This window comes from Lissotriton helveticus, chromosome 6 (assembly GCF_964261635.1).
Source record: "Lissotriton helveticus chromosome 6, aLisHel1.1, whole genome shotgun sequence".
Lineage (NCBI taxonomy): Eukaryota > Metazoa > Chordata > Amphibia > Caudata > Salamandridae > Lissotriton > Lissotriton helveticus.
In genome coordinates this window covers 1,088,377,011-1,088,521,189 of record NC_136067.1, presented here as the reverse complement: position 1 = coordinate 1,088,521,189, position 144,179 = coordinate 1,088,377,011, and the positions used below count along the sequence as shown (strand labels likewise).

At 42.3% G+C, this 144,179-nt stretch overlaps 1 protein-coding gene across 3 annotated transcripts; it reads left to right on the top strand.

Annotated features, from left to right (window-relative positions):
* The first annotated feature begins 38,253 nt into the window (after window positions 1-38,253).
* On the top strand, window positions 38,254-126,132 carry LOC144763284 (uncharacterized). Of its 3 annotated transcripts, none has more exons than XM_078648744.1 (5): window positions 38,254-42,308; window positions 48,214-48,462; window positions 122,677-122,725; window positions 123,627-123,731; window positions 125,616-126,132. In XM_078648744.1, the coding sequence occupies exons 2-5, from the start codon at window positions 48,328-48,330 to the stop codon at window positions 125,693-125,695; spliced, it is 369 nt and encodes a 122-aa protein (XP_078504870.1). In that variant the 5' UTR covers window positions 38,254-42,308; window positions 48,214-48,327; the 3' UTR covers window positions 125,696-126,132. The 3 variants fall into 3 exon arrangements, 2 of the variants coding, with proteins under 2 accessions (XP_078504870.1, XP_078504869.1); XR_013596204.1 differs by having other exon boundaries at window positions 38,570-42,308; window positions 122,677-122,787; XM_078648743.1 differs by lacking the exons at window positions 122,677-122,725; window positions 123,627-123,731; window positions 125,616-126,132 and adding exons at window positions 89,761-89,853; window positions 98,621-98,758; window positions 99,507-100,109 and having other exon boundaries at window positions 42,170-42,308.
* Window positions 126,133-144,179: the final 18,047 nt, after the last annotated feature.

Sequence of the window (144,179 nt, the reverse complement as noted above, 5' to 3'; positions counted from 1 at the left end):
TGGGAAGGAGGGGGGAGATATTACCAGCCTGCCCATGCAATCGAGTGGCTGAGCAATGATTGCTGCATTTTATATGTATTTGTAAAATGTTTAAACCCTTATTCTTATGTTGTCATAAACATATTCTGAAACTCCTTGCTTTCCAGAAATGTAAAGATGCTTTATTATGTTTGCAACTGTTAGGTAGCCCAATCGTTTGTTACAATGTATGCTGCTATTTCAAAATATCAATTAGAAATAGGAAATCAATGGATGGCTGAGGAGTGATATATGTTTATGGTGTTGTCCCCCGTTTGGGAAAATGCATTCTTCAACATTTTAGATATTGCACTTTGTAGTACTAGAACCCCTTGGATTTATCAGCATTCAATTGTTTTCTATTGTTTTTTTCAGTAAGTTTTTTTAATGGTTGTATTCTTCTCTTTTAGAAGCAAAGTATTGTACTGTACCATTTGTGTTGCTTTTAAGATTTTATATATTAAAATCGAATAAAGAAAATTTGAATTGAATTTCAATGGACATTTAACTATTTGAACAATCATTGAAAACATGAATTCGAGAACTGAAATGGATTTTATCGAAGGGAAGATCTGTTGATCCAAACCACGTTTAACCAAAAGTTCTGAATGAAATGTGACTGGTTTTTTAGATGTTTCAATTTCAGTAAGCATGAACTTGGAAAAAATAACTTGACACTGATCTTTCATGTAAAGTAAACTGCTTGGCTTGTATGAGAATGCCGAAAGACCTCAAAGCAGTTACTGGTAAGCAGAGGTATGGAAAGGTCAAGCTAAACTGACTTGGCCCAATAAAGTGTCATCTACTGGAGGTTTTCCTTCTCCAACAATGATTTGGGCCATTTTTGAATATATGATCACCCCCTTCGGCATCTAAAGGTGATATTTCAATGAACTTTTCAAAAGGTGTTATGACAAAGACCTGTGATGTAGGTTTGCCAAATCATCACGCCTTAATCACTAAATGGGTTGGTAATAGGCACTTGCTCCTCCATGGAGAAAACGGGATCAGTGACAAAATATCGGGAACACAAATATTGTGTGGACAGAATGTATTATGTTATAAATATCGTAGACAAGAATATCGAGTAGGTAAGTGCAAATAGATATGTATACATTTACTATTCTTACCTCCCGATCTGTGTACCTTGAAGATATATATATTTTCAAGGTACATATATGTGAACTTATATATATTGTAAAACTTTACTTACCCATAGAAAATGACAGACACAATATTCTTGCCCTTGATATTTTTGACACCATATTCGGTCCCACAATATTTGTGTTTCCATTATTTTGTCCAAATAACGAGAAAACGTGATCCTACAAGACATCTGAGGAACTGAAGAGTCACCTTAGTATTGGCCACACTATTCAAGGAAACCTGGGTAGGAAAAATGTGATCCTGTTCTTGAAGTTCTCCTTATCCCTAACAAAGACACTTCTGCTGATAACTCATGGCTAGCAAAAAAAGGCTCTATTTCTCGAGGCTGTTGCCTTGTTCTCCGCTGACCATTATAAAAGCTAATCAGTCCAGCTGATAGATCCCTGCTACAAGTTATTCAATACTCCCATCAGAACACTCCCAGAAATAAACATGACCAAGAAGGGACGCATGATAGACTCATTTAAGTACTCAAGAAGCCTATTTGATGAATCAGCATAATTTACCACCATAACTTTTCAGCGGGTAAGGAACATGTGCTTTGGTTTAGTTCACTTTTCTTCTATAATCGTAAAAAAAAATATTACAGTACAAACATGCAGATACAATAAAAACAAAAACAAATGTTTGGTAAAAGATATATAATCAAACATAAATATAAACAATCAGCTCATTTTTTGTGTAGGATGTACCACATGCTACATAAACAAATGAATTTCATCTTTTGGACCAGCTGAATTAATAAAATAAACAGGCACCGATATTCACAATATAGTGATTTAGATTCCAGTTGTATGAAAGATCCAGCTTGATTCTCATCATGAAGGAATACATGATCTTCTTTCTACTTTAATGAAAGAGAGCCTTCTAGGTTTTTTCCATTAATATATTGTAGTGTATTGTATTGTAATTGCATTTATATAGCGCTTACTATATGCTCATCTTTTCTCCTTAGAGAACACCTATTTCGGAGCCAGTGGGTTCCCATTCACCTTTAGCAAGCCTGACTCAGAGGGAGGAGTATTGTGTTTTGGGTAGCGTCCTGTGCCTAGTGTCTATAATAAATAAAGAAGTATTGGGGTCCAAGTTTTCCCTAGGAATCTGGTGCCACTAGGGGTGGGTGAGTAGAGCAACTCTGCCCTCTCGCGGAACTGCATGGAATTCCACAGAGCTTTATGCAAATGCGCAGAATTCTAAGTTTTGCAACTCCACAAGCTCTGCCACCACTAAAGTACACACAAACGCATACTGGCACACTTTTGAAATCTAACAAGCTCTGAAGCAGAGCAATGCAAGTCACTGAGATGAAAACCATACTGCACAGTTAAAAATGTGCAGAACATTTTTGCTTCTGATCCAGCCCTCTGATTGGAAAACTGTCTCAATAACACTACCTATCATCTCAATACTCACCATTAATCATGAAACACATTTAAAGGCCCATAACACCAATGAGAACATTTTTGAGCGACTGAATCATGTGGCCTGATTAATAAAATCTACACTTATTCTATTTACACTATTATATACAACTGCAGTTTAACTGTTTTCACCATGGTTTTAAACATTTATCATTTATAATCAAGCCACTAAAGGTGAATGGATCAACTAAAGGAAACTAGACCATGAATAAACAAGACCAGCTTGTCATTTCAAATCTAATTTTATTATCTTTATTTCTCTTAATGAAGAAGCATTTACGTTAAAGAAATCTTTATTTTATAAACAAATAAGATATCAGCATTTTAGTGAGGAAATTATTTAATAAACTGACACATTCAAAGCAAACTCAGAATCATGAATATTAGCAGAATAACAGTTTCCATTCCCTAAATCTATTTTCCCTGTCTGATTCTATCTTCACCTAGAAAGGAAAAATCATATTAAGTCTGCTGACCTTACGTGCGCCAAAAGTCCAACAGCATGTCACGTCAATCAGGAATCGGAAGAAGCGAGCTTTTTCCCTGCTCCAAGTGTCAGGTTTTATACCAATCTTTCTAGCTAAACTTTCTACATTTTACATTTCTTTCGGGGAAATCTAAGCTTTTCATTGGCTGTCCTGTGTCAGTCCACAATTAGGTCATCTTCGATTCTTGACCAAGTCCAGGCTTCACATAAGCCCTATTGTCTCTCACTTCCACGTCTTTCGGCTTCCTGAAGAAAGATACTTTTTCTTCGAGTTTTGAACATATCACTTCCTAGCCTTGGCAGACACTTTAAGTTCCTGTCCTTGAGCCTTTACTTTCTGAGCACGTTTAACTCAGCCAGAGAACTGCTTTTTCAATTATCAATGTCGATGCAGTAAAAAATTTCACAGCTGCGCATATGCAAGGGCTCCACTCTGGACAAGCTTAGCGTCTGCAGCCATATTTTTCTGAACCATCTTTAGGCCTCACTTTGGAAACTATCATTAAACAAACTTAAGGCATCAATTAATTAGAGAATTGAGACCCATTCTGTTACCCTCCCCTTTACTAATTAATCCTGTTAATTAGGTTACCTAGCAGAAGCACGAACAAGCAGCATTGTATTTACTTCTCCATTAGGGACTACACGAACTCCTCAAACTTTTGTCACAGAAAGACATAACTTAAGCACACAAAATAAGCACATGCCATTAGTTAAACAGCCGCATTTAATACTGACAAAGACAATAGACAAGGTTAGTTTATTATTTTTTTCCTTGCGTTTGCAACATAAAGCACATTAGTTTATCCCGCGTGTATAAATGTTTGCATTTTTAAACTAAGTTGATTAATAATTCCACCACATGCACATTAATTCAATTATTATTATGAGAGGTTAACTTCATAAGTTTGAACAAAATCTTGTTCATTACCTTGCTTCATCAACTCCCTCATCTGGTGATTTCTAAATCACCAAAAATACCCAAAATGTATAAATGTTCAACCCTTGAACATGTTTTGGACTTTCTTAGTATTAGTATTTCTAAAGTTTCGATTCATTTATTTTTCTGCAACTTTCATATTGAGTTCTCCGAAACTCTTCTAATTCTATTTCTTTTTCTTTCTCCTTTCTAAGTTTGTAAATTCTTTTCTTTTCCATTATATGTTTTCTTCTCTTGGGAATCATGCAACTAATTTTTAACAAAAGTATCACTATAGCTATGACTATTAAAGGAAAAACTATTGTACCTATATTTGAACAACCAATCTCTTGAAACCAGTGTTTAATTGCTGTAAATCTTTTACTTAAACGTTCTGAAAAACTATCATCTTCCAAAGGTTCTACCTCATCATGTAATTCTGTAATATTTCTAATGTACATTTCTATATTCTGACTCTTGTCTGTGATATAAGTACAGCAATGTTGAACATGCAAAATTCCACAGACTCCACCCTCTTTTGCTAGCAAAATGTCTAAAGCAAGACGATTCTGTATCACCATAGTTCTCATAGCAATAAGCTCTGTATTCACTAATTGAAATCCACTGGCAGTATCTGTTGACAATCTATCAACAATTGTAGACATTTTTCTGGTTTTGATTGCATTCAGGGTTATTCCCACCATAGGTATTAATGCACCAAATATGTCTCCCATTATTTCTGAAAAGCTTTCCCTTCTAAATCTATTCAGGTGATTGCCAATTTCAAATGAACCTTTTGCATTTCTATCTACATGAAAAATTTTGGGAAAAACTAAACCAACATAACACGTCCCATACCAGTGGTCTGGGAGATTATAATAAGCTTTATTCCCACAAACAAAATAAATTCCAGGAAAAATTGGATCCTTGCCCTTTTTAAATCCCCATCCCCCTATAATACGATAAGTGTCTTCACATTGACTTGCACCAACAAAATAATTATCTAACAAAGTATTATCTCTTCTAATGCAACATTTTCCACTAACAGGTTTATCTATGTGAATTGCAACATTTTCTTTTCTACCATTGAGCTTTTCATCTTCCATCTGCCAAAATTTAGACTTAGTATGTTTCATCATCTCATTTCGCTTGTAAATTGCCCTTCTCTCTTCCACCATATTTAAGAACGTTTTCTCTTCATTTCTCAATTTACACGTTAAATTATTTCTAAAAGCATACTCATAAGTGAGTTCATTAGTGACTAGGAAAAATTCCCTCATCTGTTTAGCATATTTCACTTTATTCAAGCTATCTACAACTTTTAAATTTGCAAAAATGTCATCAAAATCAGAATAGTAATACTCCAAACGTCCAGTTTGATAAAACAGACTAGCTATTACACTGCAGGTTATGCCATAAGTAAGAGGAAGCATATTATATGTGACACCTTCAGACACAGAAGTAGGTAACTTTACACAAATGTAGCAATCTTTTGCGTTCATCACCTTAACATATTCAGATAAGAGTCTTGAAAAAGTATTACTAGAAAAATCTCCAATAGATCTGTCTTGATGAATCTCTGGCTTATGTACAATAATTTTATCAGAGTTAACAACTTTATCATGATTGACCACAACTTTACTAGTCATGTTAGTTTTGTACACCTCTTTATCTATTCCAAAAGGAAAAATGTCAGCTAGAATTAACCAAACTAAAATAATCAAGATTACACATATTGAAGACAATTTGCAACACCTTTTAAAAATTGAGCATCTCGAATTATTATTAAAAGAAGGCATCTTTACTTTTCAAACAAGAGCCTTAAATAAAAAGAAAAATACTAGAAAAATTGAAAAATACTAAATATACTCCCTTTTTTAACAGAAAACTCTATTTTCTAACAGCTTTTCTTCGACCTTATGTCATACATCAATGTGTTTTCCAGCTAACACAATTTTTTCGACCTTGTGTCACCCAACACAATTTCTTCAACCTTGTGTCACCTAATGAACAAAATCAATCATTATCACTTGCATCATCAAAATTTCTTTGACTAGTATTCACTTCTACTACTGGTGGAATAATTGTGTAGGTCCACTCAGGAGACTTGTACTTCTGATTTCGCTTTATTACTCTTTTTGCTTTTCTGTTTATCACTTCTATTTTCTTTCCTGCTTGCTTTTTCTTATTGGAGTTTTCTTCCCTTTGACTTGTAATCTGGTTCACCTGCTCTTTTGCTCATTTAAATTTTAGGCCTTCATTTTCATTAGGCCATTTAACTCCTTTTCTTGATAATTTCTTTTTCGGTTCCGCTAAATTATACTTCACTCTCCAAGCTCTTTTCCTTGATCTTTTCACTTTAGATTCATCTCCACTTTCCTCTGTTTCACTTTCTGTGTTAACAGCTGATTCATTAATAATCAGTTTTACTGTATCAGATTCTTCTTTAGATTCAGGAACTTCTTTACTCGGCAGTTTCACTCTGTTAGGAACATCATCCTTATAGCTGGTACTTGGAATTTCTTCTTCTTCTTCTTCAATTACTTCCAATTTTCCAGTGTCGGAATTTTCGTTCCTGCTTCCAGAGCTTCTAATCTGCTTTTCAATACTCTCCCGATCTTGATCTTGAATCACTTCTTGTTCAGTTTCCTTATTTGCTTCTTGATCTAGCAGATCTTCATCATTTTCTTCAGAATCTTGTATCACAATCTCTTCATTTTCTTCATTCAATGCCTCATTCGCATTTGAATTTTCCAGATGTCGACTTTCCTGTCGATCTTCAGGATCTGGATTTCTTTCAGGTTCTTCTTCTGAATCTGAATCAGCTGTTGTATTACCTTCGTCAGGATTTTCAGGAGCTGGCACACAAATGGTGTGGCTAGCATGAATCCATCTCTTTAGTCCCCTACACTTTACTGCATTTGTTATAACTAGTATCACCTGTCTTGCCTTCTGCCACCTTGGTACTAGGCAGTTTCTTCTTCGGTGAACTTTTGTCCTCACCCAGTCACCTGGTAACAGATCATGTGCTTGTTCTTTCTCTTTTGTAATTACTTCAGTTCCCACCTGATGGAACACAGAAGTCACCACATCAGATAGATTTTTCTATAGTAATCCATTATGATTGCTATCATTAATGCTCAACAGTTTATCAACTGGAACAAATGCTTGCCTCATGACGCTATCCATTAAAATTTCATGAGGGCTCAAACCTGTTTTTCTATCTGGAATGCTTCTCAATGACATCAAAACAAGTGGAAGTGCGTCAGTCCACTTCATTCCTGTTGCTAAACACATTTTTGCTATTCTGTTTTTTATTGTACCATTATCTTGCTCAACAACACCTGATGCTTCTGGTCTGTAAGCACAGTGTAGGTTTTGCTTTATATCCAGTGCTTCACAAATCAATTTTAGCAATCTGTTTTCAAAATGTGTTCCACGATCTGTCTCGACCATCACTGGAAATCCATACCTTGGTATGATTTCTCTCAAAAGCAATTTTGCCAAAGTGATTGAATCATTGCGACGTGTTGGGAATGCTTCCACCCACCTTGAAAATAGACAGATTATCACCAAGACATATCTGAGTTTATTATGAGGTGGCATGTCAATGAAATCAAGCTGTATTCTGGTAAAAGAACCACCCACCCGTCCTATCGTTCCCATGCTCACAACAGTTTTTCTGTTTGGATTGATCTGTTGGCAGATAAGGCACCTCTGACAAAAAGATTCTGCAATTATTCTGAATTTTGGATTGTACCTTGTCTGCCTAAATAATCTAATCATTGAATCTCTTCCAATATGACCTGGACCATGGTACATGCGTGCCATGTTAGAAATCATACTATCTGGCATTACTGGTCTGTCATCTTTGTAAACCCAAACCTCATCTTCTTCTCTCTGTCTGCATCCTGCTTTTAACCATGTGTCTTTTTCCTCATCATTTGCCTCATATTGCAACTGTTTTACTACTCCCTGCCAAGTCTCAACTACAGATGTTAGCATAAGTGAGTTCAAAACATGTTCATTATCTTTTTCCCGATTAATTGCCACATTTTCTTTTGCACAGTATTTTGCTATTGTGTCAGCATATGAATTTCCTTTTGTAATGTAATCCTCACCCTTTTTATGTGCTGTACACTTTACCACTGCAATTTTTTCTGGTAACTGAATTCCATCAATTAGTCTTTTGATCAACTGTGCATTTCGTATTGGTGATCCCGCAGAAGTTAAATAACCTCTTTGAGACCAGAGCTGGCCATAATCCCGGACTACTGTGGAAAAGTCAGCCCATAACGCACCTGATGCCCAGGCTGCTGGCGCAGGACGCCTCTTAGTTCCCATAACAATTACAAAATAAAGAGACGGGCGCTGGAAGCAGGAAAACAAGAACAGAGTTTTATTTCTTATGAGGAGAGCCTGTCATTTCGGACACTCGCATAGTGTCTTCAGGAGGTGCTCCCTTCTAGCAGCCTCTCCACCACCCACCCACCCATCCCCACCCACACTCTTCTCCCAATCCTCTGAGGCTTCGTCTTTTATACACATGTTTATGATGCACAAACATTCCTTATTACAATAAAGACGTTTTGAAGTAGGAAAAGGCATGCTTGGAATCCTAGCTTCAGGCCTATTCCCATACCAGTTGCTCAAAAGTCATCCTCCCCTCCTGGGCGTAACAAGAGATTGTGATCTCTCAGCCGGACATTCCTACCGGACACGAGGGCAGGAGGGGATGATCAGGTCAAACATTGGGCAGGCGATAAGATCGGGCACGTTGGTTGGTGTATCACGGTTGTGTTATGCTGGGCAGGGAAAAAGGGGGGGGTGTACATCCACGAGGCTTGGTCTTAGGACTTGGGACCGGGTCGAGAGGCCAAGTGTAGCCGGGAGGTTGTCAGCTGAGGGGAAGGGTGTTCTTGGGAGGAAATGGGGGTGTGCGGGTCAAGCAGGAGTGCTACTTCTAGAGCGGGGTCACGCAGAGGGAGAGGGTCTCATGGCCGATGCATGAGCAGTGCGCGCGGGGAGGGGTGCCGAGGGTTTAACAAGCGGGCAGAGAGGCCATGGTGCCTAAAATGGCTGTCGTGTACGTGTGGGCATGGGTCTATGCTGGCGGGATAACACAGTCAGTGTTCAGCGATATCCGTTCTGCTTACAACAAGGGGTACTGTGAACACAAATGAACGCCGCTTATGTACATATACATTGTCATTTTCAACAGTCGCCGCTTTTTTACATAAGCTAGTTCAGTTCTATACAGTCGATACGATAGGCGGAATGCGGTACATGTGAATTTACATTTGTCGGGTTATTCATACAAGTCTAGAGATCAGTATAATACTTAGTCGGGGTCAATCAAGAAAAATGTTCCAAAACATTATAGAATCAAGTTCAGACTTTCTCTCCGGTGACATCAACATACAGTAAAAATGCTCTGATACCTTCGGGTCTTGTCAGTGCTATGTGAGACTTCTGGAAAACTAAATACATGAGTGACCGATGAAACATTTTTGAAAGCAACACAAAATGGTTGAGGGAGGAATTCAGTTCGATACAAGCAATTAGTGAAGGGGTGGGCAGAAAGTTCAAGAAGGAGGGGTCTTTGTCACAGTGTCTTTTTAACAGAGTCCGTCTTCTTTCGTTGGCGCTGTTGAGCACCGGCGGTGGAGCTATAGGTCCAGCTCGGATTCATCATTACGCGTTGCAGGGTGCGATCAGTCCTCTGCTGTTAGATCACAGTCCTGTTTCCTAACTGATCTCCTTAGGGGTGCCTCGTGCTGGGCACCTGCGTGTCTTTCTTCTTCCGTGGCAAAACCTTATTCTATCTAAATGTTGCTCTTCTCTTCTGAGTCAAAAGTTATGCGAAAAGGGTGATGTTGTTGAATAGTCGAGGGGAGAGAGGGCGGAGTGGGATCAGATCTTTGAGCACACCAAGGGACCAAAGGAGCAAAGGACGACGAGCAGGCAGGCCCACTAGTCGGGCTCAAAAGGGACGGGGACTTCAGGCACGAGTGGTTCAGCAAATCGAGGGCTTCAAGGCAGCCCTTCATTTCTTTATCTGCCGAGTTTGAGAGTGGTGCCTCGTCCCGCGTCTCGTTGCTCTGCGATTCCACCTTTGGTCGCGGTCACACGTGCTTCATGATCTGTGGCCAGGCTGTGCGGCACGTCCAGCTCCTCTCCTCCGGTGATTGTATCTTTGAATGGGTACAAAACAAGTTTTAGAAAACTGGCAGAAGAAGACATTTATACATCTCAATTCCGTCCCCAATCCTAAGTAGGTGGGGGATAGGTTCATCGGTCACAGTCAGAAGTCATCACTTTTAGAGTCTATGTAAGAGGGCATTTCCACTGTATTCGTAAGCCTATTTGGCGTTCATTCGTGACGTACATGGAGAGAAATTGGAATACTATCAACAGTGTATTATATCAAACTCTAAATCGAGTCCTTAGGTAGAGACTCGCCCTTTTTCTTTAAAACCGAAGTACTGACAATCTTACATTTCCCTTCGGGGTCGGCTAACTCTTGCAATCAGGGGGTTATCATCATGAGAGGGGGGGGGGTTACACATGTTTTTCTTGGGGAGCGACCGTTAATCAAGGCCAGCAATTACGCTTCGGGATCCGTCGATATGGAGCTGGGGTCAATCGGGAGAAGCGAGGACGCTTTGGACAGGAAGCTGGGGTCAATCGGGGGAAGCGAGGATGCTGTGGACATCCGCACCTAAGTGCAGAGGGGTGAGGTAATCTGGGCATTGGGAATTGCATTTCTAACGAACTGAAAAACAGAGGGCCATTTGATGTTATAGTCCCCCTATAAAAGGGCCAGATTAGGGGACATCAGTCGTCTTACCTGTCCTTTCCTTCATTACCAACTCGGGTTCAATCGTTTTGCAGGAAGGAGAGGTAGTAATATGGCAAGTTATAATCGTTTTAGTTTCTGTCAATTTTGCCGAACACCTTTGTGTTCGAAGAGACCCAATTAGGTTTGTGCCGGGGGGCACAACGTTACCATACAAGGAAGGAGGGAACAGGGGGGAACCCTGAGAGAGAGAGAGAGAGAGAGAGAGAGAGAGAGAGAGAGAGAGAGAGGGAGAGGGGGAGAGAGAGAGAGAGAGAGAGAGGGAGAGAGAGAGAGAGAGTCCGCACTCTAAATGGTCCATTCGGTACACGTATGACATGGAGAGAGAGAGAAACGTGTACAATAATGGGCCATTCAGTGTGCACACAACACAGAACAACAGGGGTTAAGTAATACGGAAACACAGGCAGGGGGATGACGTAGATCCATACATTTACATACACACAAACTCAGGCGGGGGAGACAGTACATGTATTATTTACAAAAATCCCAGACAAAACATAGAACAGTTATTGGCCAAAAGGATCTCTTCCTGTGTGCTGCGCATCCTTAGCATCCCAAGCCCTTTTTACCTTTTTCTTCTCTTTTATCGTCGGATGCCTTTACTGGTGGCTTGGGTTGTACACACTTACGCCTTTGGCAACTGGTCAAGAGCTAACCTGATTGGGCTAATGAGTTTCCAGGCTGAGGCAACAGTGGGTGTCAGTTGGAAGAACAATGGGGTAGCTTTAAGTTTCATATCTATGAGGGTGCGAAAAGGATGTAGTATATTTCAAACACTGGCAACATTCCTAGTCCTCCAAGCGGAGGGTACTTGGGTAAACCTCACCTCGGAATATTCCTTAAACTTTCCCTATTTAATTTAAACGTAGGATGCTTATTCATTAGTGCACGTCATTTTTGGTTGTATTATTCGGGGTGTCAAGCGAAGTCATATTTTGTAGTTTCCGCTTCAGGCTGTCCTCCCACGCGCTAAGTTCAGGGCATTGTTCGCTCATCGTGTGTAGGTACCATAATCGAACGCCTTTTTCCCATCTCTTCGTCCGTTAGATCACCATTTTCTTTTTCGTATCTTAATCGGTGTTTCAATGTGACCTGCAGAAGGAGGGGAGAAGAAAGGGGGGGGCGCGGGCAGCATTTAAAAAACACATCAGCGCGCATAAACCCGAAAAGGCTTTTACTTACTACATACTCGGCCTATCTCCACGGAACACAGTCCCTGCCAACTCGGCATTCAAGCCCAGATAGACCTTTTAGTGTGGGAGAAATGTTTATCGGAAGCCTGTGGATAGCATAGGTCGCCCAAGTGTGGTATCACGGGTCATATGCAGGGGGGTCAGGTGGCACTCCTTCGGGGCGGCTTAGGGGCATTTTCAAAACAATTTTCCCGATACAAGTAGCATATAGAGTAAAGGCTAAATACCAGGACCTTTTAGCGGTTGCTTTAGGCCGTACAAAAATATGCAAATTACATACAACAAAAACCTGGACCGTTCAAACTTGCAATATTTCTGTGTACCATACTTTTCAACCCTTAACTAATCGAGCTGAGCCATTTCACCAGTAATTTAGTTATATCGGAAATAGTGGTCATTTATTCGAAACTTACCAATTTACGCGTGACAACTACGTTTGCTTTTTTCCAAAAATCTTTAATAAAAATGTCGGTGCATAAATACGGGCCTACAACCTCGTGGGCCGGCCAGAACTGTACATGTGGGGATACTTATTAGTGGAAAACCCAATGGAGTCGGTGGTCGTTGATTTCATAATAAAAAGTGCGACAAGTGCAATAAAATCATATCGAAACTTCAGTGTGAGCAAGTATCATAAGTGTTGAAATTCGAACTTTCAATAATCATGATGCGCCACACTTAACAACAATTCATTGTCCGAATGTTCAATCAGCACCCATCTCACTTTAATTCATTGTCCGAACACATAATCAGTACCCATCCCATATCAATTCATTGTTTTTAAAACTGTATACATATTTCATGACACCAAGGTTGAGCAATCGGGGTACAACAAGGAGTTGAAAGTTTCATTTGTACCAGCGCCATTTTGGGTGCAGCCAGGCAGATCCAGACATAGTCAAAATCTCTACCAACTCGTGGTTGGCCCAGAGCCTCTTTCGGCAGTCCAAAGTTCCGTTAAAGGGTAACAGAAAGGATTGGCAGTATGAACCATCAGTCAAAGGGGGGAGGGAGGCAACAATTTTTCCTACCGGGTCATATTGGGTTTTCACCGGAACTGATCTGAACTGTAGTCTGCAGGATTTTAGTCATTCAAATTGAGGCTGGCGTCAGCATGGGAGCGTCGTCGTCTCGCGGCTACATTTTCATCGTTCCGCGGGAAATCATGGCAGTCATTCCCCATCGGGGGTGTCTGCAGGGGTCGGGGACCCCCGCGGCTCCTATAGAATCTTCAAGGTCGAGGAGAACTTTTATGATGGTGGGACTCGTTTCTTAATCAACAAGCAGCCGGGCCATCTCTTCACGCCGGGCCCGCTCCAGTAGGATCGTCCGCCATTTTACGAGTGGGCGAACCCATGTCGGGTGAGTGGAGCGTTGGGGGTGCCGCTGGGGGCCTCCACCTGGGGAGGTGGGAGAGGCTTGTTCGCGCCGCCTCTCCCTCCCAGCGCACCTCACGCCGTTCTTCTCGGCGCTAATATCCATGATGGCCGGACCAGGCGATGAGAGGGGGGGGGGGTCGGAGGCATAGGCAAGACAACCCCCCCCCGGTGGCCTGCAAGGCGCCGCTTCAGGGCCGAACGGGGAGCTCATACCAAGCTGTGGCTGGACCAGGAGATGCGAGGAGGGGGGGTCGATGGCATGGGCAAGACATCCCCCCCCCAGTGTTGTCGCAGCCATTATTGAAGCAGTGGGGACGCCCGGATCCCGTCGGCCTCGGCTCTTCTTCGGGCCCACCTTACTCGATGACCTCCGGCCGACGGCTGGCAGCAGGACCCGCCCTACATGTGCCGAAGATCTCGTCTTCCGGATGGGCGTAGCCGCGAACCTGTTGCACTTCGGGGGTTTCTAGAATGGGGGTAGGTATCTGTTGACTTGTATCTGTCTCATGTTACCGTTATTGGGGCGTGGCAGGCGGTGGGACAGACACGTTTGGAGCAGTGAGGGTGATGAAGCCTGGTTGCCTCGTGGTTGCCGTGATGTCAAGCTTGGCTTCTCTCACCATTTTTATGTTTCTTATTACGGGCTTATTTCTAACGTTTCTTATTTCTAGCGAAATCTTGTGTTTTATCGTCAGCTATTTCTAACGTTTTCTTATTTGTAGCGAAATCAAAAACTCATCAGTGGCCTACTGATTTTGCTTTCTTATTTCTTTCTTCCCTTTTTATTCCTATCGTGTTTCATGCTAAAGTTTCTGTTAACAGGATACGGTGATTACTTCGTTATTGTTGCATATGTCCTTTTTATTAGGGGTGCCCTCTGGTCGAGCCAGATGACCTACCTCTAATATATGGTCCGGGTGGAACTAGTTTACCAATCAGTGGGGAGTAGATAGGCCCGAGACATTACAACGGGGGACAAAGGTCCGCATTACCTACCCTTCACTACTCGCAAAGATTAGACGGAATGTTTCCTTTCTATGTTTATTTGCGAACAGACAATACCTCAAGAGAACTATTCCTTGAACAATAAATGTCCAGACAATCAATCAATCAATGGGGAGAAAAAACAGGCATGACGGATTACAACGGGGACAAAAGTCTGCATTACCTATCCTTCACTATCTGCAAAAAAAGGGGGGGCAGAATATTTTCTATTCTTCCCTGTTTGTAGACAGAGAATATCTCAAAGAGCAATAATCGATAAAGATCGATAACAAACAATCAGTGGGGAGAAAAATAGGCATGACGGATTACAATGGGGGACAAACGTCTGCATTACCTATCCTTTACTATTTGCAAAGAGAGGGGAACGTTCCTATTCATCGCTGTTTGCAGATAGAAAATGTCTCAAAGAGAACCAATACTTCAAGTACAATCAATCAATCAATCAATCAAATGGATAAAGCCATCCTACCAATCGGACGTAAAGACGTCCTATTTAATCTTATTCGGACCGGACCGTGTGGGCAATTCTTCGCCTTCCTTTTTCCAGCGCCCAATCGTTCTCTTTCTCCATGTTTTTACCGCAGCATTCCTGTGGGAATCCAGTCAGGACAGTAGGTCACTTGAGAGAGGTCCGTTCGGAATCGGTGAAGTTCATTCAATCGGCAGCCGGACGAGGGCCCTCTCAAGGCAGGTATACTCCAATCATTTAGATGTTCACCCCATCGTCTGGACCTCTCTTACCGGACCTTATGTCGCTGATGGGCCCCGCGTTGGGACGCCAATTGTGGAAAAGTCAGCCCATAACGCACCTGATGCCCAGGCTGCTGGCGCAGGACGCCTCTTAGTTCCCATAACAATTACAAAATAAAGAGACGGGCGCTGGAAGCAGGAAAACAAGAACAGAGTTTTATTTCTTATGAGGAGAGCCTGTCATTTCGGACACTCGCATAGTGTCTTCAGGAGGTGCTCCCTTCTAGCAGCCTCTCCACCACCCACCCACCCATCCCCACCCACACTCTCCTCCCAATCCTCTGAGGCTTCGTCTTTTATACACATGTTTATGATGCACAAACATTCCTTATTACAATAAAGACGTTTTGAAGTAGGAAAAGGCATGCTTGGAATCCTAGCTTCAGGCCTATTCCCATACCAGTTGCTCAAAAGTCATCCTCCCCTCCTGGGTGTAACAAGAGATTGTGATCTCTCAGCCGGACATTCCTACCGGACACGAGGGCAGGAGGGGATGATCAGGTCAAAGGTTGGGCAGGCGATAAGATCGGGCACGTTGGTTGGTGTATCACGGTTGTGTTATGCTGGGCAGGGAAAAAGGGGGGGGGGTGTACATCCACGAGGCTTGGTCTTAGGACTTGGCACCGGGTCGAGAGGCCAAGTGTAGCCGGGGGGTTGTCAGCTGAGGGGAAGGGTGTTCTTGGGAGGAAATGGGGGGGTGTGCGGGTCAAGCAGGAGTGCTACTTCTAGAGCGGGGTCACGCAGAGGGAGAGGGTCTCATGGCCGATGCATGAGCAGTGCGTGCGGGGAGGGGTGCCGAGGGTTTAACAAGCGGGCAGAGAGGCCATGGTGCCTAAAATGGCTGTCGTGTACGTGTGGGCATGGGTCTATGCTGGCGGGATAACACAGTCAGTGTTCAGCGATATCCGTTCTGCTTACAACAAGGGGTACTGTGAACACAAATGAACGCCGCTTATGTACATATACATTGTCATTTTCAACACTACGCCATATCCATACTGACTATAAGTCATTATCGTAATTTTTAACTCTTTTCCCAATTCACATGCATGAATCAAAGCAATCAATTCCGCTACCTGAGCTGAATGAATTCCTTTGAGACAGGAGGCTTCAATTACATCTGCAACTGTACACACCGAATATGCTGCATTCAGAACACCTTCATCTGTTCTTAAGCATGAACCATCAACAAACAATACATAATCTGATTCAGCTAATGGGACATCTTTTATGTCTTGCTTAGGTTTAGTACAATATTCTAACACATCCAGGCATTCATAATCAACTTCATCCCTGATTTCTGTTTCAGTACCATCAGGTAGTAATGTGGAAGGATTTAAATTCACACATCTCGCAATTGAAACATTATCCGAGCCAAGGATAACCTTTTCATATTTTGTTAGCCTACTATTTGTCAAATGTTGAGTTCTGCTTCTTGTGAGGAGAATATCAACTGAATGTGGTATATAAACTTTTACAGGAAATCCCATTATTATTCCTTCACTTTGTTCCAAACTCACACTTGTTGCAGCTACTGCTTTTAAGCAACCTGGTAATGCTTTTGCAACTGGGTCAAGAACAGCTGAGAAATATGCTATTGGCTTTCACAGTCTTCCATGTCTTTGAATCAGAACTGATAATGCACATCCTTCTCTTTCACTGCAATACAGCTCAAACTCTTTTTCGTAATCAGGCATTCCCAATGCTGGAGCTTCACACAAACTTTTCTTTAACTGTTCAAAAGCTTCTAATTCAGTATCTGTTAAGCTAATCGGGTCTTTTATGTCTGCTTTTGTCAGTCTCTGCAGTGGTTTTGCAATTACTGAAAATCCACTAATCCATTGGCGACAATACCCTACCATTCCTAGAAACATTCTAACCTGTCTCTGTGTTTTTGGAGGTTGCATTGCTTGAATCATTTTTATTCTTTCTGTTGTCACTTGTCTGACTCCCTTTGCAATTCTGTGACCAAGATATTTCACTTCTTGTTTGCAAAACTGTAATTTCGCAGGAGAAACTTTATGTCCCTCATCTGCCAGATGATTTAAAATAGTAATGGTATCTGCTACACAATTATCTTTTGTTTTTGCAGCCACAAGGAGATCATCAATATACTGTACTAACAGATTTTACAGGTAAATCTAGATTTTCCAAGGATTTCTTCAGCAACTGATTAAAAATAGATGGACTTTCGGTGTACCCTTGAGGGATTCGACACCATGCTAATATGCGTTCTTTGAACCTGAACGCAAAAATGTGCTGGCTTTCTGGATGCAATGGAACAGTAAAGAATGCATTACACAACTCTATAACCGTAAACCATTCTGCATCATGCGGAATCTGATATAAAATTACCGCTGGGTTTGGAACAATTGGGCAACATGGAACTACAATTTTATTAACCTTTCTCAGGTCTTGAACAATCCTGAAAGTTCTGTTTGGCTTTTTAATTCCCATAATCGGTGAATTACATGAGCTACCCTCAATTTCTTTTAGAACACATTGTTTTATGAATTTGTTAATTACAGGAATAACTCCTTCAATCACTTCTGCTTTCATTTTATACTGAGGAATGTTTGGATAATCTGCTCCTTGTTTTACTGATATTTTTACTGGGTCTACATTTTTCATCAAACCCATTTCATCTCCAGTGAAGTCCCAAATTTTTACATTCACTGTGTCTTTTAATTCTTCAGGTAGATTATTCTTATCAAACACAGGAAATAATTTACTTTCCTCTGCTTCAACCATTGACATTGTTAATTTGTAAAGTCCATCTTCTTCTTGAGTTTGTAGCTCAATACCATCCGGTGAGCAATATATTTTACAATTCATTTTACAGAGGATATCCCTACCTAATAGATTTAGAGGACTGCTATTACAAACTACAAATGTATGCATGTCTTTAAATTTACCTATTTCAACTTCTACTGGTTCAGTTAAATCTGTTTTTATTTGCTGATTAGCTACACCTACTACTTGGATTTTTTCTCCAGAGAGAGGAAGGTTTTCTATTTCCACTGATCTAACAGTAGAACGGGTAGCACCTGTATCCACTAGGAAAGTAATTTCTACATCATTCACTTTACCATTTACAAATGGCCCAGATTGATCTACCTCAAGAGTGGCTCCAAGCACACACTCTTCCTCCTCTCTCAGGCACCGTCAGAAGTAATCATCAGATTCATTTCCTCCATTTTCTTTCAACCAATATTGTTGTGACACATTCGACACATTCACTCTTGGCGATCTGTTTACCTGTTCACCTCCGCTGAATCCTGTTTCTGCACTGTATCTCTGCACATTTACACAGTTTGGCAATGGCGGTTGTGGTATCTGACTTTGCTAATTCACTACCTGTCGCTGTAGCTGTTGCTGCTGATTTATCTCATTCTGCATCTGTGGATTTAATGATGCATTTTTTAAATAATTTTTGGGCGGATTCTTACATTCACACTTCCAGTGTACAATTTCGCCACAAGTAAAACATGGGAGTTTCTGTTTTAACTCTTCTATATTTCCCATCAATTTCGGTTTATTATAATTACTTTTAAATTTCCCTTGATTCTGATCAACATTTTTATTTCCAAAGTTGCTATTTGTTGTTCGGCCACTTTTACCTGTGCTCACATAGCCTTTTCTTTTAGCTTCTTTTGTTTAGCATCTATTTCATCACTACAGTATTTTGCTTTTCTCAAGATTTCATCTACTGTGTTTGATTGCCAACCAACTATTCCAGGGGCATATTACCAACAACTAGCGATAATTATCGCTATGTTGGCTTAGCGGCTATAATTTTATCGCTGTGTAGCGACGATTTTTATCGCTTAGGAGCCTTGATATTATCAAGGTTTATCTCCTAAGCGATAAAAATCGGCCGAAATGCATGAATATCGCTGAAAAGTCCGCGATATTCATGCATTACCGAGCAAATGCTCTTAGCCATGTTATCCACCTCCCATTGGATAACATGGCTAAGAACTGCTCAGGGCAGGTGTTAGCTTTTGGAGATATTAGCGCTAAGCGCGAATATCTTCAAAAGTTGGTAATAGGAGATAGCGATGTTAGCGACTGTTTCCAGTCGCTGACATCTTGGCACGCCCACTTTGCATGTCATTAGTGATAAATTTCTCTGACATGCAAGCGGGCTCAAGATGGTTGCTATCTCCTACTAGCTGTTGCTAACTGGTGTTAGCGACAGCTAGGTAATAGGGAGATCATTTTATCTCTGCTTTCTTGGCTTTTAAAGCTAAAAAAGCAGAGATAAATCCCTTGATAATATGCCCCCCAGTTCTTACCATTTCACTAATTTCAGGTCTCAAGCCATATACAAATCTGTATATAAAATGGCTCATGTCTTTTTCACTTAAATTTTCATAACCACTGTATTGTTTAAATACCAGCAGTAATCTTTCATAAAATGAATGAACTGATTCCTTTGGCTCTTGCGTTGTTCTATCTATTTTAACCCAATCTACCTCTTTTGGGGGAATCTTGTTTTTCAAAAACACGATTACCTGATCATATTTTCTCATTACCTCTGGTGAAGGAGCACCTGTCACTTTATGTCGAGGAAATTCTTCTGTACGCCAATTTATAGAAATTTTACATTCTTTCCAGAGATCTGATGATACAGCTATCTCAAAGAATCCATCCAGATCAACCAGAAAACTTTTGAAACTTTCACAAATCTGTCTGCCTGTCGATACCATTCTACAGGTTTTTCTCTTAATCGAGGAAAATCATTCGTGAACAATAAAATGTCCTGTCTTGTCCATGGGACATGCACATACCCTCCTCCCAGTATTTCTCTCATTGGAAGCTCATTTACTACTTCTTTCTTCTTTTCTCTGACAGGAAAAGCTAAACTTGTTCTGTCTTCATCTCTTTTCTTTGTCCATTTCACTCTCCATTTACTTAATTCCCCCCATTTTCTCAAAATCACAATTAAGTCTTTTATATGAATGATTCTTCCTGTGGTATTCATATTTTCAATATCTTTTTCAGAGAAATCCACCCTATAATGTTTCTGCAAATTATTTTGCTTACTTAAATCTACTTCTAATTCAGAAGCCCTTTCCTCCAATTGATCATATTTGTTTTTCGTTTTCCATGTTATGCTTTTGCAAAGAAATAATTCATCATCCTGATATAGCTTCAAATTGTCAGTTCCAATCGTTCCAATTATTAATTCCTCTAAATCTGCTTTCAATTTTGCAACATCAAGTAATTTACATTCTGGGGTTTGTGCTAAATCTATTTTACTGGACTCTTTTCCGGAGTTCCAGAATCAGATTCTGCACCAGATGGAGTTTTACTTGTCAAACTTTGATTAAAAGTTAAATCAGGCATCATCATTTTCTCTCGATGTATTTCAGACAAATCGGAATAACATTTCAGTATTTCTGAATTTAATGGAACAGTTAAAGCTGAATGTCTAATTTCTTTTTGATCAAATACTGCAAGAACAGGTCCAATCGTTACAGGTACTGTTATTGCTTCCATACTGTTAACTGCTGTATTAATTCATCTTTTGAACGAAAATATTCGGAGGTATTTGGTAATTCCTCACACCTTTCTGTTCTTTTATCATTTCTTGGGGTTTCATTTCTTTGAACAGGCGTTTCAGCATGATTTCTATTTTCTCCTGATATACTTGAATTACATCTGGTTTCTACTCTTTCTGGGGTTTTTCTATTATTCGGGTTTGTTTTAGGAGATGTCTCATCAACAATTTCTCTTGGAGGGGCACTTGGAGAACACCATGCACAAACAGCTTGATAAGGTGGTGGTTTTCTAGTATAAATTTCTTCTAATACTGCATCCTCTGTATCACTTTCTTCACAATTTTTATTATTAATCTTTTGAGTACTTTTTTGTCCAGTTACCTCATTAATTAGTCTCACTGGGTACATGCCATGACACATGTCTGAACTTCTCCATCGACGCATTCTATCCTCATGTGTTTCTCTATCAAGACTTAATCCTGTTCTCCTTGATATTCCTCTACTCTCTCTTTGCAATTCAAACATCTAACCCTCCCATTCAACTAGAGCTTCAAATTGAGTAGTTCTGGGCTTTGTACAAGATTCATCATCTTTTCTCTTAAATTTTTCAAAAACTGCCATATTAAATGATCCATCTTCCGGCCATGCTAATTTACCATAATTTTCAGTGTATTTCATCCAATTCTCAATCCAAAGACAAGTATGATAACCATATTCACCCAACATATAAGCAGCAGGTGTTTTGTACTTATGAATTAATCTTCCACCTCGCGTTGCAATTTTCTTGTCAGGTTTAATTTTGTTTTTCAGTTTCTGAAACCATGAAAGCTTCTTTTTCTCTTTCATGTAATAATAATCGATTTTTTTAAACAATTTCCCTTACTTCGGTAAAGATCGTAACAACGTCCTTGTTATTCCGCGACTCCAACCAATCCGTGCACGAAACTCACCAACAAGCCAATCAGGTTTGAATACGTAACTATATTGCTCAACCAATAGAATTACTGGTTTTCAGGATGAACCAATCAGCTGCAAGCTTGCCTTAGTCACATGAACCAATCAGCGTGCGAACACTGTGACGTATATTAGCCAATCACAGCGCGACTCTTGTGACGTATGCTGCCGCTGCAGCTTCTCTGTCCCTCACTCCGCTCCTTAAACTAACACCTCCTTTACAAAATATTTCAAAGCGCCATATTTACAAAACCTCTCAATTGAATTCAGTTAATAACTCCACAAAAACAAACCATTTGTCTGCTTCCCTAAATAAAGTGACAGCTTACCAATCATTCAAGTATTCTTTTGCGTGAAATAGACTACGCTATTTTCACAGAATATTTTAACCCGTCGATAAACTAAGGCTACTTTACCCTTCTAGCAGGTAATAGCGAACTCGTTTCTCTCTAAATGCACATACAGAGATATTTTACACCTCCTTAGAGACAATTCAGAGTTTAACTTGATCGTATATTACAAATTCATTTACGCACTTTCATACAGAAAAATCCCTAACCATGCATACAGAAATCTTTAGTAGGACTTTAACCCACCAATAGAAATCCTCACTCTCCAGTAAGATAGACGACGCTTCCTTACCCTACACTGAAGCTCAGATAAACTCTACTACTCTTTTCACAGTGAGTTTTAAAACAGGACAATAGTCCCTATACTCAAAAGCTACGATTTCATAGACAATCCTCACTATGCATTCTACCTTACACACCTAAAATCCCTAAACTTGTGCTGTACGTTCACAACACTAGTGATATACGGCAATACCACTATTTTGAAACAGAACAAATGCACTGTGTAACTTCACCTGTCACACTACTCATGCCGGCACAAACCAGGAATTTTCACACTGCTGGAAAAAACCTTTCGACTACATATAACAACTGAACAAACTTAACATATGTTAAACATTAATCCTATGTATTTACCATGTAACATGTCAGTTACCATAGTAACCGAACTCTGCTACCAAGAAATTGATCCAGCCCTCTGATTGGAAAACTGTATCAATAATGCTACCTATCATCTCAATACTCACCATTAATCATGAAACACATTCAAAGGCCCATAACACCAATGAGACAATTTTTGAGCGACTGAATCATGTGGCCTGATTAATAAAATCTACACTTATTCCATTTACACTATTATATACAACTGCAGTTTAACTGTTTTCACCATGGTTTTAAACATTTATCATTTATAATCAAGCCACTAAAGGCGAATGGATCAACTGATGGAAACTAGACCATGAATAAACAAGACCAGCTTGTCATTTCAAATCTAATTTTATTATCTTTATTTTTCTTAATGAAGAAGCATTTACGTTAAAGAAATCTTTATTATATAAACAAATAAGATAGCCGCATTTTAGTGAGGAAATGATTTAATAAACTGACACATTCAAAGCAAACTCAGAATCATGAATATTAGCAGAATAACAGTTTCCATTCCCTAAATCTATTTACCCTGTCTGATTCTCTCTTCACCTAGAAAGAGTCTGCTGCCCTTACGTGCGCCAAAAGTCCAACAGCATGTCACGTCAATCAGGAATCGGAAGAAGCGAGCTTTTTCCCTGCTCCAAGTGTCAGGTTTTATACCTTTCTTTGTAGCTAAACTTTCTACATTTTACATTTCTTTCGGGGAAATCTAAGCTTTTCTTTGGCTGTCCTGTGTCAGTCCACAATTAGGTCATCTTCGATTCTTGACCAAGTCCAGGCTTCACATAAGCCCTATTGTCTCTCACTTCCACGTCTTTTGGCTTCCTGAAGAAAGATACTTTTTCTTCGAGTTTTGAACATATCACTTCCTAGCCTTGGCAGACACTTTACGTTCTTGTCCTTGAGCCTTTACTTTCTGAGCACGTTTAACTCAGTCAGAGAACTGTTTTTTCAATTATCAATGTCTATTTAGTAAAAATCTTCACAGCTGCGCATATGCAAGGGCTCCACTCTGGACAAGCTTAGCCTCTGCAGCCATATTTTTCTGAACCATCTTTAGGCCTCACTTTGGAAACTATCATTAAACAAACACAAGGCATCAAATAATTAGAGAATTGAGACCCATTCTGTTACCCTCCCCCTTTACTAATTAATCCTGTTAATTATGTTACCTAGCAGAAGCACGAACAAGCAGCATTATATTTACCTTTCCATTAGGGACTACACGAACTCCTCGAGCTTTTGTCACAGGAAGACATAATTTAAGCACACAAAATAAGCACATGCCATTAGTTAAACAGCCGCATTTAATACTGACAAAGACAATAGACAAGGTTAGTTTATTATTTTTTTCCTTGCGTTTGCAACATAAAGCACATTAGTTTATTCCGCGTGTATAAATGTTTGCATTTTTAAACTAAGTTGATTAATAATTCCACCACATGCACATTAATTCAATTATTATTATGAGAGGTTAACTTCACAAGTTTGAACAAAATCTTGTTCATTACCTTGCTTCATCACTCCGAAGGCCACAGCTTTTGGTCTTTTCTCTTGTTGCTACATATGTACATGATTACATAATTTCTTCAGTGTATGCATGCCACTGCCACCCCAACTGAGTCAGCTGAAAGGTTCCGCCACATGGTCTAACAACCTGCCTCCCGGGCTCATATGTCCAACTGCCTCCGTTCAGTTCTTTACCAGATTTCAACATAAGAAAGTATGGAGACGCAATTGAAAAGCTGGAACAGACAAGCTGTAGAAGGGTAATGGAATTGGCTGTTCTGTCTAAACAAACAGTTCCACTGGACTGTAAAAAAGCACATTGAACTGGTTTGAAAAAGCATCACCTATCTGATTGACGCTACAAGGAAGAACCTCAGAAAGCAGACTCCTGCTGCCCCATAAATGATTACCCAGCCTCTTATGGGCTGTGATTTCACTGCTCTCACTTAACTTAGTAAACCATGTTTTCAGTAAACACCGCTATGTGGTGTAGGTGGAGTTTTTGCCAAACTCCGCCTTCCAATCTGAGTGCGGAGTGACAAAAACACTGTGACCCCCCCCCCCCCCGGTGGAGCAGTATTTACCACCTAACCCTAGTGTGCATGCACTCAATGGTTCTTCTTCTATATGTGACCCTATGTGACTGTTGTATTTGTGTTTCTATATATGCATGTATGAGACAGTGTGCTCACTAGCTGTGTGTGTATGTGTGTGCATGTTTCCAATTGGAAAAAGGATCCTATTTAAGATCTTGCTGATCACATTTAGAGCCTTTCAACAGCAAGGGCCTAAATACTTGTGTAACGGTTTTAAACGGTACCAGCCTACCCGTTGCCTGAGGTCGGCTAACCAGAACTTGCTAATAATCCCCAGATTCAGACTGGCTACCAAAGGAGGAAAATCTCTTTTCGTCCTGGGTGCTAGGGCCTGGAACAAGCTCCCACTCTACCTTAGGTCACTGTCCCATGAAACTCAGTTTAGGAAAGCTTTAAAAACTTGGGTGTTCTCTCTTACAGATATGGCCTGCATAGCGTTGGTGTAAAGTGTAAAGCGCTTCCAATAAGTTGATTTCTTTCCCTCAACTATGTTATCTGATTGTTTGAGCGCCAAGATACTCCTTGGAGTGGTAGGTGCGCTATAAAAGTGTCCTTTACATTACATTACATTACATTACATGTTTGTGTGTAAGGTCCTGCATTCTGATTTTGCGTGTGTGTACCTATCATTTGCATGTGCATGTGTAACAAGGCCCAGTGCATGCCGCTCCTGAAGCTAGGCTCTGATCTTGTGATTCAGTGCTCGGCAGGAACACGTTTATTTACTGAATAATTTCGATACTGGTTTAACTCTGAGGCGATCAAATGTACCTGTAGACCAAGTGTAGCCTGTCTTACGCTCACGCTCCCTGGTGATCAAGAGGAAGGGGGCATGTCCTGTCCTCCTGATGCCTGTCCATGGAGTCCAAAGAAAGTAGGACCTGCCCTAGGCTCCCGCTCTTTAGGGCCCTAATGGAAGGGGAACCTATCCTGATCTCCAAATCCAACCCCAGAGTTCCTGAGGAGAGGGAGTCTGGCAAAAATGCTGATGAATAGCACTGCTACTAAATACCACGAGAGAGAATTGTGAGCTTTCAGCTGGTAGGGAACACATAAAGAAGAAAAAAGTCATGAAAACGCAGAGAGAGGAATGCATTGGAAAACAATGACCATGACAGTAAAGATAGGAAAGAAAAAGTAAGGATGAGAGAAAAAAGTTGTATAGTGACAAAGGGAAAAAAGAATGGGGGAAGAAAAGCAGGGTGACAGTAAGGAAGGAAACTTGAAAGCAAAAATGGAAGACCGGTGAAAGGATGAAAGTATAACTGAATGGAGGACTGAAAGGATTGACTGGTGAAAGTGTTAATGGATGGAAGTATGGAAGAATGCACAGATGTAGAATAATTTAATGGATGGTCAAAAGACAGATGGATACATGCACATATTTATGGATGGATGGGTGTAAAGATGGATGGATGGGGCAATAGGCGGATATATGTGCAGGTGAAGATTTGGACAGGATAAATGGATGGATAGATGTAAGGAGGGTGAAAGGAACTCTTCTTAGGAGGGTTAAATTTGCTTGCTTCGCGCACTCTGTCGGATGAGAGGTTTCTTACAAGTGGAGGGTATTTCAATTTTCTGGCTACTCTCTTAGTCTAGAGCTTGACATCCTCCAGTCTACAGTAAATCACACAATTGAGATTGCAGAGTAGATCTCTGCCCAAAAGAATAACTGTACTTGAATTGCACTACTAACTGATTGTCCTCCTCCAAGGGACCTATCTTTACAAGAACCCTTGGAAGAGGATTTGATGTAAAGGCCAGGGATGCCAACTTAATCTCCCCATGTCTAAAAAAGCAAAAATGAATGTGTCCTTGTGTAATGTAAATGCTGATCATGTAAAGTGATCCAAAACCTTCCGGTCGTGTTTGTGCCATATAAAACTGCAACAACAAAAAAAACATGAAAAGATAGGTTTACAGTCTGTTTGTAAGCAATGCCTACAACTTAGACTTATGTTCCAGAGAGGGGTGTGTTTGAGACTTCCTCTGTCACTACTTACCTGTTAGAATGGGTAGCACGAGTGTCAATTTAAAATGACACTTGGTGGCCATTCACCGCAACAACCATAAATGGTACACTCTAGTCTTCCCCCAAGACTGCCCCAAGTACACATCTTCCTCCCCTCTCAGGCAAATTCATTGTGACTGATCAGTCCCATAGTCTCTTGAAATGTCGACGACTGGGAACTGTTAGAAATGTCCATGATTCTCAAAAGAATACGAGTTAGATCTGGGAGATGGGGCCCTGATTTAATAAAGACTTGTATTTACCTTGCCTCACATACAGTGACGCATGGGCAACACAAGCCCTTAAGTAAGATTTATTACACCATGCAGAGCCACCTTGCATTGATTGCTCTCCATAGCATAGGGAATCTCCTATAACGCAAAGCAGCACAAGTTGTTGCCTTGACTTACTCGACCCTCGGAAGGCGTTCCATAGGTGGAGTGTTCCCATGGGTTATATGACGTTACAACGCATGCCATTACCCCACATGCTGTTGCAACGCCAAGCTTTAACCTGATTTTATGTCGAGGGAGTGCTGAAAGTTGGAATATATACATTTTCTATTCCAACTCCAGTATGTGCAACAGTTGAGAAGGTGTTGGAGTTAAATCCAACACCTCCTACTCACTGCTACACACCTTTTTCGTTGCAATGGCATTCAGGGTAAATGCATGTGTTGTAACGGTTGCGATGTAAAGGCTGTTTCCCATTCCCATGCATTCATCCATGGCTTTTGGCACATTCCCAGAATTACTAACAATAGTAAGCCTGGGAATGCGTCAAAATGCTCTGCCTTTCCAGGAGAGACGTAACAAGGAGAAATATGTTTATATTTCCTCATTCTTTCCTCTTTCTAGGCTTCCCTTCCTGCCCAAAACCAATACTGCTTACAAAGCACGTACAGCAGGCACCGTTGCACCATGGTCAAGGGTGCCTCCATTGGTGCTTGGCAACCACTACAATGCCATTGCAGATAGAGAGCTGAAGTGCTCGATATCTTGGTAGATATGGCACATTCTTGCCCTCTCCATTTGACACAGGGCAGCAAATTATCTTGCGGTGTTGTGCTGTGTCAAAAGTAAGTAAATCGGCCCCTGGTTTAGCATTGAACCTCTGTTTTCCCTTGCTTTGTGGTCCCATTGGGTCTTGGGGCATCTGGATCATTAGAGTCTGGGACATACTAGGATTCTGAGGTATCTGCACCTGTACAGTTTGAGCTGGCACTGTATTCACATTTTGCATGTTAACATCACCTGATACTCTTTTTGGATTAAGCCGACATTCCCTTTTCCAATGCCCTAGTTTGTTACAGTAGTGACACGGGTTAGACCTCTTAAGAGTTGCAATATCTATTCTGATATTTGGATCAATTGGTACACCATGACCTCTACCTTGAAGAACATCATTCCCATTTTGCATCATCTGCCACCCACCATAAAACTGGGCTCACTGCATTTCACCACTATAACCATGATTGTAACCTACATTTCACATGAATGGACCATTGTGGAATACCTTTTGTGCTAACTTTGTCTATATCAAATTGTGCTAACTTTGTCTGTGCCAAAATGAACTCCTCCTTAATACTTTTCTGTTTTGTTTTGAATTAATCACTGTAATACTTCACATAACAAAGTATTTCATCCAAAGGTTTGCTTTGCCAGCAGAAAACATTTTGTGGAATAAGGGAACTCATCTCCATTCGCAACCCAATAACAAACACAGACACAAAACTATTCAGATATCTGCTCGGAATTTTTGACAACAGTGTGCTGTCGGAACATCTGCATTAAATGCACATGGTAGGCATGCACTGACTCAATCTCTTTCTGCGGGGCCTTAATTAAAAAAAATTGTATCACTTGATCATACTTCATCTTCACCTCAGGAGCGGGAGCATTTGTCTGATTTACCCTCAGAGGTTCCACTGTTGGCCACGGTATCAACACTTTACATTCAGCCCAAACATCACTAGCAACCACAAATTCGAAAAAAGTATCCGAATTACAACACATTAAAAAATATTCACAAACCGCTTAACTTGCGTACACCACAAATCAGGATTTTGTCTCCATTTCAGAAATTGATTGGTAAATGTAACAACATCACCGTGACTCCAGGGCACATGCACAAACCCTTCTCTGTGCACATCTCTTAGGGGATTCTGACTAATTTCAGAGTCACTTTGGTCCCCCTTTTTCCTGTCTCTCCTGAATCCTAGTCGTTTTTCTTACGCTTTTGTCTTCAAGCTCATTTGTCCTTAATTTTCTCCAGATTATTCATTTTCTGTATACTGATCACTTCCTCCCATAGAGGTGCATTCAACTGTGGAGTCCTCATGCTATTTAGCGTATCATCTTTTATCTATGTACGCCCTAAAATTATTTCACAAAGTCTGATTCTTAGATAAGTTGATATTAAATTCAACTGTTGCCCCTTCTAACATTGCATAGGCTTCAATAGCACGGTGGGTAACTTCTTTACATAGATTATAAAGCTTAAAAATGTTGCCGCTCCGATGACTTGGTTTTTGTCTGTAAACAGAAGTGCAACATGCATGATGTTGTGCATAAATTGTGGAACATAAAGGTTTTGAAAAAGATAAATTAGAACACATTCATCGATAAATTGTGATTGTTAAGTTGGGTGTAGTTAGTGCTTGCCTAGTGCAAAACAGAGAGGGAGAATAAGGTTGAGATCTCATTCACAAATTAAAGGACAAAAAAAAGTTAGAGAGGCACTAGTAAAATATTAGGGGGCTCTCATGTTGCCCAATCAGAGAAGGGAACTGAAATAGTCCGTAATGGGTATAAGGGGTTCAGAATTATGCATTTTTAATCTTAACTCAAACTGCTTCACAATCAAGGTAGGAGGGCAATTAGGCAGGTGTCGTCAGGAAATGATGTTGGTGTGGGAACTAGCAAAGAATATCAAAGAAGTGGACAGTAAATTAGAACCGTCGTAAAGGGGAAGGGGTGGTCAGTAAAAGGATTTTGGATGGGAGATTAGAATTGGTAGTAAGGGAAAGGAGAAGGAATGGTTGGCAGGGGAGGTTGGGAAGAAATGAAAGAAAAATCCTCAATTACCTTAAAAGTTATCCAAAGTTGTTTCCTATTATTTGAATGAGCAAAACGTAGGATATCTCTCTGTGAAGAAAACATTGAAATTACATGGCTCGAAGGTATGAGTTATGTAAACTGCCACAGGCTAAATTAACAGTCTAACCTTCTAAGTTTATTCAAGCTATGGAATAAGTTAACCTCTTTGGAGTCGGTATTGTGGATCTAATTAGATGAATGTAAAGAACAAAAAGTGAGAACAAGGATAACTTGAGAAGCAGGAAATTCTAAAAGGATAATGTCTCCTTCTGCCTGGAAGGGCAGACAGAAAGCGGGATAGCAAGGATTCTCACCATATTAGCGAAGGCAAAGCAAACAAAATAGCAGAGTGATAAAGTCTGCTCAAAAGGTCTGGGAAATGGGGACTGGAAGCCGAAGTCCATAGTAAAAAGATCAGGGATCAAGTGCAATTGAGTCTCCTCTGCCAACATGTGCCAACTGACCACACCTAAAGTGTCTGGGTTCACCACTCCTGAATTTGAGATCATCTGGTAGACTTTTCAACATTGTCCTCAATCCCCTATCATGTTCCATATGTTTTTATCCAAAAACAAGCATGTCATCTTGATAACTAGCACAAACTTCATAAATCATTCAAGTAGCACATTAAATAATTATTAATTCTACTAACACAAAGCCAAATGACACTCTTGAACTGGAAGACCCATATGAAAATTGGATCACTTTAAGACTATAACGTGACGAATGGTGTGAAATCTCGTTGTCCATAAACAACAGGTTGCTCATTACGCTTAATCTTGAATGTGAAGCATCACACATCTGTCAATCAAAAGTCCTCTTTCTTCAAACTGCAGAAATCAACACAACCTGATCGCAACATTGCCCTTCTGGCTCATCGGACTGGGAAAGCTGAAAAATCATGCACGCTATTTGCCTTATTCCATCACCCGGCAATCTATCTGATTTTATCACCAGATACATGATAGTATTCTTGAGAAGAACCAGCAGGCCCATTATTTAGATTCTAAATTAGACACAAATCTTATTGATGCAACCACCACCAAAATAACTTCCTTTTCTTTTCCACATATGTTCCCCATTGCATCTTGCATTCCTTGTACTACACAATGGTCATGACCCCAGCTACTACTACAACAGACAGCTCTGGAATCCCATGTGAAACCTTGTCTGAACCTTTTATATCCTCTGCATCCACAGCAAAAACAGTTATTGAATCTCTTCTTTGCTAACATTCTATAAATTAAACCAGCATTTATTCCTACTTCTCAAGTATTCCATCTTTGTCACATAGCACCGGTGTTTACCGTTTGCATTAGCTACTGATCAATGAGCTGCACTATACTTTCAATCTTCAACACTCTTTGTCACTCTTCAATGGTTATGAACCGCCACATGAGATAGATGGTCTCTGATACATGCCATACAATTATTTTCTTGCACTAAAATAAATTAGCTAAGTCTTTTCATAATGGAACATGCTCAAGCCTTTTTGCACAATATTACTTCCACCCCTGTTTGTGAAGAGATGTGAACAAATGCAATGCATAGATCTAACTACAGTGTAGCACTCCTGTTCATAAACTGGTCCGGACTATGTGCTTGTGCAATGATTGCTGGACAGCTTTTTAGAGAGGTCTACCTTAGGCTTGTGAAGTGATGCTAAAGATCAAATTTCTTTTATATTATGACTACATTCAGAGCCATTGCTTGGAATCGAAAAGTGTAAAATCCATGTTCCTCATGCAAAAGTGAATACATCATCGGCATCTCCTTTAGCTTTAATACTGATTGAAATTATTGATCAAATAACTTCAGTTGGCTCTGCAGTAGTCCTGGGCAGAGTTTGTGGACTTCGGCTATGTGGAACTCGGCAAAGTGACCAAAAAACTCCACCATGCTACGCAGAGTTCCACAAGCAGCGGAGTTTGTTAGGTTGCATACATTCACATTGATTTTTGAGTGCTGGGTGTGTGTCCCAGCGCGAACGGCACCATGCGCAGTGCAAGATGGCGCTGCTTCTTTCTGCCACTCAAGTTTATTGTCTACTTTAGCAGCATCTTCCCCAACATGAATAAATGGTTTCTCAACATGAGCGGTCGCGACCATCCACGATTGCATGCGTTTAGAAATCTCGCTCGGAGGTGGTCTAGCTTTGGATTTTCCTCACTCACGCTTGAGTGATAAAATAACTCCACTTTTTTGCAACTCTACATGCTCCGCAGAGTGTGGAAATCTCTGCAAACTCTGCGAATGGAGCATAGTTCACTGCCCAGGCCTACTCCGCAGATGCAGTTTATTAAAGTGAATGGTATTTATAACATATGGCAGTGTGTTTGTGTTCCCATTTCACTCAGCAACTCATTGGGATTTTTTTGGTCTTTATTAGCCTTCACATTTGAATGCTTTCAAAGAACGTGGCCTACATCATTCCTATAAGTAACAATATGATGGAATAATTTTGCTGATTTGAGGGATTGTAGTGAAAAGAGAGAGGGACCCCTTGAGACCAAAGGAATAGTGTGCAATAAGACAACATATAAAAGAAACAGTTTCCTTTGGACTACCCAATAAAGAGAAATTATACTCCTGGCCACATCAACTCAACTGAACTCAGACCACACACTCTCTAAACCACTTCACATACACCATGCATTGAAAGGGAGGTATAATAGTAAGCCCAAGGTCACAATACAAAATTATAAAAAATACAAATATTTATTGATAGTTGTATCAAGAAGAAATACAGAAAGAAATGCGTAGTATTTCTAAAGTTAAAAACAATCTAAAACCATATTAAAAAACGTGTTTGTTATAACACATAATCAAAAGAAGGACTGCATGTTGCACATATGTAGTTGGTAATATTCCTATGTAGTTTAACCCGCTAGATCAATTCCTAACACAAAAACACAATAAGAAACCTATACAGTCGAACATGAAGAGTACACATAAAAGACAGTACACTTTGTCATTGGCAGAATACACATCCATGATGAAACAATGTAAAGCAAATGAACCCGATACTGCAAAGTTAGTTAGTAATCTATGGTTCTAGGCTTATAACGGATTGTGTCATGAAGCGTCAACACGTTTTGATGGAAAATATTATTGCACCATCTTATTACAAGACCATATCTGTGATTCTCTTGCTCAAATATTTTTTCTAAAATAGAAATACCCATGTGTTCACCTGCATGTCAAAAGCTCCATTCTGCATAATTCTATTTACAAGGCATCATAATACATGACAATTGAAACATCAACATGAAATTAAATGATGATGATGATGATTACGCACTTGTATAGCGCACAACTACCCGTAGGCATCTCGGCGCTTGTACGAATACCGCCGAGGAACCCTTCCTGGCCTTTCCCTGTGAGGAGCCACTCCTGGGCACCCCCAAGGTGAAGTCAGGCATCCTCAGCGTTGTTGGGCCGTTGTAGAGATTAAGCAAGCTATTGCCCAGAGGTGCAGAGTGGGACTCATGATTAGAATAGGCACCGAGGCGAGAATGATCAGGTCCGAGGAAATTGACCCGAGACCCGCTGAGGCGGGAATTGAACCCTGGTCCCGGCCAGACTACTGCATCAGGGTTTGCCGCTCTAACCATTGAGTCACACTTCTCTACTGCACCAAATGGGACTCCCAGCACATGTTTAAGTTATTCACGGTACTGTATTTCCATAGCATTTTTTGTAATAATAAGGCTAGAAGAGCTAGCATTAATTGACCATTAAATACCAAACTCCTTTTTCTGGTGTACACCATCCCCCTGGGCTTCACATTATAATTCTCCTCTATATCCATGCAATCTTGCTCAAAACACTTAGCGCACACTCTTAAAACTGTAATACTCACTCCAATCTATAACCCAGATGTCCTGGTTCGGTTATCATAATGGGACGATTACTGTGCTACTATTCTCACCTCATGCTTATTGAGCAGTTGAAGAAAAAAAGAACCATTCTATATCTGGGTTCTTTGCAGAGAAATTGCTTGGGGATAAAATGCCACGGTCCCCCTTGGATATGTCTTGCCCTGTACGTATCTGTAAATGCAGATGCATTATAATGAGATAAAAGTACGATTTCCAAGGACTGGGACTAAATGTCATCTGTTGCCCACAATTATTTTGAACAGATACATGATGACAAATAGTTTAATACCTCACCTGAGTCTTTCTTCCAATAGGAAAAGGTTGCTTTAAATAACCAGGTCATTAAAATCACTGGGGGGACACAGTCCAGTCCAGGACCAGAGCCACGGGTCACGGAACAGGAGGGACTCACCGGGACTCACCGGGCACACTCCGTCGCTGCTGCTGCTGCTGCTGGGGCCCACATGCTGTGAGTGCTGCACGCCGCCGTTGCTTTCCACCTGCACAGCCGCCGGCAGACTACAGCTCCCAGCAGCCTGTGAGGGGCATTTCCGGTAGCTACGCGCCCAGAGGCGCAGAAAAAGGACGAGGCTCCCACTGAGGAGCGGGGGGACACAGTCCAGTCCAGGACCAGAGCCACGGGTCACGGAACAGGAGGGACTCACCGGGACTCACCGGGCACACTCCGTCGCTGCTGCTGCTGCTGCTGGGGCCCACATGCTGTGAGTGCTGCACGCCGCCGTTGCTTTCCACCTGCACGGCCGCCGGCAGACTACAGCTCCCAGCAGCCTGTGAGGGGCATTTCCGGTAGCTACGCGCCCGGAGGCGCAGAAAAAGGACGAGGCTCCCACTGAGGAGCGGGGGGACACAGTCCAGTCCAGGACCAGAGCCACGGGTCACGGAACAGGAGGGACTCACCGGGACTCACCGGGCACACTCCGTCGCTGCTGCTGCTGCTGCTGGGGCCCACATGCTGTGAGTGCTGCACGCCGCCGTTGCTTTCCACCTGCACGGCCGCCGGCAGACTACAGCTCCCAGCAGCCTGTGAGGGGCATTTCCGGTAGCTACGCGCCCGGAGGCGCAGAAAAAGGACGAGGCTCCCACTGAGGAGCGGGGGGACACAGTCCAGTCCAGGACCAGAGCCACGGGTCACGGAACAGGAGGGACTCACCGGGACTCACCGGGCACACTCCGTCGCTGCTGCTGCTGCTGCTGGGGCCCACATGCTGTGAGTGCTGCACGCCGCCGTTGCTTTCCACCTGCACGGCCGCCGGCAGACTACAGCTCCCAGCAGCCTGTGAGGGGCATTTCCGGTAGCTACGCGCCCGGAGGCGCAGAAAAAGGACGAGGCTCCCTCCGCGTCGCGGGACGCGCACGGGACTGCGCCGGGCTAAGCCCGGGCAAAGGGCGGGCCCTCTGTGGCCCTCAGAGGCCAGAGGAGGACGGGACGGGCCACTACACTTGGTTTTACCACAGGAGGAGGTACAGTCAGATGCTAACCTTTCCCCCTCTATTGCTTTGATCTGTACATTGTTGCTCCCGGTATCCTGTCTCCCAACCACGATGTCAATCTGGGAAGAATTGAATGCCATGTGCGGTACAAACTATGCCCAGGATTTATTAACTCCCCCTATAGTGGTCAGAGACAATGAACAAGTAAATTTCACACCTCCCGCATCCCCCGAACCAACTTTCTGCAGCCCCCATTTATCCGCCCCAAACCCTGTCTCACTAACTTCGGATAAAGCGGAGACTCGATCAAATGACCCCGTATCCCCCCTTCATTTGACCCTGCTGGCCCAAATTGAACGAATGTTAAACAGTGCTCTATCACCACTGGTCGTAAAAATTAATGATCTGGGGGAGAGGCTGACCAGGATCGAAAACACTGTAATAAGGTCCCTCCCACCAAATGCCAACACCATGATATCCACATGCTCTACCCTTACTAACATCCATGAAAGGCCTATGAACAATGCTTCCAGCATACTTCCCACTTGTGACCCCCCTCCTATACCACCCACTCTAAGTGGTCGCAACGCTCCTCTTAATCTAAAACATACCCCTCACAGACTCCTGGAAAGAAGGCATCAAATGGACCTACCCCCAGAAGCTGCGCCATACGTTACCGTGCTTTCTGGGGTCCCTGAACTCACCCCGGGTAAACGTGAACTACAGCAGGACCTAATGAATAAAGCCATTTTCTGGCTTAAAAACCATAGACATTTACCATCTGTTTTAGACGGCGGGATATTGAGCGTCAGGAGGGTGGGGTGGCTTTGTTCTCTGCCCAAAAATGTTTCAGGAGATCTGATTTTAATTAAGTTTAAAGACAGAAACATTGCCCCCTTTTTACGTTCTACCCAACACAAAGTTGGAGATGGCTCCATCCGTATCTGGGATCTGCATGACTTTTATCCTGGCCCCGGTGTACCAAATTACTAAGGATAAAGGAGGATTCTGTGTATTTTGGATTAGGATCTTGAATAGTTGATTCGTCAAACTGTTTTAGCTTGTCCTAAACAGTCTGTTTTTCTTTTAATTATGCTTTGATTTGCTGGACTAGTTCTTTGTATGTTTGTATCTTTTCTCTGCTGCTTTTATGGTTTTAAATTCAAAAGCCGAATAAAGCTTACTTGAACACTGGGGTTTCTATCAAACACCACGTGTTTTTGGATACAATCTGAAAAAATACAATGCATATTTGAACGGGGTGCTACTATACCCCCTACTGCTTGTGACGGCTTAGTTATTTCTCGCCGTGCATGCATGCGTTATAAACGTACCTCTTGGGCGGAGCCTGCCACCCTCGTTCCAAGTTCCTGACCCTGCTAGTTATAATCCAGCAGTACCCTTCATCAATTGGGTCTAAAAAAAGGGAAAGAATATCATGAAAAGATATCATGATAGTAAGCCCTCTTTGGCAAAAGAAAACCTCTCCCCAAGTTTGATAGACTTATACGGTCTAAAAAGAAATGTCGACCATAATAAAGGGACACAATTTTAAATTTTAGGGTCTATGAGACACATCCCAGACGACCCTCATAGTTAGGTCACATAAAATCCAATTGATTTTGCTTTTAAGAATAGGGAAACTTTTCAAGAAAGTTACTCAATTGCTGATTGAGAACTGTCACAGCCTGGCGACCATCCTATTATTAAACCGTAAGAGGCAGTATCCCAGTTCTCTTCCTGCCTGAATATTACCCAGAGTGGATTCCCCCGTTTCTCGTATTGTAATGGCGAAGTGCTTACCTGTCCGCTTGGCTAAATGTCCTGGATGTTCACTGGTTTGTATAAAAACCAGATCTTACAGTTCTGCTTTATATACCCTGAACTGAATACACCGGATTCTATCGCAGTCCCCGGAGGCTCAGAATATGCTTCTCTTTGCTTTACTGCAAAACACAGCAGCCAATAAACAACTTTAAACTCAGCATACCCCGGAAGTACAACCCCCTCCATAGAAAGAACCAATCACTATCAGTCCATTAGTGTGTATATATAGTTCGTAATGAACAGATCACTTCCTCTTTCTTTGCTGCTGCAGCAGCGAGTTAAGTGATTTTCTATTCTTCCTGTTTATGTTGATTTCGTGTACCGCGAATTGACTTGTGGTAGTACAGTATGCGGCGCGTGTGCCGCTCGGTTTATTAATTAGTAACCGGCGCTCCGGCGCTTCTTATGGCAGTGGTTTTGTTGTGGAGCGTGAGCAGGACAGACACGCGCTGCGCGCTTGAGGGGGCAAGCCGCTTTCTGCTGCCACTCGGTCCGAGGATGCGCAAACGCCCGCATCGGGAAGATTACTACTGATCGAGTTCAACGCAGCGCAGACCGTTTGCCTGCCTCTACCCTCAGTCCCTTTAATGCCTGACGGGGGGGGCAAAATCGTATGAAGGCACTGCCTTTGGGGGAAATAGGGGTGTCTCCCTCCACTTTAATCTATCTGGGTCAGAGTCTCAGTAGTTAGCCTCAGGGTGAGTGTACACCAGTCTCAGAGGCAGTGTAGTCAGGATTATCTGACCTCAGTAACACCCCTGGGTTTCTCCCCCCCCCACCCTCCCAGAGTTTGGAAGTTCGTCCTCCATCCTAGTTCTCCACAATGGCACGTACTACGCCGGCGAGGCAAACCAGTGGGCAGAATATGCAGATGATACGGAATATGATGAGGTGCCCTATGAGCACCAGCTAGAGGAACACTTGGTGGAAGCCCTCGATTCCCACGTCCAGGGTTCTGTGAAGAAGGCACTAATTAAAGCCTTAAAACCATTTACGCAGCTCTTACAGAACTATGGTAAGAGTAAGTTTAAAGCTTCCCATGGCAGACCGCACATCATCACTCATCCGAAATTCTTGCCAAGATGGCAGCTAATGTCCTTGACAACCATGGTGGCTATTGGAATTCTTGTCCGTCGTCTAGTGCATCCCTGAAGTATCAGGGCGACGATGTTGACTCCTCCTCTTCGCTCCCAGACACTTCGGACTCCGACCAATCAGAGGCGCCTAGGAAGGCACGAAGAAGAAGCGCAAGTTGCAACCAGAGAGCACCCTCCCTCCCAGCAAGAACTTGCTCTTCAACCCAAATAATATTGTACACCAAAGGTCCACCAAATGGGTGCCATGTGTAGCGGTGGAACATTATGTCCAAGGCAATCTGTGGCAAGCTTTAGAGCTCGAGGTTCGCGCCGTTCTAAGGTCCGAATGCCCTAGGCCAGCCCTCTTAGTCAAGGTGACGGAAACCCCAGAGATGGACCCCAACATGACCACATTCTTCAAGAAATTCTCCAAAGACCCCAAAAAAGAATTGGACAGGGCATGGAGGGGCTGTCAGGATAAACTCCTCGACGTGTGTGGGCCCCTCACAAAAATCCTGGACGCTGCAGTGCAGGTCAAAGAATCCAACACGCCGCTAGATGCGACCGAGATCCTAGAATGGGTGCAGAGGGCTCTCTGCTTTTTAGGTAATGTCAATTGTGCAGTGTCTACGGAACGGTGGAGATCCTAGAATGGGTGCAGAGGGCTCTCTGCTTTTTAGGTAATGTCAATTGTGCCGTGTCTACGGAACGGCAATGCTCTTTCCTTATGTGTATTGATCCGCAACTGGCAGACATGGCCTCTACAGAGGCAGGTATCATGGCAAACGGTTTGCTCTTCGGAGATAAGTTCGTTATGGAACTAGGGAATTACATCTCCACCTTTTCAGCCCTTGACAAAGTCCAGAGTAACATCAAGAAGGTCTTCAACCCTGGCCTTTTTACCATGGCCGGACACTCCAGGGGTCGGGCGGCTGGCAGTGGTTTCAATCAGACCTCAAGAGGCACAGAGCAGCGAGGACATGTAGGCTCCCACTGCACCAATTTTTACCCCACCAGAAATCGTGGGGGTAGAGGTAGAGGACAGAAAGGAGGATACAGAGGTCACAACAATGACAGAGACGCCTCTTCTTCAGGTAAATTTCATTCAGGGGGGAGATGTCAAAGTGGGGGGTCGGATTGCTGGGTTTCCTCACAGGTGGAGAGCCCTGACAAGCGACCCTTGGATACTGCAGACGGTTCAAGGTTTTCGGATAGATTTTTATGACACTCCCCGACAGACACGCACACCACCCCCACTTCATTTTACCCATGTAGAGAGATCTGTCATAGATGATGAGGTAGCATCTCTGATGCAGAAAGGGACTATTGTACGAACTACGCCACACAACCACGGATTCACCTGCACGGTTTTCCTCGTACCTAAAAAAGTTCTGGGTTATCGTCTGGTGTTAAATCTAAAAGAGTTAAATTCTTGTGTAGTGCATCACCACTTCAAGAGGGAGGGCATACATTTACTTCGGGATCTACTCTTAGAGGGGGATTGGATGGTACGGCTTGATTTAAAAGACGCCTATTTGGCAGTTCCTATTTTTCCGCCCCACAGGAGGTTCTTGCAGTTTCAATGGGGAGGCGTTTGGTACGAGTATGCCGCTCTGCCATTCGGACTCTCGTCCACCCCTTGGTGTTTCACCAAGCTCCTCAAACCGGTGGTATAATTTCTGAGAGAGCGGGGGGGGGCAGGCTCATCATCTACTTAGACGATATCCTGATAATGGCTCAGAACATCACTACAGTGCTTCGTCATCTAGGGTAGATGACGCAACTACTTCAGGAGTTGGGGTTTGTCATCAATGTAGACAAGTCTGTCATGACGCCGTCACAGTCAATAGAGTTCCTGGGGTTCCAGGTGGACCTAGTCTCTGCTCAGCTTTTGTTGCCTCTCAAGAAACGAATTGCCATCAAGAAAGAGTTGAGGAAAGCGTTGTCTGCTCCAACTATATCATTGAGGACATTGGCCAGACTGGTGGGTCTGCTAGCCTTGTCCATTCAGGCTATTTTCCCGGATCCCCATCATTAGAGGGCACTCCAGAGGTTGAAAATTCTACACTTACGCAAGGGGCTCAGTTATACAGAACAGATTCTGATTTCGCAAGAGGCAAAGACAGAGATCTTGTGGTGGTTAGATCACTTGGACGCCTGGAACTGCAAGGCCAGCAGATGGGGCTGGGGAGCCAGGTGTGGGACGGTAGAGACCGGGGGCCGTTGGTCCAAGGAGGAGCTGAAACTCCACATAAATTGCCTGGAACTTTTGAAGGGTTCGTTTGCGATTCGAACCCTGTCACCACACAAGGCGAGTTGTTGTATACTGCTCCGAATGGACAATGTCTCAGCAGTACGATATATCAATCGTGTGGGTGGCACGAGGTCACGCTTATTAGTGGAAATAGCCAAGGACTTCTGGCACTATTGCCCACAGAATCACATATCGGTGACAGCGGAGTATATTTCGGGCTGCACCAACGTGCTAGCGGACTGAAACTCCCGCTTTCTGCGGGACTCCAGCGATTGGCGTCTTCATCCTAGAGTTTTTCATCATCTCATCGCCAAGTGGGGCCCTTGTACGATAGATCTTTTTGCCTCAAGGCTCAATAAACAACTGCCCCAGTTTTACAGTTGGCGGCCGGACCCTCTAACGAGCAACTTAGATGCCTTTCTTCAATCATGGACGATGGGTATGCTCTATGCATTTCCCCCGTTTGCCAAGTTTCAGAGAACGTTGGCACAGATCTCAGGACAGAGTGCGGAGGTGATTCTAGTATCCTAGTTTTGGAGAGTACAAGCGTGGTTCCCAGTAGCACTGGCCCTGTCGTGTGGCTTCCCAGTTTGTCTGGCGTCCTTTCCAGAGATTCTAACAGAACCTCTGGGTCATCCTCATCCACTAATCCTACAGGGTCTGTTGTCCCTCGTGGCGTGGAGACTTTACGGAGATGCTGGCAGATGCCAGGAGTTTTGGAAGACACTTTGTACTACCTGTCCCAATCCTGGGCATCTGCTACACATAAGCGATATGAATCTGCTTGGCGTAAATGGGTTGGTTGGTGTACTGCACAGCAAGGGGACCCCTTGGGATCCGGTATCCATTTGATTGTTAACTTCCTATTGGGGATAGCAAGTACAGGTTTGGCGTATAGGACGATTAGCAATTTCAGGTCAGCAATTTCGGTGGGCCATCCTCATGTGGATGGCAAATGGGTGGGAGAACATCCACTGGTCTGTAAGGTGGTGCATGGTATCAGGTTGGTAAATCCTCACAAACCTCAATATTCTAAGTTGTGTGATGTGAAGGTGGTCTTACGCTTCCTTCGGAATTGGCCACCGAATTAAGGTCTTCCACTTAAACAATTATCGGCCAGATTGACGCTCTTGTTGTGTTTGATATCATGTAACTGTGTTTCGGATGTTCGTGCTCTGGACATAGCAGGTAGAGTGTTCACCCCTTCGTGGGTGTCCTTTACTATTTCTAAGCGCACTAAAACCAACTCTAAATGTATTTCTTATCCTGCTTTCCTACATCACAGTAAGTTATGTGTTGTTAACTGTTTGAAATGTTATGAAGATTGCACTCGAGAATTGAGGATAGATGTGGCAGGACAGTTGTTGATTTCTTTGCAGAAACCTTTCCGCCCAGTCTCTGCCGCGACTCTAGCCAGGTAGGTCTCCTGGCTGTTTCAGTTGGCAGGTATTGATACTTCTGCCTTTGGTGCTCATTCAGTAAGAGGGGCTATGGCCTCCAAAGCTTTGGCTACAGGTTCTCGTTTAGAGGATATCATGACTGCGGTGGATTGGTCTTCTGATTCTACATTCAAAATGTTTTATCATAAACCAATTGTAGACGTTGCTACTAATGTGGTGGGTCAACTTTAAACTAGCATAATCTGAGCCTCCGTGGACTGCCATAGAATAAAAGAATTTCTAGCTATCACGACAAAGAATTTTCAGTTCTATTAAAGACACGGAGGCGTAGATTATCCCACCCATGAAACTGTGTTTTCCATATGTTGTTGGACTTTTTTTCATATTGTTGATAATGATGTTTGTATTACGTATTTATTAAGGGTTTCATCCCGCCCATTTTGTTGAATACATACATTCGGTGAATGGTATATTACGACATATATTCTCTTTTCAGGAGAACAGAACAAGCCGGCATAAGGCACAGTGTGGCATCGACTCTGTAAGTTTGAACTCATGTTGATGAAGAAATGGATGGTCAAGTGTTCAACAGTCAAGTTTGTGGACTGTGTTAAAAGTTTGATGCAAAGAAAGAGGAAGTGATGGGCTCATTATGAACTATATATACACACTAATAAACTGATAGTGATTGGTGCATACTATGGAGGGGGTTGGACTTCTGGGGTATGCTGAGTTTAAAGTTGTTTATTGGCTGCTGTGTTTTGCAGAGAAGCAAAGAGAAGCATCATCCTCGCCTCCGTGTCCTTAATAGAATTGAAAATTGTTTGTTGCGACAGCTAGAATTTTTTTATCTTAATCAGCCCATCTTCTATGGGTTACACCCGGGATTTGAGTTCCGGGTCGGACAACTCTTCCGGTATTGGAAGTAAAAATAGGAAACGGGTACACATTTCCCTACATTTCCCTACATTTACGTGTTTAAGGGAAATTGCCGCCATATTGGAGTATATCACTTGTCTCCATATGCCGTATACAATATCTCTCCATCTGAGTTCCAATATATCGCATGACTCGTAAGTCTCCAATACTGTCATTTAGTTTGTATTCTAATATATATGGTCAAATGTGATATTGTGAAAAAGGGATTTCCATAATCTCAGTGTGTACTATCGGGTCTGCCTCATTCATGCTCACTCCCTGCTTATCCTAAGTGTATTATAAACAGCATATGCCAGGGGGAATACTCTCACATTCAAGTGTATCACTTCTCCTCATTAATTTATGTGATGTCTTATATCTCTAGATTGTTACATTTTGCCTGACTCACATATCTCCTATATTTTGTGCAACACTATCACTATAGTTTGTAATTTTATATGTGTAGTTAGGTATGGTGTCATAAGAGGGCTTACACACTCTAAGTGTGTACTATCAGGTACTATTAAACCTGTACTATTTCCCTGCTCGTCATTAGGTGTATTATAAAATATTTGTTAACCACCCTCTATTAAGCATCATGTGTATAGTATCCGATGCTACTAAATCAGTACTAGCTCCTTATTCGTCAGTGAGTGTATTGTATAATATTAATTGACCACCCTCTGTTAGGCATCACATTCATTGTGGGAGGGCATCCTACCCGCAGGGAAATAAAACACTGTTTCCCCACCTATGTGTAAATTATTGTAAAAAAACTAGTGTAAGAATGACTACTGAAAGTCAAGAAAGATGTTAATTCCTCAAATGGATCCCATCCAGTTCAGACCTCTTAACAGCACTAACAACAAGCTTCAACTGCCTGCTCACAGTTCTAGTCACAGCATCATGCAAGACATCATAGCATTCTAAAGCACCTGGCAACAGGCATCTCAGGATGCCACATATCTCCCTTCTTTATAAAGAAACAAAAGCTAAATTACAGCATAAGAAACATAAAATAAACACCTATTTAAAATAGTCATGCAAACATTTAGGAGGAGAAGACACGCTTGAAGATTTGCAAATTTTATGAGAGAAGTTTGTTTAAAACTAAAATCATTAGAACATTTCTTATCAGGGGTACAAACAAAGACCTTCTTAACCACCACCACCCTGTTCAAATTCCAAATGCGGTGGTCAGCGGCTTTGACAGCATTTTTAAAAATCTTAATGATTTGAATGGGTTTCAAAAATTTAGATGAGTCCTTTTTCTTAGAAGGATTTTTTCTAAGAACCCAGTCTCCAACCTTCACAGAAGTTATTTTTACACGTTTTCTTAAATCATGAAACCTTTTCCTATCTTCAATTTTCTTAGACTGAATCATATTCCAATTACTTTTTTCATTATGTGAAAATGTGTCTGGTTGCACATCATTGACCCATGGGGGTGCAACAAAAGTGTTAGGACATCTAGCCCTAAATAGTTCAAAGGAAGTTCTTTTCGTGACAGCATGTGGTGACAACCTGTAGGCCTCAACCTTTTTCCAAATGTGAGTACGCCAATCACGTCCTGTTGACCTAGCCATATCTATAGTTTCTTTTAACACCTGGTTAAATCTCTCAACCATTCCGTTTGTTTCTGGGTGATAAAGAGAAGATTTTTTGTGTTTAATACCATGGTTAGACAAAAAAACTCCATCTTTCTGGATACAAATTGAACACCATTATCCGTAAGCACAGTTGAGGGTATGCCTTCCCTGGCAAATAGCTTTTCTAAGAAAGAAATGACATGTGTTGTTTCAATGCCTCTAGAGATGCCTACTTCAGGCCACCTTGAATAAAAATCAACTAATACAAAAACTTACCATTCAGAACCAGAAGATTGTATTGGGACATGAATATCAAGCCCAACCTCTTTCCAAGGTGCATTAGATCTATCTCTAATGATCATGGGTTGTACCTTTGGTTTAACAACTCTCTCACTCAGAGCACACTCAACACAATCTCTTATTTTGCGCTCCACCTGTAAATCCATCCCTGGCCACCAATATGACATTCTGAGTGTTTCTTTTGTCTTAGATATGCCTTGATGTGTCATATGAGCAAGGGAGATAAGTTCTTCTCTAATAGAAAGAGGTGGAACTAACCTCAAACCTCTGAAAAGCAAACCATCACTCTCAGACAATTGTTCTCTTACGTGCCAACATCTCTCCATGTTCTCATCATCCCTGGGTTTACCCTTCCAACCCATATTAATGTTCTGTAGAACGTGTGTCAAAACCTCATCCTCTGATAGGGCTTTTTCCCATTTTACTTTATCAATTATGCTCTCATCAATGGCACAAACCATTTCATCATCCTGTTGAAAGTCATCATTGTCATCCATTTAATCTTCAACAACTAGTCTAGACAAAGCATCAGCCACTTTGTTTTCTACACCAGGCAAGTATGTGATGTCAAAATTATAGTCCGGCAAACCAACAATCCATTTTGTTATGCGACTTGAAACAACGTCAATGCCTTTCTTAGTAAAAATCTCACACAAAGGCTTGTGGTCACTCCTGACCTCAAACTCACTGCCCCAAAGAAAATTCTTCAATTTTTTAATTGACCAATACACTGCAAGGGCTTCCCTTTCCACTACTGAGTACCGCAACTCAGCGCCTCGCAATCTTCTTGACAAGAATAATATAACACGTTCTTCTGAATCATATCTTTGAACAAGCACTGCACCAAGCCCTTTTAGACTTGCATCTGTAATCAAAATGGACTTCTATTCTGGGTCAAAACTACATCATCTGGGAGCAGCTTTTAACTTATACTTAATACTACAAAATTCCTGTTCACATTTATCATCCCATAAAAATTCACACCTTTTACGGAGTAAAGACCTCATGTGAACACACAAAGAAGCAAAGCCACCTATAAATTTACTATAATATTCCATCATGCCTAGGAAACTCATTAATTCCTCTTTGTTAGTGGGAGGGGCCATCTTCTGTATTATTGCAATCAAACTATCTTTAGGTAAAACGCCACCTTCTGAAATGGTATGGCCTAAATATTCAATTGAACTCTTCCTGAATTCACATTTTTCAATTTTTACTGTTAGATTGAATTTATTCAGTCTATGTAACACCTTAAACAGTCTCTCATCATGTTCACTGTCATCTTTCCCAAAGATCAAGATATCATCTTGGTAGACTCTTACACCTACAAGTTCTCTTAAAACATTTTCTAGAGCTCTTTGAAAGACTGAGGCCACTGATACAAGACCAAAAAGTAGTCTTGCAAACCGAAATGTACCAAAAGGGGCAAGAAATGCTGTTAGGTCCTTTGAGCTTTCATCTAATTTGATCTGATGGTATGCGGGCCTTAAATCTATAGTACTGAAAAGTTTCGCTCCCTTTAATAACATCAACATATCGTTGATTTTTAGAAGCGGGTATCTATCCACCACTACATTTTTATTCAATTCTCGAAGGTCCACACATAGACAAAGAGAACCATCCCCTTTTTTTGCTGCGACTACCGGAGCGACCCACTGGGTAGCTTTAACATCTTCAATAATACCTTCATTTTTTTAGCCGTTCTAACTCCTTCTTAACCTGTTCCCTAACCGTAACAGATATATTGCGAACTTTGCTGCATACAGGTTTAACATTGTCAAGCAAACAAATATGATGTACGTAACCTTTAAAACATCCTAATTTTTCTGAAAAAACGTTGGGAAATTTACATTTCAAATGATTAGAGAATTCCTGATTACAATTTTCACTTAGAACAGAACTCACACTTGATCTGAAATTCTTTTTTAAAATGATGGGTGGTGATGAATTAGGATCTAACATCACACCTAGATCTCTTTGGTGGAACCAGCTCAAAATGCTGTCACTCTTTTGTGAAATGTAAATGTTCGCACTAGCTAACCTTTGTTTATAGTCAATCAAACCCCAGAAATACCCAAATAGTTTAATGGGTTCTCCCTCATATGCAAAAGGTCTTATATCTGGCTTAAAAATTGTTGTAAAATTCTTTAGAAATGATGGTTATGTTTGCACCTGAGTCAAAAAGGACTTTAGTGGGTTTTCCCTCAACTAAAATTTGATCCAAAGGACAATTCTTTCCTTCCGCATTTTGAACCACTTGTACTTGAATTTGTCCACAATCAACATTTTCCTGAGATTCATAAGTGTCTTCAATATCATAAAAGACTTCCCTAACTCTACCTTTGTATTTCTTACTTTTGCACATAGCTGTGGAATGTCCTTTTTTTTGCATTTAGTACACATGGTCTTCCAACCAGGACACGCTTTGTCATTTGCAAAATGACCCATTCTGCCACAACGAAAACATTTTACTTTCGTGAAATCAAATTTTTAAAAAGGCTCTTTAGATACAGTATTTTGTGTGTCTTCTTTACGGTTTGAGCTCACAGGGGGAACAGTTTGGACAATTTGAACAGAGCCTTTCTCTTTACACTACCCATTTTTCTTTATAACATCAACACATTTGAGAGAGTGCTCAATTCTCTTTGCAATTACAATCACATCTTCAAAATTTGGCTCATCCTTTTGCCAGAGTTCTTCCCTAACACGTTCAATGCTGAAACCCAGCATGAACTGATCATGTATCCTTTCATCTAAGGATGCCCCAAATTTACAGGAAGACACCAACTTTCTGAGGGATGTGACGTAATTTTCAACACTCTCATCTTCCAACTGTGCCCTGCGCCCAAAATGATACCTCTCAAGGATCGTACTCACCTTGGGTAAATATTGTTTGTCTAATTTAGCTATGAAAGTTTCATATTCATTGAGGCTACTATCATCATCAAGCTCAGGAAGGATGGTCAAAAGCTTCTTGACCTTTCGATCCCAAACAATGTAAAAGTAGGGCTGTTTTTCTTTCTGCGCTTAATGAAGATTCGCACACTCGTGCGTATCTTTCAAAGACCTTACGCCATTTTTGCCACTTAATAGGAGGGTCTCCTGGAGATGACAAAAAAATAGAGGTGCAGTGACATTTTGCATGTCACTGCTTTTTTTTCTCTTTTTCTTTTTAAATGAATAAAAATAATACAATATGGAATAAAATTGTAACCAGGCTAAAGCAATGAATGAAATACACCAAAATACTCTCTAAATTGAAATAAAATGAGATTGTAAAAATATGAAGCTTAAAGCAGATAGTAAATAACCCTACAACATATCATGTGAAGCAGAGTTTAATGCCTCCTTTTTAAAAAAAACTTAGTAGTGTAAAAGTATGTGTGTCACTGTGATGACACACTTTTAATAATAAGGTAAAGTTCCATGGAAAGCGTATGTATCACTGAGAAGATACACTAAAATTTGAATTGCTGTTGTTTTGAAATTGTATAATTTCAACTTCAAGCTTCTAGTCAATTTTTGATGGAAACTTATCTGTGTCGAACGTTGTGCTACTTCTTTTAATTTCGCCGATCTCTTGTTGTAAATACTGTGCTGCAGTTTCGACTTCTTCACGTCGATAATTTATTGCTGTAGATGCTTTGCCGAAGTTCCTGTGTGGGGATGAGTTGCTAAGCAACTCCAAAATGGCTGCCACGTCGACGTGGAACACGTGATGACGTTCGATGCGTCCCAGAATGCCCCACAGCAATGACGCGCAAGAGGCAGGAAGGCGAAGACAAAAATGGCGTTCTGGAAGCTGAAGAGCAAGCTGACTCGAGTGAAAGAACTCGCTCGCTCAAAGGAATACAGCGCTCGCACCAGACAAATGAAGTTGAGTTCAAGGTAAGCGTTATTTAAAAATTTTAAATGACGCTAGTTAACAGCATTTGGAAATGCAAATTCTTAAGTGCTTCCTCGCTTTTCCGTGTGTGGAGACAGCTCAAAGTAAAAGTTAAATGTTCAGCATAAACTGGAGAATAAGCAGATTTTCGAGTGTAAATACAAACAAAGCTTCAACTGTACGGGTACAATAAAGTCAGTTGTACAGTTGGATTTCACTTCAAACTTGAGACTGTAACTTGAGACTGATCTTAATTTGGCATCGATAGAGAAAACTACACTCTGAATTTCTGCGAAATATAACAAAGATAGTCAATAAAATCTGTGCAGGTTATGATATTAGAAATTCGACTGCTATGAGATTTAACCTTCAATCCAAACGGTAATTCTGAAATATTTCTGGATATTGTCTTTTGTATCTCAAAAAATTGTATTTTGAGTCCAGAGTTAGTGCTGAATATAGGAACAGTACTTTAGGCTTATATATATGAAATAAGGTAGTGGGTCCAATTCTTAATTGAAGAGGTGATGTTGAGATCCTTCCATTGAGGCCATCCTTGGAAGTCTGAGTCAGAGAGGAGTTGGCCTAACGGCTAGGGCGCTCGACCTCAGACCTGGGGATCTGGATTCAAGTCTCGGTAACGACGCCAAAAACCTCCTGTGATTCTGGGCAAATCACTTAATCTCCCTGTGCCTAAAATGAAAGTGTGTCCTCATGTAACGTAACTGGAAAATATGTAAAAGCGCTCTGATACCTGATTCGGTTCGGGTCTAGTTCGCGCTATATAAAACTCTGCAAAAAAAAGTCAAGAAAGATGTTTATACCTCAAATGGAGCCCATCCAGTTCAGACCTCTTAACAGCACTAACAGCAAGCTTCAACTCCTTGCTCACAGTTCTAGTCAGAGCATCATGAAAGACATCATAGCATTCTAAAGCACCTGGCAACAGGCATCTCAGGATGCCACAACTAGCTTTAAATGTATGGCTTGCTTACACAATGAAGGACATTTAGTCATATCTGGAATTCAAGTCTATGTTTATAGTATCAAGTTTGTACATATACCATTGCTCTCTCTTTTTTCTGTTCCTATCTATGTCACCTCCTCATCTATTTATAGTAATTTTTTCCAGGATGAACCACTTAAAATCATCACACTGATGACTGAATATAGAGTACTGTTAAGTAAACAGTGGAAGAGGTGTGGTGCAGTGGCCAGGGCGACTGGCGCTGGATGCTGGGGAGCACGGTTCGATCCCCGGCTCTGGCAGCAGTGGTCTGTCCAGCACCATGTGACTCTGGTCAATAGCTCACTTAGGGCCAAAGTTTCAGCCTGAGTTTCGCCCACATAGCCTGAACCACATGGGCAGATCAAAAGATACACTAGATTTTTACTACTACAATAATTCAGTGATTTAGGAGTAAATGTTGTGCCATTAAAAACAAATGTTTTGGCGGTTATGCAATGTTCACAGATCAAACAAGTTCCGCATTTATGGTTGCCTACCGCTTTTTGGTTGTTTATGGTAGACTGTGCACTTTCTTCACTATCTTTATAGGTATTGACTATGAGGGATAACTGCCTCTAGTCACAAAGATATGTTAATTAGAATTTGCTTGTGTTCATAAAAAACTAAAAAGGAGTTGCCTTCCAGAAAGGGTGATTAGCGAACAACATACTTGTGACAGAAGCACAAACAGGAGTGGCACATCATCCCATCTACACCACTAATCCATGATAGCAACTTGCTGGCAGTGAGGGTTTAGAACATGGGCGCACTGGTGTATAATCCGGGAGATTCCATGGTTTCACTGTCACTCTCAACCTTGTGTGGTCCCTCTGCCCCTGGGCACGTCAAAGCAAAGTTCAATCCTTAGAAGAAAAGGAGCGTGTAAATATCAATCCATAATTTATTTTCTCAATAGTTCAAAGAATTGTGATGTTGATCAGTTTGCTCAATTAGATCTAATCATAAATAGTCTCCTGGGAGTCTTAGGTTGATTTTTACAGTTCCAAATTTTATTCAGACCATAATAGGTCAAATCATACTTTATTCGATTAATTAAAATCATAAAAGCAATTACATTACATTTTTCAAATGTTAAAAACAATTCCAGTAAAAATAGCAGATTTAAACCAATTCATCCTCGTGGGTGTACATTAAAAATTGGATAAAAATAACACCACATACAAAAGGATAAAAAATTGACTAGGATAAGATCACCCCTCTGAGACATTCGCCGTCCAGCTTTTAGCCTTAATACGCATAGCAGTGACTAGAAAGCTTGCAACCCCAAAGATTATCCGGGTACTCCCCAACAGTTGTAAATACATGAGAGCAGGCCGCACTTGTGTAAAACCCGCCTCTCTCAGCAATGGAACCAAAAACTGTTTTCTAATGGAAGCAAAATGGTCACAAAACATAATAAAGTGCATTAATGATTGGTCAGAAAAATGATCGCAACTGCAGGGAGTGGATAGATCTGTTTTTCCCCAAACAGGATAATCACCCAGGGAAAACTGAATAATATTAAATCTGAATCTGACCAGGAGGTGCCGATGGAACGGGATAGTAACGATCTTTAAATAAGGTTCGATTAGGGGAGTGGTCAGGAGCATATAGTTTGCTCTAACACCTGGTTTTTACACCTCTACTGCCTCCCGTTCTTGCACAGCTATTCCCAGGAAGCTGTCCTTGATCCAGTTTACATCAGCCTTCTGCAGTAAATTTGGAGATGCATATAAATCCGGCCGGTCCAGTTTGCACAGAGTGTCTTTAATATATGCTAGCCAAGGGATTTTATTTGCTCTATCTAGTGCCATACAGTCTTTAAGAATGGTATGGTTCAGTGTGATTTCAGTATTGAGCCAAGTTTTGCCCCAGCAGATCAATGGAGCCAAGTGTAGCTGGTCGGTGATGTAGCCTAGACCTAGCTCGGTGTGCACCGTGAATACTGGGGTAGATTGGGGAACCGCTAATAAGGATCTAAGGAATTTATTCTCTATGATCTGTAGTTTACCTTGAGGTAAAAAGCCCCATAATGATGCGCCAAACATAGCTATTGCTAGGCATTTAGACTTGTTCACTGTTAGCAGAGCCTCAGTGGGACGTGACCCCAAACGTTTTGCAAAGCCCAGTAGGGCTGAGGTTGATCTGGTAACAGCTGTGCCTTTAGCTTTAAGTTGGGGCCCCCAGATGCCCCTTTTGTCAAAGATGACGCCCAGGTATGTAAATACCAGAACCCTGGATACCTCCTCCCCATTGCAGGCAAAGCGTTTTATTTTAAAGGCCTTTGGACGCTTACCTGCGACCATGATGTGAGATTTCTTATTGTTTACCTGGAGGTCTAGCGATTGCATAAATTCCCCAAAAGCGTCCATAATATATCAACAGAAGCAGTCAATTCAATCCAGTCAACGCGTTTCCTCCCATGTGGACATCATCAGGGCTCAAGATCACAATTGGTGCACTAACTCTATTCTTCAATATGTTCGTCAATCTTTTTACATTGATCCAAATACATCCTCTTGTTACCATTTTCTTCTTGTCCTTAATAACATTACTCCTCCGTGGCTCCTTCTCCTTTGGTATTTATCTGATTGACCCTGATGATATCAGTATCAATCAATGGATGACATCCATGGGCATGTTTGGTCCTTAACACACTGAACGATTCTGCCACGATGACATGTGTCAGTCTTCCCAACTGACAACAACTGGATAGTTCCTCATCATGTCCTAAAGCTAACCCATCATGTAAATTCAAGGGTCACTCTACAAGCAGGACAGCATCAGTCAAGTACCCTTTTTCCAGCAGCGCCTTCACAACACTGTCTCACCATCCGCAATAATATGACGACCATAAAAACTAGCCAAACATGTAAAAACATGTATGTAGATACTAACAAGCTGGCCTTCAATTGAATTTGAAGTGCAGCCATTTGTACCGACTTGGCCAGTGGAGCTGGGGTGGGCGCTCTATTGACAGTTGGTGGATTCAATGCACATCTGTGATATTTGATGCTCCTTTAATGGCCACACTGCTTTATTAGGTTGCATGGTTTGGCAAATTTTCATCTCATTATAACATTTCAAACCATGCACAACAATGGGCCCATTTTTCAAAATAAGTATTAACATGTCATTCTGTAGTTCACGTTTTTATCACATAACGTCAAAGTAAGTGCCAGGTTTACATACTATCGATCATTTCAAAATTAAACATTTTAATAATTTCAGGTGCCTTATTATGCAGACATGAATTCATTTTGACAAATTTATTAAGTTCTCATCATCACACTTTCTAAGTTAATTAACTTTAGTTTCTCAAAACATGTGATTACATGCATAGGTCAATAGTCTTGTTTCTCTCTCTTTGTTTACGTTTCACATTACCATTTTTTCAAACTCTTCTGCATGCTTTTATGATGCAGTATGAAATCTCACATTTTCAGACTTAACCAGTTGACTTATTTTAAATCAAGATTAATGGTCATAATTCTCTTTTGATGGTGAGAATTGATAGAGTAAACTTTTATTTAACAGTTATGCTCCATCAGTTGTTTCATTGCTTGGACCACAGACTGCAGTATGAGACACTTTTAAACTGTGATATTGGCTGAGGGATTTAGTACTCATTGACCCATGTATGTTATATTCTGGTATGTCAAAAGTCTCATTACACAGCTAAGACTAGAAAGGTTTTGTCATATAAAACAGGAATGAGGTTAGATTCCAATGCTCATGGAAACTCATTTGACCTCTGGCACATCCTTGCTGGTGGAAGTGTCAAGGGTGTTGTGTAAACTATTGCTTTTATTCTAGTGGGGTCCTGAAGATAGTTCATAAATCTGTTCCTTTTAAATATAATAGGTCATTGGTGGATACAGAAGGTGGGTAACTATTATTGTCCTGGGTACTAATGGGCTGCGAAATACAGTTGGTTAATTTTAACAAACCCAGCAAAGACTTTTCAGCATTTTTCAAAGCAGTTTCTAGAAGATCAATACGCTACCCTGACTGACATTATGTGATTTGGGGAATTGGACCTGATTACCGTTCAGTATAGATTGACATTTAAACATTCAACAGGTAAACGTGTCAATAAATATTAAAACACTATGTTGACTACCACAGTCACATATGTATCTCCCAATGCTTGAACTATAATTTCAATTGGCCATTTAGTGAGGTTTTATTCACCGTCAACTATAATTTCTTATTTTAACATAAATAATTTGTATGTATATCATTATTGCTATGTTTGTAATTCAATTGTATAAACACTTGTCTTTATTCTTTAACTCCTTTAAACTGTGTTGAACTAAGGGCCCGATTACGATGACGGTGGGACTGCCACCCACAGCCTGTCGGTGGCGGTCCCACCGCAATCATGTTTTCCGCTCGCCATATTTGGATGGTGGGCGGATGTGTGGCGGTTGGAAAGACTGACTGCCAAGGGTCCAACAGTCATTGTGCATCGTAATTCGGCATTTGTGAGACCAGCGCCTTGTAGGCAGGCGGTCCCCATTCCGAATGGATGCCACCATCCTAATGAGACCCTAAGTCACAAGCAACTTGCATATCTTGCAAGTAAACATTTGAGATCGCTATTGATGAACTCATGAACAACTTACATAGAAATAGTTCACCTCCAACTATGATTAACTGTATCCTGGTTTAGAAGGAATTTGGAAAAAGCACATATAAGCAAATTAACCATCTATTGAGGGGATCAATTTCCTGGGAAATTGATCCCTCCTTGACATCATGTTTAGCATTGACATCCTGATAAACAATCAGAGGTGAAGCTGTTATTGTTTAATTCCAGTCCTAGAAGGAACATGAGAGAAAGATCTTCTGATATGTATCCATACAAGTGAAAGACCAGCATCAGCGTCCACTGCTGCAGGTGGTTGAGGGATAAGGCTCTCCATGGACATTGACATGAGATTGGTGCCATTGTATCTCCTTCTTACATCAAAATGCCAACTGGAAACTTCTGTTGTTTAGCTAATCCCCCAGCAGGGTTATTATAATATCCTTGACCGAGCATAGCCAATGTGGGGGCTAATTATATCAGACAGTGACTAAATACAGTGGCCAGCTGAGTGTTTTGGCTGCAAGTTGAATCCATAGTTTTCCCAGTTCATTACTCTGATAGAATTCTATGCCTTATGTAACAGAGCAGATGAATTGTGTTTTTAATGGAAAGGTTCAACCCTAATATACATTGGAAATGGGGAGAACTTCAGCCTCAGAATTTGGCAGCACACACCAAATCACTCTGGATTTTTGTGCAACACATATATAAAACTGGCCCAAATACCAAGAAGCCATGTTTGGATCAAGAACAAATCCTGGGGTTCATGGCCAAGTGTTAGAATAACTGTCTTACGTAGGTCCTCATATGACCACTGTGGGATGAAGAAGGCCCCTAATCCTGATATGCCAGTTAATAGCCCAATATGGACATAAAAAATAGTGTGGTCTCATAGTGCATGCCCACCAATAGCAGGGCAACGCCCTCCAAACAAGAAACTATTTGGCCATAGCAGTCAATGCAGTGCTAACACAATAGATTGTTTTGTCAGAAACAATTTATATAGTAACTTCTTCATTCAAATATAAAGATGAAAGACACTTGATGATTTTATTTTCATAAGTGTATATTTGTGGATGGACAAGAAATAATAACAATGATAATATCTGGAAGTCTGTATATGATGCATAGGTGGGCCATTTATACAATGAGAAGGTTTCAGGTGAAAGAGTAGGTTAGTGTGTGGTATTTTTATCTCTACCACAACTGAATTCATTGTTTGTTCACAAGATTGCAACTAGGACCTCATTAAAGAAAGAGTTGACACTTCAATAGTTGGAGCAATGTATGAAGGAATTTGAAGTGTTGATGAAGTGGGTATTTGGAGGATCCCAAGCTGTCTGTATTTGGAAAGGGACTTAAGTTACCACAGAGGGTACCACAGAGGCCTGTTCCTTTGGTGTTGGGACAGATGTGCTGTAGGTAATAGTAGATTGGCTCGTACGTGATGAGGAACGTAGAAACTGGTTACTCTGTTTTAGAGAATGAGTATGTTGGGGCAAAAAAACAAACGTAGGACCTTTATGTTAAGAAAGGTATCAGGTTGTGCATGTAACAACAGGAAAAAGATGAGTATGTGGAGGGTAAGACATTTGGTTTCGTCTCAAATAGTGAGTTATATTGAAAGGGAGTCACCTGGTGTTAGAAATGGGGTTTCTGGTTGGCTAGGGTAAGCAACTAATCCAGGTAACACCCACCACTCTAGTCAGGGTAAGAGAGTTACATGCCCAATATAACCCCTGGTCACCCCTTTGGTAGCTTGGAAGAGCAGTCAGGCTTATCCTAGAGGCAATCTGTACAGCTTTTGCACAACACATACACCAGTGACACAATAAATACACCACAAAAAAGACTCCACACAGTAGTATCTAAAAATATCTCATTTGTTTCATATAAAGCACATAGAACACCATCACATAAATCACTTTGCGAACTAGGCAATTGTCATAATACTGCTGGTAGTACAATAAAGGAATTACTTATAGGTTGCACACGTCATCACAATATCCTCACTGCGCACATAGTATTTACCCCTTGAAACTATAATCTTTATCCTCTCATTGCAAGGTATAAAACAACATGAACCATAACGTCAGGGCATACAATGCAGACTATTAGATTAGGACAAGAAAACATGCATCACCATAACATGACCAGTGAAAGCAATCACACTAATCTAGCATACCTGTGCCTCTTTTACAAGTTATGCAGTTATGTGAGCACCATGCGTAGGTTACAGGGTACATGCCCACCTACTCCCGTGCATATGGTAATGTCCAGGACATTCCCCCCTCCAAGGATCTACATTGAGATTTTTCCCCACAATTTCCAAAGCACCAATACCTGTAACAACACACCCCAAGACAGGGCCGAGGTATGAATTAAAGGGGAGACCTCGCTGGGTTCCCTGTGTGTAGTGTAGTGCAGAGCAGCATCCTGCAATCGCACGGTGCTGCTGCTGCATGTAACACTGCCACTGAGGTGAATTCGCCGGGTCCCTCACCCCGACAAAAGGGAGCTGCTCGCACCCAGCAGGCCCTGGGGCCAAGGCAATGGGACCGGTAACCACCTTGAGGCTACCCAGTACAATGAGACCGGCCAGCTTGCTTGGATCAAGGGCAATGCAGTACCCCTCCGGTCAACACTTGAGTTCCCACCATTCGCCAGGTCTGCTTCAAGTCCTCTGGGTGAAGGCACGCCTGCTTCTGGTGTTGCACCGAGGGTCCTCGGGCTGGGGCTTCGGCATAGGCACTCCCTGAAGCACAAACTCTTTTCTGGGATAACTTGGCTTCCTCCATGGGCTCCGCTCTCAGCATCCTTCGTGGCAATGGGGCCCTTGCTAGGGGGTTCCCATGGTGCACCTGATGATTCTTTAGCTGAAATCGTGGTTGCTATGGCAACCCTGCGGGGCTACAGTGAGGCTTTTCTGTAGATTGGACCCCACTGAGGTGGGTATGTACAATGCACTTCTCTACCAACGAGAGCCCAGCACACTGCGGGTAGCACAGGAGCATTCAGTCGGGGCTCCCCATGGCCATATTTCACAATCCCAAGGGGATCAGCCAAGCGCAGATCCTATCTTTATGAGTAGCCCTCATCACTCGCTGTGCACAACAAGAGCTAAGGAGCAGAGACAGTGCTCCCCGCGCGCTGAACTAAAAAACAAAGCGCTCTTGTCACTCCAAAACCAGGCGGTGAATAAACAAACAGGCAGAGGCACACAGAATGGTAAAGTAAGAAAAGGCCCATTTTCTTAAAGTGGGATTTTCAAACACACAATTTAAAAACCTCCTTCACTAAAAGCTGTGTTATTAAATTCTGAGTTCAGAAAGCCTAAACTTCATTTCTCAATCTTGTTGAAATGGAAAGTTACACTTGTAAAATGTATGAGGCAGCTCCAATGTTATCCTATGGGACAGACAGCCTTTAAATAGTGGAAACGAAATACACAGTATTTCACTATTAGGACATGAAAAACACACCAGCACATATCCTACCTTTCACATACACTGCACCCTACCCATGGGGGTACATAGGACCGACCTGAGGGGTGCCTTACATGTAAGAAAAGGGAAGGTTTGGGCCTGGCAAATGGGTGAACGTCCAGGTCAACATGGCAGTTTACAACTGTGCTGCAGTACCAGGTCTGAGACACATTTACAAGGCTACTCAGGAGCAACTCTGTCCACCAGGACAGCAAGCCTCCATTGCCACTGACAGCTATAAGTGATGAGAGCCATGTCTCATGCCTCTCAGGGCTGGGATTTGTAACCTCTGTGGTGTCAGGGAATGGGTGGGCAGTAGACCCAGGTGGCTGGCGCCCTTGGTCCACTCTCAGTCCTGCCAGGTCAGTTATGGCATCCTGACACTGGCCCACTGGCCAAGGGCCTGTACTCTGAGGCTAGATGGAAGACTTAGGCGGGTTCTCCCACATCCTGTCTTTCCCCCCTTGGGCTCTGAACCCTCTCACCTGGAACTGGAGCCCCGGACTCTAGAATTGTCTGGGTACCTGTGGCAGGTGTCCTGCACAATTCTCCGATCAGTTCAAGGGTGCTATCCTACAGCTAGTATAGCAGCTTAGTGTCTGTATACTTAGGCTGGACAGAGGTCAGAGGTGAGGCTTCCCTCTCCCTGCTCCACCTTCTGGGGCTCTGCACCTTCCTACCCAGAGCAGTACCACCAGAAGGCAAACTGGTAGGGGAACTGCTAGCAGTTGCCCCTTCCTCATGGTCAGGGGGACATTCTGAACCTGGCCCTCTAAACCAGGGTCTGTACCCTTAGGCTAGACCTGTGTCTGGCATGCCAAGACTTCTGGGGGGAGTACACCCACCTCCCCAAGGGAAACACACTCCTCCTCATGAGTCGTGCGAGAGTCTGCTTAGTGCAGGTCTCCAACCTCCTGTCCACCTGACAGTGCATAAAGTCCCCTAGGCCAGAAGTGGCCTCCCCAGGGTCAGTTCTTGGGTGCTCTTACCTCAGTGCTGTCAGTTTCTGACCCATCTATGAGTGAGATGGGATACAGCAACAAAAGACTTCCCTCTGCCATCTGGGAGCCAAGGGGATGGTGTCAACATTGAACAGAATATAGAGTCTGTGAGGATGGAAACATCCGATGGAAGACTCTGGAGAAAGGCTCTTGACAGAATCTGTGTGGTCTGTCGGTGAACCACTGAGTGATCATAGGGAAGTACGGATGGGGAGAAAGCCTAATACTAGCTCCCTCTTTCAATGAGCAGAGGCAAAGACAGACCCTGGCTTGAACTGTATGCATGATAGAATCCGTATTAGAAGTAGTGAGAAAATACTGTATTTCCACAATTATTTCCAAGTAGAAACTACAGGAATTTATTAGGTTGTGGAGGATGTCTGTATTAGGGAAAGAATGTGACAGTCAAATGGAATGACTTCATCAACGTCACTACCCTTTCTGACGTAAAAAAACCTCAGAATGGGTAGGCTGATAGCCAGAAACCGGTCCTAGGATACTTGATTCCAGTCCAGGGAAGACATGGCTTGGCAGTTCGGGCTGGACTGTTCCCATGACTCGTTGCAACAACAGTGGTCCTATGCAAAGGTAATATAAATACAGTAAATATAGACACAATGGAGACTAGATTTTAGTTATGACTTGTCCAGCCGGACAGAGGTCCAGGAATATTTACTTTTTTCAATAATCACACGAATTCAACCTTCAACAATTATTCGAGTTAGAGCACAAGCCTGTACCCCAACGTTTAGAGAATGACATGGTGAAGAAAAGAACAAAGTATTTAGGCAGAAGTAACGGATTTCTGTAAGTGAGACAGTGACAGAAATTCAGTATAGGCCATTACAAGCGGTGAACAGTCAAAATATCGACTACAAAATATCGACTGGACATAATATCGAGTTTTAAATATCGAATGGACAAAATATCGACTGGACAGAATATAGACATCAAAAATATCGTTTTTGAGGTAAGTAATGTAATATCGAATGTTAAAAATATAGACAGTTAAAATATCGAAGTATATAATATAGGTTATTAAAATTATCACATTTTTAATAATATTGAATTATTTATAGTGTTTTTTTATGTTATATGTGTTAAAAGTGTGTATTTATGTTATAAATAATTTTAATTAATAAAATATTTATTTTTTAATTTTTGCGTAATTTAATTCTGTAGCGGGTTGTGGGTTTATAGGGGAATAGGGTGGGAAGTAATGTAATTATAATTAATTAAATATGTAAATGTATTTATAGTTATTCATTTTTAATTATGTGTTAATTAATTTATATTTGGTAATTAATTAACTTTTAATTGGCAATTAATTCAAATTAATTGATTAATTGCTAATTATGTTAATTTTACTAATTTATTTTCTGTAGCGGGTTTTGGGTTTATAGGGGAATTGGGTGGGAAGTAATTTCTTTATAATTATTTAAATATGCTAACATATTTATTGGTATTGGTGTTTTTTGGAAAGTCGACGGCGTTTCGATGTTTATTAAAAGATCAAAAGGATCATCATCAGGACAAAATAATGCCATAAAAGCCACAAGAGCCTAAAGGGAGAAAAAAAGGGGAGACAGAGAATATACAGAACAATTTAGAAAATCTTGTCATAGTGGTGAGCACATAAAAAACCAGTGATCGTGATAATCGGAACAGCGGCGTACCGGTAAGGGTGAAAAAACGGCTTTGTCATATAATACCAGAGTTGCATAATTAGGAATAGGGTGTGAATAGTCTTACACTATAGGAACATTATAAACCAGTGAACATATCACTACTGATAGATACAACTGATCGCGGTGATTCAAGTGAACCAGAGGTCCGTGTGCATGCCTCATTACGACAGTGTAAAAGACCGAACTGTGCATTTATCAGGTAACTAGTATGTATCGGGTGCCAGCGAGAGGACTTAGCAGAGTGAAACAGGAGGCTAAGGCAGACCTTGGGGGATTGAGAGGATTCAAGGTGGTGTGAGATCATCGAAATCAATAACGAACGGCAAACGAACAGTGGGATAATTAAGTGACTAGTCCGTAACGTTGGCGAACAACCGATGGAATTTGGGCAGGCTTACCTATAGGGTCATATACACATAATAGAATGCAATAAACTGTATTAACGTCATACAGTGCCCCAAAGTAGGAAAAGGAACGTGATGGTGAGGATAGCGTGAAGTGAAGGGATTAGGTGACAGTAAAATCAGTTGTTTAGGCATATATACGTGACACCAATGTGGTGGCAACAACTTGTATATCACAAAATAACTTGTTTGAAAAACAGCATACTACACCAGGTACAACATATATACAATATTGGTGTGTAGTTGCCACAATAAAACCAAACAGTCGACGTTTCGACCCTCTTGAAGTTGCAGGATCGTTTTAACCTTGCTGTAGGGTCTTCATCAGGACCAGGGGGTGGGGGCAAAGGACCTAATGGGGATATAGTAATTCCAAATTAGAGGGTGGTAATCAACCTCTGAATTAACACATAGGTAGAGACATAATTGAGTCGAGCCAGAAGTTGACCGACTTGTATCATTAGTTGAAAAATAACCGTTACGTATGCAGTTAAACTAGATTTAAGAATGAGCCTGGAAATGGGAAACTGTACGAACCGCTACAACAGCATTTGCAGACAATGGCACCCCAATTGAGACCATCCAACATGTCTAGGAGATATGTATGTACATCACCATGCAATAAAAACGACATAATCCTTGTGGAACAAAAAACCACGTGCGCCGCTACACTTGCATTAGCAGACAGCCATGACATAAAATTGACACAAAATTGAGTGCAAGGGAGTTGATTGGAAACAAGCAGATGTGTCGTAGGGACCTGTATATAAGGCCGGGAGTCCGCATGAATTATTGACGTTTAAATTAAAACATGGATTGCTACAAAGGGCAGTGCGCTTTAACGTGGCCTTCTGTGGATATCACGCGTGGTGGAGCCGCCGAGTTGGTTTGACTAGAAACATAGTCTATATTGTGCAAATGGGAGAATAGCTGATGGCTATACAGGGCCAACTGGGAGACGCTTACCGCAAGTCTGTGTGTTGCTTGGCTCTCAGATGGCGAATATCGACAAGGATTATGTCGTTTTTATTGCATGGTGATGTACATACATATCTCCTAGACATGTTGGATGGTCTCAATTGGGGTGCCATTGTCTGCAAATGCTGTTGTAGCGGTTCGTACAGTTTCCCATTTCCAGGCTCATTCTTAAATCTAGTTTAACTGCATACGTAACGGTTATTTTTCAACTAATGATACAAGTCGGTCAACTTCTGGCTCGACTCAATTATGTCTCTACCTATGTGTTAATTCAGAGGTTGATTACCACCCTCTAATTTGGAATTACTATATCCCCATTAGGTCCTTTGCCCCCACCCCCTGGTCCTGATGAAGACCCTACAGCAAGGTTAAAACGATCCTGCAACTTCAAGAGGGTCGAAACGTCGACTGTTTGGTTTTATTGTGGCAACTACACACCAATATTGTATATATGTTGTACCTGGTGTAGTATGCTGTTTTTCAAACAAGTTATTTTGTGATATACAAGTTGTTGCCACCACATTGGTGTCACGTATATATGCCTAAACAACTGATTTTACTGTCACCTAATCCCTTCACTTCACGCTATCCTCACCATCACGTTCCTTTTCCTACTTTGGGGCACTGTATGACGTTAATACAGTTTATTGCATTCTATTATGTGTATATGATACTCCATCCCACTGTGAATTAAACCGTGTGGATCTGAATACATTTGTCTTTTGAATGATTACGTTTCAATTATTTAATTAGTTCCCTTGATACACTGGGACCCCTTCCTTCTAGTACATATTCAACCCAGGTCCCAGTGACTTTACATGGGTATACCCCCTTGTGCATACTCTACCTATAGGGTCGGCATAAACAGTATATGCCGGGAAGGGCTACACAAAGAAGAAGCAAAAGTGACACAGCATCTAGAGTGAGAGTTATGAAGAGGGTTAATAATTTGTTCCAGCCCACACGCCAGCTTCAGGACAGTGGAAACAATAACCAAAAATACTTCTTACCCAGACATAGGGGGCCTTTCGCGTTCAACCGGCAGAGGCTCGGTTGTACAATAATTGTAGCAGAGATTAGTGGATCCCTGAGAACGTCATCCTATAACGGGAGGACGGGAATAGTATCAAAACATTGGTACGGCATGCACGATTGGTAACAGCAAGGTCAGAGTGATTCTTACCCATAATAAGGGAGACTCAATAAAGCGCGGCAGCGGATTGATCGGTCGCGTTTTGGGGAAGTGTGCCTGCATACAAACAAAAATCACACGGAAACGGGTCAGATTATTTTTCAAGGGTGAGGGGCAGCATTCAAGCGATATATGACCGCAGAGATTGCTTACCGTGTCAATGGGCTGTAATGGTTCCCCGGCAATGGCGGTGAATTACTGCACAGAGGAAAGATATAGCTTGCTTTGTGAAAGGCTCCGCAATTGGTTAGAGGAAACCCTTGCGAGGGTAAAAATAGGTGTAGGACAACGCGGCGGCCATTTTAGATAAGTGAAAACATGCATAACCTTAACCGAGTGAATTGAGTGAATGAAACAAAAAAGGGGAAAATATAGTAGATCCAGCACAAAATTCAGAAATACTGTAAGAAAAGGATTAATACTGATACAAATTACATTAAGCTAGTCCAATCCTCCTGGAGATTAAGCCCTGAATTCAAACTGTCAGTTCGCAAGATCCATTTGAGCTCCTCTTTATTGAGAAGTTTAGACAAATCTCCACCTCTCGGGAGTAGGACCAACTGGCTAATTACAATCCATCTGATGTCGTTTTCAGTGTGTCCTTTTTCACCAAAATGTTCCACAAGCGGGGCATTGATGGTTTTACATCTGATTCGGCTCCGGTGTTGCGAGATCCTTAGTTTGATCTTTTGTTTGGTTTGTCCCACGTAGATCATTTCTCATGGACACAAAATAGCATAGATCAAATTACAGCTATTACAGTTAGTAAAGGTTTTAAGAACATTTCTTGTGTCTTTAAATACAAATTCCTTACCTTCAATGCAGAAATCACAGACCACACAAGAGCCACATTTAGAGTGACCCCTCAAGGGAGGGAGTAACCATAGGTCGTTAAGGGTGGTGTTAGCTGCTTTAGGGAGGGGAAGGGCGGCCCTCACCAAATGGTCTCTCAGGTTTTTGCTTCTTTTAAAAGCGAACATAGGAGTTTCTAGGTCAAGATTCCTTGAGTTCAGAATATGCCAATTCTTTTTGATACTCCTGCGGATTTGGTTGGACACAGGGGAGAAGGTGGTGAAACAGACCAATTTTTCTGATGACTTCTTAACTCTCGGTTCCATTAGGCAATCACGTGGGCAATACCATGCCCTTTTCATGGCGTTCTTAACCAGGCCGGGTGGGTAGCCCCTAGCTCTGAGTTTACTTGCAAGTATGTTGGCCTCTGTAAAATAGTCTGTTTTCAAAAAGCAGTTTCTCCTTAATCTCAGAAATTGGGAGTAAGGTAGACTGTCCCTTAGGGCTCTTGGATGGCAACTGCTGTAGCTTAATAGTGTGTTTCTCTCGGTAGGTTTTCGAAATAGAGATGTAAACAACAAGCCATCTGTATGTTGGATACATAGATCCAGGAACGGGGTACTCGTTTTGCTGTGAGTCATTGTAAAACATAGCCCATTACAATTATTATTCAGCCAGTGCAGGAATAGGGGAAGGACTTCAACAGGCCCACCCCAGATCATAAAGACGTCGCCTATATAACGCTTCCAGACAAGGACCCCCTGGTGGAATGGGTTGGTGGAAGGGAGGATTATGTCACACTCAAGCCAGTCCATGTATAGAATAGCCTGGGTAGGAGCAAAAATTGTGCCCATGGATGTGCCTTTCACTTGTTGGAAGTATTCATTGTCAAACATGAAAAAGTTATGAGTTAGGCAAATTTCCAATAATTGAATGATAAACAAAGTGGTACAGTGTGAGGGCGGGGTCGACGGTTCAGAATTTTCTCCATGACAAACAATGAATCTCTTTGTGGAATGTTTGTATAAAGCAATTCGACGTCTAACGTGCACAGAGTATCGCTATCAGGGTCAAAGGGATGGTTCTCAATGAGATTTATCATGAACATACTGTCCCTGACATAACAACTTGTGGTAGGTACAAAGTCTTTAAGGAAGAAGTTGACATAATGACCAAGAGGTTCCAACACAGACCCACAACCAGAGACTATGGGGCGGCCGGGTGGATTATCGAGCCGTTTGTGTATCTTTGGGAGGGTATAGATCACTGGTGTCCTTGGATGATTCACATTCAGGAAGTTAAACTCGTGTTTAGAGAGAAACCAAGTCTCAAGTGCTTCAGTAGTAAGTTGTCTAATCAGGCCTTGTAGCTCTTTGGTAGGATTGGTTTGGAGTCTGCAGTAGTGGTCTGTGTTGGAGACCTGTCTTGATAATTCAGATTTATAGCTGTCAATACCTTGCAACACAATCCCACCACCCTTGTCCGCAGGCTTTATGATTAAATCACTTTTGTCACGTAATGATGAGATAGCCTTTTTCTCATCAAGTGTAATATTGTAGGGAATGAATGTATGAGCTTTAGCCAAGCTATTAGTTTCTTTAAGAATGACTTTTTCAAAGGTTGTGACCTCTTTGGGGATCATATTGGCCGATGGTGAAAAAGTAGAAGGTGGTCTGAAAGGGGTAAGGCCGAATTTTGGTTGTGTTGGGTTCTGGGCAAAGAAAGCACGTAGTCTTATTTTTCTGAAGAAACCCAGAAGTTCGGATTGCAAGTCAAGAAAATTGGGATAGGTAGTAGGTACGAACGAGAGCCCTTTACTAAGGATAGAGATCTCCTGTGAGGAAAAATTATGGTCAGACAGGTTGAACAGGGGGATGGTCGACCTGTCTGATCATAACGCCGTTTTTTCACCCTTACCGGCACGCCGCTGTTCCGATTATCACGATCACTGGTTTTTTATGTGCTCACCACTATGACAAGATTTTCTAAATTGTTCTGTATATTCTCTGTCTCCCCTTTTTTTCTCCCTCTAGGTTCTTGTGGCTTTTTATGGTTTAGGCATTATTTTGTCCTGATGATGATCCTTTTGATTTTTTATTAAGGATCGAAACGCCGTCGACTTTCCAAAAAACACCATATACTGTGAATGTATACTGTGATATGCTTGTAATGGTGTATACTGAATTTCTGTCACTGTCTCACTTACATAAATCCGTTACTTCTGCCTAAATACTTTGTTCTTTTCTTCACCATGTCATTCTGTAAACGTTGGGGTACAGGCTTTTGCTCTAACTCGAAGAATTGTTGAAGGTTGAATTCGTGTGATTATTGAAAAAAGTAAATATTCCTGGACCTCTGTCCGGCTGGACAAGTCATAACTAAAATATAGTCCCCATTGTGTCTATATTTACTGTATTTATATTACCTTTGCATAGGACCACTGTTGTTGCAACGAGTTATGTTCCCCGAGGTCCTGTGCTGACTCGTATGGGTGCCCTTGTTGTTCTCTATACAGGACTGTTCCCATGAGGCACAGGGTCAAGGCTGATTTGCATATGGCCATGTCTGAACTGGGGTGGCTTGGTGAGCAAAAAAACGATGGATTTAGTCCCAGATCTCTGTACTGGGGTGAATGTATGACATTGTTCTGCATTCTGTCCATCAACTGTTGTTTTTGCATTTGTCACCCCGAGTGGGACGGGTATGCTCAGACGTGAGTCCCGTGCTCTCCACGCCACTGGAGTCAAGCTATCCTGGCTGATGACGGCTGATAGCCAGAAACCGGTCGTAGGATGCTTGATTCCGGTCCAGGGAATACATGGCTTGGCAGTTCGGGCTGGACTGTTCCCATGAGGCACAGGGTCAAGGCTGATTTGCATATGGCCATTTCTGAACTGGGGTGGCTTTGTGAGCAAAAGAACGATGGATTTAGGTCCAGATCTCTGTACTGGGGTGAATGTATGACATTGTTCTGCATTCTGTCCATCAACTGTTGTTTTTGCTATGTTAAAAGGGCCATATTTACAAGGCCTTGCAAAGCCAATCAAACTGCCTTTGCACGGCCTTGTAAATATGGGCCAGCACACAGTGCCACCAGAGCACCAAAAAAAGTGATGCCCCAGTGGCGCTAGGGGCTCGTAAATATGCCCTATAGTTTAGCAACAGTCATTCTCCAGAGCTATTTTAGCAAATACTATTCCTGTGGAAGGCAGAATGTGATCTTATCTTGTGTCTAGGATGGATTTAACAGCGTAAGTGGCCCTGAATCACAAAGAAAGTGATTCATTTACACTCATGGGTTTATGATTCCACATGAGCGCAGCTCCATGAGGTTTTTTTATACACAAGTCTTTTTTTCATGATAATTAAATCTGGAATCCTACGCTAATTGCAGCTTACTTTAGGCAAAGTTAAATCAATTCCAGTTTATGCTTTGGGCGTAACTTTTGTGCCATTTTAATTGAACATGTGTACAATGTTTACCTTCTGAAATGCCAGCCTCTTTGTGCCCTTTGTAGCGTCCTCCCCAGCCCGGGAACTCACCAATGACTACGCCACACATGCAGATTAGCTTTACACATCTCAAATGCGAACTCAACATTTAAACCTGCATTCACTTCACTACGCTCTAACTCCTTATGTCTCAGGTCTACAGAGTCCATCAGGAGCCAAAACGGTTCTGTTATGTCTTACTCACACACCACTATATCTCTCCCTTTGTTAAATTAAAAAATACAATTTCTACAGATATATATGTATATATATATATATATATATATATATTACCTACTGGCGATAGCCAGTAGGTATATATAGTTAGGACCTAGCTACCATAGGAAATCCGCAACATTCCATTGGGAATAACTTTGGTGCCGGTTGAGGAAGTTGCGTGTAATTTTCCAAACTTTTGGCCAGCTCCGCTGCGCTCCTTCCCTGAAAGTTTCGGGGAGATTCGTGAAGTGTGGGCTGAGAAACAAGGGGGGTCCCAAAACGTGTTTTCCCCATGTTAATTTCTATAGGACGTTCTGACAAGGCTACAACCCGAACCACTGAACAGAATTACACCAAACTTGGCAAAATTGTAGGGACTGGTACGCAAAAGTGCCTTTGCTATATTTGGTGAAAATTGCTCCAGTGGTTATTATGAAAATTAACTTCAAAAACACATATATATCTGGGCGGAGCCTAACCACACATCTCATCGTGAGATCTGATTGGCTGTCAGCACTTCATCCAAGAAGTGTTGGCAGCCATCTTGGGACCAATATACACGATTTATTTATTTATGGGTTTGTAACGCGCCGGCATCACACCCGAAGGTGTATCTCCGCGCGGTGCTATGAAGTGAACAGGTCGGGGCATGCGCTCATCCTAGAACAGAGTTGTCTTTAGGCATTTCCTGAAAGCTAGATGGCTCGGGCACTCTCTAAGGGAAAGGGGAAGATTGTTCCACAGACGAGGGCCCATGATGGAGAGGGCACGATAGCACCTCATTAAAAAGCATTGTAGTTAATAGAGGGTTTTAGGACTTTAGTTACATTTTAAATCATTTGTTGATGGTACCATACTCATTTTAGGAACTGTGGTGTGTTCTAAGGTGATTTTACCATGTGAAAAAGCCTTCTGCTGGGATATCATGAATCATGTTTGAAAGAAAACTATTATCTCATGCTTTTCCCACAGTGGTTTGGAAGGGGATCTATAAGCTAAACTGAAAGCATATTTTCTGTAAATTCACATTATCTTTCTCAGTCATGTGAGAATGAAGTCTGACATTCTCAGTAAAACATGTACATACAACAAGGACAGAGACTGTCAGTTGATTCCTTTGTGTTCTACTGCAGCCTCCTTGAGTGTTCTAAAGGACAACTAGAGCGCTAACAGTCCTACTTATTACAAAGGTATGGCACACCTGAAGCCATCTTGATTGGAATAAAGTGGTAACTCTTAAAACATTTAATTTAAAAAGGAACAAAATGAGGGGGTATATTTTGCCATAGAAAGTATGATTAGTGCTGCAGAAAGAAAAATTAGGGCACATTTTGAGTGACTTCCCAAATCCTCTTCTATTTCTTTAAAACATTCTGACATGCAGTCTCCCAAGATGGCCACCAGAGACAAAAGAGCCCAAATGTAGCCCAAATATCACCCAGATGTAGCCCAAGTATAGCCCAATGACAGAATGTCCCAGAGTGTTCTAAAGAACAACTAGAGCGCTAACAGTCTTACTTATGACAAAGTATGGCACACCAGAAGCCATCTTGATTGGAATGAAGTGGTAAGTCTGAAAACATTTAATTTAAAAAGGAACAAAATGAGGGGGTTCATTTTGCCATAGAAAGTATGATTAGCAGCAGACTTCCCTGGTGAGCAGTAGCTTTACTACAGTGATCTAATGAGCAACTAGAGTGCTAACATTCAGAATTTATGGCAAATGTGTGACACATCTGAATGCCTTCTTGATGGAACCAAAGTAAACAAGCATTGAAAATACAATAGATCTCGCCCTCGTTTAAGTTAAAGCCATTCTGTTTGTAATGAGGTGGCTTTTTAGCTTTGCTTTTATTAGTGTTTTTATAACTTTCATGTAAATAACATGCATATGTATGCATATATGTATATGTATGCATGCATTTATATTTGTATTTATATAGATATGCAGAATATATATGTCTATATATGTATGTATATATATATTCACTGAAAAAACCATAGGTTATAGACCATATATAGTTAGGAATTAGCATTTAAAAAACCTTATTTTACTCACACAAAACCATTGAAATTCCATATATAGTTAGTTGCACTAACTATATATCGCGCACCCGCAATCCACTGCTGATGATGTCACATATTACATCATTCATGACATGGTCAGTGACATCACTGATGACATCACTGATGACATCTCAAATGACATCACTGATGACATCACTGATGACAACATCCAGTGACTGTATGTTTCTGTAAAGTTAAAATGTGTCTTACATATTGAAGAATGAGTGGAAGTATAAGTGTCTGGACAAAGGATTTAGTAGGGGCATGACTGAATGTATGAGTGAGTGATTAAATGTGTCTCACTGAGTGCATGGGTTAGTGACTAAAGTGTCTTAATTTGTGCATCATTATGTCTGTTGTTCTGTAAACTGCTGCATGTGTTGATCAGTAGCTATATGATTAACTATATGGGTTACTGATTGATTGTCCAAGTATTTGTATGGGAGACTGAGTGTGTGTGTGGCTGGCTGGGAGGTGTGTGACTCTGTGCAGATCAATGTGTACTTATATCAATGATTGTATAACAAGGTAAGTATGTGTTAGTATATGTTTGAAAATGTAAGGTGCTCTATGTTTAACTGTATAAACAAGAAAATGGAAGTGTGATTGATTCTTTACAGGACTGACTAGGTGTGTGAGTAACTCCATGGATGAGTGGCAGAGTGTGAGTGTCTGTATAGGTGTATGAGTGCATATGATAGTGTTGTAAAGATGAGTGATTGTATGTATGAATGATTGTATGGGTGAATGAGTGAATGTGTGTGTAGACGTAGGAATCAGTGAGTACATATGTAGTAACTAGTATTGGTGTGTCAATGGTTTCAAAAATTATACTCTGTATTTAACACTGGGTGAAACAGAGGTTATATTAAAATGTGAGGAGATGCATTGTATTGTCACATGAATGATATCATCAGTGATGTGGTCATTGATGTCAAATGAGATGTCATCAGTGATGTCATCAGTGATGTCATTTGAGATGTCATCAGTGATGTCATCAGTGATGTCACTGACCATGTCATGAATGATGTAATATGTGACATCATCAGCAGTGGATTGCGGGTGCGCGATATATAGTTAGTGCAACTAACTATATATGGAATTTCAATGGTTTTGTGTGAGTAAAATAAGGTTTTTTAAATGCTAATTCCTAACTATATATGGTCTATAACCTATGGTTTTTTCAGTGAATTTTCAAGGTTTTGTAAATGCTAATTCCTAACTATATATGGTCTATAACCTATGGTTTTTTCAGTGAATTTCAATGGTTTTTTAATAGCAAATATCATAAGCTGTCGAATGTCAAGTACGTGGTAAGTGAAAACATTTTCGTGTTTATGCACACTGATCTGCTTTGAATGGTGCCCCCCCCCCTCATTTCTATTAGGAGTACTCTCTCTTTGCACATAGTGAAGGGTAGTTAACGCAGGCCTTTGCCCCCGTTGTAATACGTCGTGCCTGCTTCTCTCTCCATTTGATTGGTTTAGGCATTATTTTGTCCTGATGATGATCCTTTTGATTTTTTATTAAGGATCGAAACGCCGTCGACTTTCCAAAAAACACCATATACTGTGAATGTATACTGTGATATGCTTGTAATGGTGTATACTGAATTTCTGTCACTGTCTCACTTACATAAATCCGTTACTTCTGCCTAAATACTTTGTTCTTTTCTTCACCATGTCATTCTGTAAACGTTGGGGTACAGGCTTTTGCTCTAACTCGAAGAATTGTTGAAGGTTGAATTCGTGTGATTATTGAAAAAAGTAAATATTCCTGGACCTCTGTCCGGCTGGACAAGTCATAACTAAAATATAGTCCCCATTGTGTCTATATTTACTGTATTTATATTACCTTTGCATAGGACCACTGTTGTTGCAACGAGTTATGTTCCCCGAGGTCCTGTGCTGACTCGTATGGGTGCCCTTGTTGTTCTCTATACAGGACTGTTCCCATGAGGCACAGGGTCAAGGCTGATTTGCATATGGCCATGTCTGAACTGGGGTGGCTTGGTGAGCAAAAAAACGATGGATTTAGTCCCAGATCTCTGTACTGGGGTGAATGTATGACATTGTTCTGCATTCTGTCCATCAACTGTTGTTTTTGCATTTGTCACCCCGAGTGGGACGGGTATGCTCAGACGTGAGTCCCGTGCTCTCCACGCCACTGGAGTCAAGCTATCCTGGCTGATGACGGCTGATAGCCAGAAACCGGTCGTAGGATGCTTGATTCCGGTCCAGGGAATACATGGCTTGGCAGTTCGGGCTGGACTGTTCCCATGAGGCACAGGGTCAAGGCTGATTTGCATATGGCCATTTCTGAACTGGGGTGGCTTTGTGAGCAAAAGAACGATGGATTTAGGTCCAGATCTCTGTACTGGGGTGAATGTATGACATTGTTCTGCATTCTGTCCATCAACTGTTGTTTTTGCTATGTTAAAAGGGCCATATTTACAAGGCCTTGCAAAGCCAATCAAACTGCCTTTGCACGGCCTTGTAAATATGGGCCAGCACACAGTGCCACCAGAGCACCAAAAAAAGTGATGCCCCAGTGGCGCTAGGGGCTCGTAAATATGCCCTATAGTTTAGCAACAGTCATTCTCCAGAGCTATTTTAGCAAATACTATTCCTGTGGAAGGCAGAATGTGATCTTATCTTGTGTCTAGGATGGATTTAACAGCGTAAGTGGCCCTGAATCACAAAGAAAGTGATTCATTTACACTCATGGGTTTATGATTCCACATGAGCGCAGCTCCATGAGGTTTTTTTATACACAAGTCTTTTTTTCATGATAATTAAATCTGGAATCCTACGCTAATTGCAGCTTACTTTAGGCAAAGTTAAATCAATTCCAGTTTATGCTTTGGGCGTAACTTTTGTGCCATTTTAATTGAACATGTGTACAATGTTTACCTTCTGAAATGCCAGCCTCTTTGTGCCCTTTGTAGCGTCCTCCCCAGCCCGGGAACTCACCAATGACTACGCCACACATGCAGATTAGCTTTACACATCTCAAATGCGAACTCAACATTTAAACCTGCATTCACTTCACTACGCTCTAACTCCTTATGTCACAGGTCTACAGAGTCCATCAGGAGCCAAAACGGTTCTGTTATGTCTTACTCACACACCACTATATCTCTCCCTTTGTTAAATTAAAAAATACAATTTCTACAGATATATATGTATATATATATATATATATATATTACCTACTGGCGATAGCCAGTAGGTATATATAGTTAGGACCTAGCTACCATAGGAAATCCGCAACATTCCATTGGGAATAACTTTGGTGCCGGTTGAGGAAGTTGCGTGTAATTTTCCAAACTTTTGGCCAGCTCCGCTGCGCTCCTTCCCTGAAAGTTTCGGGGAGATTCGTGAAGTGTGGGCTGAGAAACAAGGGGGGTCCCAAAACGTGTTTTCCCCATGTTAATTTCTATAGGACGTTCTGACAAGGCTACAACCCGAACCACTGAACAGAATTACACCAAACTTGGCAAAATTGTAGGGACTGGTACGCAAAAGTGCCTTTGCTATATTTGGTGAAAATTGCTCCAGTGGTTATTATGAAAATTAACTTCAAAAACACATATATATCTGGGCGGAGCCTAACCACACATCTCATCGTGAGATCTGATTGGCTGTCAGCACTTCATCCAAGAAGTGTTGGCAGCCATCTTGGGACCAATATACACGATTTATTTATTTATGGGTTTGTAACGCGCCGGCATCACACCCGAAGGTGTATCTCCGCGCGGTGCTATGAAGTGAACAGGTCGGGGCATGCGCTCATCCTAGAACAGAGTTGTCTTTAGGCATTTCCTGAAAGCTAGATGGCTCGGGCACTCTCTAAGGGAAAGGGGAAGATTGTTCCACAGACGAGGGCCCATGATGGAGAGGGCACGATAGCACCTCATTAAAAAGCATTGTAGTTAATAGAGGGTTTTAGGACTTTAGTTACATTTTAAATCATGTGTTGATGGTACCATACTCATTTTAGGAACTGTGGTGTGTTCTAAGGTGATTTTACCATGTGAAAAAGCCTTCTGCTGGGATATCATGAATCATGTTTGAAAGAAAACTATTATCTCATGCTTTTCCCACAGTGGTTTGGAAGGGGATCTATAAGCTAAACTGAAAGCATATTTTCTGTAAATTCACATTATCTTTCTCAGTCATGTGAGAATGAAGTCTGACATTCTCAGTAAAACATGTACATACAACAAGGACAGAGACTGTCAGTTGATTCCTTTGTGTTCTACTGCAGCCTCCTTGAGTGTTCTAAAGGACAACTAGAGCGCTAACAGTCCTACTTATTACAAAGGTATGGCACACCTGAAGCCATCTTGATTGGAATAAAGTGGTAACTCTTAAAACATTTAATTTAAAAAGGAACAAAATGAGGGGGTATATTTTGCCATAGAAAGTATGATTAGTGCTGCAGAAAGAAAAATTAGGGCACATTTTGAGTGACTTCCCAAATCCTCTTCTATTTCTTTAAAACATTCTGACATGCAGTCTCCCAAGATGGCCACCAGAGACAAAAGAGCCCAAATGTAGCCCAAATATCACCCAGATGTAGCCCAAGTATAGCCCAATGACAGAATGTCCCAGAGTGTTCTAAAGAACAACTAGAGCGCTAACAGTCTTACTTATGACAAAGTATGGCACACCAGAAGCCATCTTGATTGGAATGAAGTGGTAAGTCTGAAAACATTTAATTTAAAAAGGAACAAAATGAGGGGGTTCATTTTGCCATAGAAAGTATGATTAGCAGCAGACTTCCCTGGTGAGCAGTAGCTTTACTACAGTGATCTAATGAGCAACTAGAGTGCTAACATTCAGAATTTATGGCAAATGTGTGACACATCTGAATGCCTTCTTGATGGAACCAAAGTAAACAAGCATTGAAAATACAATAGATCTCGCCCTCGTTTAAGTTAAAGCCATTCTGTTTGTAATGAGGTGGCTTTTTAGCTTTGCTTTTATTAGTGTTTTTATAACTTTCATGTAAATAACATGCATATGTATGCATATATGTATATGTATGCATGCATTTATATTTGTATTTATATAGATATGCAGAATATATATGTCTATATATGTATGTATATATATATTCACTGAAAAAACCATAGGTTATAGACCATATATAGTTAGGAATTAGCATTTAAAAAACCTTATTTTACTCACACAAAACCATTGAAATTCCATATATAGTTAGTTGCACTAACTATATATCGCGCACCCGCAATCCACTGCTGATGATGTCACATATTACATCATTCATGACATGGTCAGTGACATCACTGATGACATCACTGATGACATCTCAAATGACATCACTGATGACATCACTGATGACAACATCCAGTGACTGTATGTTTCTGTAAAGTTAAAATGTGTCTTACATATTGAAGAATGAGTGGAAGTATAAGTGTCTGGACAAAGGATTTAGTAGGGGCATGACTGAATGTATGAGTGAGTGATTAAATGTGTCTCACTGAGTGCATGGGTTAGTGACTAAAGTGTCTTAATTTGTGCATCATTATGTCTGTTGTTCTGTAAACTGCTGCATGTGTTGATCAGTAGCTATATGATTAACTATATGGGTTACTGATTGATTGTCCAAGTATTTGTATGGGAGACTGAGTGTGTGTGTGGCTGGCTGGGAGGTGTGTGACTCTGTGCAGATCAATGTGTACTTATATCAATGATTGTATAACAAGGTAAGTATGTGTTAGTATATGTTTGAAAATGTAAGGTGCTCTATGTTTAACTGTATAGACAAGAAAATGGAAGTGTGATTGATTCTTTACAGGACTGACTAGGTGTGTGAGTAACTCCATGGATGAGTGGCAGAGTGTGAGTGTCTGTATAGGTGTATGAGTGCATATGATAGTGTTGTAAAGATGAGTGATTGTATGTATGAATGATTGTATGGGTGAATGAGTGAATGTGTGTGTAGACGTAGGAATCAGTGAGTACATATGTAGTAACTAGTATTGGTGTGTCAATGGTTTCAAAAATTATACTCTGTATTTAACACTGGGTGAAACAGAGGTTATATTAAAATGTGAGGAGATGCATTGTATTGTCACATGAATGATATCATCAGTGATGTGGTCATTGATGTCAAATGAGATGTCATCAGTGATGTCATCAGTGATGTCATTTGAGATGTCATCAGTGATGTCATCAGTGATGTCACTGACCATGTCATGAATGATGTAATATGTGACATCATCAGCAGTGGATTGCGGGTGCGCGATATATAGTTAGTGCAACTAACTATATATGGAATTTCAATGGTTTTGTGTGAGTAAAATAAGGTTTTTTAAATGCTAATTCCTAACTATATATGGTCTATAACCTATGGTTTTTTCAGTGAATTTTCAAGGTTTTGTAAATGCTAATTCCTAACTATATATGGTCTATAACCTATGGTTTTTTCAGTGAATTTCAATGTTTTTTTAATAGCAAATATCATAAGCTGTCGAATGTCAAGTACGTGGTAAGTGAAAACATTTTCGTGTTTATGCACACTGATCTGCTTTGAATGGTGCCCCCCCCCCTCATTTCTATTAGGAGTACTCTCTCTTTGCACATAGTGAAGGGTAGTTAACGCAGGCCTTTGCCCCCGTTGTAATACGTCGTGCCTGCTTCTCTCTCCATTTGATTGATTGTTATCCAAGTATTTACTGTTTTAGAATTGGTTCTCTTTGGTTCATTCTCTATTTACAAACAAACACAGAGTCGCAATACTCTGTTTAGTCTTTGCAGATAACGAAAAATCGTGTAAAAAAAAAAGAAAAGGAATCGAGCAAAATCAGTAGGCCACTAATGGGATCTCTTTTTGACCTCGCTAAAATAGAAACATTAGGAACAACCCCTCATGACAAATACAAAACTAGTGAAATGAACTGAACTCCACACAATGATGGCTGCAAAACAGCTCGGCTCCGCCACCCACCCCGCCCAAAATAACGATAAAGAGCGGCTGCCATGATTGGTTGCGGAATGGCCACGACGGAGCTACGAAATGGTGCTGCTCTCATGCTAACCCCAGCTTCAGTCTGAAACATCCAGAAACACTGTAGACTACCAATTCGATCAGTTCCGGTAGCGCCCCAATGTAACCCGGTAGAGAAGAACTAGCCCTCCCGTCTTTGACTGATGGTTCTTGTTGCCTGTCCCTTCTGTTGTCATTTAACAGAACTATTTAGCCTGCTGAAAGGGGTTGTGTTCCGACCGCTGGTTGGTGGAGACATTTTGACTATATTCTGGACCTGCGTTGTCGCGTAATGCGTCATATGACGCGCCGCGTTAGCGCATCCGGAAGTCATCCGGGGCGCGCAGCGCGTAACGTAAGCATAACAAGTCATGTGACTTGTTAATAAAACTTTTCATTGGTTCATTTTACTTTTCTTATTCTAATGATGAAAGGCTTGGTCATATGACCTAAAAATTACGCTTTTTATTACTTCCGAACATTATTTTTTCTTAAATATATGTTATAATGTTCCAGGCTAATGTACTTTCCCGGAAAATTTACAACTGTCCTGCAAGTAAAATATATTCTTTTTTCGAGAAAAAGAGCGTTTCTTCGTCCCATGACGGAGCCGTTGAGCAAAAGAGGGTCGACCTGCTGTCTTAGTCGCCGATACGCCTGAATATGAGATTCTTATCGATCACTTTATGTTGCAGGAATAGAAAACACAACAGCCCTTGACCATTTATCTTTACTGCGTTCCTTCATATTATACCTTTTACCCTTCATGTAATTGGTCTGCTTTATTTCACTTGCCTTTTAATGATTCTAAAACAGTGACTATTATTAAAAACTTTACCAATGTATATACTACTACCATGTTTTCTTTTAAAAACCTTTATTGTGAAAATTTCATTATACAAATACGAGCCTATAACCACGTGGGCCGGCCATGGAGCAAACTGTAATCGTATATGATGAGTAGACATTTACACTGTAGAGGAACGTAACGGGCGGGCCATTAGGTTGCAAGAACTAAGGTGTCTAACAGTTACGGAATCGGTGGACGTACATTTTATAATTAAAATACGACAGGGCCAGTTACAATAAAATTATCTAGATATACATTTGCGGGCAAGTACCATGGGTGACGTTAATTCGAACTTTCAATAGTACAGTAATCAATAACACATCAGAACTTAATATCAATAGGGATGTCGAAATATTCAATCAATTCTCGTCCCCGCCCGCCATGTGCTTCAAAACTGCATACGTATCTCGTGATTTCAAGGTTCTGCAACCAGTACACAACAAGGAGTTACGAGTCCCATTTATTCCGCCGCCATTTTGGGCGAGGACGGGCAGGTCCAGGATATAGTCAAAATGTCTCTACCAACCATCGACTATGATGATGTTCATATGCTGTATTTATTAGAGTAACACTCATCTGTCCACATGAAATTAATTTGCCACAATCTAAACATGTCATTTTAATCTTTCCAAAGTTCTTCTAAATATTTGGGACCGTTTCCCTTGCCTCTGATGCTGTCAGTGCCACTTCTTTGATGAATGTACTAGCAGGTCAGGGGTTCTCCTCCAAATCTCTCTTTTATGCAGCACTATAATTAATTGGTGCCACCTCTCCATATCACGATGCATGGTATAGTTACCATAACTATATTTTTTTTCGGTTCCTCTGGAGAGTTCATCGTGGCAGATGAAGCGTGTAACGTACCGGGCATTTACCTTTTTTTGCATGTACAGGAAAGGAAAAAAAAATCGAGCGTCCGAGTTCTAAGGTGTCCCAGGGCCATTTTAGTGGACCAGGCCCAAATCCAAAGAACAGGCCGCCATTTTGAGAGTCCTGTTGCAGCCGCCTGTCGCTGTAGCATCAAGAGCAGCCGAAACTCAGCTGAATGGCAACTGAAACGGTAAAGGGGCGCCCCACTACAGCAGACGAGCCTCCACCTAGGAAGGCCCGTTCACGCCGCCTCCCCCCCCCCTTCGGGCACCCCACGCCGTTATTCGGAGCAGTATTGTAGGATGGACACACCAGTGCGGCAACTTGCTAGACATCACCTCGGTGGTAACCGAATCTCAACGCCTTGTGGTGTCTTCTATTCAGAAAACATTGTTATGCTGCCTTCGACCTATTCGCCGCAAGTGCGCACGCAACTCAGCTGCATAGCTTGCTAGACACCACCTCGGTGCTAACCGAATCTCAGCGCCTTGTGGTCTCTTCTATTCCAAAAAAATTGTTGCGCTGCCTTTGGCCCCATTCGCACATCGGTCCGCTACTGACGCCATCTCACAGGCTAATGGGGCGCCCCACGCCGAGTTTCAGCATTGTAGGATGACCACACCAGTACAGCAACTTGCTAGACATCACCTCGGTGCCATCCGGATCTCGGCGCCCCACTGCAGATGAAGTGCCTCTCAACTATGAAACCACCACGGTGACATCCGGATCTTGGCGCGTTGTGCTGCCTTCGGCCTATTCGCACATCGGTCCGCTACTGACGCCATCTCACAGACTAATGGGGCGCCCCACGCCGAGTTTCAGCATTGTAGGATGACCACACCAGTACAGCAACTTGCTAGACATCACCTCGGTGCCATCCGGATCTCGGCGCCCCACTGCAGATGAAGTGCCTCTCAACTATGAAACCACCACGGTGACATCCGGATCTTGGCGCCTTGTGCTGGTTCCGGCCTATTCACACATCGGTCCGCTACTGACGCCATCTCACAGGCTAATGGGGTGCCCCACTCCGAGTTTCAGCATTGTAGGATGACCACACCAGTACAGCAACTTGCTAGACATCACCTCGGTGCCATCCAGATCTTGGCATCTCAACGCCTAGTGGTATCTTCCATACAGAAAATATTGTTGCGCTGCCTTTGGCCCCATTCGCACATCGGTCCGCAACTGACACCATCTCACAGGCCAACAGGGCGCCCCACGCCGACTTTTACCATTGTAGGATGGCCACACCAGTACAGCAACTTCCTAGACATCACCTCGGTGCCATCCGGATCTTGGCATCTCAGCGCCTTGTGGTGTCAGTCAGAAAATATAGTTGTGCTGCCTTTGGCCCCATTCGCACATCAGTCCGCTACTGACACCATCTCACAGGCCAACAGGGCGCCCCACGCCGACTTTTACCATTGTAGGATGGCCACACCAGTGCCACAACTTGCTAGACACCACCTCGGTGCCATCCGGATCTTGGCATCTCAGCGCCTTGTGGTGTCTTCTATTCCGAAAATATTGTTGCGCTGCCTTTGGCCCCATTCGCACATCGGTCCGCTACTGACGCCATCTCACAGGCCAACGGGGCGCCCCACGCCGACTTTCAACATTGTAGGATGGCCACACCAGTGCGGCAACTTACTAGACACCACCTCGGTGCCATCCGTATCTTGGCGCGTTGTGCTGCCTTCGGCCTATTCGCACATCGGTCCGCTACTGACGCAAACTCACAGGCCAATGGGGCGCCCCACGCCGACTTTCAGCATTGTAGGATGGCCACACCAGTGCTGCAACTTGCTGGACACCACCTCGGTGCCATCCGGATCTTGGCGCGTTGTGTTGCCTTCGGCCTATTCGCACATCGGTCCGCTACTGACGCCGCCTCACGTGCCAACGTATTTTCTCCGCATTTTATACCCTATGCCGCATAACAGGTCATGTGACTTGTTTATAAAACTTTTCATTGGTTCATTTTACTTTTGGTTTCCTAATGATGGAAGGCTTGATCATATGACCTAAAAACAACACTTTTCATTGGATGAAAACTTTTTTTTTTTCCCAAACGATGAAAGCCCTACCTTGTTTCTGGATGTTTCAGACTGAAGCTGGCGTCAGCATGAGAGCACCACCATCTCGTAGCTCCGTCGTGGTCATTCCGCGAGCAATCATGGCAGCCGCTCCCCACCAGAAGCCTACAGGAGTCGGGGGCCCCCAAAACTTTTGATGAATCCTCAAGGCGGAGGGGACGCTTTCGAGAATGGGGTCCAAGACCTAGCAGACAAGCGTCCGATTTCCAAGGTGTCCCAGGGCCATTTCAGTGGACCAGGCCCAAAAAGGAAACAGCCTGCCGCCATTTTGAGAGTCCTGTGACAGCCGCCTATCGCTGCACCGCAAGAGTGGGCGCAACACAGCTGAATTGCGGCTTTTGACACAGTGGACCAAAAACGGACGGAATGGCAACTGAAACGGTAAAGGGGCGCCCCACTACAACAGATGAGACTCCACCTGGAGAGGCACGTTCACGCCGCCTCCCCCGGGGCGCCCCACGCCGTTATTCGGAGCAGCATTGTAGGATACCAAAACCAGTGCGGCAACTTACTGGACATCACCTGGGTGCCATCCACATCTCAGCGCGTTCTGCTGCCTTGGGACTATTCGCGCAACAGTTTGCTACTGATGACCCACCCCCCGCGACGCCCCACGCCAGAAATCTGGACGTTGTGCTGCGTTGGGACTATTCGCACAGTCGACCGCTACTTCGTTGTTTTTCCCTAAAAATGTTTATATGTTATTACTTTTTTTGTTTTCTTGTATATATTTATAAGTTATTAAAGTTTTATAATCTTACTACTTTGTCGGAGTGCTATATATTTTTAATGTGACACATAATTGTAAAAACTTTGATGTACAAAGAGTCATCCCTGGAATCTTCCGCTTCAGGCTCGGTCCCCTCCCCAATCACAATACAGGATGGTTTTCAGATAATAGGAACGCGTCTGCTGTGACGGATCTCATCGAGTGTGGGCCTTGATCTACTATAACTCCTTTGAAGAGGGGTGATTCTTTACAGCTGGGGCCATAAACTACATCTGCAGGGCTAGCTGATACCCTAGGACCGGCCTGGACAATCGGACACAGAGGAAAAGGAGTGTCAGAGGGTGCGGTAGTGAATAGGGCGAAAGGGAGGTGTCGGGCGGGCACAGGGTGTGATTCTCAGGGAAGAGCAGCGCAGATGGGGGGAGGTTTATTACCCATGCATAAGACAGAGAGCGGGGGTGACCACTGCCTGGGGGAGATGCTTGCGAGGGTGGGGAGCCATGCTAAGGATCGACAGCGTGCACAGAGTGGGTCTGGTCAAGGCATCTAAAATGACTGCCGTGCACGACAAAAGTGTGGCATTTGAAAAAAGACAAGATGGCGCAGACAATGTTTTTCAACACTTCCTGATTTCCTTCGAATCGAACGTTAACAGACGTTGGGGCATATTACCAAAGTTAAGCGATATTTATCCCTAACGATGCTTAGCAACGATTTTTTTACCGCTAAGCATCGTCAGAAATTATCGCAGATAAACCTTGCTATTATCAAGGTTTATCGCAAATACGATAAAAAACGACCGCAATGCATTAATATCGCTGAAAACTCAGCGATATTCATGCATTACCGAGCTAATGCTCTTAGCCATGTTATCCACCTCCCATTGGATAACATGGCTAAGAACTGCTCAGGGCAGGTGCTAGCTTTTGGAGATATTCGCGCTTATCGCGAATATTTCCAAAAGTTGATAATAGGAGATAGCGATGTTAGCGACTGTTTCCAGTCGCTAACATCTTGGCATGCCCACTTTGCATGTCATTAGTGATAAATATCACTCACATGCAAAGTGGGGCCCAAGATGGTCGCTATCTCCTACTAGCCGTCGCTAACTGGTGTTAGCAACAGCTAGGTAATACAGATATAATTTTATCTCCGCGAAGCGGAGCGCTGTTACAGATATATATCTTGTTTTTGAACGTTAATTTCTCAAAATCCACTGAAGCACATATATTGAGACCTAGCAAAGGCACATCGAGCTACCAGTCCCTACAATTTTGCCAAGTTTCGTGCAAATCCATTCAGCCGTTCGATTATTATTATTATTATTTTTTTTGCCCCGCGGGGCCCTTTTAAAACCTCCACATCAAACCTAAGAGGTCAAGGAGGATCTACTATGCCCCCTTATGGTCATTTGCCCCTTCGCTTTGGCCTCCTCTTGTCTCTCGATCCTACCGAGAGACAAGATGGCGGCCGCTACGGACTGTTTGCAATGTTTACAGACGCCGGAGAACCAATCAGCTTCGCAAACCTCCGTTACGCGAAGCGGAGCGCTGTTACAGATATATATCTTTTTTTGAACGTTAATTTCTCAAAATCCACTGGAGCACATATATTGAGACCTAGCAAAGGCACATCGGGCTACCAGTCCCTAATATTTTACCAAGTTTCGTGCAAATCCATTCAGCCGTTCGATTATTATTATTATTATTTTTTTTTGCCCCGCTGGACCCTTTTAAAACCTCCACATCAAACCTAGGGGGTCAGCGAGGATCTACTATGCCCCCTTATGGTCATTTGCCCCTTCGCTTTGGCCTCCTCTTGTCTCTCGATCCTACCGAGAGACAAGATGGCGGCCGCTACGGACTGTTTGGAATGTTCACAGATGCCGGAGAACCAATCAGCTTCGCTTCACAAAGCTCCGTACCGCGAAAAGTCCGCGAACCGGAGCGCTGCCCGGTCCGCTGTTACAGATATATATCTTTTTTTGAACGTTAATTTCTCAAAATCCACTGGAGCACATATATTGAGACCTAGCAAAGGCACATCGGGCTACCAGTCCCTACAATTTTGCCAAGTTTCGTGCAAATCCATTCAGCCGTTCGGGCTAAAAGTGAGGCCAACCGCCCTATGGAAAACTCAATGTTAAAAACACGTTTTGGGACCCCCCTTTTTTCTCGGCCCCCCCTTGACAAACCCCCCCAAATTTTCAAGGGCTGCTCAGAAACAAAATGTGCCATTTTCCTGAAAATTTCAGCCAATTCCGTCCACAAACGCCAAAGTTATTAGACATAGAATTTTCAAAAATCCCATAGAGAAAAATCCTAACTATATATACCTACTGGCGACCGCCAGTAGGTAATATACACATACATAAATGCATATGCATATATATGCATATATATATGTGTATATATGTGCGTGTAGAGAGAGGTAGAAAGGTAGAGGTGTAGAGGTAGAGAGGTAGAGACTAGTAGAGAAAGAAGTAGAGAGAGGTAGAGAGGTAGAGAGAAGAGAGTGAGTAATAGAGTAGAGAGTGAGTAGTAGAGAGTAGTAGAGAGCAGTAGAGAGAGTAGCAGAGAGTGAGTAGTAGAGAGTAGTAGAGTGAAAATCTTTCATCACTCTTTGTAAAATACAGAGTATCATATTTGAATGCATTGTTACAGCAATACAAGTATCTAATAACCCACTCAGTGATTCATAGATGTATACACACATCTAATCACTTACGTGTAGATTCACTCATACATGCTGTCAATGAACAATAGAACACTATCAAAAATACTTATACACCTAAATCGACATTACACACCAGCACACATCCTATTCACATATGAAGTCATCCTACTCACTTATGCAAACAATGGATCATACTTACATATTTACTTAGCTACACACTTATACAAACACAACTTCATCTATTCATTTAGATAGTAAGTCATACTTAGTGAATTATAAAATCATTATTACAAGTATAAAGTTATCCATACGGTCACTCACACAATCATTGAGTCTTATGTATACTTATTAATATACAACAACTGACACATACACTGCCTTTTATTTTTCTAGTTTGTTGGACATGTACCATTGAGAAATATATTTGCTCATCACCACACCCATAAAGATATTCACTCACCCAAACAACTGTTAGAACATGTAGTTTTAACTTCATATATCTAGTGAATCAACTATTCACACATCTTTGGGCAGTCACCCCCCCCCACCGAACCACACACACATTCACTCTCCCATACAAATACTCAGTTAACTAATCAATAACTAATACAGACTTTCACATAGCTAGTAACCAACTGGAGAACCGGTTTACACAACAACTGACAAAGTGATACAGATAGTTCGGACTGGACTGTTCCCATGAGGCACAGGGTCAGAGCTGATTTGCATATAGCCAGTGTCTAACCCAGGGTGGTGTGGAGTGCAAAAAAACGATGGATTTAGGCCCAAATCCTTGTACTGGGATGAATGTATGACATTGTTCTACATTCCGTCCATCAACTGTGTTTTTTGCAATTTTCACCCCGAGTGGGCTGGGTATGCTCAGACGTGAGTCCCATGCTCTCCACACCACTGGAGTCAAGCTATCCAGGCTGATGAAGGCTGATAGCCAGAAACCGGTCCTTGGATGCTTGATTCCGGTCTGAGAAAGACATGGCTTGGTAGTTCGGACTGGACTGTTCCCATGAGGCACAGGGTCAGAGCTGATTTGCATATAGCCAGTGTCTAACCCAGGGTGGTGTGGAGTGCAAAAAAACGATGGATTTAGGCCCAGATCCTCGTACTGGGATGAATGTATGACATTGTTCTACATTCTGTCCATGTACTGTGTTTTTTGCAATTTTCACCCTGAGTGGGCTGGGTATGCTTAGACGTGAGTCCCATGCTCTCCACACCACTGGAGTCAAGCTATCCAGGCTGATGAAGGCTGATAGCCAGAAACCGGTCCTTGGATGCTTGATTCCGGTCTGGGAAAGACATGGCTTGGTAGTTCGGACTGGACTGTTCCCATGAGGAACAGGGTCAGAGCTGATTTGCATATAGCCAGTGACTAACCCAGGGTGGTGTGGAGTGCAAAAAAACGATGGATTTAGGCCCAGATCCTTGTACTGGGATGAATGTATGACATTGTTCTACATTCTGTCCATCAACTGTGTTTTTTGCAATTTTCACCCCGAGTGGGCTGGGTATGCTCAGACGTGAGTCCCATGCTCTCCACACCACTGGAGTCAAGCTATCCAGGCTGATGAAGGCTGATAGCCAGAAACCGGTCCTTGGATGCTTGATTCCGGTCTGAGAAAGACATGGCTTGGTAGTTCGGACTGGACTGTTCCCATGAGGCACAGGGTCAGAGCTGATTTGCATATAGCCAGTGTCTAACCCAGGGTGGTGTGGAGTGCAAAAAACGATGGATTTAGGCCCAGATCCTTGTACTGGGATGAATGTATGACATTGTTCTACATTCTGTCCATCAACTGTGTTTTTTTGCAATTTTCACCCCGAGTGGGATGGGTATGCTCAGACGTGAGTCCCATGCTCTCCATACCACTGGAGTCAAGCTTTCCAGGCTGCTGAAGGCTGATAGCCAGAAACCGGTCCTTGGATGCTTAATTCCGTTCTGGGAAAGACATGGCTTGGTAGTTCGGACTGGACTGTTCCCATGAGGAACAGGGTCAGAGCTGATTTGCATATAGCCAGTGACTAACCCAGGGTGGTGTGGAGTGCAAAAAAACGATGGATTTAGGCCCAGATCCTTGTACTGGGATGAATGTATGACATTGTTCTACATTCTGTCCATCAACTGTGTTTTTTGCAATTTTCACCCCGAGTGGGCTGGGTATGCTCAGACGTGAGTCCCATGCTCTCCACACCACTGGAGTCAAGCTATCCAGGCTGATGAAGGCTGATAGCCAGAAACCGGTCCTTGGATGCTTGATTCCGGTCTGAGAAAGACATGGCTTGGTAGTTCGGACTGGACTGTTCCCATGAGGCACAGGGTCAGAGCTGATTTGCATATAGCCAGTGTCTAACCCAGGGTGGTGTGGAGTGCAAAAAACGATGGATTTAGGCCCAGATCCTTGTACTGGGATGAATGTATGACATTGTTCTACATTCTGTCCATCAACTGTGTTTTTTTGCAATTTTCACCCCGAGTGGGATGGGTATGCTCAGACGTGAGTCCCATGCTCTCCATACCACTGGAGTCAAGCTTTCCAGGCTGCTGAAGGCTGATAGCCAGAAACCAGTCCTTGGATGCTTAATTCCGGTCTGGGAAAGACATGGCTTGGTAGTTCGGACTGGACTGTTCCCATGAGACACAGGGTCAGAGCTGATTTGCATATAGCCAGTGTCTAACCCAGGGTGGTGTGGAGTGCAAAAAACGATGGATTTAGGCCCAGATCCTTGTACTGGGATGAATGTATGACAATGTTCTACATTCTGTCCATCAACTGTGTTTTTTGCAATTTTCACCCCGAGTGGGCTGGGTATGCTCAGACGTGAGTCCCATGCTCTCCACACCACTGGAGTCAAGCTTTCCAGGCTGCTGAAGGCTGATAGCCAGAAACCGGTCCTTGGATGCTTGATTCCGGTCTGGGAAAGACATGGCTTGGTAGTTCGGACTGGACTGTTCCCATGAGGCACAGGGTCAGAGCTGATTTGCATATAGCCAGTGTCTAACCCAGGGTGGTGTGGAGTGCAAAAAAACCGATGGATTTAGGCCCAGATCCTTGTACTGGGATGAATGTATGACATTGTTCTACATTCTGTCCATCAACTGTGTTTTTTGCAAAAGTGATACAGATATTCAAACAGTTTAGTCACTATCCACTATATTTAGTGAGACACTATAAATTGGTCAAGTAAACAGTCAATGACACTGCTACTAAATCCTCCATCCAAATATTTATTTTTATATATCCACTCATTATTCAATGCAAATTGCTATATATATAATGCATATTTAAATAACGAAGCAAACCACATTCACTGGATGATGTCATCAGTGATGTCATTTGAGATGTCATCAGTGATGTCACTGACCATGTCATGAATGATGTAATATGTGACATCATCAGCAGTGGATTGCGGGTGCGCGAAATATAGTTAGTACAACTAACTATATAGGAGCAATTTCAATGGTTATGTATGAGTGAAATGTCCAGCTAACTATAACACCCCTAAAACTTATAGTTTTTTGAGTGAATTTTAAAGGTTTTTTAAATGCTAATTCCTAACTATATAATGCCTGAAACCTATAGTTTTTTCAGTGAATATATATGTATATATATTCACTGAAAAAACAATAGGTTTCACACACACGTTATAGTTAAAAATTTGCATTTAAAAAAACCTTAGAAATTCACTGAAAAAACTATAGGTTTCACACATGTAAAAGTTAGCTTGACATTTCACTCATACAAAACCATTGAAATTCCCCCGTTATAGTTAGTTTAGTTAACTATAACTTGCGCGCCCGCAATGCACTGCTGATGACGTCACATACTATATCACTGATGACATGGTCAGTGACATCACTCATGACATCACTGATGACATCTCAAATAACCCTGGGCGTAGTTCGCGGAGCCGCACTCCGCGGAGCTACGCGAAGACGCACTTGCACTCCGCGACCTACGCGTAGCTCCGCGGACATGCGTAGTTGCTTGCTAGACCCGTTCAGGCGCCGTTTTTCGTCTTCGGGAGCGCGGTGCGCGTGTTCGGGGTGCTGCCTGCATGCTCGAGATGGCTAGCGCGCTAAGTTACCCAAGAGGTTTGTCCCGCCCGCTTGCGTTCCCTTATTTTCTGTTCCGGGTCACAAGTAACGTGTTCGCGTTGTGCAAGACATGTTCGGGAACTCATCTTCTCGTTCGCACTACAAAAGTGCGCGATCGCGCTAAATATTGCGCGAACTACCCAGGCGGTCGCGACGGGCGGAGCCATCTTGGATTTCACACTCTGGCTATGGTTTTGGGCCTACTTTAGCATCTAGCTCCTATCTCTTCAATCCTGGTCTTTTCACCCACTTTTTCAAACTTTCTTTAGTTATTACCTATCTCTCTCTGTGCCTAGGTTTATATTTTTCATTTTATTTCTACTTTTACAACTTTTTTTCAACTTTTATCTTGTTTTATATTACTTCCTTCTTTTACCTTGCTTCTTCTTTCCCCTACCTTTTTGTCTTGAACTTTTCTTCTCCCCTCCACCCAGAACCATGGTGAAGGGTGCCAGCAGCATCGGCGGCTCAAAGGGCAAGGCGGCTGTGCCCAAAAAAAAACGGCTGCCTTGCGGCAGAATGCGCCCCGCAGGAGTGACGGCCCGCCAACTTTTTGGGGAGGAGGAGGTGGCTGCCCTGATCTTTTTTATCCAGCGCTACCTCCCCTTGACCTTGGCAGCAGGCGGCAGGCCCGGCTCCGGCTACCGTATTGAAGAGCGTCTCCGGCGGTGGGCGAAGGTGCGCCGGGCAGTCTTCCGCTGCTCCGGTATCCGGCGTACCCACCATCAGCTGTTCCACCGCTGGGCCGACATTTTGGACCGGGAGCAGGACCTGTTGGACCTGCTTGGTGTCGAGGTTGTGGGTCTTGGTGAGTGGCTACCCAAAAAAAAAAAGTGTGTGTATATATATATATATATATTTATATATATATATATATAGTAGTATAAATATTGTTATTGTATCTTTCTAAATCTTGGCTGAATAAGTAACGCGATGACTGTTGCTCCTAGTTACATTTCCGATGTATTCCGTTATATCTACTGTAATTGTATGACACTGTTCTTCTTCACTGACTCTTGCGTGTTGTTTCAACTTGGCGCTAGCTGTTGCTGTTTATTGATGTGACATTTTCTTTATTGTAGAGCACTGAAGTTAGTTAATGCTATTAATAGAGTCTTGTCCTTCCTTTGTCCGTCAGTGAAATAGCGGTGGATGGATAATTGTACGTAGTTTGCATATTGTAGCATTTTTTTCACGGGCTTCTCTTCTGCATGAATCCTCCTCTGGCAATGAATGCTAAAGTTACTTTGTTCTTCTTACCTCAGCCAGGGCCGGCTTTAGGCATGTGCAAGCTGTGCAACTGCACAGGGCCACCAAACTTCAGGGGCCACCACACCAATATATATCCTTAATTTAATAATCCTCTGAGGATGGATACATATTTGCGTGGCGGCCCCTGGCAGGGATTTGGTGCCTCCGGCTCTGTTCCACTTCCAAACACCCTGACTCCCCCTCTTCACTGGCCTCCGTCCTCCGCCCCGACCTCCTCTTCCGGGGCCCCCTACCTACGCTCCCTGCCCAGGACCACCATGAGCCTAGAGCCACCCCTGCCTCAGCCCTCCATAGAACTGATGTAGTTTGTTTAATGAGTGGGTAGGCTTGGCAGCAGTAGCATTCAGTCAGTAGCAGAACAAAATATGATGCAACGAACGTACAATTTCGTGTATGCACAAAGTTTCTGCATGTCTCCTCCTTATGATCTATACATTTTGCTGGCAAAAATGAAAAAGAAATGACTACTCACAGATAATTGATTACCCCATTCTTGAATCTTGAATCGGTGGTGTTGTTCAGGTGTTACTGCCTCTGTGTTACTTAGTAATCTGCAATCAGAATGTTTATGGAACATTTGATTTGTTTTCTCCAAGTATACAGTCAGTGAATCCTGCAAGGCAGTAGTCATTTGGTAGATCAATGTTTGTTTCTTTTAATGTTCTAGCAGTGGTTTTTGATTTGAAATGATGTCTATGTTTCACAGCACTCAATGTTTTTTCTCTTTGTTTATTATTTCTTACATGAACCACAGAACCCAGGGGCAAGCAGAAGGCTGGGACCGAGTCGGCGGGTGAACCACCACAGGCACAGAGCTCCTCTACTGAGGATCCTGCTGCTGTCCCCAGTAAGGATCACTGACATAACCTCGACAGACCGAATATCGACTGGACAAAATATCGATGACTAATTATCGACAACAAAATTATCGATTTACTATACTTACACAACAAACATCAAAAATATCGACTACACAATATCGACTACTAAAAACAACGACTACAACAATATCGACTCACAACATTATCGATTTCTAAAACACCGATTATTAAATATTTATATAACAACAGTCAAAATATCGATTACACAAACATAGATAGCAAATTTATCGATTGTAAAAAAATCGCCATTAATAGATCCTAGAATAAATGACTTTATTATTTAATAATTAAGTCATACTGATCATAAAAAATCAGATTGAGTTAATATAAATAGATGACATATATTATATATTTTCATAACATTTACAACACACAATAAATAATAACATACATTTTATAATACATAAACAATGTTTCGACCTTCTACACATTTCTTACAACTATTTATATATATTCCTCCACTTTACAAATATCAAAATAACATTACCTAGAACATTACCTATACAAAATAAATCCTTACACATTCTATAAACGTTAATTGGCGTCACCCATATAAGGTAACCAATTAGCATAACAGAAAAAAAAATTCAAATCAACAAATAAAAACAGACTATCCATTTAAACAACCAATCCTATTTCTGAAACAATTAACCTAATACTATATAAATGAAATAATAAGTAACTAAAAACGCAGTATACATCTCCTAAGTAAAGGAAGACGAAACTCTGCTGGATTTCGGGAAGAAAACTGATGGACTTCAACAGAAAGAGACCTACACATATCTAAAGTAAGTACTACTACATTATTAGTCAGCGAAAATGTAACTCTCAAAGCTCACACCTATATTTTAAAGCAAAATACATCAAATATATCTTTTTTTTTTAGCACTCATCCTACAGACGAAAAAAAATACAGAAGACCTACACAACACCTGGACATCAAAAGTTACATATAAAAAAGTAAGTATATATTAGAAATGTAAAATCGAGAACTAATAGATAGCTAACTAAATCTAAACTAGCAAAAAACGTCGAACAAATTATCATAAATAGTAATAAAATATTTCTACACATTTTCTCAACTTCCACAGGTACAAAAAGATATACACAGAAAATAACAGTTTGAAGAACATCAACAGCTGAAAATAACGACTTGAAAGCATCAAAACATTTACAGGTAAAATACAAATGTGTGAAACTGCATAATGTGATTAGAACATTTTTTTTCTTAAAAAATATTTACATTCTCTTTTAATTACCTCCTAGCACTACAATACTATCATGACTGAAGGAGCTAAATTCATTTATTCACAAAAAGGGAAAATGCTTCTTTGTTACATGGGATATGTCTACACTCAAGAGAAACAAAAAGATTTGAAAGTGTTTTGGAAGTGTACGAAATATTATGCCAACAAATGTTATGGTAGAGCTATAACTCAGGAAACTACTGTTACTTATACTAAAGAACATAATCACCCACCCAATGTAACAGAAATAGAGATTAGACAAATGCTAGATTCCCTTAAAGAAGCTAGTACTAGCACTGATCAACCAACAACTGCTATTCTGAAACACCATTTAAGTGTACTTCCCCAACATGCTTCTAGCCAATTACCATCTATAGAATCCCTTAAAAGAACAGTAGCTAGACAAAAAAGAGCAACATGCACTACTCCTCCCACACCAAAAACTTTAGAAGAAGTCCAAATTCCCCCTGAACTCTCTGTAACTCACAATAAAGACAATTTTATACTCTATGACAACAAATCTAAAGATAAAAGAATTATACTGTTTGCCACAGCAAACAACATGACAAAACTTACCCAATGCCAAACTTGGATGATGGACGGTACTTTTTCTGTATGCCCCAAACCTTTTTATCAATTATACACCATCCATGGTCATTTCCAAAATGCAAATATTCCATTCCTTTATGCCCTTCTACCAAACAAACAGCAAACTACCTATCAAGAAATACTAACTGAAGTCAAGCAACATACTAACAACTATTTTCCACAAAAAATTATCATTGACTTTGAAAAAGCTATGATAAACAGCATCCTTAAAACATACCCACACACAGCAATACAAGGTTGCTATTACCACTTTAATCAATGTATCTGGCGACATCTACAAAAATCAACCTTGAGTATCCAATACGCCACTGATAGCACATTTGCTTATCAAATCAAAAAACTCATCGCCCTAGCCTATGTTCCACTAACAGATGTAACTGAGCACTATAACTTATTAATAGACAGCCCCTACTATAAAAGAAACGAAGATAAACTAAGCCCTATGCTTGACTACTTCGAAGACACATGGGTAGGAAGGCTACACAGATCAGGCCATAGAAGACAACCCAAATACCAAATAGCTTGGTGGAATGTCTACCTTAGCACACTAAATAAGGAAGCAAAAACAAACAATGCAGTTGAAGGATGGCACAATGCCTTCCAAGCAACTACAGGCCGAGGAACACCTACCCTTCACAAATTAATACAATCCTTACAAAAAGAACAAAGTTACCAGGAGCTCCGAATGGAGCAATCAGTAACTTTGATTGGACCTAAACTCACCAAAGAAACTAAAAAAATGTATAACACACTCCAAAGTCAAGTTACCCTCTATCCAACTAGCAAAGGACTAGAATATCTATCAATGATTGCCAAAACCATTCTTTAAAACATTACATAACTATACACGTAAAACTAAACATATTTTTCCTAAAAATCTTCATTCTAATATGTAACAAATTGCAAATAAATTATCAAATACATAATATTAACATATATAAAATGTGTTTAGATAATGTATTTACAAAATGTTACATACAACGTAATTAAAGCAAAATTAAAAACAGTTTTCCCACCCATTAAAATTCCAGAAAATACTTACATTTCTGATGCAGCTTCAAACGTAATCCAATTCCAAGCAATCCATAGGACACCATTCCAAAAACCCATACAATCCATGAAAGCCCAAAAAAAAATTCAAAAATACAAGCAAATCCATAGCGACTCCTTTCCACTTCAGTAGACACCAGATACCATAGAAAACCCGAAAAACCGTAATGGCGAAAAATAAACGCTCCAAAAAATGTAAAAACCCAAAAAATAGTGTGCAAAAATAAGAGTATATAATACTCGTTACACAGCTGTGATCAAAAAAGAAGGGAGTCCTCCAAAACAGCGAAACGCGACGATAACCTAGAAAAAATAAATAACATACCCACCCACATAAAAACACCCATACATATATAAAAACACATATTTATACATCAAACATATTATCTTAGTAACATTTAAACATATTACCTCACCTCACACACCTACAACAAAAACGCGGTAAAAATCCAATATCGTACACTCTACCTAACACCGAACACACAATCTTCTCTAATTAACTCTACCTACATAAACATAAACACAGCACACATACACTAGCAATAAGTTCAGAAACTTATAAAACACAATTAAAACAAACTTACCCTCTCTAACGCGAAGCAGCACCCAACCGCGATCTGTTGAAGCACCAAATACGCCTAAGTAACATTACGCGGTTAAAAAGTAGTCCCTGTATACAGCTCAATACTAATTAATTTCTATATTCCAACACTTAAAAAAATACACAGAGTATTATATTAAGTGTAAATATTTTTTTAAAGTGTATAAAATTATTTCATAAATATTCATAAGTTTGAAATAATTATTCAACTGTTATGTTATAGTTAAAAAATTATTTTTTGATTTATAAATACATTTAATAAATAATGTTTATGTAAAAATAAATTGCATATATAAGTTTGTTACAAGAAATCATTTTTTTAAATTTGCAAATATTATGTAAAACATTATGTATGTATATAATAAATGTTTTTGGTGTTTATGTATTTAAAAATGAATATTATAAATATGTTCAATATTCATAATAATTATTTCCAAAAATATAACATGACTTGGTAAAAAACAAAAATGTTACAATAACAAAAAAATGTACATAATTTTCAATCACAATAAATTCAATGTGTATCTGAATAAATATTTTGTTATTAAATAAAAAGTACATATTACCAATTTGTTTCAGAAACTATTTAAATGTTAATATATGTAAAATATAATAAAATTATGTTAATATAATTTATGTGTTAAAAACATATATATGTACTTCATATTTTTGTTATGTTAATAAAAACATTGAATGAAAAATGTTCAATATAAATAAAAAATGAATCTCTACTTACAAATAAATTTTTATATGTGAATAAACAATTTTTCATTTATGGCATTTAACCCTGTCTATGTTTCCTTCTTTATTATTGTATATAAATATTATTTGCATATTAAATAATCTATTAAAAAATACCTTATACATTTAAATATTTGTAAAAATGTATTAATATTTAAAGTCCTACAATACCAATAATTATGTTTAATGTATATTAATAGAAATATTTTATATAAAATATATTAAAAAATAACTAATTTAACAGACATTTAAATTGACCATATTTTAACCCTGTATCCCTCTAACCTAAAACCCCAAACTGACCCAAAGCCCTAAAAACACCCCTTTACCCACAAACTAAAAACTGACCCAGAACCCACAAAATACCCCTTTAGCCACAAACTGAAAACTGACCCTGACCCCTAAAAATACCCCTTTACCCACTAACTGACAACTGACCCTGACCCCTAAAAATACCCCTTTACCCACTAACTGAAAACTGACCCTGACCCCTAAAAATACCCCTTTACCCAAAAACTGAAAACTGACCCTGACCTCTAAAAATACCCCTTTACCCACAAACTGAAAACTGACCCTGCAACCAAAAAAATACCCTTTACCCAAATACTGAAAACTGACCCTTAACCCTAAAAATACCCCTTTACCCACTAACTGAAAACTGACCCTGACCCCTAAAAATACCCCTTTACCCACTAACTGAAAACTGACCCTGACCCCTACAAATACCCCTTTACCCACTAACTGAAAACTGACCCTGACCCCTAAAAATACCCCTTTACCCAAAAACTGAAAACTGACCCTGACCTCTAAAAATACACCTCTACCCACAAACTGAAAACTAACCCTGCAACCAAAAAAATACCCTTTACCCAAATACTGAAAACTGACCCTTAACCCTAAAAATACCCCTTTACCCACTAACTGAAAACTGACCCTGACCCCTAAAAATACCCCTTTACCCACTAACTGAAAACTGACCCTGACCCCTACAAATACCCCTTTACCCACTAACTGAAAACTGACCCTGACCCCTAAAAATACCCCTTTACCCAAAAACTGAAAACTGACCCTGACCTCTAAAAATACCCCTTTACCCACAAACTGAAAACTGACCCTGCAACCAAAAAAATACCCTTTACCCAAATACTGAAAACTGACCCTTAACCCTAAAAATACCCCTTTACCCACTAACTGAAAACTGACCCTGACCCCTAAAAATACCCCTTTACCCACTAACTGAAAACTGACCCTGACCTCTACAAATACCCCTTTACCCACTAACTGAAAACTGACCCTCACCCCTACAAATACCCCTTTACCCAAAAACTGAAAACTGACCCTGACCCCTAAAAACACCTTTATCCACAAACTGAAAACTGACTCTGAAAGAAAAAAATTACCCTTTACCCAAATACTGAAAACTGACCCTGAACCCTACAAATACCCCTTTACCCACTAACTGAAAACTGACCCTGACCCCTAAAAATACCCCTTTACCCACTAAATGAAAACTGACCCTGACCCCTACAAATACACCTTTACCAAAAAACTGACAACTAACTCTGCACACAACATATACCCCTTAATACCCAAACAGAAAACTAACCCAGAACACTAAACCAACCTCTTTCCCCAAATACTAAATAATATATATATGAGAATATCTATAATTATATATATATATGTTATATATATCTTTATATATCTAATTATAAATATATTATATATATGTAATTAAATGTAATTATACAATTATATTTCATATATATATATTGTATATTAAATTATTATAATATTAGTTATATCTATTTATATCTATATAATTAACATATTTTATTTATTTAACAATTATTTCATTATGAATACCAATTAATTAATTAACATATCTCATTACTTATAATTAATTTACTTCCCACCCTATACCCCTATTAACACACAACCCACTACATAACATAAAAAAGTGAGATGTAACATTATTAACTGTAATTGCATTAATTTAAATAAATGTACAATTACATAAAATATAATTAACATATTTTATTTAATTTACAAATATTTAATTATTCATAACAATTAATTAATTAACATAATTAATTACTTTCAATTAAATTACTTCCCACCCTATTCCCCTATAATCCCACAACCCACTACATATCCTAAAAAAGTTAGATTTTACATATTGAACAATAATTCCATTTATTTAAATAAATTAACAATTAAATTATATATAATTAACATATTTAAGATAATTAACAATTAATTACTTATTCTTACCAATTAATTAATTAACAGATTTAATTACTTACTATTAAATTACTTCCCACCCTAATCCCCTATAATCCCACAACCCACTACATGACAAAAATGATTTAAATAAGCATAATTCTCAAATAAGCTATTACAATAACATATTTACCAATTACATATTATATATTTAATTAAATAGTAATTTAACAATAAATTACATATTAATACCAATAATTATATTTACATATTTAATTAATTAATACCAATTAATATATTTACATATTTAATTAATTAATACCAATTAATATATTTACATATTTAATTAATTAATACCAATTAATATATTTACATAATTAATTAATTATATTTAAAATACTTCCCACCCTATTCCCCTAAAAACCCACTACCCGCTCCTAGAAATTATTATAGTAATATAAATTTTTTTTAATGTATTAATTATTTTTAACATTAATTCTATATAAATAAATAAATAAAATTAATACATTTTGACACAAAATGCTATTATAAAACATTAAAACAGTGTACATTGAACTATTACATATTATATATATACATATTAACATTCGATATCATGAGAGTCGATATTGTGACAGTCGATAACACAACTTTCGATATTTTTTAACTAATAAACATATCGATATTTTTTACTTACGATATTACTTACTCGATATTTTTTATGTCGATATTTTTTACATACATTACAATCGATAAAAAATAAATCGATATTACTTACCTCGATATTAATGCCATCTCGATATTCTCTAGTCGATATTATGTCCAGTCGAAATAAATGACTCGATATTAAGACTGTACACCCCCCAGTAAGTCCAACAGTGCTTTCTTTTGGAACAATGATATTTCCCTAACTTTGTAACAGAGCTTTTTTTTTTCAACCGATTAATTACATTTACTTCCTAAAGAAATTTTTACTCTTTAGTTAAGGTATTAATCTTTTCCATAAATATGTGATAAAAATTAGAATAGCTCTAGGCACAGGGTCCACTCCTGTCTTATGCTTTTTCATCTGTAATGTCTCTGCTTTGGCAATTGACACCAACCAAGTATGCATCCAGATGTTGGTCTAGTATTTTGTAAACGTTAGTATACCACTAGTAGTCTTGTGGGAATTCTATCTTCTATGGAGTCATATACATATTACATAACTATGCATGCACCAGAAAATTGGATGTTGGTGCTGATAGGCAGGTTGGACCTTACTTACACCTCAGTCACAGAACTCTGAGGAACCCACAATTCACTGAACGACAACCTATATGGGCTCAGTCATTGGTCAAATATTCAATTATCACACTCCTGAACCCCAATACCAAGATGCCCAATGCTTTTATTACACAATCCATAACCTAAGTAACCCCCTTTTGCTCACTCACTCGTGTAAGTCTACAAGACAACAGACACTGAAAATAAACTTCAGAGTCAAAGTGGTACTTCAAAAGCTTTATTTTGTTAGAAGTAAGTAAGTAACATCAATGTTTTTAAGTTGTTCCGTGAAATACGTCGAGGGGCCCACCAGAAAAAATCCAGAGTTAAAAAAGGCTGAATAAAGTAATCAACATTTGTACAGCTACTAGTGCACGATAGGGAAATGTGGGAAATGTCGGAGACCCCTCACCATTGAACGTATACTGGTTACATATGCCTCTTTTTGGTAAGCTCTGGAAATGTCAGCTTCGTAGAAGGAAATCTTCTCATCTGCCGAAAATTAATGACAAAAGTGGTGCACGTTAGACAGTATGAAATACATTTAGGCAAGTTTTATGCAGCCATGCTAAAAAAAAGTTGTAACCTGTAAGCAAACTCGATTCCACAATCCACATACAAAACGTAAATACGGGCCCTTTTATTTTCCAACCTCTTCAGGTGTATGCATTGAACAATCATGTTGCCTCAAAGGCGTCTTCTACTGCGCAACAAGCTGCGAGGTAGCATGTGCAAAATTGGATACATTGATGTACAAAGGTTACATAGTTCACTTCAAATTTCCAAGGACTAGAGTAGCAGTACAGATGAGATGAGCTTGGGTACCATACCATAACAAATGAATGCTAATATGAGTAGTGACTCTGCTGTACTATGCAATGTGGACTACTACTGATTACGTACGTTGTACTTAACTGTTTTGCAGAACTCCATTCTTGGTGAACAAGTACAATGGGGGCTGTGCATCCATCTAAAAAGGTGTACTTATTTTTATAGGTGCAGAACCCGTACCATCCACCAGTGCCGACGGGGACAGCGGCGCAGCGTCAGCGATCCCGGAGGGGACAGGAGGATCAGAGGCACCTACACCAGCACCAGCAGCAGTGGGGGAGGAGCCAACAGCGGTGGGCGATGGTAAGTTACATTCAATAGTGATCCGCATTACTTGGTGGGAGGGGAAAACTTCCTCACTGTACTCTGAGAATTAAGAACTTGAAGTTCTACTGGACAATATATGACGCCACCTTTACTTGTCATTACCGTGCTTAGCATTACCACTACAGTAATGCAGGTGGCTGATAGCAGTCGGATGAATGGGTTGTTGTTGAAGCATGGAAAGGGGAAAACACAGCTGCCTGCGTGGTTGGGAGACACACCCAATATCGGTGGTTAGTGGATAGTCTCAGCAGCAGCGGTGTTTTGGTCAAACCCAAAGGCAAGGGAAGGAGGGGACGACTGGATGCATGGGTCGTTGCTGGTGAAACACAAACCAAATAAGGTTTGTTGCGCGATATAAAGAATGATAGTCTCTACTAGACATTTACTACTAGCTGCCCCCTGTTAATTAATGTTAGTTTGAGACTGTTCCCGCCTTCCCGGAAGCAGAGTATATAATATAAAACGAGATATCAAAAAGACAGGTGTTCGTTCGTATGTGTGTGACCGTTGAAGTGCACCCATGCTACTAGGGCAGGCATAATGCCGTGCCAAAAAGTCCAACAAATAAATTATATAGGCCGTAGAATGTTCAAGATAGATGCAACACAATTTTTTGTACTCAGCTTGCTTGCTAGTGCTACTGTGCCACTATGTGTTGAATCAATTTTGTGTTCTTGATTTGCTGGGATTTTGGATTACAACAATTCTGTTTCTTTCTTTATAGTTACTCCTTCAAAACGAACAAGTAAGGATTTGGCAGTCCGGGCCCGGCAGCGGAAACTGCAGGCCATCGTTGAGGCCTACCGCCGGCTGGTGGCTCAGGCCGAGGAGGAGGAGGAGGAAGCGGCGGCAGCAGCTGCTGCCTCTTCCAATGCCCCGGCCCCCAAGCCTGCAGGAGTACGTCGCCGTGGTCAGGCAGCCGCCCGCCGCCGAATTTTTACATCATCGGCGGCCCCCCCACAACATGCGTGCCAATGTAGGTGCCGGGAATTTCAACAAAAGATTCTCCGCCGGGTAGCGAGGCTTGAGGAGGAGCGGGTGAAGCTTGAGGATGGAATAGAGGAGCGGGTGAAGCTCATTGTGGACAAACACCTGAAAGCCCGCCGGCTTTGAGATGGACCCTGTTTGTTTGCCCCTTTTTCAATCCTTTTGTTGGTGGGTGGGATTTGGGTGTTGGGGTTTACATTTAACTTTGAAATTTGGTTGGGGTTAGGGGAGGGTAGGGACAGCTGTGGGGTAAGATTTCATATATATTTTATTTTTGTATCATCTTTCTTTATATTATGTTAAAATAAAAATGAGACACAAAGTTATTTTCCAAAGAAAACATTTGAAGTTCATTTGTGTTTGTTGGGGGGGTGGAGGGGGGACTGTTTCACCAAATAATGTACGTTGTGCAACATCGCAACGTTTAATTGGCCATGCAGGTCAGGGGACAGTGCTTTTGAATAAAAAAATATATTGGCCACATCTTTAACATGCAGACAGATAGATGCGGTAAACCCTCACCGAGTTATATTTGTAGTATTAGAAGAACTACCAGTCTGTCTTGCGTTATACCTCACAGCAAACTTATCTTACCTGTGATTGCTGATGATGAAGTGGGCCGCATTTGTTTCCCAAGACAATGGATAAGAATCTGTTGTTCTGAACTTCTGTGATAGTAGTAGTAGACAGACCCTGCCAGTAGCATTTTGAGACAAAAAGAAAGAGGCAGTCATTTGCGTGATAGACAATGTGGGGGTAGTATAAGTATTAAGTACAATACATTACACGACTGACCCAATACAATTTTGCAACTGCTAAACTGAAACAAAACAATGGTTTTGGGGACTGGAAAGTAAGTGCAAGAGAAGATAAGAAGTTCAACTGTAGTTGTAGTACTCACGTCAACGTCAAACTTTTCTAAATCATAATGCTGTAAACTTAAACCCAAACAATGACGCCAATTCATTACGTATTCGTTGTTTGATGGTAATGGTAAATTATTTGGCATTATACACAGAGCTTGAGTTGGGAAGCAGAAGAAGATCCCGGCCATGCCTTGTTGAAATTACACTATTGTTGCTTTCACCACATCTGCCCCAGCAAGCGTGTGATCAAATTGTTGGTGTATATTTAATGTAACAAACATCGCACCTCAATGAAACCACGCAGCCCGGGGGAAGAGGGTTAGGGTTTGTTGAATGGATGGTTACGGGGGTTTTGGGAAAGGTTTGAGAAAGAAAAACAGTACGCATGTAGACAACAAAAGCAAAACAATGAAGACGATGATTTATGATGTTGAATTTGATCCACTAGCCAATGAATGTAAGGAATAAACGTAGAAACAGGATACGCTGAATATCATTCTTGGTTTCCCGCCATCCAATTGCTTGATGATGATGATTAGTGGTAATGGTGAGTAGATGCTCATAGTATAATAGCAGTGGGTGAAAAAACGTCCAGCCTGTGTTGATTGAAAAAGAAAAGGCAAATACAAAAGAATGTGAATGACCTAAACAAAGTGTATTTGAAATACAGTGAAGATCAAAAAAATAATACAAGCGGAGTAGTCGTAAAGAGAGGACTTTCAGACTGAGGCGGCTTCGATACAATATGTTATGTATAAGTCTACTAGTTGCACATCATTATTAATCTAGAAGTACCAGAAAAGATAGGAGCCAGCACAGAACAGACCCACGACACAGGGTCGCCAGTAACACAAACTGCATTTACCTAACAATTTGACTGAGCCAGAGAAAGGGGCATAAAAATTAAAAAAGCAACCTAGCGTTTTCAAAATTAATCAACAAAATCAATGCCTCATTCTCAGTCACCAATCATACCACTATTGTACTGTACCACTGCACAGTGCACACACATGAAGTAGCCTGGGTCTACTGTGCTGTGCCTCTTATTTGTATTTACCTTGTATTCCACTCCAAGAAACATCGTACATCAATCAGCTCAGATCCAACTGCCTGACAGCGTGCAAAGATATGTGTGGTGTCACCATCATTATCAGGTGTGGCACGTCTAGTCCAACAGCAACAGCAACTCAGTCTACTCTGTAGTGAGTGACTACGAACGATAAATTAAGTCCTGACTGCGCCTGTAGTAGTAGGATCACAAGTACGTAACTAAATTTTATATTATTAAATAACATGGAAAAATTGGCCATCACGTGAGTCTGAAGTTACTAGTATACTTCAATTCCATGCACATTTGCTCAGAGTCAGCTAAACATCCTATGCAATGCATTGCATCATTCATTTAATATACCTGTCTTGCTCTTGTCTTTCACTGTCAGATGATTGATCACAGATGCTGCCGAGCCTTTTAAAAGTAATGACGACGAGTCACAACAAGTTGACTTCAGTTGTGGATGCCTGCTCAAGTATTGACACTGAAGAGTCGTCTATGAATGCCTGCAGACAGAGGTGGTAGCCTTAAGAGTAAGACAGTGATGAGTTGCAGATTTCAAATGATATAGAGGATGGCTGTAGTCATGACTGTACGGTTCACTTGTTATGGAGGGACTGTTAGAGGCTACATTATTGTACTATACTCCATCTACAACATCCAATGTATGGCTGGCAAGATGGAATTGTATTGACTTGAGTGGGAGTCAAGAAGATGGAGCAAGACTCTGAGGAGTGCTGCAGTCAACAAATGCACAGGCGTGCAACTCCAGTAGGTAAATAAAAAGATACAGTGAAAATAAATGCACAGGCGTGCAACTCCAGTAGGTACATAAAAAGAATCAGTGGTGGGGATGGATTTGGTTGTGGTTTTTATTTGCAGTTTAGCACCAGAAAGCCATTGTTAATAAGAAAATAACACAAATAAAGGAAGGGAGAAAGTAACAATTTAAAAGCCTAGTTGTCAGGGAAGAGGAGCTCGTCCTCAAACTCTGTGCGTTCGGACAGAAGTAGGTCATGTAACCCAGTAGTGAGGAGGTCTTCGGCTCGTTTTCTTCATCCTGCTCTGATTCACGTACTTTATAGTCTGGTGGTATGAAGTGTTGATTCATTTTTATCATTGTCAGCCTCTCCACGCTTTTGGGGGAGAGACTAGTCCTTTTCGATGTCACAATGGCACCAGCAGCACTGAAAACCCGCTCAGAAGAGACACTGGCTATAGTACAAGCCAGATACTTTATCGCCAGCCTGCTCAGCACTGGCCACTGTCTCCTTCTTTCATACCAATAGACCAATGGGCTTTGCTCCATGAACACCTCTGTTGTGTCATCCAGATAGGCCTGAACCATCCGCTCAGTGTTCATTGGGGCTCGGCTTTGCTGGTCCTCTTTCCCCTTTGCAACAGCAACGGACTTACCCATCCCTTTCTGTAGAAAAAAAGCAGTTATGCTTTTGGTTGGGTCTGCTGAATCAGATCATGTAGGTGCTGTTTTTGGTACTGTTGGTGCCTGCTGGAAAGCAGACACACTGCTCTCATGCTCTGAAGAACTTGCGTCAGGAGTACTTTGACTGGCCTGGGCTGGCACTGGCAGGCCTTTAAGTAACAGCCGTTCAGTTTCTAAATCATTAGCTTCCGCAGCTATGGAAGTTTTGTACTTGGCAACATCCTCATCTGAAAAAGGAATTACTGCGCTACTGCTGACAAATATTTTGTACCGTGGATCCAACATTGTTGCAGTTATGTTATGTTCACCTGACACAATCATTTGAAGCCTTGCGTTTACAGATAAGCGGTTGGCTAAGGCCTTGGCCAAGGTATATGCATCAACTTTTTGTTTGTCACCTTCGTATGTTTCACAGACCTCCTTCAACTGTTGCTCAAGCATGTACAACAATGGGATGGCTTGGCCCATAGTACAGTCCTCCCTGCTAACTGCACGTGTGAAGACCTCAAAGGGTTGTAGCATCTCTGTGATGCATTTAATGAGGTCCCACTGCCACATCTCAATGGTCAGGGCTTTAAGATTAACAGTAGGATCCCCTAATCTTCTTGACATGACATAAGCATTCAGTGGGATGTACTGCTCAAAGAGACGCTCAAGCATGAAATAAGTTGAGTTCCAACGTGTTGGGACCTCCTGGATCAGTGCTTTGACTGGCAACCTATGCTCTTGCTGAATGACCCGTAGCAGCTTCCGTCCTTTGAAAGAATGGTTAAAGTGCGTGCATATTCTTCTGCAGATGGTCAGTATGTTGCTGACTTTGGCTTCAGTTTTCAGAAAGTCTTGCACGACTAAGTTAATGCAGTGTGCCAAACAGGGTACCCTGAAATAATGTCCTTCTTTCATTGCCTTCACTACATTACTGCCATTGTCGGTGGCAACAAAACCAATCTTAAGGCCTCTTGGTTTCAGCCATTCAAAGACCTTGGTGTTAAACTCAGACAAAATGTTTTCAGCAGTATGACTTTTCTCCATAGCAAACATGGCTACAGTTGCATGTCTGCGCTTATCATTAAAAATCCCAGCAACGTCAAGGAGGCTTGAAGTTAACTTGTCTTTAACACCTACAAAAGAGATCCAGTGTGCGGTGATGCACATGAAATCGGTAGCATCGCAACTGCTCCACATGTCTGTTGTCAGGTGGATACAATGGACAACACTCTGTTGTAAGGCTTTCCCAATCAATTCCAGCACGCCGTGGTGTAGTGCTGGAACAGCAACTCGGGCAAAATAGTAGCGACTGGGAACGTTCCATTTGGGGCAGAGGGTTGCCACTAATTCCCGAAATCCCACAGCCTCAACAAATGAAAATGGGAGAAGGTCCAGTGCCAACATTTTTGCAAGTTTCGCATTGTACAAACGTGCTATTGGGTGGTTCCGCTCGTACTTTCCCTCCTGCCTAAACATGCTAGTAATGGTACGCTGCTTTGTATTTCTTTCAGTTATGCTAGACGGACCACCTTGCATCGCAGACTTTGCACTCCTTGGTGTCTCCAGCTGACTCTGGTGCCACTGGGAAGTTGCTGATGCGGAGGATGTGGACTTTACCACTCCAGTGCTGGCGACAGGGCTCATTTGTGTACCACTCCCAGATAGAAGGTCATCGTCTCCCTCTTCTTCTACCTCCTGGTCAACCATGAGTGGACCTTGTAGCACTGTATCCCCACCAACACCAGTGCTCACATTTTTTAAGCTTGCAAGGTGGTTCTCCCACCTGATTAAGTGTGTTTTTTTCAAATGGGTCGTTTGGCCTCCAGTACCATAGTTTGTACCAATCTTACCACGACTAACATTGACATGACAAATGGTGCATACAGCAATGTTCTCCTGAACTGGGTGAACCGTAAAGAAGTCCCACACTGGGGAGGTAAACTTTTGTCTCCTGCCATAGGAAGAGGAGGACCCACTTCCAATGCCGGATGGACTGGAGGATTGTTGAATTTCCCTATGTGACAGCTCAGTCCTAGTACTGCCACTACCTCCTTCTGTTGAAGTGGCGCTTCTGCTGGATGTCGGATGCTGCCGGGCCTTCGCTGATGAAAAAATGGGAGCTGGTGTTACTTTGGGTGTTGAGTGTGTAGGAGTTATGCGTGCTACCTGCTCATCACTAATCGCAGCATTTCTGGATAGGGTGAAAATGTTGGTCTCTACATCCTCTGCACCAGGAATAACGCTCGTGATGATGACAGTGTCAGACCCGTCTTTATCACCAGCAGTATCCTGCTCACCTACATCGACCTCCATAAGTTCAAGCCTTGCTGGAAACTTCCTTTTTCCTAGCCTGGTCTTGGGATGTCTCTCCTTTGAATGCTCAGATAGTTGTGGCTGCCAATCCTTATCAAGGTCATCGGAAGGGATGCTTGGCGAAGAACTCGATGCACTAACCCTCCTTTCCCTTGGTGAAAGACAATAGATCACCTCCAGAAGTGGCTTCCTCTTCTTCTTGCTCGGAATGAGGCTCTACTTCCTGAACTGCCCCGACTTCGGGAGGAACAACTACTACTATTGCGTGCGGAGATGGTGGTTGTTGTTCTTGAGGAAGTACTATTGCGGGCTGTGGTTCTTCAACAACTACTATTGTGGGATTTGGTTGTTGTTGTTGAACAACTCCAATTGCGGGCGGTGGTTGTGGTTGTTCAACAACTGTTGCGGGCGGTGGTTGTGGTTGTTCAACAACTGTTGCGGGAAGTGGTTGTGGGTGAACAACTCCTATTGCGGGCGGTGGTTGTGGTTGTTGAACATCTACTGCTGGCGGTGGCTGTTGAGCACTTCCATCTTGCGTGGATTGTGTACTACTTTGAGACAGCGATAAGTTTAGTTCAGGCTCAGTATCACTGCTTGCAAACATTAGGCTGGCTACCTCTTCGACCCTCATCATGTGCTTGGCCCTGGGTTGGTGGGTTGCCCCCACTAATGCGGGTGTGCTGGTCCCAGCTTGCACCCCAGACACCGCTGCTGCAGGCGTACCTTTTGGGGTCCCAAAAAAGGTTTTGGGGTCCATACCAGACTTAAGTGACACTTCCTTCTTCTGTTCCTTCTTCTCAGCAACTTTCTTGGTGGTGGAGGACCTGGTAGCTTTCTTAGGGCCCATCTTCTTCTGATGTCAGCACACAGAAGCACAAATTGCAGAGATGTCTGGTCAGATGAGACACACCACACGTGGCGTACAACTGAAGGACGTCCGTCTGGCAGTAGAACGGGCGATGGATGAAAAAACAACCAGCTCCTCCTCAGTCTTTTTTTGTGCACCTACAAGCAAAGAAGGCAGAACAACATCAGTCAAACAAGCAGTAAGCCAACATGAACAATTGAAAGACACACAGGCCAATGTATAAAAGACAAAACAGAAGACTAATATTACCAGTCCAGCACCACAGCTCCAAGCCACATGAAGTCCAGAAAGAACCAATAAAGTCAAGCAGGCCTATATATACCAATATGGACAGAAAAAGGAGGATGCCTGCTGCACATGACAGGTTAATGCAAGGAATAAAAATACCCCATGGCTAAGAGGTTGTAAACCTACACCGCAAAAACACATACAAAGGCATACATTTATTAATACACCCCTGACCAGACAACACATTTTGGAATGCAATGCCATACACACATGCCCTAATGATGTTAATTGAATACACCGAATGGAAACAGCTACATAAAGGCAGCACCCCCGCTAACTACTACCTCTGGGACTCTGGCCTACTGTCAGATCAGACCAAAAGCTGGGAGGCCAATGATAAATGCACAAAGGAAGTACCTACAAAATGGCCGCACCACATGGCCTGGACAACCCCAGCAACATGAAAAGAAAGAGAAAAGAGAAGACAGACAATAAATGCCTATGGGAAAGGGACAATGCTTTGTTTTGCTTCACAAAGTAGCTGCACCGCTGCCCACGTGGTCAGCCCACCCTCAAACCAGAGGACAGACACAGGAATTGTTCCAGGCTCCAAAAACTACAACCAAATGACAACTTCAGTTTTTTTGGGTGCACAAGAAACACATGCAACATTTTCGAGAAACTTTTATGCAACTCGGGACATATTGTTCGCGAGAATGCAAAATCAGCGTGTTCGGCAGCGCGAATGGAATAAAACGTCGTTATCGCGTTCCCGAGCAAGTACATTGAGCGCGCGAACAAGACAAAAAATGTAATGTCGCGTGTCAAGAGTTGATTAACTTTAATGCACCTATGGCTATGAGTAGTAGTACCTCTGCCCTACTGCCAGAATAGTCAAAAACATTGGATGCCTATGGCAAAAGCACAAAGGAAGGACACACAAAATGGCCGCCACCATAGGGCCTGGCCACCAACAACAACATGGAAAAATCACAAAGGATGTATACACAAAATGGCCTCCAACACATGGCCTGGCCACCAACAACAACATGGCAAAATCACAGAGGAAGAATACACAAAATGGCCGCCACCACATGGCCTGGCCACCAACAACAACATGAAAAGAAAGAGAAGGCAGACAATAATGCCTATGGCAAAGGGACAATGCTCTGCTTCACAAAATGGACACACCACACCACCGCCCAAATTGGTCACCCCACCCATAAACAAGAAATCATTACATAGAGGACAGAAAATGGAAGTGGTCCATGCTCCAAAAAGAGAAAACTACAACCAAATGACAACATAACATAAATGAGGACTTTTTGTAGCACAAGAAACACATTAAACATTTTCGGCGTGTTCGGCAGCGCGAATGGAATAAAACGTCGTTTTCGCGTTCCCGAGCAAGTACATTGAGTGCGCGAACAAGACAAAAAATGTAAGGTCACGTTCTCGCACTGTGCGAAGTTACCAAAACTACCCAAGCTGTATTCCTAGGGTTATCTAATGGCAGAAATTGACAGAGTATTTAAACACACCCAAAACCTGAAATACCCCACACATAAAAATAAGATTTTCTACATCAATCCAAGCCATCCATGATGTTCAAATTAAGGGTACACCAACAAAAACAGTTGATTAACTTTCATGACCCTATGAGTAGTACCTCTGGCCTACTGGCAGAGTAGGCCACAAGGTTGGAGGCCTATGGCAAGAGCAAAGTGGCTGGAAACATAAAATGGCCGCCAACACATGGCCAGGCCAACCACAGAAAGTTAATACAATGAACTCAAGCATGCCTACACACTAACTACATGGAGTACTAGGGTCAGCTATTGGCTTAAAAAATAAAAACAATTTTAAATTCCACAAACAGAAATTCCACAACAGACATTGCTATTGCATAATGAACATAATCCAATGCCATCCATGATGTTTGTTTACAAACTGGAATAAAAATTTAAACACAGACTACAGAAACATGATTGGACCCATGGGTACCTCTCTATGTAGCCTGGATGAAATTTAAAAAAAATATACAAGTTGGGACCTCATAAAAGTACAGGCCTCCATCAATAATTTAATTCCAGGATTGAATACTGTAGTTAAAAAAAATCAAATCAAACAAACACAAGTCTACATCATACTCACTCATACATTACACAAACTTACTTGAAAAAGAGAATTCCAAATCCAAAAGTCCTCAATAAATCCAAGAAAAATCAGTAATGCAGCCAACACACAAAGAAAGTGATCCTTCCAGCTCAAAATCCAAAGGAAAGTGAGCACCACATGGACAAAGCACTGGGAGGAGCATGGTGGACAGGAACAGGAAGTTGTAAACTCAAGGGCCCTTCCTCCATCCTCCTTACTCTTCAAAACAAGAGTATAAACAAAAAGAGGACTCCTTCCCCCCCAAAAATACAGCCAAAGGTACAACTTTAAGGTTTTTTTTCATTTTTTTGCTAACCAAAATGGTAATTTATTATGGTTTTGACCTGCTCGCGAGTTATTCTGTGCAAGAATGCAGTTTCTGCGTGTTCGGCAACTCGATCTTACCAACAAGCATCCTCGCGCATACTTATGACGCTATCGCGCATCCAAATGACGGTATCGCGTTCGCACAGTCGCACGGGATTGTGCGAGAGTGTTTACAAACATGGTGGCACACGCGACCGGGAAAAAGCGAACGCAGAACCAAGGTAAGCCATTGCCGCGCACGCGATAATGTTATTCAGCACGCGAGAGCTACGCTACGCACCGGATCGCGGAGTAATCGACAGCTTTGCGTTCTCCGTGGAACGCGGAGTTGCCGAAACTCCGCAAGCTCCGCGAACGGAGCGTAGTTCTTCGCCCAGGGTTAATCTCAAATGACATTACTGATGATTTGTAGCAGCCTGTGTTTTTGGCCAGAGGGTGCCCTCACAAACACTTTAAAATTTGGAAGAGGTGGGCAGATTACCGGGGGCTGGACATGGATCCTCCGCCCGAGAGGGATGCCCCCCCGACGCTGTGATAACTGGAACAATGGTCAACTTGAGAAGTGTCATACCGAACTTGGCATGCTTTGCATAGATTCTTTCCTGTATATGTGCATTGGCAGCAGCGCACTTGGGGGGGGGTGGGGGGGGGGAGGGGTGTTAGTGTTTTAGTATAAGTCTGCTGCAATTATTATTGTCTCCCATTGTTGCTGACGCCTCCGGATCTCGGAGCTCTGCATAATATGTACTTACAGACAAATAAAATCTGTTTTAAAATAATAACATCACTGATGACATCATCCAGTGAATGTGTGTCTTTCTGAAAAATAAACATTTTTTATATATGTATATCTAAAGGTCGATGGAACAATAAATGGGTAAATAAATGTCTAAATGGATTTTTTTTGTAAAATTGATTCTATAACTGACTTATTAAGTGTATCTTAGTGAATACATGTATTAACGAGGAATGTTTAAATATGTAAATATTTGTATCAGTGTGTATAATTGGCTGCATGGGTTGGTGAGTAGCTACATGAGTGTGTATATGGCTTATTAGTTGTTTTTTTGAGTATCAGTATGAGTGTCTGTATGGTTCGGTGGGGGATATTACTTAGCGTATAGATGCATGAATGACTGACTCACTGTTTGTATGTGTTTTGAAGACAGCATGTGTGCAAGACTGTATGGGTGGATGAGTTTGTGTATGGGTGTGTTAGTGAGTGAATTAGTGTCCCAATAGTGTCTTTATGAGTAAGTACATATGTTTTAAACTAGCATATGTGAGTATTGATGTATATAAGTGAGTATATATGAGAGTGAGAGATTGGAAGAGTTCCTGTATAAATAAGTATTTGTTTCTATAAGTGATTGTTTAAGAGAGTAAGTATGTGTATGTTTCTGTAGAAGTAAGTGTAGTGGTGTGTGTATAGCTGTATATGCAAGTAAATGGATGTTTGATAGTTTATTTCCATGTGTGAGTAACTCTATGTGTGAGTGTCGGTGTGTAACAGGATGTATAGATGTATGAGTACATATGATGATCGAGTACATGTATGAGTGACTGTATAGAAATGTTGGTGAATGAGTGGATGTGTATGTAGATGTTGGAATTACTGAATAGGTTGTTGAAACCGGTATTGGTATCTCCATTTTTAAAAAAAAATTATTTTCTATTTTTGAATGTGTGTATCAAAGGTTATATTAGGGTGAGAGGAGGTCTTCCACTCTTTCACAAGGATGATGTCATCAGTGATGTCATTAGTGATGTCATTTGAGATGTCATGAGTGATGTCACTGACCATGTCATGACTGATGAAGTATGTGACGTCATCAGCAGTGCATTGCGGGTGCGCGAGTTATAGTTAACTAAACTAACTATAACGGGGGAATTTCAATGGTTTTGTATGAGTGAAATGTCCAGCTAACAATAACATGTGTGAAACCTATAGTTTTTTTCAGTGAATTTCTAAGGTTTTTTAAATGCTAATTTTTAACTATAATGTGTGTGAAACCTATGTTTTTTTCAGTGAATTTCTAAGGTTTTTTAAATGCTAATTTTTAACTATAACGTTTGTGAAACCTATGTTTTTTTCAGTGAATATCTAAGGTTTTTTAAATGCTAATTCCTAACTATAACGTGTGTGAAACCTATGGTTTTTTCAGTGAATTTGTAAGGTTTTTTAAATGCTCATTTTTAACTATAACGTGGCTGAAACCTATGTTTTTTTCAGTGAATTTCAAAGGTTTTGTAAATGATAATTTTTAAATCTATTAATTGTTATATTTTTTATACTAATTTACTACATTCTTTTAAAGTGTTTATTTTTAGATAATTTATTTTTTAAATTACATTACATATTTTTAATATAAATTGAAAAAAAAGTTTTTAAAAATATTGAAATTGTAATATTTTTTTTATTTAATATTTTTTTAATTTATATATATTTTATATAGCAGGCAATGATATCCTATGGAAGGAAATTCAAGTTACTGGTAAGTACAGTTAAATTTACTTTTCAGGAATAGTAGTGAGCTGAAAGATGCAGCACTGAGGTATCTCCTGATAACAGGTGAGTAAATTGGAATTCGTAGTTCGACTGATTATTGAGGAATTTTTTTAGGTTCCAAAACTCCATACTTAGAAGAATTTCCAAGTGAAACCAGTCAATGTTAGCCTATGGAAGGAAATTCAAGTTGCTGTAAGTATGGTTAGAACTACTTTTCAGGATCATTATTGGTCTGAAAGATACAGCACTGAGGTATCTTCTGATAATAGGTGAGTATATCGGAATTCGTAGTTCGGCTGATTTTAGAGGAATATTTGTACGTTTCAAAAATAGACAGAAACTTTTCTGGTGAAAACCACACAATAGATTCCTATGGAAGGAAATACAAGTTACTGGTAAGTACGCTTAGATTTAGTTTTCAGGGTCCGTACTGGGCTCAAAGATGCAGCACTGACGTCTCTTGTGATAACAGGTGAGTACATGGGAATTCGTAGTTCCGCTGATTTTAGAGGAATATTGTGCTCATTAGTGAAGGAAGGGGGTGCGGCCTGAGGTGAAATGTGTGCAAACACGCCCTGTGGCACGTTTTAGATTGGGGAATTAATTCCTCTTCAATCCTGAGGTCCCCTGTGAGCCAACTAGCTCTCCAGGTACCTCCAGTATGTGCAAGGGAGCTGTGTTGCAGAGAGGTGTTCAGAGGGCACGCCCCCTTTTTACAACACGCTGCAACGCAGCTCCGTGGCACTTAATGGAGGTACCTGTTGGACTAGTTAGCCCCTAGGGAACCTCTGGATTGAAGAGGAATTAATTCCCCAACTTAAAACGCGCCACAGGGCATGTTTGCACACATATCACCTCAAGCACCGGCCCCTACCTTCACCACTGTGCAAACGGGCACCGTAGCGCGTTCTAAGTTGGGGGATTAAGTCTCCTTGCATACTGGGGATCTCTGGAGGCTAACTAGCCCACCAGGAACCTCCAGTATGTGCCAGGGGGCTGCGATGCAGAGAGGTGTAAAAAGGGGTGTTCCTCATTACACCTATCAGCAACGCAGCCCCCTGGCGCGTTTGCAGAGGAAGAACTAATTCCCCTTGCATACTGGCGGTCCCTGGGGGCCAACTAGCCCACCAGGAACCTCCAGTATGCGCCAGGGGGCTGTGTTGCACAGAGGTGTAATGAGGCCCGCCCCTTTTTGCACCTCTCTGCAATGCATCCCCATTGCACGTTTAGAGAGGGGGAACTAATTATCCTTGCATATTGGGGGTCCCTGTGGGCCAACTACCCACCAGGAACCTCCAGGATGCGCCAGGGAGCTGCATTGCAGAGAGGTGTAATGAGGCCACGCCCCTTTTTACACCTGTCTGCAATGCAGTCCCCTGGCGCGTTCACAGAGGGGGAACTAATTCCCCTTGCATATTGGGGGTCCCTGGGGGTAAACTAGCCCACCAGGAACCTCCAGTATGCGCCAGGGAGCTGCATTGCAGAGGGGAGTAATGAGGCCACGCCCCTTTTTACAACACTCTGCAAAGCAGCTCTGTGGCCTTACTGGAGGTATCTGGTGAGCTAGTTGGCCCCCAGGGACCCCCAGTAGTCAAGGGAAATTACTTCCCCCTCTGCAAACGCTCCAGCGGGCGCATTTGCAGAGTGGTGCAGGGAGGGGGCAGGGGTTGAGGTGACAGATTGCACCACTCTGCAACACATCCTCTGGAACCTCCAGTATGCGCCAGGGTGCTGTGTTGCAGAGAGGTGTAAAAAGGGGCGAGGCCTCTTTACACGTCTCTTCAAGGCAGCCCCTAGCGCATACTGGAGTTTCCTGGTGAGCTACTTGGCCCCCAGGGACTCCCAGTATTCAAGGGGAATTATTTCCCCCTCTGCAAACGCGCCAGGGGGAGCATTTGCAGAGTGGTGCCTTTATGTTTTTTTTGGGATCGGCAGTGTACGCTTACCCTGCACGTATCCTGGGATTTAAAAAAATAAATAAAAATGTTTTGGGCCTTGGGGGTCCTTGTGGGACCCCTGAGCAGGCCTTGGGGGTCAGGAACCTCCAGTATGCGCCAGGGGGCTACCTTTCAGAGAGGTGTAAAAAGGGGCGTGGCCTCATTACATCTCTCTGCAATGCAGCCCCCTGGTGCGTTTGCAGAGGGAGAACTAATTCCCCTTGAATACTGGGGTCCCTGGGAACCAACTAGCCCACCAGAAACCTCCAGTATGCGCCAGGGGGCTGCGTTGTATAGAGGTGTAGTGAGGCCCCGCCCCTTTTTACACCTCTCTGCAACGCAGCCCCCTGTTGTGTTTACAGAGGGGGAACTAATTCCCCTTGTATATTGGGGGTCCCTGGGGGCCAAGTAGCCCACTAGGAACCTCCAGTATGCACCAGGGAGCTGCATTGCAGAGAGGTGTAATGAGGCCACGCGCCTTTTTACAACACTCTGCAAAGCAGCTCCGTGGAACTTACAGGAGGTACCTGGTGAGGTAGTTGGCCCCCAGGGACCCCCACTATTCAAGAGAAATTACTTCCCCCTCTGCAAACGCGCCAGGGGGCGCGTTTGCAGAGTGGCGCAGGGAGGGGGCAGGGCTTGAGGTGACGGATTGCACCACTCTGCAAACGTGCCCACTGGCGCATTTACAGAGGGGGAACTAATTCCCCTTGAATACTGGGGGTCCCTGGAGGCCAACTAGCCCACCAGGTACCTCCAGTATGCGCCAGGGGGCTGCGTTGCAGAGAGGTATAAAAAGGGGCGTGACCTCTTTACATGTCTCTGCAAGGCAGCCCCCTAGCACATACTGGAGGTTCCTGGTGGGCTACTTGGCCCGCGGGGACCCCCAGTATTCAAGGGGAATTAATTCCCCCTCTGCAAACGTGCCAAAAGGCGCGTTTGCACCGGTGCTAAAGTTATTCCAAATAGAATGTTGCGGATTTCGATGGAAACTAGGTTTTAACTATAACTACCAATTGTCGCCAGTATGTAATATATCTATATATATATATATATATATTTTTTTCACGAAATGAAAACCAGCACTCCTGCACTTTGGAATTAAGGTTTTATTTAGACACTGTGCAAGCCTACGCGTTTCGAACCAGATGGTTCCTTTTCACGGCAGTGTTAGCAGTCGAAACGCGTAGGCTTGCACAGTGTCTAAATAAAACCTTAATTCCAAAGTGCAGGAGTGCTGGTTTTCATTTCGTGAAAAATTATTCACGGGATCCGGTCCTGGTCCCGAACCTAGCACCAACTTGCGAAGCTGTTCCCTCTGCGACAGGATCGCTCGTGGAAAATATATATATATATATATATGATCAAGGGCGTCCGCCCGAAACGCGTCATACCGCTGTTCGCCGTTTGAAACTGGTGTAATAAATCATCTTGCCTTACTCTTTGGGATTCGCTGGTCTTTGTTCGCCACTGGCTGGAAGTTCAAGATCGTGTGTTTGGATCTATATATATATATATATATACAATTATAGCTCTTCAATACACCCTTGTGGTGCTCTGATCACAGGTCCTGATCGTGTCTTCGTAAATTGGGGACAGTCAGTTGGAGTGTCTGTGATCTGCATTGGTGATGTAGAAACAATAACAGTCAAGGGATTTTCAACTGCCCATTCAGACCCGGTCCCTATTTTGACATCAATGCCCTGCAAACAATGAACCACATGTTAGCAATGGGAGAAATCTTGTGTAATGAACTTCCCAGGACTTTGGGCAGTCACCATGTGTCCTTTTCTGGTCACACGATGAAAATATTGAAGGGAGCATCTGATTTTCACTTTCTAGATTGATGAATAATTAATAAGATGGCTGACACTGAGAGCGGAGTCTTTACTGCCATGGTCTGCTGCCTGTAGGACCCGCTTCCTCCATGCCATCTCTATAGCCCTGTGTTGTACTGGCCTCAGAGTCATCCTGGACAGTCTTTAGAAATTTGACCTCCCTCTTGCTCTCCATTGGAACCCTTTTATAGAGACCTATATAGTTGTTCTGATCCACTACTCTGCAGCTTTGGTGGTGTGCCACTTCATATATGCACTGTTCCATAAGCACAACCCCGGGTGCTTCTTCTGGGGCCAATCTGCCCAGCGCAGTGGTATAATGCCTCTCTTTAATCAGTTATGGTAAGTAGGTCATGATTTCTGTATTTGAATGATTGTGCTTTTAACGTCTCTTTGTACTGTTTGACACCTGGTTGATCTCTGCCTTGAGGGAAGTCTGACTGCAGCTTTAACTAGCACTTGGCTGTCGCTACATGCTGCTCTTTCAAAACCTGGTTCCATCCACCTTTAGTGTTATCACTCCGTATGATATATGACATTAAAGGCCTCATTTATGAGGCCGTGCGTCACTTTTACACCGCCGGTGCGTCACTTTTTGTGACGCACCAGCAGCGTAAAAAACTGTGCCTTGTTGCACCATATTTACAAAGGGGAAACATCCTTTACGACGCAACTTTCACTACGCAGTACCTTTACAACGCAGGTTTTACAACGAAAGTCATTACAACGAATTGCGCTGGGGCGCTGCAGGATAGGGAATAGTTTAATTTACTATCCAAAACCTTCCCTACTATCCACAGGGACTGGAGTTGGAATAGTAAATTAAACTATTCCACTATCCAGCGCCCCCCAACGCAAGTTGTTGTAACGACTTGCATTGTAAAACCTGCGTTGTAAAGGCATGCTATTGTTGTTATTGTTATTGTTAATATAATTTTATATCGCGCCTAATCACCTGCAGGTCTCTAAGCGCTAGGAAAGATGGCAACAGACAATAACATGACAAGGTGAAAGCAGAAAGCGAAGCTGGATTATACTATACTCAAACTTCTGCTAAACAGTAGCGTTTTTAAGCTCTTTCTGAATCGTAACAGATTTTCTTCCCCACGCAGCATCCCAGGCAGGCTGTTCCATAGCTGGGGAACTAACACTGAAAAGGCTCTCCCTCCCTTCGTCGCTAGCCTGTAGCGGGGACAGATCAATAGCTGGGAGTCTGAGGCCTGGAGTAAAAGCATGCGTTATGATGACATACATCCTTTACAAAGTGACGCATCTAGGTAGATCCGTGACTTTGTAAACCCCTGCGCTACATTATACCAGCGCCAGGTATAATGTATGCAGGGGGGGGGGGGGCGTTCTGATGCAAAAAAGAGTCATAGAAGTGACGCAGTGAAATCTATTGAGATTTCACTGCGCCACTTCTAGGACGCAAATGCGTCAATTTCTTACGCTTGCCTCACAGCAGGCGTAAGACTGACGCAGGCCTTTTCACATGGGGCTTGACCCATGTGAAAGGACACATTGCTGGAGTTGCCTCACTTTTGTGACACACTCCAGCAATGCGTCACTTTTGCGCCATACAGATACGTCAGAAATACTGACGTATCTGTAACTCCTTGCGCCATGATGTGCCATACTGTAAATATGACGCATCATTGGTGTTGCAAGGAGGGCGCAGTGAAAAGTAACGCAACGCTGTTTTCACGCATCGATGCGTCACTTTTCAGAAATGAGACCCTAAGTTGGGTATTAGTGTGGTACCTCTATTTGCAGGCTTCTCATCTAGTACTCGGCCAACGATGTGTAGACTTCTCAGTGAAGCTTCCACTATCATCGAATGCTTCAGACCGGCTGGAGTTGCACTGTGACCACACAAATGCCAACATCGATTCTGCACTTCAACTGAGGCCATGTGGCATGCATGAGTGGTCTGCTGGACCACATCAAACACTCTGGGAGAACACTGGTAATCTGCTGGTTACTTATCCCCTATCACATCACCAGTTGCATCATCCTCTCCAGCCCGGGCACTCACCAATGACTACGCCTCACATGGAAATTAGTTATACATGTCTTTATTAATCAGTTTGTAAATGAGTACTCAACATTCTAAACTTCACTACGCTCTAACACTTACGTCACAGGTCTACAGAGTCCATCAGGAGCCATAGGGTTCCATAATTTCTTGCTCATATGACCTTTGTTACTCACACCATGAAAGCTTTGAAGGGAGCATCAGATATTTGCTTTCTAGATTGATAAACAAGCACTCAATCTCCTCTAGTGAAGGTAACCTCTTTTGAATGCTGGAGCTTGTCCGCATAGGCCTTCATTTTCCTTTTATAATCCAAATCTTTTAAACGGGTCTGTTGGTCCATTGAGGTAACTTGGGGGCATATTATCAAGGACCGGTGTTAAAATTATCGCCGTTTTATCGGCAGGAAACTGCAGATAAAACAGCGATAATGGGCTTGATAATACGCCCTTGTTAATTCCCATAGAAGCCCATGTTAACATCAGAACATGGGCTTCTATGGGAATTAACAAGAACGTATTATCAAGCCCATTATTGCCGTTTTATCAGCAGTTTCCTGCTGATAAAACGGCGATAATTTTAACACCGGTCCTTGATAACATGCCCCTTGATTATCACGGCTCCCCAGAATATCAAGGTTGCAGGGCTTTCACCTGTGGTCGAGTGAGAGGTCGAACAGGAGGCCCGAAGAGTGGAATATAAGACAGTTTTAAGGTTGAGCTTCTCTAATACAGCTCTCTTCAAAGTGCTCATGAAGCGTTTGGCAAGGCCACTGGCCTGAGGCCAAAGAGGTGTGCTTTTCTGATGCTTCACAATGAGATGACTGAGAAAGTCTGTGAATTCTCGACTGTTGAAAAGTGGGCCATTGTCAGACTTTAGAATCAATAATCACCATCAAATGATGTCTACTGTCAAGAGGACCGGAAAAGTAAACAGCAATTCTTTCCTGTACATGCTTTGGCACCTCTGACATGTTTAAGGTGTGATGAGTGGTTGTCGTTTAAAAGCAGTTGAATAGATGACAGGCCTTCAACTCTTTTTCAACTGTCTTGTCGAGATGAGGAAATCAAAACTTGATCTTGGAGAGCTCATTTGTGGCAACAATTTCCCAATGTCCTTCATGAGCCACTTCAATTATCTGCTGACTCTCCAGAATAACAATTCTCTAACCACTCAGGATAATTTCTTCCTGCATAACAGTCAGTTCATCTTTCACATTTTTAAACTTCAGGTATTCACTTTCACTAATGAGAGATCGAGAGTGCTGGTTCCAGTACTGATGGGTAATAATTTCTTTCAGTTTTACCATGTCACTATTTTGACTTGTGGCAGTGACAATTTGTTCCAATGAAATGGCAGCTGGTGTGCTTGATTTCATGTAGGCTTCTGCTGTCTTTGAAGGGATACCAGGGCAAAGCAAATGCACTCTTGAGAAATAGTCAGCAGGGTTTGGTCTTTCTCTGGACAGTGCACAATTGTGTAGTATAATTTTTGTAACCTTAGACCCCAACTTTCAATGCAAGAAGGCCTATTTGCCTTTCGATTGCCAAAGATGGTCAACAATGCTTGATGATGGTCACAAGTGTGAAAGACTTTTCATATAAAAATATGTGGAAATGTTCGCAAGCCAATGCCACTGTTAAGTTTCCTTCTCAGGTTGTGAATAAGCACATTCAGTTTGGGACACAATATGCCTTTGAGCATTTGGGTGTCCGCTGTACTGTGCAAAGATTGCGCCTAACCTGACGGGGCCAGCATCAACGACAACCTCTTTATTTATTCATTTATATATTTATATAGCGTACTACTACCCAAGGGCATCTAGGCGCTTGCAGAGGTAGCCCACAAAGCAAATTTGTGATGTAAGAAACCAGTACTTGCAAAATTACAGAGTGAAAAGCCAGGTCTTCAGTCCTTTACTAAAGGACAGGAGATCAGTAGAGTTCTTCAATTGAAAAGGTAGCTTGTTCCACCATCTAGTGGTGATATTAAAAAAGCTTTTTCCGCCCCATGTCTGAAGACGGGAGGATGGAACTATTACCAACTTCAGTGAAGCTGAGCGAAGTGTGCGTGTCGGTGTATGCCATTTGAAGCGTATTTCCAGGTAGGTGGGACCTGAATTTTGTAAAGCCTTAACGGCAATACACAGTGCCTTAAATCTAATGCACTTCTCGATAGGAAGCCAATGCAAGGTGTTCAAGGTATGTTTGGCTGATGAATATTTGGACAGACCAAGGAGCAGTCTAGCTGTAGAGTTCTGAAGTACCTGCAATTTTGCTATTACTGATTTATTTGCTCCAACCAGTAGCCCATTGCAATAATCGAGTTTGGACAGCACCAAGGCTGCCACCACTGTTTTCTGCAGTCCTACCGGTATGAATGGAAGGATTTTCCTCAAGATTTTATGGTGGCAAAAGGAGAGGGAGGAATCTATGATGACTCCAAGGTTTTTAGCCCTAGTGACTGGTACTGGGAGAGTCCCCAACTCGATGGGCACCATTCTGAGGACCAGAAAGTTGTGTCTCTCCTGAAAAGTAGAACCTCTGTCATATTTGAGTTTAATTTGAGACATTCACTGACACATCTCATGCACTCCTTAAAATTAAATTCTGGACTATCTCAGGATTTTTGCTCGAAATTGATACAATAATCTGGGTGTCATCTGCTTATGATACTAATTCAAAACCATGGGTTTTGATCATGCCCGCCAGAGGGGCGACATAAATGTTGAAAAGGGTAGGGCTCAATGATGAGCCCTGTGGCACCCCGCATGGAAGCCTGAAACATTTAGACATGAAACCTCCTACTTCAACAAATTGTTCGTGATTGAGCAGAAAGGACATCTTCATGCAGCTTTGAATCAAAGTATGCCACTTCAGTGGCATTCTCGATGGCTTGTTTGATTTTCTTGAAGCTTTGCCCGCATTCATATGACCAATTAAAAGAAACATTATTTTTTGTTACGTCTCTTAGCAGAGCACTGACAGTGGCAAAGTCCTGTATATATCTAGATTAGAAACTAGCCATGCCAAAGAATGAACATAAGATGGAAAAGTTTTGTGTGGTATTGGCAGAGGCAATGCTTGCAGTTTAGCTGGATTGTGTGTAATAACCCCATCAGAAAAGATATGGCCAAAGAATTTTAACTTAGTCTCATGGAACTCACAATTATCAGTATTCAAAGATAAACCTGCATCTGCTAGCAAATGCCATACTAACATGAGAATTGTGACATGCTCTTTCTGGGTAGCTCCAAAACCAATATTTCTTCACTATAATTAAAAGTATTGACAGGTTGTATGATACATCGAATGATGTCTTGGAATAGCTCTGCAGCAGATGATACACCAAAACCGAGGGCCATATTATCAAGGAAGCTGCGGTAGTTTATCGCCGCTTTACCGGCAGTAAACTGCCGATAAAGCGGCGATAATGGGCTTGATAATATGCGATTCGAATTTCAATCGAAGCCCAGGTTAGATGTGTGAACATCTAACCTGGGCTTCGATTGAAATTCGATTCGCATATTATCAAGCCCATTATCGGCAGTTTCCTGCCGGTAAAGCGGCGATAAACTACCGCAGCTACCTTGATAATATGGCCCCTAGTCTTTTAAATCAGAATAATATGTGTAGAAAATGTTGTAATGTATCTGTAATTCTCCTCGAGTTCCAACTGATGATATCCTTTATTCAAATCAAGGCGGGAGAAAAACTTCGAACCAATTCAATTGGGTTATCATGTCAGAAATGTGTGGACCTGGATGCTGTACTCTTTTAATTGCCGTGTTCTCTTGACCCATATCAACACAGATGCGTACAGCTCCTTCACTGTCTCGTTTGGGTACTTCCCCTATGGGAGAAAACCATGACGCCGGACCAATGGAACCCTCATTGATATCATATTTGAGTAATGATTCAAGTTCTTTTTCATTAGCTTCATGGAAATTAAATGCAATCCGTTTGTGTCTTTGAGCAATAGGACAGATGTTATCACTTATATTAGGCCCTGGTGAAGTGCGCGTAGTCACGCTATGAGGAATACTGTGAAGTGGCAAAAAAACTCTGCAGCTCTACACAGAGTTCTGCAAGCAGGTGCAGTTGCTTGCTGTGCCTGTCCATGTGACATATACAATGGGAAGAGCATTCTCGGACCAGAAATCACATGCAAACTGTACCATGCAGTTCCAGTGGGCACGTCCATTGTGTTTTTTTCTCTGTTTATGGTGCTGGGGCCTATTTTTCAATCCCTCTCAATCTATTTAATACTACCCCTCTGAAACTTATCTACCCCTCATTTTTATTTACTACCATACCCTGTGTCTTTGTGTTTTTGTATTTTATGTTTTTTCTAATTCTGTTTGTGTTTTTGCGTGACTTTTGCATTTTGTGTTTTTCACTTTATTTTTCTTCCTGTTTCTACTTTCTTCTCTTCCCCCCATCCAGTGCCATGACAGAGCAGCACCACCAGCCACAGCTGTCTGCTGTGCAGTCGGCCATGTTGTGATGGGGTGCAGCCCGTGCGATCTTCTCAGAAGATGAGCTAGCTGCCCTAATTTTTTATGTGCAGCGCCACTTCCTCCCTACCCTGGAAGCAGGCAGCAGGCCTGGCAGTGGGTACGCTCTCCAGGAGTGTAGGCAGCACTGGGAGGGGGTGCCTCGGACTGTGTCCTACTGCTCTGGGATCCGGTGCACCCACCAACTAATGCACCGGTGGGCTGATATCCTGGATAGGGACCAGGACCTGCTCATCCTACTGGGTGTGGAGGTTGCGGGACTCAGTAAGTAAAAGCTATTTATTTGTCAGGTTCTATCTATGCTAATATTTTTTTCCAAATAGCAAACATGCTGCTCACACTCAGGTAAGTTAAGTTCATGTAACAAATATTATGTGATCATAGAGTAGACAGGTGCTCAGTGGCGCTACCTAATCTTACTTGTTGGTGCTCGCTTGGTTGGTTTATTTAAGAAGTCATGCAGAGACTCCTCTTGTAGCTCGTACAGTCCCAACCCCAAGCAATTCACTAGTTATATATAGTATGCATGCCTCTATGCATTGAAAAGAAATGCAGACTGAGTTGGCCCATCAAAGGGAGTTGAGACTGAGAGATTGAGGATGAGATGAGAAGCATAGATCATTCATTGTAATTTATTAGTAGTTCCAGAATCTAGTTTAAGAAATTTGGAATAGGGTTTGGTTTAGGAAATTAGGAAAAGGTCCATGATACTAGTAGTAGTATAGGAAATCTGATTCAGAAAAGTTCCATGTTACCGTGTTTGCAATTTCCTGTCAAATAAGAGATTCTTAATAACTACCACTAATATTGTTTTCTTTATTACTCACAAGAGCATCAAGGACAAGAAGAGGCATGGGCCTGGAGGATCCAGCAAGGCGGGTGAGGAGCTCGATGTGCCACTGTCTCCACAAGTGCCTCGACAGATGGATCCACTGGACAAAGCAAGTCCTCCTGTTGTTAATATTATTTACCTAATGTTTATCGCTCCACATTTAGAAGTAATGTTTCCTGTTTTCTGTGTCTGTCTCCTAATTCTTTTCCAATTCCTCTTCATTATCTTTGTTTGTTTCCTAAAGTCTTCTTATCCCTGCAGTATCCAATTAACTTTTTTCTATATTCCAAGTTACTGCACTTGACATCAAACTGTCTGTACTAATCTTTCTGTTCTGTAGCTGCCTTTCTTAGGCTTTGTATTTAAGCTTTCTCTCTTGCCTTATAAATCTTGTGGACTGGTGGTACTGTAAGACTCAGGGGACCCATTTTAGGTCGGGTACTGCTACTCTATTGTGAAGATTGCATGCCAAGTAAGGCATTGTGTGCACGTTTGTTGAGAAGGCTTTCTTTTTCTTGCTCATGCTCAGACAGTAAAACGAGAGAGTGGCCATGGTCATGGTGGACCCCCAATGTTGTGTGTGTATTATTACCATAGTATACCTGCACTTGATGACAGTGCAGCATTGCTCGGAGGATGAGGACAGCCTCATTGCATTTGCCAACCAAGACCATAAGTCTTGCATTGATCATTCATTCCACCTCTTCATTGCCCTTCAGTGACTCAAATTCATCATAGTTCTGCCCCCCCATTACAAAATGTTTTGGTTGGCTTGACTACTGGGCTTTTCAAACATTGCCAACTAACAAAATGGTCAACATGATATTTTGATAGCAGCTACTGTAACCAAACTGTGGTGATGTGTTGTGGTTGTATATTGCTAAAAAGAAAGATAATGCAGGAAGCGTATGTTGCATCTAAAATCAAATGTGTAATGTTTTTTTCTAGCCGCACAGAACACCAGTGCTGGAGCCGGCAACGAGGGCACCAGAGGAGTAGATGCAGCAGCGGCAGATGAAGGGGGGGTCCCAGCGGCGGCAGGGATGGGCGGTAGTAAGTCATATTTCTTGCTGATTGACAATTAGTAATATATACTCACTGCAACGGCGCTGACTCGTGAACACCCTGCTTTAGCAGCTTCAGCGAGAGTTGAGTAGTTGATTGGCCTCTTCTATGGGTGAAAGGATGCATGGCTGAATACCTGTTGAAAAGATGCATAAAGGTGGGTGATATGATGCATGGGTGGGTGGAGGATGGATGAAAGCATATATACCGGATGTCTGCCTGGGTGGGTGAAAGGGTATGGGTGAAAGGATACCTGCCTGGGTGAGTAAAAGGAATGCACAGGTGGGTTAAAGCAGGATGAATGAATGTGTGAAAGGATGTGTGGGTGGTCAATGGATGTTGGTGAAAGGCACTTTGGATAGCAATAATTAGATGGATGGATATATGTGGGTAGATGTTTTTCAATGGTGAAAGATGTAATGAGAGAATGTATGTAAAGCTTAAATGTTGATGGATGGCTAATTGTTTGGATAAAGAAACATGGGAGCTCATCTACTTCACTTGCTTAGAATGGTTTTATCAAAGCTTTGATTCAAAGGGTTGGAGTAGTATTTCTATCTACTCCATTGACTCACAGTATTTTTTAAGCAAGGCAGATATTTGCATTGTGCCAGTGCCACCCATGATGGCCTAACTGCTGCAAGATTCAATTAATCACCGCAGTGTTGGCTGTGCAATGTGTGTCTGCTTAAGTTACTGTGGCATTTACCAAGTTTTCCATGCATGGCAATGTAAAAAAAGGTGTGTTTCCCTTCCCTCCCTCCCAGTTCCCAGTCAGTCACTTACTAGTACTTCACTTTTTTATTCTTTCCCACATTCTGTCTCAGTGTTCTCAAAAATTAGAAAAATTCATTCTTTGCATGCCACATTTTTCTAGCCAAGTGATATATTTCATCATGGCATCCATAACAGATTTACGCCAGTTCAAATTCTTCCATTTCAACATTGTCAACCAAAGTGACTCAGTAGCCAAAGCTAGGCACTTGATGATGATCAGTAAAATGTCTTCTTACCGGGCCTAATCCCTATAACTTACCCTGCAGTGGAGTCATTTAAGTTTCCTTTCCTTGCTGCTAAGCAAATGCATTTGTTGGAAAAACTAATTGTAAAGTGTGGTGGAAGGTGAGGCCAGGGAGTAAAGTGGGACTAAGTAACTGCCTTGACTTTTGCAGATGGAATAGTCTGTGACAAAAGTGTCATATACAATCTATATACTGTTCCTTAATCCTTTCCCTGTCCTGCAGTGCACCAGTTATCATACCATCTACTTAGGGCAGACAGGATGTCCGCATCATTGATATGTGATGTGTATCAATATTCATCTGCCTTGAGTCAGGTTCAAATTTAAAGGCATTTTGGAAAAGAGCAGTGCCTCTGGAATAGGATAATTGTCTATTACAGCTGCCCCAGCTGCAGATTGCAGTGTGTAGCAAAGTATGACTAGTAATGAGTATACTAGGGTGACAGCTCAGCTAGCATGCCTCCATTAATTAAGTACAACAAGAGAGAGAATACTTGTACTCCATAGTGCATAAAGCATTACTCATTAATGAGAGTTAATTGATTTTCATTTTTTCACACAAAGTGTCTGTTTAGTTTTTCTTTAACTAAGAAATTCTTGAAAACAAAGAAAAATAAACTGCTGTGCTGGGTTTATATCCTACCTTACTTCCTTTCAGACAGTTAGTGCATTTGCTATTTGCCTTTAGTTTTATGTCAGGCATGTGTGGGTAAAGGGTGTGACACTAATCATATCAAATTGAATGGCCCTAGGGGACCAGCAATGTACTGCTTATGTGCCACCCACTACATAATTTTAAAAAAGTATTTTGCACAGAGCATAGTTTATGATTTCTCTTTTTTTCATTCTAGTTACTCCTGCTGCCTGTGGTCATCCAAATCGGCAGGATGTAGCAGCCAGACTGGTGGCCGAGGAGGAGGCCACTGGCTAGGGCCCCAGCCAGACACCAGCACCTCCAGCCTCTCAACACCAGTGCAACAGCGTGCTGATAGCCACCTGCCGTTGTTCCATCACTGTTGCAACCCCTCAATTTCTGACTGCAACTTCTGCCGCATTATGCTCAGACTTGACCACCTGGAAGCCAGGCAAATGAACATTGAGGGGTACCTTAAAAAGCTCCTGCCCAGCTGTTAGTGCCCTCTTCTGCCCCTTTTTAACCTTTGTTTAGGTGGGTAGGACTTGTGGGTGGGATGGGAGTTGGGACCTGGACAGTTCGGACTTTTGCTTTATTTTTTCGAACATTCTGGACATTGGTTGGAGACGGGCAGACTTGTTTGGGTAGGGGGAGGGCTAGTTTAGGGTTGAAGAGGTGGGTTTATATAATATTGTTGTTGTACTTTGGGAAATAAATATCTTCATCATGCTCCAGATCTTTTTTCTGGTATTTTACTTTGTGCTGCTGCCTTTTAATTCAGCAGCAGTCTGTTTTTAAAATCAACTTCTAGCGTATAACAGCCAGTTATGTGGTACCCTTGTCCTATTACTACTCTCCTAGTCGCTGCAGTCTGCAAATATATGGACCAATAAGGGAGGTGGGGGAGGTTCCATCTTTCCCCTTTTCATTGCCTATATTGCCAACTACAACGCTCCATAGTTCTCTTACCTGAATAGATGAAGCAAGGGTTGCATGGTTTCCCATGGTGCCATGGTGATGGTAGTGGCTAGTCCACTAACAATGAAGGAGAAGCGAGGTCCCACTCCCACCTTTGTGAACTTCAACTGTATTATTAATCAGAAGGATTAATCATTGCAGGCAACTAAATTTAAATAAAAACTGAGTTAGTAGGTTATATTTGTTATTATATGATTGTTTTACAAACAATTGAGACCAGACTACTATGCAACAAAGAATACCTGATAACGAAAATATAACATGCAGTACTAAATTATTCAGAGCAATGAGGGGCTAGTATTTTAATTAAAACTAAAGTAGCAAATACTCAAATTATAAAAGGGGCGAGACTAAGCGTTTACGCAACACAATGGCTGAATGATGATACTGATGAATGATGTTCTTCTATATCTAAAATATCGATCCCATTTATGTGTGGGGGTAAGTGGGCCAGTATGGGCTATTGCTTTGGTAATAAAGTAGAATTGAAAATATTGCACTGATTTGGTGTTGCTTTCACCACACCCACCCCACCAAGTGTGTGATCAATTAATTGTGTAAATTATAAAGTCACACCTCAATAACTCACCGCCTGGGGGAGAGGGTTAGGGGTTTGATGAATGGATGGGAATGGGGATTTGGTGAAAGGTGTGACAAAGACAAACACTACACAAAGACAATATTCATCTGGGCAATGAGCAACCAATCATCATCAATCTGTTGTGGGAGGAAAAGGAAACAAAGGAATGATAATGACACAGTTAACTTAAATGCAATGCAACCCTAACAGTCTGTCAGCCTCAGAGAGACTCAAGTGATATTATTAGATATCTAAATGTTCTGTCACCTAATAATATAAATTATGTAGGAGTGAGACGAACAACACACACAGTTCTAAAAATGATTATTAAAAGAAAAATGATACTCTATTACCAAAGTGGGAGATGTATCTGCATTCTTCTTAGTTTGTCCATCATTCTTGGGTGCCAGGTTGATGCGGTCCGGTAAGGTAAGGGTGAGTGTTATGGTGCTTTTGCCTTTTTGTGCAGCAGAAGAGAAGGTCGGCAGATTGTAAAACAAAAATGATATTTTAGGATCAAGTAGAAGGATAGAAGTTAAACTTCATAAGGAGTGCACCAAGAACACTCAGAGGCAATGCAGCAAGAAGACTCAGATGCAGCACAAGAGAGCAGAATAGTCCTTTTTGCAATCATTCATTTTATGTCTGATGTGCGATCAATTATGTGAGAGCAATTACAACAATCAACAATCACAGACAATGGTTGCATATGCTATTTCTCTGATTAAACTTTCAACTGTCATAATCAACATCATAATAATAATAATATGTAGCCTAGCAGGTGTATAATGTGATGATCACCACATGTCTGTCTCCAGTTACCTACAAAAGGCCCTCCACCCAACACCACATAGTTTCAAATTTGAGCCAGCCAGCAATCACACTCAGCAACATTGCATTTCACAAATCAAGGAAAATCAATGCACCTCTCTCACCACCACTCCACCAACATTGGAAATCATCACAAGCACAATCACAAACAAGTTTAATAATTATAGTTGAACAATAAACACCCAGTCTCACTACCTGCCACCATATGAATCATCTCAAAACGCTCACAAACAACAATCATTCTTAATATATAGCAACCTTTGGTACGTGCATGTCATTTACCTGTTATAATTCAAGTGCGGTGACAATGGTACATTGTGGATCCATTGTTTCACAAAACAATCTTTGGCCAGTCTTCTAAGTCAAATAATGTGAGCCAGCCTTGCTGGGGGAATAAATATAAAATAGATAGGTATGTGATGGAGGCAGTCACAAATTAGCCTCACCAATGCCCTGTCCTTGAGTGGAATGCGGGGAGCTTCTTCACTGCACACAGGTCCAACTGCAATCCAGCAATAAATTGTGTCTAAAACAGAGGGGCTGCATTAGTCAGTAGGGCACAAGCAAACATAAAAATGATCACCTAGCTATATCTTTTTTTGTTGTCAAAGTAGTTGGCAATAGAAATAGAATGTTCTATGGTTGGTGGCCCAGGCCTAGTAATCAGGCAAGTAGAGTTTGTCCTCAAAATCATGTGGTTCACCCAGAAGTAGGTCAGCCAATACATTACTGCCATGACCTGAGTCTGACCACTCACCCTCATCCTCCTCCTATTGTACCTCAGGTATGGCGTAATTTTGTAGCATGAAGTGCTGATTCATATTGATCATGGTTAATCTCTCCATATTTTGGAGTGACAGACTGGCCCTTCTCACAGGGATAATTGCACCAGCTGCACTGAACACATGCTCAGCGGACACACTGTCTACCGGACAAGCCAGAAAAGCTTATTGCCAGCTTGCTGAGCACTGGCTATTGGCGCCTCTTCCAATATCAATACACAATGGGATATTATCAAGATATACTTCTGTGGGGTCATCCAGATAGGCCCGGACCATCCTCAAAATAGTCATTAATGCTCCACCTGGATCGACCTTTTTTTTCTTTGATTCTGTACTGGACTAAAGCCTTGCCTTTAGAAACCAAACATATGCAGATTTTGGGGTGATACTCCTGCTCTTGTTCTTGCTGGTGTTCTTCTGTTGGTTTTGGCTGCTGTGAGCCAACAGCACTACCCTCAGGCTCAGAAGTTGAAGGCTGTACCACAGAACTTGTGCCCTGGAGGAGTTGGCCTCTAATTCAAAGCCATTCTTTTTTCTAGGTCACTGGCTTGCTCTGCAATCCACATCTTGTAGTTTACAACAACTCCATCTAAAAAAGGAATGAAAGTGGTCAGTAATTGTTTTTACCATGGATCAAGAATTGTGGCACCCTTGTATTAAAAGATAAGCGAAGGATTATGCCGTCCACCAACTCATGCACATCTTTTTTTTGTCCACACCTGCATACATTGCAGACACCTTCTTTAGCAGTTCCTGTAGCATATGCAAAAATGAGATAGCTTGGCCTATGGTACTGTCCTCCTTGTTGACTTTCCGTGTGGAAAACTCTAAAGGAAGCAGCATCTCAAGCGGTTGATCAGGCCCCAGTGGTCCATCTCAGTGATCATGCCTTTCACAATTGCATCCCCTCTTTGTATGTCATATTCATTGATCGGTCTGTACTATTCAAACAGATGTTTTAAAATGTAATACATTTAGTTCCAACTTGTTGACACCTCCTGCATGCGTGCTTTAACTGGCAATCTATTATCACACTGAATGATGCTCAGCTGCTTCCGAGCTTTAAAAGAATGGCTGAAATGCATGCATATTCTACTGCAGGTTGACAGTAAGTTGCTGACTCAGTTTTCTTTTTTGAGAAAGTCCTGTACAATGATGTTGATGCATTCCGCCAAAAACAGGACCCTGAAATAGCCACCTTCTGCCAGGGCCTTAACTATATTACTGCCATTGTCCATGGCAACAAATCCAGTGTTAAGCACTTTTGGCCACAGTCATTCAATGTAATCCTGATTCCCTCGGGATCGAGCAACCCAAACCACACCCCCTGTGAACCACACAGAGGACGTACCAGGCTTCTTTAGAGGATTCCACAAAGCTCTTTATTAAGAGACCCCCTCCGAAGGGCAACTGGTACACAAACAGAGGTATCGAAATGTCACGGTCAATGATCTTACCGTCCTCTGCAATGATGCTCGTCCTAGCACCGTCCAACAGAGGACACGGGAATAATTAATGGCCGACAATGCCACTCGATACTGAACGAACCCTTTGAGTCTCTTATTCCTTCCGTATCGTCCTCCGCATGCGTGACCGTCCTGACATGCTTCCAACGGAGGGCAAACGCTATTTACAACGCCAAATAATAGGGTCTGTTCTCCACGCTCGATAACCCTCGAGCGGGGACTGGCAATAACGCACTATCAAGATTCGGCGTCCTTGCGCTCGATAACCCTCGAGCGGGGATCGGCAATAAGTACAATCAAGTACAGCGTCCTTGCGCTCGATAACCCTTGAGCGGGTACTGGCAATAATGTACAAATCAAAGGGAAGCGTCCTTGCGCTCGATAACCCTCGAGCGGGGACTGGCAATAATGTACAAGCAAAGGTAAGCGTCCTTGCGCTCGATAACCCTCGAGAGGGGACTGGCAATAATGTACAGTCAAAGGTAAGCGTCCTTGCGCTCGATAACCCTCGAGCGGGGACTGGCAATAATGTACAAGCAAAGGTAAGCGTCCTTGCGCTCGATAACCCTCGAGCGGGGACTAATACTGAACAGAAGGACCGAAGTCCACAAGGTAACGCTGCGGGTTGTTTGCACCGCAAACACAGGACAAGACCGCGCCTTGACAGCTCACCGTATCAACGGCTCACGCTCTCCAGCCTCGGATACGACGGAGCTCACCTTCTTCCTCGCTTGCTCCACGAACCTGCGTCAATGGTTCAGAATATCCGACGCCGACCGCTGTCATCCGGGTGGTTTAAATGGTCCCGCCCGCATAGCGCGGTCGGCGCGCACAGCCTTCTGGGAGTGTTAGTTCTGGCGGGCGTGCTCCTGGGTGTTGTAGTTCTTCCTTTCTTTTCACCAAAGCTGCCCTGCTGCGTGTCTTAACAATACATCCCTCTCCCATCAGGGCCCACTCGCCGAACCGGGCTTGTACGGGTGCTTCCTGTGGAAAGATGATAGCAGCCTCGGCGCACAGATCCCAGCGACTGGCTCCCAGGACTCCTCCTCTTGCCCGTACCCTTTCCATGCAACCAGGTACCACAGCTTACCCCTGCGCCATCGTGAATCCCTGATGCAGTGGACTTCGTATTCTTTCTCACCATCCACCAACACAGGTGGTGTTACAGGATGTTTGGGCGCCTTTGAGGGTTTGAGCAGCGAGATATGGAATACTGGGTGGATCCTTAGGTTGTCCGGCAATTCCAACCGTACGTTCACTGGGCTGAGGCAGTCCTTGATACGGTAGGGTCCGATGAACCGAGGATGAAAAACGCTGTGTTTGCGGAAACGAAGGTTCCTGGAAGACACCCATACGTAATCCCCTGCCTGATACAACGGTCCCGGCCTCCTTCTTTTATCCGCCGATGTTTTGTATCTTCTCTTGGCCTCTTCCAAACACGTCCTTGCTCTCACCACAGTTTCACGGATAAGTGCCACCCTTCTGGTAGTTTCTGGAACTCCCGACGTTGTCGTGGGGTGCGCCAAAGGGAGGAACCTGGGATGATGCCCGTAGTTGCAGTAAAATGGTGATACCTTGGTTGATGCGTGCGTGGCGTTGTTGTACGCGATTTCCGCAAGCCACAACAGGTCCACCCATTCCTCCTTTCCCTGGTCGACGTAACAGTGGAGGTATTGCTTCAACGTTTGGTTGAGGCGTTCCGTCTGGCCGTCCGTTTGCGGATGGTAGCTGGTGGATAACGCCGAAGTGACATGGAGTGCCGAACACCAGGTCTTCCAGAATCTGGCCGTGAACTGTGATCCACGGTCCGAAACGATAACGCTGGGGAGGCCGTGAGCCCTTACCACTTCCTTAAGTAGTATGACTGCCAATTGTCCGGCCGTGGGTACTCCCTTGCATGCGAGAAAGCGACCCATCTTGGTGAGATAGTCGACGATCACAAGAATGGTAGTACAGCCCTTGTCTTCGGGTAACCCCACTATGAAATCCATGGAGATGCGATCCCATGGCCTGGTGGGAGTCGGTAGGGGTTGCAGCAGCCCCTGGGGGCGTTTGTGATCCGGTTTCATAGCAGCACAGATCGCACAAGCGTTGACCCAGTCCCGCACATCCGCTCTCAATGTTGGCCACCAGAACTGACGTGATGCGTAGGCGACCGTCTTTTCCAGTCCGAAATGTCCCGCACTGGCCGATTCATGGCACCACACGAACACCTGTTTCTGCAGACGTGCGTTAGGTACCAACACCCGGCTGCCCCTCACCGGGATTCCGTCACGGACCTGCCACTCCTCGTGGCTCCGCAGCCAGGTTTTCCACTGAAAGGTGGTGACTCCTTTCTGGACATCGGGTAGGAACGTTCCAGGCTGGATTGCCCCTACCACCGCACTCGGGCTGATGATGGACTTAATAGTCGGTTGGGGTCTCCTAGCCTCTGTGGTTTGCCGAGACAGCGCGTCGGCCTTCCTGTTTTCTGTCCCTGGCCTGTATGTGATGGTGAAGTGAAAGCCGGAAAAGAACATCATCCACCTTAGCTGGCGAGGTGACAATTGCCTCGCGGCAGTCATGAACTGGAGGTTCCGATGGTCAGTGTATACCATCACTACGTGCTTAGCCCCCATCAACAGGTGTCTCCACTCGGCAAATGCATCCTTGATTGCCAAGAGTTCCTTCTCGGCGACGTGGTAATTCCGTTCCGCCGGATTTAACTTGCGCGACATGAACGCAACCGGATGTAATACGCCCGTCACGGGGTTTTTCTGCGACAGTATGGCCCCTACCGCTAGATCGGAGGCATCCGCCTCTACCGTGTACTGCTGTTCCAGGTCAGGGTGGGCAAGAACAGGAGCTGACACGAAGGCATGCTTCAACGCTCGGAACGCACCCTCCGCCTCGTCCGACCACCTGAAAGTCACCGACTTCCTCAACAGCTGCGTGATGGGCGCCACCAGCCCAGAGAACCCCTCTATGAACCTACGGTAAAAGTTGGCAAAGCCAAGAAAACTCTGCACATCCTTGATGGTCCGCGGCTCCGGCCAGTCTGTTACTGCTTTCACCTTTCTCTCCGCCATGGTTTGGCCTTCTGGGCTCAACATGACCCCCAGAAACTCCACCGTCGTCACGTGGAAGTCACATTTACTTAGCTTACAGTACAGCGAGTTGTCCCTCAGGATCTGTAGCACTGAAGCCACATGACGCACGTGTTCTTCTTGGGTGTCTGAATAGATCAGAATGTCATCAATGTATACAACGACGTATACATCAAGGATGTCTCTCAGCACGTCGTTCAAAAAGAACTGGAAGGCAGCGGGGGCGTTACATAGCCCAAAGGGCATAACTCGGTACTCGTACAAGCCGAACCGAGTCTTGAACGCCGTCTTCCACTCGTCTCCGCGGCGCATGCGGACCAGATGGTAAGCCCCCTTCAGATCGAGCTTGGTGTACACATGGGCTTTCTTCACTTGTTCAAGGAGCACGTTGATGAGGGGCAGTGGGTATCTGTTCTTAACCGTGATGGCGTTTAGCGCCCTAAAATCCACACAAGCGCGGAGTTCTCCGTTGGCCTTCGGGATGAAGAACAGTGGTGAGGCCGCAGGGGATCTCGAGGGCCGGATGAACCCCAGACGAAGCATCGTATCCAGGTAAGCCCGCAGGTGTAGGTTTTCGGGCTCGGATAGGGCGTACAACCTACCACTCGGTATCGTCGCTCCCGGGACCAGGTCTATTTGACAGTCGTATACCCTATGCGGTGGGATTATTTCCGCTTGGTTATCGTCAAATACGTCCCTGTACTCCATGTAAGCTTCTGGGAGAACCACCTCTTTTTCCGCGGCTGTGGCCACCACCCACCCAGGGTCTTCCTGAATTTCATTCTTCTGTGTGCAGACCCGTGCACAGAAAGGGGAGTCCAGTTGTAGCTCCTGAGTCTCCCAGTTGATTGAGGGGTTGTGTTTCTTCCGCCACGGTAAGCCCAATATGATCCCGTACTGCGGAGCACAGATGATGTTAAAGTCCAACGTCTCTGTGTGTTGTGTTCCGTGTACCACCTTGATATTCCTGGTGTGATGGCTGATGGGCCCTGAAACCAGCCTGCGCCCATCCACAGCAAAGACATCCTCCGGGATTTCACACGTCTGTAACACGGCTCCTACTCGTTGGGCTTCCTTTGCATCCATAAACAGCCCAGTGGCCCCTGAGTCGACCATAGCCGAAACCGAAACCCATTGGTTCCTGATCAGTAGCTGTAAAGGGATATACAAGTGTCTCTTGCTTTCATATGTGCGTAGTTGTGCAGAAGGGATGTAACCATGACTCCGAGAATCCCCTTCGATGTTCTGGGAGTTCGCTAGTTTTCCGCCGGTTTGTCCAACGCCGCTGTGGACACGCGACTGGGACGAGGACGCCCTGTCTTGGGTTTCGCAGGGCATTCACGGACGTAGTGCCCCTTTTTGCCGCAGTACAAACACAGGCCCTGTTTTCTTCGCGACTCTTTTTCTGTGGCCGTGAGGCTGGCTCTAACAGCCCCGATGTCCATGGAGTCACTGCGGGGTGTGGGCGCGGGTTCGGAGACAGCCGTATGCCCCAAAGCGATTGGTGCTTTGTCCTTTTTATGCACCCTCCACGTCTTTCGCTAAGACGATGGTCGAGGCGAAGGGCCAGGCTGATCAGGTCTTCGCAGTGCACCGGTTGTGGGTCTATCTGCGCTATCACGTCCTTCAGGTCCTCGCTCAGTCCCTGGTGAAAAAGCGCTGTTTGTTTGGCAGGGGGCCATTTGGATTCCGCAACCAAGCGCCTGAATGCGTTCAGATACTGGACCAGTCCGGTGGTGCCTTGTTTCAATTCCAGCAGTTCCCTGTCTGCCGTATACGAATCCGCTCTCCTATCGAACACTTTTATAAACTCTTCTTGGAATTGTTCCCAGTGGTACAGAAGCGGGTCGTCCCTGCTCACCAACGGAACCGCCCATTGAGCCGCATTCCCTGCCAAGTAAGAGATCATGAAGGCCACTCTCGCTTGATTGGTTGGAAACGACTTCGGTTTACAGGAGAAATGCAGCGCCACTTGCGTTATGAAAACCTGAACCGTGGTAGGATCCCCACTGTACCTTTCCGGTGTGGCCAGAGGAATGGCCACAGGCATCTCTACTACCACTGCAGTCGGGTTCCCTGTGGTGGACGCCCCCGCGTTAAACGGATTGCGCTGTTGATGATCCACTCTAGCCCTTAAATCTGCCGTTTCCTGGCGTGAGGCGGCCAGCTCGTTTTGTACGTCTACCAACGCTGCCAACACATCCTCTAAGGTGGCCATGACCGATTACTCGACCAGGAGGTGGATTGATGAAGAGTCAGGTCGGATATTATGTAATCCTGATTCCCTCGGGATCGAGCAACCCAAACCACACCCCCTGTGAACCACACAGAGGACGTACCAGGCTTCTTTAGAGGATTCCACAAAGCTCTTTATTAAGAGACGCCCTCCGAAGGGCAACTGGTACACAAACAGAGGTATCGAAATGTCACGGTCAATGATCTTACCGTCCTCTGCAATGATGCTCGTCCTAGCACCGTCCAACAGAGGACATGGGAATAATTAATGGCCGACAATGCCACTCGATACTGAACGAACCCTTTGAGTCTCTTACTCCTTCCGTATCGTCCTCCGCATGCGTGACCGTCCTGACACGCTTCCAACGGAGGGCAAACGATATTTACAACGCCAAATAATAGGGTCTGTTCTCCACGCTCGATAACCCTCGAGCGGGGACTGGCAATAACGCACTATCAAGATTCGGCGTCCTTGCGCTCGATAACCCTCGAGCGGGGATCGGCAATAAGTACAATCAAGTACAGCGTCCTTGCGCTCGATAACCCTCGAGCGGGAACTGGCAATAATGTACAAATCAAAGGGAAGCGTCCTTGCACTCGATAACCCTCGAGCGGGGACTGGCAATAATGTACAAGCAAAGGTAAGCGTCCTTGCGCTCGATAACCCTCAAGCGGGGACTGGCAATAATGTACAGTCAAAGGTAAGCGTCCTTGCGCTCGATAACCCTCGAGCGGGGACTGGCAATAATGTACAAGCAAAGGTAAGCGTCCTTGCGCTCGATAACCCTCGAGCGGGGACTGATACTGAACAGAAGGACCGAAGTCCACAAGGTAACGCTGCGGGCTGTTTGCACCGCAAACACAGGACAAGACCGCGCCTTGACAGCTCACCGTATCAACGGCTCACGCTCTCCAGCCTCGGATACGACGGAGCTCACCTTCTTCCTCGCTTGCTCCACGAACCTGCGTCAATGGTTCAGAATATCCGACGCCGACCGCTGTCATCCGGGTGGTTTAAATGGTCCCGCCCGCATAGCGCGGTCGGCGCGCACAGCCTTCTGGGAGTGTTAGTTCTGGCGGGCGTGCTCCTGGGTGTTGTAGTTCTTCCTTTCTTTTCACCAAAGCTGCCCTGCTGCGTGTCTTAACATTCAAGGACCTTGTTGTTAACGTCATCCAAGATGTTTGCAGCAGTATGGTATTTCTCCATTGCGAATATGGCTACTCTTGCATGCTTCCAAGCACCTTTAAAAATCTCAGCAGTGTCTACACCTGCAGATATCATTTCTCTTCCCCACACAAAAGTGATCCAGTGTGCAGTGATGCACATGTAATCAGTGGCTTGGCAACTGGTCCACATGTCTGTCATCAGGTGGATAGTATGAACAGCGCTCTGCTGCAAAGCTTATCCTAGCAATTCCAGCACATGGTGATGTAGCACTGGAACAGCAGCTCTGGTAAAATAGGACTAACTGGAAACCTTCTATTTTGGGAAGATGCCTGCCACAAATTCTAGAAAAACTACCTCTTCCACAAAAGAAAAAGGGAGGTAGTCCAACACTAACATTTTAGCCAGCTTTGCATTGTTCAAACGTGCCGTTGGGTGGTTGCGTTCATACTGCCCCTCCTGCTTAAACATGTCAGGAATAGTAGCCTAGATTTCTTTCTTTTCTGGTGCCAATGATGCAGGTGACTTCTTGAGAGCAGACGATGGTAGGCTCAATGTGCATCTCAATGGGACAGTCACTGTATGCTCTTGCCTTGGTGTCTCAACCTGTGTCTTTTGCCATTGTGATATTGCTGATGTGGGCGATACTACTGCACTGCTGGGGACAGGACTGATTTGCGCACTGAAAATGTCTTCCTCTTCTTCACCTTCAACTGTTATCGGATCAGATTCCCTGCTCAGCCTTTCACACCCTTCAACAACACCACTTACAGTTTTTTGGCCGCTAAGGTGCTCCTCCCACTGTATTGTGTTGTGTTTTCTCAAATGAGTTGCTTATCCTCCGGGACCATAGTTGGTACCAAGCTTACCCTGACTAACACTTGTTCCGCAAAAGGAGCATATGGCACTGTTCAACTACTCCTTGCTAACCTTCCATAGCCTCTACTTGTGTGTCTCACTCTCAAACTGAGGTGGGATCCAAGAGGAGTCTTGATCATCAGAAGGGGGGCTTGGAGAAGAAGATGGTGGACTAACATTCCTTTTTCTTGCTGAAGATCCGAAAGACAATGGATCTTCTGAAAGAGTGGCTTCTTCTACTTCCTCAGCATGAAGCTCAATTTCCTGAACTGCTCCTACTTCAGGAGGAACTACTATTGCTAGCTGCAGCTGTTTTTGTCGACAACTGAATTTCCTGCAACAATTGGGTGTAACTGTTTGCTTTATGTGCATTAAGTTGGGAATGGTATGTGGCCCTCAGGGAGGTGCAGCTGACAATAGAAAACTGACAATGGAATCATCCTTAGAAAATTAATGCTGTTGTGAAGCTGTGCGTTACCGATAGTACATGCAATTGATACCGGATGTTAGGAAAATGTGGAAAATAAAATTATTTAAAAAAATACAGTAATACAAAAAGTAAAGAAAAATGTTTGTAAAAAATGTAAACATTGCAAAAAAGGTTTTTAAATTACAAACATTAAAACTTTGAAAAAAAGGAAAAAGAAAAAATTACAAAAATGAAAATAAATGTAAACAAAATTTGAAACAATGTTGCACTGACCTTGGGGTCATCCTGGACAGTCTGTGGAACATTGACCTTCCTCTTTGTCTCCATTGGAACCGTATATTTTTATAGAGACCTATGGAGCTGTTCTGAGCAGCTTTAGTGGGAAGCCGCTACCTATATGGGCAGTTCCGTAAAACGGGGGTACTGATAGTAGGCAAATCACCATCCATATGGTCAACCGCATGGTGGCCTGATGCATTAGGCCAACTAACCACCCCTAAAACGGAAGAGAAAAACCTCAGAGTCTGGTTGGACTCAGAGCTGACATTTGAGAACCAAATGCAGAAGATGCTTTGGGGCCATGAAAACTCTGCAGGAAGTCCTAGATCTCATACCATCCAATGCCAGGAAGACCATTGTACATTTCGGTAATAACACCCCAATTGGACTAAGGGAATGTTCTATACCTTGGGTACAAAATGTGGCGGCGCATCTGGAACTTGGCCTTCCAAGAAGATCTAACATGAAGAAAGCCTTGGAAGCCCTCCATTGGCTGCCAGTGGAAAAGAGAGTCGTGTTTATGGCAATGTGCCCCTGCCACTGCATTTTACAAAAGAAAGGACCAGGATATCTGCAACCGCTAATCACCAAATATACACCAGGACGTAGTTTAAGATCATCAGAAAAGGCTCTGGTGACTGTACCGAGAATTTTCAGAGCGAGAATGGGGGAACGCTTATTCAGGTCCCGTGCAGCAAGAATTTGGAACAGCGTCCCGATGGACCTAAGAATCGAACCATGCGAAAGCAGTTTTCGTAGACAGCTAAAGACATAGCTGTTTGTACAACCTATTCACGGATAGGACCTGATATGGACACATGTCACTGCAGGTCTGGCACTTTGTAACCTAATCTCACAGAGCTATCTCTTAGCACGGGGACACACTGGTGGTGTAAACATGCGCTCTATAAGGGGATTAAATAAATAAATAAGCACAACCCTGGGTGCTTCTTCTGTGGCCACTCTACCCACCGCGGGGAAATGATAACTCTCTTTACTCAGTTCTGGTAAGTAGCCAATCATTTCTGTATTTGAATGGTTTTGATTTTAGGTGTCCCTTTGTAATGTTTGTCATCTGGTTGATCTCTTCCTCATGGAAGTCTGATTGCACCTTTAACTAGCACTTGGCTGTCGTTATATGCTGCTCTTTCAATAGCTGGTTGCATCCACCTTTAGCGTTCTCACTTTGTATGATGCTTGGCTTTAAGTTGTGTATTAGCACAGTAACTCTAATTGCAGCTTTCTCATCTGGGGGCATATTACCAAGGGGGGGGCGATAGGCAATTATTGCCAATTTAGCGGCCGTTTTCGACTGCTAAACGGCGATAATTCTATCGCCCTGTTAGCAAGCTGTCGCTAACTGATGTTAGCGACAGCTTTTAGGCGATAGCGAGCGGTTTGGGGCCCGTTTTGCATGTCATCGCTAATGACATGCAAAGTGGGTGTACCCAACCAGTTAGCGACTGAAAGAAGTCGCTAACGTCGCTATCGCCTATTAGCAAGGCAGGCGTAGCGTTGGAAATATTCGCGCTAAGCGCGAATATCTCCAAATACTAACCCCTGCCCAGACCAGTTCTTAGCCATGTTATCCAATGGGAGGTGGATAACATGGCTAAGAGCATTTTGTCGCTAATGCGTGAATATCGCTGTATTCTCAGCGATGTTCTCGCATTTCGCCGCTATCGCTGGATATTTTAGCACAATGGAGAAAAACGTTGCTAATAGCATGTTTTCTCCGCTAACATATCCAGCGATAAGCAGCGATAAAAAAATAGTCGCTAACATCTCCCCCTTACTAAGGAAAGTAAGTTTGGACCTGATGAGGATAAATAATCTTAGGCTTACGTTAGTGGGCCGCACTAACATTATTAAAATGCTTATACTTCCCAAATTTCTTTACTTTTTTCGTACAATTCCTCTTTTGTTTGAATCAATTTGGTTTAACAAACTGGAGTCGATTCTTAATAAATTTATTTGGTCGTATGGGAAGACAAGACGGGCATACAAATTTATGACTTTGCCAAGGGACAGGGGAGGTTGGGGGGTTCCTGATTTTAGGTTTTACTATTGGGCATCGGTATTGCAATATATTCAAGGCTTGATCGGAGCAAATGGAGAGGATCTGAAAGTTAAAGCTGTCTCAACTATGATTTATTCAATTGTATTGGGTGAAGATTCAGTAAATGCTTTCTTAAATTGTACAGATTCATCATATTATAAACGTACACGATTCAAGACAGTTGCCGCAGCTTACAATGTATGGTCTGCTGTTGCGAAAAATTGTGGATTAGGGAGATTTAACAGGTATACTAGATTGTATAGGAATAAGTCCCTACCCCCTTTAATTTTTTCTGATACCATTATGGCAGACTGGGATAGAAAAGGTATTAAAAAAATAGGAGATATGCTAGACTTAGATGGAAATATACTTCAATTTTCAGATCTGATGGCTAAATTTAATATAGCAAGATATAGTTTTTTTAAGTATCTGCAGATTAGGAGTTTTTTTTCTAAGAAAAAAGGAGGTGTGGGAGGATTTAATACAAGTAACATTATGGAAGCAATAGCGCAAAGTGGGGTGTGCTCCATTCGATATTTCTATGCCCAGCTGGTTGAAACGAAGAAGGACGACACTGACAAATTTGGTAATAAATGGGCTGGAAAATTAGGGATATCATGTGAGGTTTTTCTGAAGTCCTTGGAGTTAGGTTGTTCAGCCTTTTATTCTGCCCCACTCCAATCTCAGCATTTCAAAACGCTGTATCAACTTTACCATACACCAGATCGCATAGCACAGTGGGGTGCTACTACCGGGATTAATTGCTGGCGTTGTAATGCTCTGGCCGCAGACAGTATTCATATTTTTGCGCTCTGTCCCAAATTAAGACCCTTATTGAAGGGTATTGAGGAATTTATGGCCCATACACTTGCTTTAAATGTGACTCTAACACCGACAGTAATTATGTTAGGAGTTAGGGGTTGCGAAGGCGACCATAGTGAATTTATATTCGTAGCAATGGCGGTTCTCAGGTTGTTGATTGCTAGAGTCTGGCTGGACCCCCTACCCCCGGGAATACAGCAGTGGATTGCTTTATTATTGGGGACGTTTAACCTTGAAAAGGGTATATTTGGGAAAAAAGGTAAAAGGGTAAAAAGGTGGGGAAGGAGAATTTGGGAACCGGTACATGGATGGAAGGAAAGGACAAATGCAAGTGTAGTCTGATGTATCATTATATTTGATTAATCGCTTTCTTCTTCTTTCTTCTTCTTTTTGTGTCGAAGGTGATGTTTAGTATTATATTGTTTTTCTGGATAGTAACCTTGGTTCATTATATGTATTAATTTTATTTGTATTCTGTGTTATGTGTGTGCCAGAAAAATCCTTTGTTTTACAATAAAAATATTTTTAAAACAAAAGAAAAAATAGTCGCTAAGCCTATTTAGCGATAAATCTCGCTACTTGTGGGTAAGATGCCCTCTGGTTCTTGGCCAGCAGTGTGTATACTTCTCAGTGAAGCATCCATTATCATCAAACGCTTCACACTGGCAGGAGTTGCAATTTGACTCCACAAATGCCACCATAGATTCTGCACTTTGACTGAGGCACATGTGGCACGCACAAGGTGTCTGCCGGACCTGGGCAAATACTCTCGGAAAAAACTGTTGATCTTCGAGTTCCGTATCCCCTATCTTGCCACCATTTGTACCATCCTCTCCAGCCCGGGCACTCACCAAAGACTACGCCACACAAGGAGATTAGTTTTACACATCTTTAGTCATCAGTGTGTAAACGCGAACTCAACATCCTAAAACGTCCCTCACTCTACTTCGCTCTAACACTTACATCACAGGTCTACCAAGTCGATAAGGAGCCAAAAGGTTTTCCTAATTTTTCTAAGGCACACAACACTACACCTTTGACTGTGGTAAATAGTCAGAGTGGAATTTATGAATACCAACAAAATTACATGTTCAAGGCTATACACACTTTGAAGCACCCACTTCCCATCCCTTGCATTGGATTTGCTTCTGTGAAATATTGCGGTATCATGAGCTTGAAATTCTGCAGGTATTCTTTGCAGAAATAAATCTAGACATTTGTGGAATCTGGCCCACTATTTTCAGGTTGAAGTGAGTATGATGAGTGATGTGGAAAATAGAGACAAAGGCATGTGGCAGTAATTCACATGATTTTGATGACAGGAACTTAATCTGAATGACCAGAGTGACAGTACGTGATGAAGGGCCTGATGTATTAAACAATTTTAAGTTCATAAACCCTGTGATTTATGAACACAGGGAATGTGAATGCAAAACTATTATAAGCAATGTACTAAACTTATTTTGTGTATCAAAAAAGCCCTTCCAACTCACAAAATGGGTATTCGATCCACTCAATTAGGAGGTGTGTGAAAGGGGCGTCCCCTCCAAATTGTGAATCACAATGTTATCAATTGTGTGTGATTGCATTTGTCGGTAACTGAACAATGGTTTATGACTGCAATTGTGGTCACAAACCATTGCGCAGTTAACGATACCTCAAATGAGGTAGCAACTCATTCACAAAGGGGATGGGGTCTCTTCCGGACCTTACACTTTGTGAATCCTTTAAGAAGATAGACCAGGGAAGGAAAACACAGTGTTCTAGGACTGCTCCCTTGCTGTATTCCCAAACAGAAATATATAATTTTAAGGGAGCACATATCTCACTGAGAAATATGGGCCTCTTGAAAATAAAAGGTTTCACGTTTGGGAAGGCAAGCACAGGGATTTGGATCTACGTTTCCTTTTATGCCACTTCGCCTATATTTGCAGTCAATCACAATCAGTCACAAATATCGATCTGTCTAATTATTATTCATCATGCAGGTCATTCTGTGACCCTCTGCAACATGAGATTTTGTTCCGTGACCTATTAGTATATAGTTCACATTAGAAAATCAGAGACAGGTCGCAAAAAGTCAGTGTGAAATTTATGACCACGTTTTGCAACCTGTCTCTTTGTTCATTGGGCCTATAGTGCAAGTACAAATACATGAGAATCAATTAAAAGAATCAATAATCATACAGAGTCATACAGCTGCACAGATGAATAATGGAAACGTGTGGAAATGTAAACCTATAGTGTGTTGTGGTGATGAAAAGAAAGTGGAAAGGTACTGAGCGGTTGATGAGATAATGGTGAAGATGAGGAAAAAGAAGAGTTTACACTACGACAGAAAGAAAGCAGTAAAGCTAACTAGATAGGCATTCTTAGTTTCATTTAACCTTTGAATTTAATGTATTATAATTGTTATTATAAGAGGGGAGCCAGTGTGGGTTGTTATGCCAGTGTAAAAATGCAGGAGTAGGGAGACTGGAGATTAGAGGTGTGGTTAGTCAAGAATGGTGAGTGAAAGGGTCGATGGATGGAGAGTGGTACACAGAGGTTGTCACAGTACGCACCGCTTCCCTGAGGGACAAACAAGTTTGCAATGGAAGCTCTGTGTTTTGATCTGGATCCATCACCGTTCTTTAGCCCACTCTGCCATCCCAGTTCAGACATGGCCATATGCAAATCAGTCAGACCCTGTGCCTCATGGGAACAGTGCAGCCCGAACTGCCAAGCCATGCCTTCCCTGGACCGGAAACAAGCTTCCTAGGACCAGTTTCTGTTCCCATGAGTCACAGGGTCAGACTGATTTGCATATGGCCATGTCTGAACTGGGGTGGCAGAGTGGGCTAAAAAACGGTGATGGATTAAACTCAGATCTGTTGACTGGGTGTGAGTGTTTGATTGGTTCAGATGCTCCGTCATCACCATCCTCTTTTGTACCGCTTTGTTTGCCATAAGTTGGCAGGGTATGCTCAGACGTGAGTCCCTTGCTCACTTTGCCACTGGATTCAAGCAAGCTTGGCTGAAGACGGCTGTAATGCCAGAAACTGGTCCTAGGAAGCTTGTTTCCTGTCCAGGGAAGGCATGGCTTGGCAGTTCGGGCTGGACTGTTCCCATGAGTCACAGGGTCAGACTGATTTGCATATGGCCATGTCTGAACTGGGGTGGCAGAGTGGGCTAAAAAACGGTGATGGATTAAACTCAGATCTGTTGACT

What these genes read in the sequence shown, in the direction of transcription:
- LOC144763284 (XM_078648743.1), top strand. Translation starts at nt 48,328, where the DNA reads ATGACGCGCAAGAGGCAGGAAGGCGAAGACAAAAATGGCGTTCTGGAA. An exon ending in GGATCCTGCTGCTGTCCCCA is followed by an intron (nt 89,854 to 98,620) that starts GTAAGGATCACT and finishes TTATTTTTATAG; the next exon opens with GTGCAGAACCCGTACCATCC. An exon ending in GCCAACAGCGGTGGGCGATG is followed by an intron (nt 98,759 to 99,506) that starts GTAAGTTACATT and finishes CTTTCTTTATAG; the next exon opens with TTACTCCTTCAAAACGAACA.